The 121,412-nt window shown below is 43.5% G+C and overlaps 3 protein-coding genes across 4 annotated transcripts; 2 read left to right on the top strand and 1 right to left on the bottom strand.

Moving 5' to 3' along the window:
- Positions 1 to 4,243: 4,243 nt before the first annotated feature.
- On the bottom strand, positions 4,244 to 35,665 carry psmd10 (proteasome 26S subunit, non-ATPase 10). 2 transcript variants are annotated; one of them, XR_013497672.1, is made up of 6 exons: positions 34,653 to 34,845; positions 27,132 to 27,230; positions 22,263 to 22,409; positions 11,701 to 11,867; positions 4,885 to 6,165; positions 4,244 to 4,814 (listed from the first exon to the last, which is right to left on the bottom strand). XR_013497672.1 is itself a non-coding variant. In XM_078211887.1 (6 exons), exons 2-6 carry the CDS (start codon positions 34,764 to 34,766, stop codon positions 6,012 to 6,014), a joined length of 681 nt encoding a protein of 226 aa, XP_078068013.1. In that variant the 5' UTR covers positions 34,767 to 34,985; positions 35,509 to 35,665; the 3' UTR covers positions 4,244 to 6,011. The 2 variants fall into 2 exon arrangements, 1 of the variants encoding a protein (XP_078068013.1); XM_078211887.1 differs by adding an exon at positions 35,509 to 35,665 and having other exon boundaries at positions 4,244 to 6,165; positions 34,653 to 34,985.
- On the top strand, positions 35,554 to 81,586 carry atg4a (autophagy related 4A, cysteine peptidase). The gene is made up of 13 exons (XM_078211883.1): positions 35,554 to 35,866; positions 39,063 to 39,173; positions 44,798 to 44,869; positions 52,120 to 52,218; positions 58,394 to 58,495; positions 60,795 to 60,867; positions 66,702 to 66,781; positions 69,108 to 69,292; positions 70,511 to 70,589; positions 72,105 to 72,250; positions 76,181 to 76,237; positions 79,178 to 79,289; positions 80,204 to 81,586. The coding sequence occupies exons 1-13, from the start codon at positions 35,857 to 35,859 to the stop codon at positions 80,266 to 80,268; spliced, it is 1,191 nt and encodes a 396-aa protein (XP_078068009.1). The 5' UTR covers positions 35,554 to 35,856; the 3' UTR covers positions 80,269 to 81,586.
- Positions 81,587 to 94,142: 12,556 nt separating this feature from the next.
- LOC144493046 (tumor necrosis factor ligand superfamily member 13B-like) lies at positions 94,143 to 118,878 on the top strand. The gene is made up of 6 exons (XM_078211882.1): positions 94,143 to 94,488; positions 97,070 to 97,205; positions 103,713 to 103,769; positions 106,731 to 106,843; positions 112,358 to 112,508; positions 116,049 to 118,878. Exons 1-6 carry the CDS (start codon positions 94,243 to 94,245, stop codon positions 116,162 to 116,164), a joined length of 819 nt encoding a protein of 272 aa, XP_078068008.1. The 5' UTR covers positions 94,143 to 94,242; the 3' UTR covers positions 116,165 to 118,878.
- Positions 118,879 to 121,412: the final 2,534 nt, after the last annotated feature.

Raw genomic sequence — 121,412 nt, 5'->3', positions numbered from 1 at the left:
CAGTCATTTATTCATTCACAGGATACGGGCATCACTGGCCAGCATTTTTAAAAATTCATTAATGGGACATGGGCGTCACTGGCTGACCAGCATTTATTGCTCATCCTTAGTTGCCCGAGGGCAGTTGAGAGTCAACCACATTGCTGTGGCTCTGGAGTCACATGTAGACTGGCAGACTTCCTTCCCTAAAGGACTTTAGTGAACCAGATGGGTTTTTCTGACAATTGACAATGGTTTCATGGTCATCAATAGATTCTTCATTCCAGATTTTTCAAATTCTACCATCTGCCGTGGCAGGATTCGAACCCGAGTTTCTGGATTAATAGTCTAGCAATGGTACCACTGGGCCATTGTTTTCCCTGCACTTACTATGCATCCCTAATTTCCTTTGAGGAGATGATGGTAAACTACCTTCTTGGACCAGTCGTAGTGGCTTGGTAGACTGAGGCCAGGCCATGTCAGAAGACAATTAAGCATCAGCCACATTGTTGTGGGTCTGGAGTCACATATAGTCAAACCAGGTAAAGACAGCAGATTTCCTTCCTTCAATGGCATTAACGAACTGGATGGATGTTTACAACAATCCAGTAGTGTCATGGCCACATTACTGATAACTTAGTTCCAGATTGATTTAATTAATTGAATTTAAATTCCTTAACTGCTCTGATGGGATGTGAACTCATGGATCACTCGTCTCAGCTTCTGGATTACTAGCCCAGTAACATGAACACTATCATATACATGCCAGACAGGTGAGGTGAACTGTACCTTTCTGCTTCTACCTTGTATTTGTCCCAGGAACTTTCATGATAAAAGTTCATTTAAATTGACATCTACCAAATTGCCCAAGAGTCCCTAGCCAACCTAGAAGAGCTTGAATGTAAAAGACCCCCCCCCCCCCCCCCCTAGAAGAACTTGAGAGAATTGGAAAAGAACATGGTCTATGAAGGATACTACCATTTGAAAGGCTGGAAATGTAGGCATTGATATTCTCTTTTGTCATTCTGCAGCCCTTGCAGGAGCTATGGCAAAATATAAAACTTGGAAGGAATAAGGCTCTATGGGAATACTGCAAGCCCAGCAACTAAAACCAATCTGCCAAACCTGTACATTGATCTTCTTGCAGCTGCCTCATCATAGAAATCAGTTACAGAAAAGTTGATGGTACATACCACATATTTATAAATTATCATATGACATCTGTGACTGTCAGAACTTCATAAAATTCTGAGCTCCGTTAACATAAACTCTCTGCATTGATGACAGTGAAATCATTGGACACTAGATGCCATCTTGCACATCACACCATGTGCTCATTTGTTCTAAATGGAGCATTTGCTCTAAATTTTGAATACGAGTGCGTTTCACATGGATGTAGTTTGAAATAGGTGCTATGTTGACAACTTTATTCATCTGTTTATTTTCATTATTATGGAAATACCATAAAACCATAATAAACAGGAACAGGAGTAGGCCATTCAGCCCCTCGAGCCTGCTCCACCATTCAATAGGATCATGGCTGATTCAACATTCCTCACATCCACTTCCCTGCCTTTCCCTGTAACCCCTGATTCCCTTACTGATTAAAAATCTATCTCAGCCTTAGATATACACAGGAACTTTGCCCCCACAGCTCTCTATGGCAAGGAGTTCCAAAGACTCTCAGCCCTCCCACAAGAAATTCCTCCTCATCTCAGTTTTAAAGATACAAAAGTCTGAGATCACGTACCAACTGACTCAAGAACAGCTTCTTCCTGCTGCCATCAGACTTTTAAATGGACCTACCTCGCATTAAGTTGATCTTTCTCTACACCCTAGCTATGACTGTAACACTACATTCTGAACCCTCTCCTTTCCTTCTCTATGAACGGTATGCTTTGTCTGTATAGCGCGCAAGAAACAATACTTTTCACTGTGTACTAATACATGTGACAATAATAACTCAAATAAATCGGTCCCCCTTTATTCTGAGATTATGCCATCCTAGACTCTCCCATGGAGGGGAAATATCCTCTCAGCATTTACCCTGGCAAGCCCCTTAAGAATCCTATATGTTTCAATGAGATTCACCCATTCTTCTAAATTTCGATGAGTCCCAATCTGTTTAACCTTTCCTCACAAGACAATTCCCTCCATACCAGGGATCATCCTAGTGAACGTTCTCTAAACTGTCTCCAATGAAATAATATCTTTCCTTAAAAAAGGGGACCGAAACTGCTCACAGTACTCCAGATAAATTGCCGGCTCCAACGCACCCCTCCCTGATGAGCTCAATGCATTCTACGCCTGTTTTGAACAAGAGGTCAGTGAGAGCACGCCCTCCACCCTGGAAGAACCTGCATCTGGGGTCACCATTGCAAATGTCAGAGCAGCTTTCTTGAAGGTCAACCCACGGAAAGCAACTGGCCCAGATGGGGTACCCGGCCGAGCACTCAGATCCTGCGCGGAGCAGCTGGTGGAGGTATTCACAGACATCTTCAACTTCTCTTTACAACAATCTGAGGTCCCTATCTGCTTCAAGAAGATGACCATCATCCCAGTACCAAAGAAAAACCAAGCAGCATGCCTGAATGACTATCGGCCGGTGGCTCTGACATCCATCATTATGAAGTGCTTCAAAAGGTTAGTCAAGGCACGAATCAATTCCAGCCTCCTGGACAACCTGGATCCACTACAGTTTGCCTACCGCTGCAACAGGTCCACATCAGATGCCATTTCCCTGGCCCTGCACTCAACCCTGGGACACCTAGATAACAAGGATACCAATGTCAGACTGCTGTTTATTGACTACAGCTCAGCCTTCAACACTATTATTCCCACGAAACTCATCTCCAAACTCCGTGGCCTGGACCTCGGCACCTCCCTCTGCGACTGGAACCTGAACTTCCTCACAGACCACAATCAGTAAGGATAGGCAACAACACCTCCTCACGATCATCCTCAACACCGGTGCCCCAAGGCTGTGTTCTCAGCCCCCTACTATACTCCTTAACGCCTATGACTGTGCGGCCAAATTCCCCTTCAATTCGATTTTCAAGTTTGCTGACGACACCACCGTAGTGGGTCGGATCTCAAACAATGACGAGACAGAGAGCAGGAATGAGACAGAGAATCTGGTGAACTGGTGCGGCAACAATAATCTCTCCCTCAATGTCAACAAAACGAAGGAGATTGTCATCGACTTCAGGAAGCATAAAGGAGAACATGCCCCTATCTACATCAATGGGGACGAAGTAGAAAGGGTCGAGAGCTTCATGATTTTAGGTGTCCAGATCACCAACAACCTGTCGTGGTGCCCCCCATGCCGACACTATAGTTAAGAAAGCCCCACCAACGCCTCTACTTTCTCAGAAGACTAAGGAAATTTGGCATGTCAGCTACAACTCTCACCAACTTTTACAGATGCACCATAGAAAGCATTCTTTCTGGTTGTATCACAGCTTGGTATAGCTCCTGCTCTTCCCAAGACCACAAGGAACTACAAAAGGTCGTGAATGTAGCCCAATCCATCACACAAACCAGCCTCCCATCCATTGACTCTGTCTACACTTCCTGCTGTCTCGGCAAAGCAGCCAGCATAATTAAGGACCCCATGCACCCCGGACATTCTCTCTTCCACCTTCTTCCTTCAGGAAAAAGATACAAAGGTCTGAGGTCACGTACCAACCAACTCAAGAACAGCTTCTTCCCTGCTGCTGTCAGACTTTTGAATGGACTTACCTTGCATTAAGTTGATCTTTCTCTACACCCTATGATGTAACACTACATTCTGCACTCTCTCGTTTCCTTCTCTATGAACAGTATGCTTTGTCTGTATTGCGCGCAAGAAACAATACTTTTCATTGTATGTTAATACATGTGACAATAATAAATCAAATCAAAATCAAATCACACCAGCACCTCATACAGTTGCAGTAAGACTTCCTTATTCATATACTCCAATACCCGACACAAAATCTAGTTTTATTGACAAAGTAATTTGATCTAGTAAGGCAGCAGAAGCCAATTTAAGGGAACAAAGGAATTCTCTTAACACAAAGCAGCTATAGGGTAACTGTGCCAGCACCTCTCTTCATCTCGCTTTTTGTGGATGAGCTGAGTCCATAGTTTCTCCAGCACCACCCAAGGGCAGCCAAAATCCTCTGGTAGAATAACGATCATCGCCATACTCCACAAAAATAATTACACTGACTTATGGAAAGAGATTCAGGATTTTTCTTTAGATAATTGAAAAACAAAGCAATGATTGTATACACATCTTTATTCCAGGAATCATATTCAATAGACACAAAGACAAACGTGAACAGTAGATTATAGAAGTAGCACTTTCAACCAAATTTCATCCTAAGTATGATCTGTTGCACAGTGCTGCCAGACCCGACCAGTATCTCAAGCACCTTTTGTATTTTTGTTTCAACATTACAATTGATTTACAAATCAAACGTCCCCTCGATAACCTCCTTTCAGCCAACCAGAACTGACATGGTAAAAGATAATATCCATTTACCCCAGCAATATACAAGTAATTTGTTTGTTTTGACATTAGTTCCTACACCAATGTATTGTAGTGGACAATTCTAGCTGTGAATTTTATTCCAAGTATGGTCTGCTGCACAGAATCAGAAGGTATCCTTGGAAAGCATCAAAATCAAAAGTAGTGGAACTTTTGTATGAAATGATTTGTAGTCCCAAATGTAAGATGGTAGCCATGATGTGGAGATGCCGGCGTTGGACTGGGGTGGGCATAGCAAGAAGTCTCACAGCACCATGTTAAAGTCCAACAGGTTTATTTGGAATCACGAGCTTTCGGAGCACTGTTCCTTCATCAGGTGAGTGAAGGAGCAGCGCTCCAAAAGCTTGTGATTCCAAATAAACCTGTTGGACTTTAACCTGGTGCTGTGAGACCTCTTACTGTGCCAACTGTAAGAGATTCAGCGGTGAAAGATGACAATCAATAACTCCATTAAACAGTTTGTTTTCGTGCCAGTGGTATGATGAAAATAAAATTGTTAAAATTACTACTTCACATATGTTCTATTAATCCTTTCTTCTTCCACAATCCCCAAAGGACGATCCCATAGAAGGATCCTCAGCCGCAAATGAAGATAGGATAGCCACACGCAGTCAGCAATGATGGCTGTGCCCAACTAAATAAATGTTAGACAACAATAAAGACAAGACCACTGCTTCATCTATTTAGATTATTCGCAATATCCATCAATATAATGTTTTCATCTATTGTTTGTGACAATAATGGAGTCGAGATAATGACTTTTTAAAAAAACAGTTTTGATGCTGACACACAAAAGAGACAGTGAACCTATTGAGGAGTGGGGGAGAGGGAGAATGGGGAAACTACGTAGAAACACATGTAGACAAACTGAATAATGGCTTGAGCATAAATCTAGAGTGGGAAGCAGATGAGAGGAGCAAGGGGAAAGTAGGAATTCATCATTCAATGACAATTCCACTCACTTCACAAGTTGCTTTTAAGACATATCCTTTGAGATACGTTAGTGTGAAACTACAAATTAATGAACATTTCCATTTTTATATTTTCACAGCTTTAGCGACATCTTTCAAGTCAAAACCCAATCCAGCTGTTAGTTACAGTGGCTGCCTACCCCACACTGATGGAAATTTGGTCTTTAATGTTCTATATCAATGAACAGTTTTGACACTGCACTGAAAAGTGGGAAGGAGAATGTATTCTGTCATCGGTGCTGCTTTGCCAGGTCACTCAAATGGCACACATTCTGTTTCATGTTTGCAGACTTAAGACCAAAGAATATTATATCAATGAGACCGGTGAAAAGACTTTCTTTCACGTACAGGCCTAAATAATTCATGAGTTGTAGGTAACAACTTGTGTTATGCACAAACTTGGGAGAGTTAGCATGTAGTGCACAACCGATACAAGCACTCAGAAATTAGATTCCCCGCCTTGCTCTTATTCAATGTTTTGAGGGAAACACCACAGTTTAGACTGGTGTCATGAAAGATTTTCATTTTCAACCTTCTATTATTCTCCTCAGCTGCAAGCCAAGACCACCTTTAGCCATCTGAAGAGGTGTCTTTTCCTCCTTGTTTTCAATGTAAATGCTTGCTCCATTCTCCACCAGAAGCTTGGCTTCCTCAGCCCGTTCTTCATCACATGCCAAGTGTCTGCAAAGAGAAGTTTAAATTAAACATCGATCTCGCATCAACAACAGAAATATAAATTACCAGTTGCCTGATATCACATAGCTGAAGAACTCATTTGTCTTTACTATTTCACAGATAGACCATCTCTGCTTCACTCAATGGACAGCAGTACATTTTTAGCACCATGTGAGGGTTTTTAGTTCCACAGGCAACAATCTTCAGGTGTATTAACAGTCAATGTTTGACGTTACAGATCCATGAGGAGGAGTCCAGGGTGGGGGGGGGGGGGGAATGATAGTTGGATCACCACATGTGCATTTTACAATAAGGTTCACTGGATAGCAGATAGGCCTATGAACCCATGCACTCCACTTGTTATGGACGTATTGAGGGCAAGGACAGTGCACATCACTGCTCCAGCTGAGATTAGCTTCTCAATGTGTTCAATACCCATTGTCTTTCAGAGTTATCAAGAGATTGGGCCTGAATTTACTGAAAATCTCCACCATATGGCAATGAAGCATCCATGGTGCGTCATTATAGTGCAACGGCAGTTATGGCAAAATATGGCACAAGTGGTTTAGGTCAGAAGGATGTGGAGGCTTTGGAGGGGGTACAGATGAGGTTTACCGGGATGTTGTCTGGTATGGAGGGCATTAGCTATGAGGAGAGGTTGGAGAAACTTGGTTTGTTCTCACTGGAATGACGGAGGTTGAGGGGCGACCTGGTAGAAGTCTCCAAGATTATGAGGGGCATGGATAGAGTGGATAGCTTTTTCTCAGGGTAGAAGAGTCAATTACTCGGGGCATAGGTTTAAGGTGCAACGTTTAAAGGAGATGTATGAGGCAAGCTTTCTTTACACAGAGGGTTGTGGGTGCCTGGAACTCGCTGCCGGGAGAGGTAGTGGAAGCAGATACGATAAGTGACTTTTAAGGGGCGTCTGGACAAATACATGAATAGGATGGGGACAATGACATCTGTCTGATTTCCCTCCCATTTTAAGATGCTTTGTACATGCTCAGAGACATCCAGGACCCTGGTACCAGGGAGGTAAACTACCATCCTGGAGTCCTTTTCGTGGCCACAGAAGTGCCTATCTGTGCCCCTGACTATTGAATCCCCTCACACTATTGCTTTGCTATGTACCCCCCCCACCTCCCCCGCTGCACAGCAGGGCTAGCCGTGGTGCCTTCGCTCTGCCAGTGCTGTTGTTGTCCCCTGATGGACCTTCCGCCTCATCAGTATCCAAAGCGGCATAATTGTTAGATAGGGGGACAGCCATAGGGGATCCCTGTAGTGGCTGCCTACCCTGTCTGACGGCCACCCATCTATCTTCCTGCACCTTGGGTTTCTAAAATGAATCCAATATTCCAATCCACCCCTAATCTTCACAATGTGGTACATTTTTTCCCTCAGTTTGATACTATCCTAGACTTCCTTAGTTGCTCACAGATGGCACATCCTTTTCAGAATCTTTTCTCAGTGGAATATATATTTTTGTTGAGAGTTATCAAATATCTTCTTAAATGTCTCTCACTGCTTCTCCACGATCCTATCTTCTAACCTATTTTCCCAGTCCACTTTAGCCAACCCTGTCCGTCTTAGACCCATGTTTCTCACCCTCAAACCGAGGAGGGATAATGAATTCCTGATAGACACTTCATTTCAGAAGAAATGCTCATGTGATCCAGCTGCCATGGAGAGAGGGAGAGGGTGCAACAGAAACTCATTGAAGTATCAAGTGGCAGTTTTAGCACCTTTCAAGTATCTGACAGAATGAAGAACAGCTGCTGTTGAGACACAGGCAGGAAAAGAATTGGAACACTCCCGGAACAGGTCTTTGTTGTTCTGTGAGAAATGGTGGAGAGCAGAAGGAAAGTTCTCTATGGTGAACACAGTTTTACCAGAGTCAACTAGACCAATTAAAGTGATCAGATACAGGAATCTCTGGATCATCGGGACTGTTGTAACCTGAGGTAAAGGGGGGATTCACGCGGGATTATGTGGCTGGTGATAATCAAATCCAGGAAATTGGAGCAGTGTGGAACAACTTCCACCTGGGATGGCAGTTAGAGGTGATCTTCCGCCGGAGAGCTGGGAATGGTTTTGGGACAGTTCCTTTAATGATGTGCATCTGCCAAAAGCGTGACACAAGGTAAAAACATTTCCTAAGACACATTGGTTGTGTTAGTAAATCCAAAAATGTACTTTTTCTTTAGTTTGATGTATCGGTTGCCTGTTAGTGTTGATTTTAGTTTGTTACAATAAATGTCTTAAAAAGCGAAATCCTGGCCATTGGTCATTTGGAAAATTCTCTTGTAAAAGGTTATTGGTCTCCATGTGGATTGTAACAATAGATCAAAAACTAGGGGCACTAACAAGATGCAATATCAGATCTCATTATAGTTGGTATAACTCGGGTCCAGAAATCAGTCTGCATAGCATCGTGTTTTGGACACAACCCAGACTAATAAAGCTCCAATATGACATGAAGGAAGTCTGCACACATTTTGAGTGGAAACGCACCACCCGCCACAGTGGGTAAGGACTGACAAGAGGAATTGTTATCTATTTGCAATTAAGAGGCTTAATGCCGGTTTGAGCACCCCTCTCCAACCTCGCATCATCATGGACTGCACTCAGGGAAATCTGTCCAAGAAATCACCTGCTGAAAAAGATGGTCAGTAACCTACCCGAATGTGGAGCTGGGATGCTAACCCCCTACTCACTCTGATCCACACAGCTCCCACTCTCGCCCCCAGCCTATTCTCCATTCCACTATCCCGCCCCACCCCCCCCCCACTCCCAATCAAATCTATTCTCCCTTTCTCCCCACTGTCCCAATTTCCATGATCCCCAATTGCTCCAGTAATTTCGAGATCCTAGCTGTGGTCCAAAATCAACATAATCGAGGGTCTCTCCAAGTCTAGCAGCAGCCAGGTATTGCACAATGCATGCGCAGTCTGAACAGTCATATTCAACGTGAAACGTTAACTCAGTTTCTCTCTCCATAGATGCTGCCAGACCTGCTAGGTATTTCCAGCATTTTGGTTTTATTTAAGCATTTTGCTTTTATTGCACAACTCTTCACTGGTGGCTCTCTTGCCACATCAGTCTCATTATGAGGTTCAAGGCCCAATATCCGAGGAGCCTCACCATTCTGGAGCAAGAGATCGCAGTTTTCTCAGAACCATTACCATCCGCAAATCTAGGCTATGATTATAACAAATCATGCTCTAAGACAGTGGGCTGCCCGCCTTTTCTCGTACAATCACGTTGTATGTTTGATGTTAGAATGAAAACACAGATTTATATTTATAGCAGAAAGTCCCAAAGTGTTTTACAGTAAATCAATTATTTTGAAGTGTAATCTTTGTGGTTGTGGTCAAAAGCAGCAGACAATCTTTCACACAGCAAGGTTGCATAAATGCTTAAAAACAGTAAATGATCAGTTAATCTGAATGGGATTTTCCAGCCGCCCACCACCCCCCCTCCACCCTCCTCGCTCCCCGCGGCATGTTTTCCGATGGTGGAGGCGGTGGGATCTTCTGGCACCACCGATGTCGATGGTGTTTTGCGTTATTTGCCAGCCGTGCCGGCGGGATCTTCCTGTCCCGCCAATGGGGACTCCCCACGGCAGGTTCCCCGGTGGAAAGGGCCGGAAAATGCGGCCCTCTGAACAAATGGGGTTTAGGAAACTCATGCGTTTGCTCTGAAGTGGAATTGATAGTGAGCTTCATTTACAGCTTCTTTTGGGCGTCACAGGGAAAGATACCAGCTGGGGAAAAAGCATCTCGTGAATCCTCAGAAACCTGCCGGGAGAAAAACGGTTTGCGACTGAGCCAGCCCAAGCAAGAAGCCTTGGTGTCGAGGTACTGGAAAATATTCACTGGAGCATGTGAGCTTGAATCATTTCCTGACGCTTGCATTGGAATCTTTCCACTGTGACATTGTTCATCTTTCTTGTTTAATAAGCATTTTATTATTTGTTAAAAGTACCCTGCAGACTCTTGTGAATGTGATCAGTAACTCACCTCTGCAGTTTCTAAAAAATACAAAGTTAGAATCTTCAGTAGATCCAAGCTTGAATTTAGTTGGGATACTGTTGATGTAAAAATCTTTCCCAGGTGAAGGTATCTCATGGTGTGAAGACATTACTCAGTTACTGCTCACTCTTTCACTGATGGGGGCAGCACGGTGGAACAGTGGTTAGCACCGCTGCCTCACAGTGCCAGGGACCCAGGCTCAATTCCAGCCTTGGGTCACTGTGGAGTTTGCACATTCTCCTCGTGTCTGTGTGGGTTTCCTCCGGGTGCTCCAGTTTCCTCCTACAGTCCAAACGGCCTGGGTGGGATTCTGGTCGGTGAAGACTCGATGGGCCAAATGGCCTTCTTCTGCACTGTAGGGTTTCTATGATTCTATCAAGCCAGGTTTCACTCTGAGATCTGACTCGTCCAGTATTAACATCATTGTTGCACAATGGGTTTCTTGGAAAGTCAGCTGTGATCTAGTTTTACATTATTTTTTTTAAAAAACAGAACACTGCCTTTTCTATAATCGCTGGAGGAAGATGCCCTATTTTCACTGTGTCCTCCCATGCTTCAGTTCAGACCACGGCTGAAACTCTCATGCAAGCTTTTCCAACTTCCAGACATTACTTCATAACCTCCTGGTCGGTCTCCCATTCTCCACACTCCATACATTGTACTCTGTTACGCTCACCCATCAGCCCTGTATCAATCACCTACATTAGCACCCATTTCCCCGGCACCTCAAACTTTCATCCTTGTGTTTTCAGCCCCCTGTGATTTCACCCCAATTTCTGTAACTTCTCTACTCCTGCTGCGTTTCTCGGACTTCACCTTCTTGTACATCAACCATCTCTTTGTGCCCCATTGCCACCTGGGTCCCATCCTCTGGAACTCCCCTTCTAAACTTTCTGAACACCTTCTTTAAAACTCACCTCTTCAGCCAAATTCTTGGTCAGCATTCCTAATCTGGGCTCAACATCCACTTTCCCCAGGCCTTTGGCGCACGTACAGGAAATGTTTCCACTTTTGTGTTATTCGTTTGTGGGACATGGGTGTCGCTGGCTGGTCAGCATTTATTGTCCATCCCTAGTTGCTCTTGAAATGAGTGGCTTGTTAGGCCATTTCAGAGGGCAGTTGAGAGTCAACCACATTGCTGTGGCTCTGGAGTCACATGTAGGCCAGACCAGGTAAGGATGGCAGATTTCCTTCCCAAAAGGACATTATTGAACCAGATGGGTTTTTCCGACAACTGACAATGGTTTAATGGTCATCAGAAGTTTCTTAATTCCAAGTATCTTGGAATTATTAAATACTTAATATTTTAAAAAAGTAAAAACACCTTTTAAAATGAACAAATCTGTAACAAACTGACATTTGTCAACAATTTAAAATAACTGCTATTTAATAAGTGATATATTGAAAGGTGACCCAAGGTGGGGAAGCCAAAAGTTGTTTAGTTACACTCTTAATTTTTAATACCCAATTCCACATGATCTACTTCCCTTTAAAAAAAAATGGTACTTACAATGGTGTGTTTCCCTCCAGGTCTTGGAGGTTTGTAGAGGCATTGTGTTTTAGCAAGAGTTGTACAAGGCGGATATTTCCTTTTGCTGAAGCTCTATGCAAGGGGGTGGAGTGGATATTGTCTGTAACATTAGGATCTGCTCCATTCTCTAACAACATGCAAGCAATCTATAGTGAGAAAATAATTAAGGCTTGTAAATCAAAGCAGTTTGGTATTTTACATAAGAAACAGCATTAAACCATTGTTACATTAGGTAGGTTTAATTCTGCATGCTACAGCCATCCTTTGGAAAAGAGACAAATGAAAGGAATTAACAACATCACTAGCTACTGGCTGGCAACAGATTTGTTTCACATTCACCTACAGGGGACCCAGGAATACTTCTATAAGGATGAACCAAAAAAATGACATAAGGTGAATAGTCAACCATCAAAATTATGGTGATGATGTTGGGAGACTCACTCCACAGCAACACTTACCCACTGGAGCAAGCGACTACAGTGTCACAGCTACTGTTTACATAGAAAACGTGTGAAATTAATTTTGGGTGGTAGTTATCACCCATTTTGCACCACCATACAAGATCAACTTCCTTTAAGAATTTTATTCTGAAAATGTCTACAATTTAAATTATAATTGTTGACAAAAATCGTGACAAATACAAGTGCATATATACACACAAGACATTTCAAATATAGTAAGTAGTCTCATAACACCAGGTTAAAGTCCAACAAGTTTATTTAAACCTGGTGTTGTGAGACTACTCACTGTGTCTACCCCAGTCCAACACCGGCAACTCCACATCATTTCAAATATATGTTAAAGAAACTATTTGTCCAAGTTAGTCTCTCCAGTTTTCAACTGACTATAGAAATGTTTAAAGTTTATTTATTAGTGTCACAAGTAAGCTTACATTAACACTGCAATGAAGTTACTGTGAAAATCCCCCAGATGTCATACTCCGGTGCCTGTTCAGGTACACAGAGAGAATTTAGCATGTCTTTTGGGGACACACTGTGGGCAGCACAGTGGCACAGTGGTTAGCACTGCTGTCCCACAGCACCAAGGACCCGGGTTCAGTTCCAGCCTCGGGTCACTATGTATGTGGATTTTGCACGTTCCATCCGTGTCTGCGTGGGTTTCCTCCGGGTGCTCCGGTTTCCTCCCAAAGATGCATGTGTTAGGTTGATTGGCAATGCTAAATTGCCCCTTAGTGTCAGGGGAATTAGCAGGATGAGTGTGTGGGGTTACAGGAATAGGGCCTGGGTGGGATTGTGGTCGGTGCAGACTCGATGGGCTGAATGGCCTCCTTCTGTACTGTAGGGATTCTATGACTGTGGGAGGAAACCAGAGCACCCGGAGGAAACCCACGCAGACACGGGGAGGAGGTGCAGACTCCGCACAGACAATGACCCAAGTCGGAAATCGAACCCTGGTCCCTGGCGCTATGGGGCAGCAGTGCTAACTTTGAGTAAATTACAAGACGCATGATTAATGAAAGCTATGTCCTTGTTATAAATAGTGCAACAAACAGTTACATCTCAAGACAAGTCACAAGTTATGTTGCATCTTCCAGGAGGTGACATGAAACGTAAGCTTAAAATGCTTAGAGTTACATCCCAAATGACAGGGGATTTATTTTAATTTTTAAAAATTGTTGTTGCGATTTAAGCTAGGCAGCTTTAGCTGTCAATTCCTGGAATCTTCTCCAGAGGAAAGCTACTGAATTGCATCCACTCCTGGATTTGTGAATTCACCCTCGAGGGGGAAGTGAAACTGTTTTGCATCATGAAATCAGATTTGATGAGATGATCATTAAGTCGTACTGATGAACTGAGTGAAGAAGTCAGATGTTGATCGGTTAGAGCTACTGAGGTTATGAAATGGAAAGTAACATGCTCTGTTTATAATAGTTTAAAATCACTGAAGAAAAGTTGCATTGCTAGCTTTAAAAGCACAAGTTCAACTTCATATCACAGCCAGGTGTGAAATAGACAATTCAAATATTTAAAGTGAAGAAATAATCAGGAGTGAACATTATTGAGTATTATGTAGAGGGTTCATAGAGTAGCATAATGCACAAGTCAGGCCAAGAAGTGATAAAACCCACAGCAACTCAATACGTTTGCATCTTACCAGTATCATTTAGGTCAATTGTCTTAAAGAATACAAATGCATTTAAATGGGCTGTGTGGTCGCAGTGCTGTCAGTCAGCACACTGAGGAATGATCTGAACCAGATTGAACCATTAAAATAGATCATTAAGAGATAGCTGGAGAGCTATTAATTGGTGGCTGATAAAGTCAGAAAGAGAAGCAGAAGTTAAGCCATTGTGCCACTCTGACATTACCAAGCCACGAACCAGAGTTTTGAAAAGAGGTCACAAAAATAAAGCTCTGTAAAAATGTCAATCAACCCAAAACATTAACTCTTCTTTTCCCCCCCACAGATGCTGCCTGACCTGCTGAGTATTTCTACCATGTTCTGTTTTTATTCAGATTTCCAGTATCTGTAGTATTTTTGCTTTCGTTAAGATGTGTTTTGTTCTCTCTCCGTCATACAAATACATTTGCGTGTCCCGAAGAATTTTGCAGTTTCGAATTTAAAAAAACCATACAGATAAACAAAGGAGAAAAAAAGCACCGAAAGTTACAATGGGAAGTACAAAATTGCAAGCTAGAGTCTTCATGAGAGCTGAGTCAAATGATCCATGAGTAGGTGGGGGATATCACCACCAAGCCAGTAACAAATGCAAAGCAAATTTAATACTACTAAACTCTTACTATGAGGTGACACAGCCATATCAGTTTTACTTTTTGTGTTTGCCTTTGTGGTTTCTTTTGGGTGCCTTTGGGTCAGTCGATTATGGGTTTCACTTTCAGCTGGAGATGGACTGCAAGAAAGTCCAAGGATTTTGTGGGACAAAGAGGGAGAAGTTCACGAAAAGAAAAAGCCACAGACAGTAACAGGACAGCAGAATAACCATGGAGAAAACAAGGTTTACCTCTAAAATGAAGCATGGCCAGAAGTTGAATCAGTACGGGGAGTAAAACAGCCCGCTAGGGGAGCAAACAAGTAAATGATTGAGTACCCCAGGAAATGTTGAGGACAGAGAGGGTAGTAACAACAAACATTGTAGCTGAAGGATGTTTGAGCAGCATTCTAATTCACTATAGTCTCTCAATATCCTTCCTATTAGTGTGAAGCTCAAACCTCCACACAGTCCTCCAACTGTGGTTCTTCTAAGTTTTTATAATACATTCACCATTGCATCTAGACTTTTATATTTTACACCATGATATTCCATCTGTTTTTGTTAAATGACCTTAGCCACTCGAAATGCTGCATTTAACATGTGAACCTGAACCTTCAAATCCTTGTGTTTATACAACTCATTCAGCATCCCCCATATAAATAATTTTTTGTTAAGATTTGAAATGTATGCATTTTGACAGATGCTACATTCCAGATGCCACTTTTCTTGCCAATTCCAGCTTCTTCCCAATATCCACTCATAGCTTCCTGTAGACCTCAAGATTATTCACTGTTACCTTATCTTAGTATCAACTTCAAATCTAGATATTGTCAATAGAAGCAGCCCCCAAAACAGAACTCTGTGGACACCACTACCCACTTAGAATCACCGAGAAAGTAGCCTCAATTATTATTCTGAGTATCTTCCTTTCTAACCAGTATTTAGTCCAATCTGCTACTCTTCCTCGAGCTTCACACCCTTTAACCTTCTATGGTTTCCTGTGTGGCATTTTGTCACATTTATGGAAAATCTGTAGCATCGTTGAATCATTCTATACAAATTTCCTTTCTGAAACCTAGGTGGGCTGCGACCAATAATTTTCTCTTCATTTTGTGACTTTGGCTTTACAGATACCAAATGTTTTGCTCTGTGGATTTTACCTGTTCTAATTACCTGGGTCAGCTCTGTGCCCTTTATCAAATTAGATACAAAGACATTGCAGCAAGAATGCCTGGAACCACATCAAACCTTATCGATCACACTGTTAAAAAAAATACAAACTATGCTTCTGATCTGCAGCTGTCAGCTTGGCAATGTAAGTTAGAAGCCCCGATATGAACATCAGCACATAATCTATTCTGGACTGACATTTCAATGCTGCCACCTTTTGGATAATATATTAAGTGGAAGATGGGTGGGCGGTGGCAAATGGATGTTCTCTGAGCATCCTAGTCAACATTTCCCCCTCAAATAATGCAAAGATGATCTGGACATTTATACGTGTTGTTTGTTGCCTGGCTGTGCCACATTTGCCTGCATGATAATAACTGCACCTTAAAAGTAATCTAAAGCTCGTAAAACACTTTGGCATATCCTGAACAGCTGAATGGCTCAATGCAACTGTAGCCTGATGAACAATTAATCTTTTAAGTCCATCCAACGTTTATATAGTAAGTCGACATTGCGGCTTCAAAAATAAAATACTTCTACTTTGTGGAAGAATTGCACACTGTGCATTACATGATGGAACATGTCTAGTCACACAAAATAGCCACTCGTAAAATACTAAAAGAAACCGCTAGTGAATGTATAGGGAGGAAATAATCTTAAGATGCTGTGCGTTTCTGATTGGAAGCCTGAAACCAGTTTGCAAAGTTCCCGAACCAAACGGCAATCAAACTTTTAGTGGCCGAAGGTGTTGTTTCCTTAACATTTAGAATGTGACCTTTAAAGTAGAATATGTGGTAGCACAGTCCTGCCTTATACAAGAGTACATTATCCTGCTTATTGTGAGCAACACCATTTCTTCTAGATAAAAAAGGTGTCTAGCATGCATTGGTTCCATCATATCAAATGCAACATGGAAATCCTTTGCAGCCGCAAGTTCAAACTTCATATTTCTACAACAAATCAAACCAAAAGATAGGGAACAAACAAATAAAACACAAGGACGGCTGGAAAACTTGCAATATAAACATAAAAGAGCTGTCAGTGATATCTATGAGTGAAAATGGTCAGGTCAAATCACTACAACAAACTTGTACTCAAAATCCTTACAACCATCATCTTGGATTCTAAACTAAACTGAGGGCATATTATTAGAAATAAAGTTTATAACAATGGGACATGAAAAATTGAATATTTAACATAGTGATTCAGCATAATTTAAATACATACATTTGCTGTGTTTGAAATGCTTACAGTAATGTTTCTATTAGCAGCTTGCATAAACATGTATAATAAAACAAAATACTGGGGATGCTGGAAATCTGAAACAAAAACAGAAAATGCTGGAAAAACTCGGCAGTACTTGCAGCATCTTTTGAGAGAAATAGATTTAACTTTTCAAGTCTGTCTGACTCCTCTTCAGAACTAAAGAGAGGGAGAAATACGATGGATTTTGTATTGTTTTTAAGAAGGGGTGTTGCAGGTGAAGCAAAATAGAAGGTCGCCTCGAATCTAGGAGAGATTTGACAAAAATGTCATGGGCACAAGACAAAGGGAGTATTAATGGTGGTGTTCAAGGTTAAAGAAGGTGCTGATAGTGGCATAAAAGTAAAATAGACTAGCAGAACAAAGGTCAGTGCTCTGTGGAAGAAAAACTTAAGAACAAGTGACAGATAGCCCTGTGGATAGTGGGGAGGGAGAGGGGGTGGGGTAGGATAAGCATTGGGACAAAAAAATTGGATTAAAAAATGGGTCCAGATGGAGAACAGAATTCATGGTCAGAAGTTGTTGAACTCAATGTCAATTCTGGATGTCACCTGATACCTAAATCACCTGATGAAGAAACAGCTCTAGGAAAGCTCGTGATTCCACATAAACCTGTTGGGCTTTAACCTGGTGTTGTGATATTACTTACTGTGCCCACCCCAGTCCAACGCCGGCATCTCCACATTAAGTCTAGTTTGCTGTAAAGTGCCTAATTGGAAGGTGAGGTGCTGTTCCTCCAGTTTGTGCTGGGCTTCACTGGAACACTGCAACAGGCCAAGGACAGACATGTAGACATGAGAGTATGATGCTGAGTTAAAATGGCAAGCGACAGGAAGGTTGGGGTTATGCTTGTGGACTGAGCAAGGGTGTTCTGCAAAATGGTCACCCAGTCTGCTTTTCATTTCCCCAATGGAGAGGACAGACCGCATTGGGAGCAGCGAATACAATACAGCGTAATTATGATGCGATTAGGCAAGAATTGGGGAGCATAAGATGGGAACAGAAACTGTCAGGGAAAGGCACAAATGAAAAGTGGAGCTTGTTCAAGGAACAAATACTGCGTGTCCTTGATAGGCATGTCCCTGTCAGGCAGGGAGGAAATGGCCGAGTGAGGGAACCATGGTTCACAAAAGAGGTTGAATGTCTTGTCAAGAGGAAAAAGGAAGCGTATCTAAGGATGGGAAAACAAGGTTCAGTTGGGTCGCTTGAGGGTTACAAGGTAGCAAGGAATGAGCTAAAAAAAAGGGCTTAGGAGAGCTATGAGGGGGCATGAGAAGTCCTCGGCAGGTCGGATCAAGGAAAACCCCAAGGCTTTTTACTCTTATGTGAAAAATAAAAGAATGACCAGGGTGAGGTTAGGGCCGATCAAGGATAGTAGTGGGAACTTGTGCATGGATTCAGAAGAGATAGGAGAGGCGATGAATGAATACTTTTCTTCAGCGTTCATCAAGGAGAGGGACCATGTTTTTGAGGATGTGTGTGTGATACAGGCTGATAGGCTGGAGGAGGTAGATGTTCTGAGGGAAGGTGTATTAGCAATTTTGAAAAACCTGAGGGTCGATAAGTCCCCTGGGCCAGATGGGATATATCCTAGGATTCTTTGGGAGGCAAGGGATGAGATTGCAGAGCCTTTGGCTTTGATCTTTGGGTCCTCACTTTCCATGGGGATTGTGCCAGAGGACTGGAGAGTGGCGAATGTTGTCCCTCTGTTCAAGGAAATAGGAATGACCCTGGTAATTATAGGCTGGTTAGTCTTACTTTGGTGGTCGGTAAGTTAATGGAAAAGATCCTGAGGGATAGGATTTATGACCATTTGGAAAGATGCAGCTTAATCCGTGATAGTCAGCACGGATTCGTGAAGGGTAAGTCTTGCCTCACAAATTTGATTGAATTCTTTGAGGAGGTAACTAAGTGTGTAGATGAAGGTAGAGCAGTTGATGTCGTATACATGGATTTTAGTAAGGCGTTTGATAAGGTTCCCCATGGTTGGTTCATGAAGAAAGTAAGGAGGTGTGGGATAGAGGGAAATTTGGCCGATTGGATAAGTAACTGGCTATCTCATAGAAGACAGAGGGTGGTGTTGGATGGAAAATTTTGAGACTGGAGACCAGTTACCAGCGGTGTACCACAGGGATCAGTGCTGGGTCCTCTGCTATTTGTGATTTTTATCAATGACTTGGAGGAGGGGGCTGAAGGGTGGGTCAGTAAATTTGCTGATGACACCAAGATTGGTGGAGTAGTGGATGAGGTGGAGGGCTGTTGTACGCTGCAAAGAGACATTGATAGGATGCAGAGCTGGGCCGAAAAATGGCAGATGGAGTTTAACACTGATAAGTGCGAAGTGATTCATTTTGCTAGGAGAAATTTGAATACGAATTACAGGATCAACGGCAGGGTTCTGAGGAATGTGGAGGAACATAGAGATCTTGGGGTTCATATCCACAGATCTCTGAAGGTTGCCACTCATGTGGATAGAGCCATGAAGAAGGCCTATAGTGTGTTAGCGTTTATTAACAGGGGGTTTGAGTTTAAGAGCTGTTGGGTTATGCTGCAACTGTACAGGACCTTGGTGAGACCACATTTGGAATATTGTGTGCAGTTCTGGTCACCTCACTATAAGAAGGATGTGGAAGCATTGGAGAGAGTGCAGAGGAGATTTACCAGGATGCTGCCTGGTTTAGAGGGTAGGTCTTATGAGGAAAGGTTGAGGGAGCGAGAGCTTTTCTCTTGAGAGCAGAGGAGGATGAGAGGCGACTTAATAGAGGTTTATAAGATGATGAGGGGGATAGATAGAGTGGACGTTCAGAGACTATTTCCTCGGGTGAATGTAGCTGTTACTAGGGGGCATAACTATAAGGTTCATGGTGGGAGATATAGGAGAGATGTCCGAGGTAGGTTCTTTACTCAGAGAGTGGTTGGGGTCTGGAATGGACTGCCTGCTGTGATAGTGGAGTCAGACACTTTAGGAACTTTCAAGTGGTGATTAGATAGGCACATGGAGCACACCAGGATGATAGGGAGTGGGATAGCTTGATCTTGGTTTTGGACAAAGCTCGGCACAACATCGAGGGCCGAAGGGCCTGTACTGTGCTGTACTGTTCTATGTTCTATACAAAAGGAAGTGCAAGCGAAATGCTGCTTCACCTGAAAGGAATGTTTGGAACCTTGGTGGTTGAGGATAGATGCAGGTGTTGCATCTTTTACGATTGCATGGGAAGGTGCTATGGGAAGGGGATGAAGAGTTGGAGGTGATGGATCAGGGCATTAACTTGTTCCAGGTTCAAGCAGCTTACAGCTATCAGTATTCATCAATTTGTTAAAAAATTTAGTTACAGGACGTGAGCATCGCTGACTGGGCCATCATTTATTGCCTATCCCGAAATGCCCTCCATTTCAGAGCACATGAGAGTCAAGCACATTTCTGTGGATCTGCAGTCACATGTAGGCCAGACCAGGTAAGGATGGCAGATTTCCTTCCCGAAAGGATATTAGTGAAGCAGATGGGTTTTCGACAATCAACATGGTCATCATTAAAGTTCAAGGTTTTAATTCCAGATGTTTACTAAATTTCACCATCTCATGTGGTGGGATTTGAACTTGGGTGCCCAGATCTTGCCCTGGGTCTGTGAATTACTATTCCAGTGACAATACCACTGCCTCCCCAACTTCTAAAAATGTTTATTATTGACAGTGAGAATGGCCATTTACAGAGAACAGTGGTTCTGTTCCTCTCTCCTCCCAATGATCAAGAATGAAAATTCCAACAAACAAAACACAAAGGTTAGATATGGCTCCTTGCCTGATTAGGATTCATTGACTCCTGTTGGAAAACGTCCAAGCGAGGTCAGGAATTAATGCACGTTATGTCTGAATAATCCACGGACATGCCAACTTACTAACACATGCCTAGCGGCTATCAGGTGAATACCAGAGGGATGTTTGCACTGCCACAGCCAATACAAGTCTGCCTCTGGCAGAAAGGAAAGGTTCAGTGGTTAGGTCACCGGATGTTTAGATGGGAGGAAGTGGAGTTGTCAATATCTTAACACTTTCTGTATAATTTACAAGCTGAGGCAGATTTTATCTTGTACCTAAAATGTTAAGATAGCCAACAGGTGTTAGGTTATATGGACCATTGTAAATGGTCATTTCTAATCTTCAGACTGGTTTGACATGCTAATCGATCCTGGTGCAAACCACATCACAGCTGCGATCACTTTCCATTCTGGGCACAATTTCATTTTGGGGAAGACACTGCCAGAAGGATGGATGAAAAACAAAACATTGCAAATCTATATTGTTTCATTTAGAATGACCCCTGAGCAAATCAAGAGGACAACAGCACAGGCAAGTCCTGCATTGAAGAACTGCTAGTATGTCAGCAAATAAGGAAGAGCAACATGACATCAAACATTTCCAGGAACTGTACTGAAGTTAGGCATGGAGTAAGAAATAGACTTTAAGGAGGTGTACTTTCAAAAGAGATATGGTACTCTCGTAGTCATGTTACTGGTTTTGTGATCGATAGGCCTGGATTAATGATCCAGAGACACAAATTCAAATTCCACTGGAGAATCTGGGGAATGTATTCAGTTAAATAAATAGCAAGTATCAGTGGTATCAAAACCACTGGATTATCATACATACCCACCTGGTTCAGTCATACCCTTTGGGGAAGGAAATTTTTCTTCATCATCAGTCTAGCCTATGTGTGACTCGAGTGCAACAGTAATGTGCCCTCTGGGATGGCCTGGCAAGCCACTCAGTTGTATTTGGGAATATTGTTCTCCACCACCTTCTTAAGAACAATTATGGATAGGAGACACCCTTACCAGTAACAACCACATCCAGTGAATGAAAGAATATTCAAGGAAGTAGCGGCAATAATGTGAAATTGTGCTGATCTGCGTGTACTTTCAGTTATTAAAATCACTGCGAGTAAAACCATGCAAACTAGAGTGTGGTACGTTAACAGTTGTGTCTTTTGGGCCTATGTTTAAAAGCAAAACAATCCATAATCTTAATTCCCAAGCCTACAGGGTCTTCACAGGGTCTGAAATCCAAGAGTCTGTTTTATTATTTCATGGGATGTGGCTGTTGCCGGCAAGGCCAGCGTTTGTTGCCCAACCCCGGTTGCCCTTGAACTCAGTGCAATGTGGAAATGTGAAGTCTAATTACACAGAATGCAGCAAAATGATTTAGAGAGGTTTAATCAAAATGCTTTAATCTTCAACTACAAGCAAGTACCAGGGAGCCCTGGGTGTTTGAGGAACTCCTGAATAATGATCTCCTGAGAGATGGTGATGTGAGCAATGAAAGAAACAGGATATAAACCAAAATTAGAAATCGACATGTTTAAATGTTAGCGCAATACCTCATATCGGTTCCGAGAAGCAGCATAGTGCAGTGGTGAGCAGCCGTTCTGATTGATAGCATTGACCTGAGCTCCTTTACCAATCAGCACCTTCACAATTTCTTCTCGACCTGCTGACGCAGCAATGTGCAGGGGAGTCCAACTGACCTGCAAAAATTAAAATTGTCAGCACAAAAGTTAAAGGGCTTGTTAGAATGTGAATCTTAAGAAACAGAAAATGCTGCAAACACAGGTCAGCCAAGCAGCTGAGGCTTTTATCAATAGAGGTCATAATGTTAACCATCTTTTCTGTTTATAGTGTTGAATGTCCTGTGAATTCAAACTTTTCCTGTTTTTATTTCAGCTTTCCAACATTTGCAGTTTTTTGTCTAAATTTTTGAATTGTAGACTTACTATTAACGTCTGTTGAAACATTGCATAGAATTAAAAATGTGCACTGTTTAGGGCCAGATTTTTAAGTCTAGGCTCAGGATGCAAGATCAAGCCTTCTCTTTAATTTGCCCCAACAATGTGACTTAATTCTCATGAGCACCCTCTAATGGTACGAGTGTTGATTACAACCTAGGCGACTGTTTCACCATAATTGGACGAGATATTGGTTTAGATTAGTCTGAATTTATTGTGAATAGAGAAACAGCTGGGAGGAAGTGAAAGGATTTCCCTAGTGCAACTGAAATGATGCAGATAGCAGGATCTTGTTTTTGAATAGTGCACTTTCAAACACAAGTTTACTTGGCATAAATCGTCACTAGCAAGGTCACCGAGAGAAATCACGCAAAATAGTTGTTTTGGGAAACAGAAGTCTCATACTGGAGAAGTGAGATTGCACTTCAGAGGATGTTCAAGGGTGTTAATGTTGCATGGTTGAGGGAGCTTTATGCTAGCTACATCTCAATAGACTTAGCAGTGTTATGTGATGCCAAAGATGGAAGAATGTATAATTTCTTAGCACCATGAATCCTAATTTGATTTGTGCAAGATTCACCTAAAAAACCCCAATTACAAACATAGGAACAGGAGTAGGTTATTTAGGCCTTCAAGCCTGTTTCGGCATTTATCGAGGTCATGCTTGATTTGCGAATTAACTTGTAGGTTCTCCTCTGCCACGTATCTCTTAGTGTCTTTAGTTAAAAAAGACCTATCAACCTTAACTTTAAAATTAGCAATGGATCTGGCAACAACTGCTATTTGTGGAGGACAGTTTTGAACTTTTACCATCATTTCCTTTTAGAAATGTTTCCCAATTTCACTCCTGAAATCCTCTGAATTTTAGACTATACCCAATCTAACTGACTAACGAAACGATTGCTCTCTATCTACCTTATTTGTGCCCTTCAAAGATTTTGATGGAATCACTCAAACTTCTAATTTCAGGAAATATAACCTGATTTTTGAATTATCTTCTAAAGTTTATTTACTAGTCACAAGTAGGCTTACATTAACACTACAATGAAGTTACTGTGAAAATCCCCTAGTCGCCACACTCTGCCGCCTGTTTGGGTACACTGAGGGAGAATTTAGCATGGTCAATGCACCTAACCAGCACGTCTTTCGGACTGAGGGAGGAAACCGGAGCACCCGGAGGAAATCCACACAGACATGGGGAGAACGTGGACTCCGCACAGACAGTGACCCAATCCAGGAATTGAACCCGGGTCCCTGGCGCAGTGAGGCAGCAGTGCTAACCACTGTGCCAGCGGGTGCCGTAACTGAACTCTTGGAAAGCAAATATAATTCTAGTAAATTAAATTGCATTCACTCCAAGGCTAATATATCCTTCCTAAGGTGTACAGAACTGCCCACATAATCCAGATGTGGTCTAATCAGGCTTATGTATAGCTGAAACATGACTTCTATCCCTTTGTATTGTATTCAGTGATTTATAAAGGTCAGCATTCCATTAGCTTGATTATTTTCTGTGTCTGTTCTTCTTGACATTTTAACAATCAGTGTAACTGGACACCCAATTCACCTTGGACCACTACTATTTCTAGCTTTTCACTACATAAAAAGTACCCTGTTCTACCCTATTTAGATCTCAAGTGGATGAACTTACATGAAGCAACTTTGAAATCTATTTATCACAGTTTTACCAATGCACTTAATCAATTTCTCATTGTAATTTTATGTTTCCAAATACACTGCTTCCAATGTGCCCCCTCTTAGTATCACCAACAAATCCAGGAATACATGACTTTCTATCCTATTTCCAAAGTGGTTAATAAATATTGTTTAGTTGAGGCCTCTAAGACAGATCCTTGTGGGATGTGTCATCACATCCTACCAATTATAGTATCTCTCAAGCTAATTTTCCAACCAGGTCAATAATTTGCCTTCAATTCCATGAGTTTCAACTTGAGTTAATAATCTGTTTTCACAGATTTTATAAAAGATTTATGGAAGCCCTGATAAATAACATCCATCGTCATCCCCCTTCAGTCACCTTTTCAGAAAATTTTCAGCAGATTCATCAAGCGTGCCCTACTCTTTACAAATTCATGCCCGCTGTCTCTAATCAGCTGAATATTTACAAGGTGTTCAGTCCCTATTCTTAATAATCAACTCCAGTAATTCCCCATCAAGGCTAACCAGCCTGTAATTCCCAGTTTTTCCTCTCTCACCTTTCCTAAATAGCAAAGTAGATGGCAAAACTGTGCATGCTAAAGGGCAGTTACCAGACAGGACTTCTCACCTACTTCCTTTAAAACCCTGTGACAGAAACCACCTGGTCCTCAGGATTTCTCACTCTTTAGTGTCATTGTTTTACACATTATTGTTATTTTGCTTTGGTTAAGTTTTGTGATTCTGTCCCCTGTTTGTTGTTCATTTCCACGGGATGTCTGGCATACTGATCCCTTTCCTTACTGTAATTACGGACATAAACTCAATGTGTTTGCTATTTCCTTATTTACATTATTACAATATCACCTTTGTCAGTTTGCAAAGGGAGGGGGTGGAAACTGCGTTCCTCCTGGTCACCCTCTTTATCCTAATTTCATCATAAACTGTGTTGATTTTGATATCCCTTACAGTTTTGTTTTAACATGCTTTTTTTTGCTTATTATCTGTTTTGCTGACCTTTTCTGTTCTTTGTATCTTCCATCTGGACCCATGCCACTTTCTGCATTTTTCTATGCTTTTTCTTTCAGTTTTCTCCCAGTATTGGCCACCATGTGATACTGCCCAAGATGAACTTGCACCAACAATTCATTCACTTTGTTCCTTATACTCTGCGTATTTGCACAAAAAGCATTCATTTGGTCCACGTACCCATATTTCTGCTTTCCTATTTAACTCACACCTTTCTGATTTCTCCTCTTGGTTCAATTACATCTTTACTTTTAGCTTTATCTGTAGTGCTTAACGCACAATTTATGACTATTACTCTACTCTCTTTCGCTTCATTTGATTTCAAACCATTTTTTAAATGTACGATTATCTTTTCCATCCTCATCCCTCTCCACCCCATTTCATAGTTTAAAGCCCTCGTTTGCACCCTATTTGCTATGACTCTCATTGAAGCCCGCTTCACGTGGTGCCTGTCCCAATGGTACACTTCCTCCCTGTCCCAGCTCTGGTGCTGGTGTACCATGAATTGAACCCCTCATTAACACGCCACTCCTCCAGCCTAATCTTCTTATCCCTACACAAATTTGCACGTGGTTTGGATAATAATCTACAGGTGATAATCCTTGAGGCCTTGTTTTCTCCCCATTGTAGCTCTTAATTCGTCATTCTCTCTGGTCGGGACCTCTTGTCTACTCCGCCCTAAATTGCTGGTCCCAATGTGGATCACCATGTCTGGACCCACCTCCTCCCTCTCCATTATCCTTTCAAATTGGTCCAAAATGGCACCAGGTAGGCAACAACAATATGGAACTCTCAATCCTGCTTACAAAGGATGCTATATGTCAAAGTCAGTGAAGGGGGAAGAATGGGGTTGCGAACTGAGCAGTGTTATGAGGCTACTGATTCAGTTGTGAGAATGTGACAATTGAATATGCACCACTTATTTGAGGTCATTAAAGTTTTTGCTCCACCACATTTAGGTCCTCAGCTCTTTGTTGCTCACACCGACTGTAATGGTTGGTATTTGTCTGGTGGGCCGAGGACCTCTCTCCTCCTGCCTATCTTATGCATCAAGGCTTCCTCTACGGTGTCAGAAAACCTTGGCACTTCATCTTTGCCATATTGCACCATTATTGTACCTTTCCCAGGTCAAATTCACACTTAAAATTACTTCCAACTCCTGCTCACGTGCGCAAACCACGCAGCAGCATGAAGTCTGTGTGCTGCCTGCATCAGAAGCAACGAGCATGGGCTAATCATGCATTGTGATCCCATTGCCCATTTTCTGGCCTTAGCCAATATTATGGCCCATAAATTTTACACAGTTTTTTTACATTAACTGGAGGATTCTTTGGTAATCATGCAATCCATGAAAACGTAAGCCTATGTGTAACAACAACTCACACTTAGGTAGCACCTTTGGTGGAGTAAAACATCCCAAGTCCTTTTCAGGCATAAAATTGACATGGACAGGTGACCAAAGTTTTGTCTAAAGAGGTAAGTTTTAATGGAGAATCTCAAGCAAGCAGAGTGAGGGCAGATATGGGGTGGAGGTGGTTTTAGAGCTTGGGGGCTGGACAGCAGAAGTCACGGCCGCCAACAGCAGGGTGAAGGAAATGGGGAATGGGTAAGACGTCAGGGTTGAAAGAATGCAGAGTTCTTAGAGAGTGGCAGAGCTAGGGGTGGTTACAAATAAGGAGGGACTGGATTGGGGAAAGATCTGAACACAAGAAAGAGGAACAAACCGCAGCTTTGAACAATAAAAAATAGCTTGAACAAGAATCAACCAAAGCTACTCACATCATCTTTAGGATCTACTGGTACGCCAAGACTTAACAGAAAGTCTACAATGTCCTTGTGCCCAGCTGAACATGACCAATGTAATGCCGTCCTGTTATCCTGAGCAAACATGACAGGGAAAATAGAGAAAGATTATTTATCTCTCATGTTGAGTCCACATAAATAACCCTCACAGATTCTCTGTAAATCATTTCAGGGATACCCAAGCTACAAAAGTCATCAAGAAGCAGAACAGTGCAGATCGTGGAAATCTGAAATAAAAACAGGAAATGCTGGAAATACTCAGCTGTTCTGGCAGCATCTGTGGAGAGAGAACAAAAGAACTGGTCATTGACCCGAAACGTTAAATAAAAGCAAATTACTGCAGATGCCGGAATCTGAAACCAAGAGAAAACGCTGGAAAATCTCAGCAGGTCTGACAGCATCTGTGAGGAGAGAAAAGAGCTGTTTCGAGTCCAGATGACCCTTTGTCAAAGCTGGCCCTTTGTCAAAGTTTCGGGACCCGCAATGTTAACCCTGTTCTCTCTCCGTAGATGCTGTCTGACCTGCTGAGTATTTCCAGCATTTTTATTTTCAAATATTGGGAGAGCCAATGCAGATACGAAAAGAAAGAAGTTCTATTCCAAAGTATTACAGTCTAAGAAGTTCTTTTGAAGTGTATTCATGATTGTAACAAAACACAATATCAAATGGTGCACAGCAAGATCCCCCAAATGGCAAGGAGGTAATGAGCAGATGACACATATTCTAAAAGTGATATTGCTTGAGGGATAAAAATTGGCTGGGACACAGAACACCACTGCTCTTTTACAGATAGCGGCTTGATACTGTAGTGCAGTATTGAGAGAGTAAGGCACTGTTTGAGATGCCATCTTCATTAAACCAACATCCTGCTCTCCCAGGGCACAAAGTGGAAATGGTCGAGAGCTTCAAGTTTCTAGGTGTCCAGATCACCAACAACCTGTCCTGGAACCTCCACGCTGGCGCTAATTAAGAAAGTCCACCATCGCCTCTACTTTCTCAGGAGGTGAAGGAAATTTGGCATGTCAAATCAAATGGCACTTTTACAGATGCACAATAGAAAGCATCCTTTCCGGATGTAACACAGCTTGGTATGGCTCCTGCTCTGTCCAAGACCGCAAGAAACTACAAAGGATTGTGAATGAAGCCCAGTCCATCACGCAAACCAGCCTCCCTTCCATTGATTCTGACTATACTTCCCGCTGCCTCGGAAAAGCAGCCAGCACAATTAAGGACCCCACACACTTCAGACATACTCTCTTCCACCTTCTTTTGTCAGGAAAAAGAGGCAAAAATCTTGAGATCACGTACCAACCGACTCAAGAACAACTTCATCGTTGCTATCAGACTTTTGAATGGACCTACCTCATATTAAGTTGATTTTTCTCTACACCCTAGCTATAACTGTAACATTACATTCTGCACCCTCTACTTTCCTTCTCTATGAATGGTATGCTTTGTCTGTATAGCACGCAAGAAACAATACTTTTCACTGTGTGTTAATACGTGAGACAATAATAAATCAAATCAAACGGCACTATTTCAAAGAAGAGTAGGGAATGTTCTCCCTGATGTACTGGCTAATATCATCAAATATCTAAAAACTGATATTAAAATAGAAAATTCTGGGTGTGATTTGATTTATTATTGTCACATGTATTAGCATGCAGGGAAAGGTATTGTTTCTTGCGCGCTATACAAAGCATACCGTTCATAGAGAAGGAGAGGGTGCAGAATGTAGTGTTACAGTCATAGCTAGGGTGTAGAGAAAGATCAACTTAATACAAGGTAGGTCCACTGAAAAGTCTGACGGCAGCAGGGAAGAAGCTGTTCTCGAGTCGGTTGGTACGTGACCTCAGACTTCTGTATCTTTTTCCCAATGGGAGGAGGTGGAAGAGAGAATGTTCGGGGTGCGTTGGGTCCTTAATTATGCTGGCTGTTTTGCCAAGGCAGTGGGAAATGTAGACAGAGTCAATGGATGGGAGGCTGGTTTGCGTGATGGATTGGGCTACATTCACGACCTTTTGTAGTTCCTTGCAGTCTTGGGCAGAGCAGGAGCCATACCAAGCTGCGATTCAACCAGAAAGAATGCTTTCTATGGTGCATTTGTAAAAATTGGTGAGAGTCGTAGCTGACATGCCAAATTTCCTCAGTCTTCTGAGAAAGTAGAGGCGTTGGTGGGCTTTCTTAACTATAGTGTTGGCATGGAGGGACCACGACAGTTGTTGGTGATCTGGACACCTAAAAACTTGAAGCTCTCGACCCGTTCTACTTCGTCCCTGTTGATAGGGGCGTGTTCTCCTCTACGCTTCCTGAAGTCGATGACAATCTCCTTCATTTTGTTGACATTGAGGGAGAGATTATTGTTGCTGCACCAGTTCACCAGATTCTCTATCCCATTCCTGTAGTCTGTCTCGTCATTGTTTGAGATCTGTCCCACTACGGTGGTGTTGTCAGCAAACTTGAAAACTGAATTGGAGGGAAAATTGGCCACATGGTCATAGGTGTATAAGGAGTACAGTAGGGGGCTGAGAACACAGCCTTGTGGGGCACCGGTGTTGAGGATGATCATGGAGGAGGTGTTGTTGCCTATCCTTACTGATTGTGGTCTGTGAGTTAGGAAGTTCAGGATCCAGTTGCAGAGGGAGGAGCCGAGGCCCAGGCGTTTGGAGATGTGTTTCGTATGAATAACAGCGTTGAAGGCTGAGTTGTAGTCAATAAATAGGAGTCTGACATAGGTGTCTTTGTTACCTAGGTGTTCCACAACTCTGGAATGCAGGACCAGGGAGATGGCGTCTGCTGGGGACCTGTCGCGGCAGTAGGCAAACTGTTGTGGATCCAGGCAGTCCGGGAAGCTGGAATTGATTCGTGTCACAACTAGCCTTTCGAAGTACTTCATAATGATGGATGTCAGAGCCACCGGACGATAGTCATTAAGGCACGCTGCTTGGTTTTTCTTGGGTACCTGGATGATGGTCGTCTTCTTAAAGCAGATAGGGACCTCAGATTGTTGTAAAGAGAGGTTGAAGATGTCTGTGAATACCCCCGCCAGCTGCTCCGCGCAGGATCTGAGTGCTAGTCCGGGCACCCCATCTGGGCCAGTCGCTTTCCGTGGGTTGACCTTCGAGAAAGCTGCTCTGACATCTGCAATGGTGACCCCAGATACAGGTTTATCCAGGGCTTCCAGGGTGGAGGGCATGCTCTCACTGACCTCTTGCTCAAAACCGGCATAGAATGCATTGAGCTCATCAGGGAATCATAGAATCATAGAAACCCTACAGTGCAGAAGGAGGCCATTCGGCCCATCGAGTCTGCACCGACCACAATCCCACCCAGGCCCTACCCCCACATATTTTACCCACTATTCCCTCTAACCTACGCATCTCAGGGGCAATTTTTAACCTGGCCAATCAACCTAACCCGCACATCTTTGGACTGTGGGAGGAAACCGGAGCACCCGGAGGAAACCCACGCAGACACGAGGAGAATGTGCAAACTCCACACAGACAGTGACCCGAGCCGGGAATCGAAGCAGCAGTGCTAACCACTGTGCTACCGTGCTGCCCCACTGTGCTACCGTGCTGCCCCACTGTGCTACCGCGCTGGAGCCAGTGATTTTACACGCCTTCATCTTGTGCTTTGGGATGTCCTGAGGTTGTGAATGGCAATGTCTTTATTTCTTTGAATATTTTACAGCAAACCAGAGAGGGCAGGTGGCGTCGCTGTTTAACTTCTCGTCTGAAGGACAGCACCTCGGAGGCTCTCAGCCGAGCTTACGTGCTTAAAACCCAATTTAAAAATCACATCCTTCAGAATGAGCAAATTTTGCAGCGATCAACAGTGACTATTAAGAGACTCTGTGCAAAGCCAACTATTTGTCATAGAATAGCTACGGTACCGAAGGAAGCCATTCAGCCCATTGAGCTTGCACCAACAACAATCCCACCCTATCCCCGTAACCCCACATATTTACCCAGCCAATCCCTCCGAAACTAGGGTCAATTTAGTATGGTCAATCAACCTAACCCGCACATCTTTGGACTGTGGGAGGAATCCGGAGCACCTGGAGGAAACCCACGCAGACATGGGTGAATGTGCAAACTCCACAGTGATCCAAACCGGGAATCAAACCCGGGTCCCTGGCGCTTTGAGGCAGCAATGCTAACCACTGTTGCCACCATGCCGCCCGTTTTTGGAAAAAAACTCCTTTATCTTGACAATAGGATTGCTACCAAGATTTCAGAAACACCTGAATTTAAAAAATACTATGTCTGCTACTTTAGCTTCACTGGTGCATGTGGCACTGCCTTGGAGTGACAGTTTTTGATAAAGGTTGTATTTTATTTTGATTTATTTATTAGCGTCACAAATAGCGTCACATTAACACTGCAATTAAGTTAGTGTGAAAATCCCCTAGTCGCCACACTCTGGCGCCTGTTCGGGTACACTGAGGGAGAATTTAGCATGGCCAATGCACCTAACCACCACATCTTTCAGACTGTGAGAGGAAAGTGGAACACCCGAAGGAAAGCCACACAGACACAGGGATAACATGCAGATTCCGCACACACAGTTACTCAAACCGGGAATCGAATCCCTGGTGCTGCGAGGCAGCAGCACTAACCACCGTTCAATGAGAAATCAGTGATTTCCTTGCCATAACAGATGCTAATTATAGTTATGAGGCAAATAGATATAAAAACCTTGCAGTTAAAGGAAAACAAAACCAGTTATCAGAACAGCTCAGATAGTAGACAACTTTTGTAGCAAAAGATTTTTTAGCTACATTATGAGTCAAAACACTAAGATAACATAAAACCAGAGAGACTCCTTGAGACATTTCATAGAATCGTTCTGTGCAGAAGAGGTCCTTTGGTCCATTGACTCTGCACGACATGCGAGAAACACCTGACCTCCCACCTAATTCCATTTACCAGCGCTTGGCCCACAGCCTTGAATGATATGACCCGCCAAGTGCTCACCGGGTAGGATGTGAGGCAACTCGCCTCCACCACCCTCCCAGGCAGCACATTCCAGGCCATGGTTTGATTTGATTTATTATTGTCACATGTATTAGTATACGGTGAAAAGTATTGTTTCTTGTTCGCTGTACAAAGCATACCGTACACTGAGAATTCAAAATGAAAATTCAAACACTACTACAGTCTTACACAAGGGAGGGTAGGTATTCTTGTATGCCAGGTTTCAGGTATTCCTCTATGTTAGGTTTCTTTACCTTGCTTTGCTTATCGAGCAAGATAACAGCCCATGGAGCAGAATTTTGTGAACAGGCATCAGCGAGGAGCCAGTCCTTCACTGAAAAGCCCTGCATAAACATGAATTTCTGAACCAGACCATAAGGGCAGTTGGTTATTTCCCCTGGGTGGGGAAACTAGAATACAGGGCACAGTCTCAGGACAAACTGAGATGAGGAGAAATTATGAACAATGTGTGGAGAGTTGCGAATCTTTGAAATTCCTAACCCCAAGAGGGTTGTGGATGTTCCATCATTGACTACGGTGGCATGGATGGTATAGTGGCTACCACTGCTACCTCACAGCGCCTGGGACCCAGGTTTAATTCTGGCCTTGGGTGACTGTCTGTGGAGTTTGCACGTTCTCCCTGTGTCTGCTTGGAGTTGGACGGGGGGGGGGGGGGGGGGGTGGAGGGGGGATGTCGATGCAGACTCAATGGGCTGAATGGCCGCCTTCTGCACTGTAGGGATTCTATAATTCAAGGCTGAGATAATTAGTTTTCTCAGGGAAACCAAAAGTTTAGAAAATCAGCCCTGATTGTACTGAATGGCAGAGTAGTACCAAGAAGCCAAATAATCTATTCTTGCTCCCATTTTACACATTCAGCCATAAATTAAACATTCAGTCAAGCAGCTTCTATTAACTCAGTATTTACGTGCTGCCTGCAACGAACCATCAAGAAAAGATTTCCCTTGCAAGAAATAAAGTTTTAAAGTTTTTTTTTAAAGTTTATTTATTAGTGTCACAAGTAGACTTACATTAACACTGCAATGAATTTACTATGAAAATCCCTTAGTCGCTGCACTCCGGCACCTGTTGCAGGGGGGGAATTTAGCATGGCCAATTTACCTAACCAGCATGTCTTTCGGACTATGGGAGGAAACTGGAAAACCCCCGCAGACACAGGGAGATTGTGCAGATTTTGCACTGATGGTGACCCAAGCCAGGAATTTAACCTGGGTCCCTGGCGCTATGAGGCAGCAGTGCTAACAGTAGAGGGGAAGTCCAGAACTCGGGGGTCAAAGTTTGAGGATAAGGGGGAACCTTTTAGAACTGTGGTGAGGAGAAATTTCTTCACCCAGAGTGTGGTGAATGTGTGGAATTCACTACCACAGAATGTAGTTGAGGGCAAAACATTGTCTGATTTCAAGAAGAAATTAGATATAGCTCTTGGGGCTATATCAAGGGACTTGTGGGGGGGGGGGAAAGGGGAGGAGCCAAAGGAGTCCAAAGATGTGCGGGTTAGGTGGATTGGCCATGCTAAATTGCCCCTTCGTGTCAGGGGGACTAGCTAGGGTAAATGCATGGGATTGTGGTCGGTGCAGACTTGATGGTCCGAATGGCCTCCTTCTGCACTGTAGCATTCTATGATTCCATGATCGGAATATTGAATTCAAAGATCAGCCAAGATCAAAATGAATGGCAGACCAGGATGTAATTTCCATATTTCTAATGGGTCAACGTGCTGCCCCAATGGGGGATAGAGACCGAGTAGAATGGAGCGGGCACAGAGTTAATGGGCCAATGGCCTCTTTCAGTGCCACAAATGATTCTAACAAAGTCAGTGGAGTTCCAATCCTCACTGGAACTGCAGGTGAAACTTCAGGGGCCCAAACCAATCCTCATGGAGGAAGATAAAAGGAAAATGCTGGAAATCTTAAATAAAAGCAGAAAGCACTGGAAAAACTCAACAGGTCTGGCAGCATCTGTGGAAGTCATGATGTGGAGATGCCGGCGTTGGACTGGGGTAAGCACAGTAAGAAGTCTCACAACACCAGGTTAAAGTCCAACAGGTTTATTTGGTAGCAAATACCATAAGCTTTCGGAGCAATGCTCCTTCGTCAGATGGAGTGGTCTCTGTTCTCAAACAGGGCACAGACACGGAAATCAAATTACAGAATACTGATTAGAATGCAAATCTCTACAGCCAGCCAGGTCTTACATTTAAGACCTGGCTGGCTGTAGAGATTTGCATTCTAATCAGTATTCTGTAATTTGATTTCTGTGTCTGTGCCCTGTTTGAGAACAGAGACCACTCCATCTGACGAAGGAGCATTGCTCCGAAAGCTTACGGTATTTGCTACCAAATAAACCTGTTGGACTTTAACCTGGTGTTGTGAGACTTCTTACTGAGCATCTGTGGAGACAGAAACAGAGTTAATGTTTCCAAAATGATTCTTAAGTACACATGATGATCCACTCAGTCTTTTCACAGTATAAATAATGAAGGGGGGTTTTAACTTACTTGGTCAGTTTTTGTAGCTAGGCTCTTGTTTGACAGGATGAGTGCTTTAAGCTGCTCCAAGTCCCCTGTGTAGGCCAGGTTGCAGATCTCCACATTAGACACTGTACCGTCCATGCTGCTGAATCACTCACTCTCATAGCAACCAGAGCTTCCTCTCCACTTCCACTCAGGCTGACACACCTTCCGGTCCCTCATGGCCCCGCCCCCCGCTGTCACTCAAGCTGCTGACCACGCCCCGGCCTCTTGTCAGCACGTCGTTGGCCACGCCCCGGGCCGCCTGTCAACACGTCATTGGCCACGCCCCCTTCCCGGTCTGTCATTCGCATCCTTTACCTCAATAATAAAAGCAAAATAATTGGGACGTTGGAAAGCTGAAAACAAAGCGAAAAATACTGGAAAAGCTCAGCAGGTCTGGCGGAATCTGTGGAGGGTGAAACAGAGTTAATCATTGTTCAGAGCCTGAGAGAGGGAGAAGTGTGATGGATTTAAAATCTTTAACTCTGTTTCGCTCTGCTCCACAGATTCCACCAGCTTTTCCAGCATGTTTTGCGTTTACACTCATCACCCCGCCCCCTGTCCAACTGTCAATCATTCATCACCCCGCCCCCTGTCCAACTGTCAATCATTCATCACCCCGCCCCCTTGTCCAACTGTCAATCATTCATCACCACGCCCCCTGTCCAACCGTTAATCATTCATCACCCCGCCCCCTGTCCTGCTGTCAATCACAATCTTTACCCCGCCCCCTTCCCCACTGTCACTCACACCGTTTACCCCGCCCCCTTCCCCACTGTCAATCAGATTCGTTACCCCGCCCCCCACGTCAAAGCACCAATCAGATTGAAGAAAAACATACCGGGCACTGCCGCATCGATTTAAGTGTCGAATCTCCTGCAGCGTCGCGTACCCCCGATGCTGTGCCCCTCAGTTGGCCTAGGGAAGCCAGGCTTACTGCCGGCGGCTGCACAAGTCAGGCGTCCCGAGGCCCGCCTTGAGCTTCGGATCTTAGCAACGGAGGCGGGGCCTATGGCGATGCCAGCTCAGACCGGGCGGCACGTCACTGGTTGGTGGGGTGCATTGTGGGAGTTGTAGTTCATCCTGTCCGGAGGGAGCCGGAGGCTCAGGGGCGGGAGAACTACATCACCCAGGAGGCACCGCGCTGGCCACGCAAGCGCACCGCGCTCATCCTCTGACAGGACTGAGAATGGAGGCAGGTAACGTCTCAGCTGTTGTGACAAAACTAAAACAAGCAATTCCAAAAGTCTTCCTGTAATTCAGTGTCGTTTCTGAGTGGATTGAATGTTGTTTGAAAAAGTTGAGCGGAGGTAGATAGAAGCCCATGCGTGCAACTTGACTTCTGGGTTATCTGGAGGCCACAATAAATATTGTGGAAATCAGTGTTGTGGATGGTCTCAGTCTACAGGATGATTTGATCTGATCTGATTTGATTTGTTATATTACTGTCACATGTATTAGTATACAGTGAAAAGTATTGTTCCTTGTGCACTATACAGACAAAGCATACCGTTCATAGAGAAGGAAAGGAGAGGATGCAGAATGTTGTGTTACAGTCACAGCTAGGGGGTAGAGAAAGATAAAAGTTAGAATAGAGTTTTAGAAGCATAGACTGCGAGTAAAAGATAGAATTAGATGGTATGCTGGGGACAGCTCACAAGAAGTTGCCACGCTCTGGTGCCATGATTGTGATCATTTGTCCTAACCTCATAATTCATGATTGAACATATCACCTCTACTAAAACTGAAAGAAGCACCGTGAGCTGGCGTCAGCCAGGCTTATTTGTTACAGTGTTCAAAGGAGCTCCTCCTTATCAATGCTTTTCATCTGCCTGACTTTCCTTCGCGTTTGTTCATTTATATTTCTTAATCTTGATGGATCTTTTAAATGAAGCTCACTTTAAATGTGATGTCAGGTTAATGAAAACATGTTGACTCTGCTTCACAATGACATGAAATCCTGTACTTAAAAATAAAGTGACTTGAATCCAAGCAGTAAGGACATCCTGTGGCCGAAGACTGAATCTTGAGCTGACTCCTTTGGCAGCTTGTGAGGATTGACCACAGCTGTCCTGTGGAATGTTCTTGCCAATGTTTATTGAATCAAAACCTGATCAGGGTAAGCTTGATAGGGTAAAAAAATATCTTTATGCATGTCAAGGTGAAACTAGCTGTGATGTGTTGCAACACTTGAGTGCTGAGACATTTCTTGAGGCAATGGCAGAAAAAACAAACTTTGTGTCATTGCTTTTTAAAAAAATAAAATAATGAAAATAGAACGCCAAGGAACTCCACAAACAGTTGGATGGGCTCAACTGAAATTGGCACGAGTGCCACAGAAATAAAAAGAAATTGAACTGTATTGAACTCAGATGACTGAGTGAGTAAATTAATTGTGTTCTGTGGAGGCTCCCAAGTGCAATTTCTGCTCTCTGCTGAGGTACCTGATCTCAGACAGGGCAATGCTGCAGTTCTTTTCCTGGGTTGAGTGGGGAGAAAGCTAGCCTTGGTCCTTGTTAGTGATCACTCTTCAGTGATTGATTGAGGGGAGGCAGTAGTCTACAGGTATTGTCACTGGACTAGTAATCCAAAGACCCAGGGTAATCCTCTGGGAACCTGTGTTCGAATCCCATCATGGCAGATAGTGAAATCTGAATTGAATAAAAATCTGGAATTAAAAGTCTAATGATGATTAAGTGGAATTTTCCAGTTTGCACTTTCTCCCAGCTGATAAGTTCATTGTAATTTATGGGAATCAGTGACGTAGTGGAGTCATTGCCCTAGTAATCCAGAGGCCAGGGTCCAAATTCCACCACAACAGCTGATGGAATTTGCATTCAATTAATAAAATCTGCATTATAAAATAATCTAAGTAATATTGACCATGAAACCATTGTCGATTGTTGTAAAAACCCATCTAGTTAGGGAAGGAAATCTGCCATTCTTACCTGGTCTGGCCTACATGTGAATCCAGATCCACAGCAATGTGGTTAAATCTTAAATGCCCCCTCAAGGGTGATTAAGTATGGGTAATAAATGCTGGCCCAGCCAGCGATGCCAATTTCCCATGACAGAATAAAAAAAATAACAAATTGCATGGATGTGAATCCTGAGTGAGCCCATGGGTAGGATTAGGCAGTGGTGCCTTTTGCAGTCAAATAGCGTAGTAGCAGTCACTGCATTTCCTGAAATAGTGCCATATAATTTATTTTTGTGTCCACCTGAGAGAGCAGGTTAAATGTCTCATCCAAAAGACAGAATTTCTGTCCGTTCAGCATTCCCTCAGCACTTATGTGCTCAAGCTTATAGAGTGGGCTTGATCCCACAACCTTCTATCTAGGGTTGCAGGATTTACCACTGATGCAAGGCTTTCCAATTTGAAATGCAGGTAATTGATAATACAACAGAAAATTCCATATGCAGCTTATGTTCAGGCAAGCAGTGTTTTTATTTTTATATTGATTCTTGGAATATGGGTGATGTAGGTAAGGCTGGCATTATTGCCCATTCTTAGTTACTTAAGAAGTTGGTAGCGGTTTGATACAATCAAATAGCTTTTGATTTGATTTGATTTGCTTTGTTATTGTCACATGTATTAACATACAGTGAAAAGTATTGTTTCTTGCACGCTATACAGACAAAGCATACCGTTCATAGAGAAGGAAAGGAGAGAGTGCAGAATGTAGTGTTACAGTCATAGCTAGGGTGTAGAGAAAGATCAACTTAATGCAAGACAAATCCATTCAAAAGTCTGACAGCAGCAGGGAAGAAGCTGTTCTTGAGTCAGTTGGTACGTGACCTCAGACTTTTGTATCTTTTTCCCGAAGGAAGAAGATGGAAGAGAGATTGTCCAAGGTGCGTGGGGTCCTTAATTATGCTGGCTGCTTTGCCGAGGCAGTGGGAAGTGTAGACAGAGTCAATGGATGTGAGGCTGGTTTGCGTGATGGATTGGGCTACATTCACAACCTTTTGTAGTTCCTTGCGGTCTTGGGCAAAGCAATAACCATACCAAGCTGTGATACAACCTGAAAGAATGCTTTCTATGGTGCATCTGTAAAAGTTAGTGAGAGTTGTAGCTGACATGCCAAATTTTGCTAGGATGTTTAATGGACAATTAAGAGTCAACCACATTGGTCTCAGATCACAAAAATTGCTAGGCAAAGTAAGGCAGGTTTCCTTCCCTAAAGTATGTTGGTGAACTTGTTGGATTATTATGACAATTTAATAGTTTTGTGGTCTGTTTTACTGGTTGGTGCCAGTTTTGTTTTAAATTTCCTTATTTGCTGAATGAGAATGTTACTGGCGGTTTTGAATAGTTCTTCAGAAATGTATTTTGTACCTGTTTGTGAAGAATAGTAATTCTTTACGATGCCTTCTGTTTCATATTGCTTACAGTTCTGGCCAAGTGTGAAAATCAAATACCTGGCTTCTCAGAGTTGCTTGAAGACTTTCCGGACACTGAAGAGCCTACATGGATTCTGGGAAAACAGTATCACTTAAAAACAGGTAGGATTGACATAGTAGAAAAGGTAAGTACAATGGACGGTGCAAGGTGCAGTGGTTAGCACTGTTCCCTCACAGTACCAGAAATACGGGTTTGATTCCCGCCTTGTGTGACTGTCTGTATGGAGTTTGCACATTCTCTAAGTGTGTTTCTTCCGGGTGCTCTGGTTTCCTTCCACAATCCAAAGATATGCAGGTTAGGTACATTGGCAATGCTAAATTGCTCCTTGGTGTGTAGATTGGGGGGGCTTAGCAGGTTGGTTACGTGGGGTTTTGTGGATAGGACCTGGGTGGGATGCTCTGTTTGAGAATCGGTGCAGACCCAATGGGCCGAATGGTCTCCTTCTGTACTGTAGGTACTCCATGGATCCCCCTTCTGAAGCAGTGCTATTCTGGTTAAGATGGTTCCAGGTTTTAGTTTGTCAAGCTCGCTGTTCAATTTAAGCAGTAATGAAGCACCGGCAGGAAGTTGTTAGTTTTTAAATCGGGTGAAACCAGCTAATGGGTGGTTTCACCTTTTACCTCCATGGAGAGCGGAAACATTCCTGACAAATAAACCTGAGTGCCAGAATACAATGTGTCAGTGATTGAGAGAGATCTCTTGTTGAAAACATCCTTTTAGGGGTAGGGCAAAGAGGATGAAGGTGAAGCAAAGTCAACAAAATCAATTTCTAAGAAGGAAAAAAATAATGAAGTGTGTGCAAAACAAAATTTCTGCATGAAATCAGGAGTAGAAATGGAGGGATGAAACAAAATGAGAAAATGCCAGAAATGTACAGCAGGTTGATCAGCATTTTGAATAAGACCATAAGACATAGGAACAGAATTAGACCACTCGGCCCATCGAGTCTGCTCCGCCATTCAATCATGGCTGATATTTTTCTCATCCCTATTCTCCTGCCTTTTCCCCATAACCCCTGATCCCCTTATTAATCAAGAACCTATCTATCTCTGTCTTAAAGATATTCAATGACCTGGCCTTCACAGCCTGCAAACAGTTCCACAGATTCACCACTCCCTGGCTGAAGAAATTCCTCCTCATCTCTGTTTTAAAGGATCGTCCCTTTAGCCTTAGGCTGTGCCCTCTGGTTCTAATTTTTCCTACTAGTGGAAACATCCTCTCCACATCCATTCTATCCAGGCCTCGCAGTATCCTGTAAGTTTCAATTAGATCCCCCCTCATCCTTCTAAACTCCAATGAGTACAGACCCAGAGTCCTCAACCGTTCCTAGTATGATGAGCTCTTCATTCCAGGGACCATTCTTGTGAACCTCCTCTGGACCCTTTCCAAGGCCAGCACATCCTTCCTTAGGTACAGGACCCAAAACTGCTCACAATACTCCAAATGGGGGTCTGACCAGAGCGTTATACACCCTCAGAAGTACATCTCTGCTATTGTATTCCAGCTCTTTCAACATGAATGCTAACATTGCCTTTGCTTCCTAACTGCCGACTGAACCTGCACGTTAGAATCTGCAAGAGAATCTTGAACAATGACTCCCAAGTCCCTTTGTGTTTCTGATTTCCTAAGCATTTCCCCATTTAGAAAATAGTCTATGCCTCCATTCCGCCTTCCAAAGTGCATAACCTCATACTTCTGCACATTGTATTCCATCTGCAACTTCTTTGCCCACTCTCCTAACCTGTCCAGGTCCTTCTGCAGCCCCCCTGCACCCTCAATACTACCTGTCCCTCTACATATCTTTGTATCATCTGCAAACTTAGTAACAGTGCCTTCAGTTCCTTCCTCCAAATCGTTAATGTATATTGCGAAAAGTTATGGTCCCAGCACCGACCCCTGAGGCACACAACTAGTCACCAGCTGCCATCCTGAAAAAGACCCCTTTTACCCACTCTCTGCCTTCTGCCGGTCAGTCAATCCTCTATCCATGCCAGGATCTTACCCTTAACACCATGGGCTCTTAACTTATTTAACAGTCTCCTTTGTGGCACCTTGTCAAAGGCCTTTTGGAAATCTAAATAAATCACATCCACTGGTTCTCCTTTAGTTATTTTCCTTGTTACCTCCTCAAAGAACTCAAACATATTTGTCAGGCATGACCTCCCTTTGACAAAGCCATGCTGACTCAGTCCTATTTTATCATGCACTTCCAAGTACTCCTCGATCTCATCTTTAATAATGGACTCTAAAGTCTTGCCAATGACCGAAGTCAGGCTAACCGGCCTATAATTTCCCATCTGCTGCCTCCCTCCCTTCTTAAACAGCGGTGTTACATTAGCTACTTTCCAGTCCTCTGGGACCCTCCCTGCCTCCAGTGATTGCTGAAAGATCACCACCAATGCCTCCACAATTTCCTCAGCTATCGCTTTAAGAACCCTGGGGTGTAGTCCATCAGTCCAAGTGATTTATCCATCTTCACACCTTTCAGTTTCCCCAGAACCTTCTCCTTAGTGATGGCCACTATACTCACCTGTGCCCCCAATTCTCCTGGAGCTCTGGCATCCCACTGGTGTTTTCCACCGTCAAGACTGATGCAAAGTAACTATTCAGTTCCTCTGCCATTTCTTTGTTTCCTATTATTACTTCTCCAGTCTCATTTTCCAATGGCCCAATGTCTATTTTTGCCTCTCTCTTACCTTTTATATATTGAAAAAACCTCTTTGTATCTTCTTTTATATTACTAGCTAGCTTACACTCATATTTCATCTTCTCACCCCTTTATTGCTTTTTCAATTGTCCTTGCTTTTAAAGGCTTCCCAATCCTCTGGTTTCCCACTAATCCTTTTGTATGCTTTTTCTTTTGCTTTTATGCTGTTCTTGACTTCCCTCATCAGTCATAGATGCCTTAGCATGTTTCCTCCTCCTTGGGATGAGTTTCTACTGTGCCTCCCGAATAACCCCCCAAAACTCCTCCTAATGCTGTTCCACTGTCTTTCCTGCTCGGCTCCCTTTCCAATCAGCTCTGGCCAGCTCCTCCCTCATGTCTTTGTAGTTACCTTTATTTAATTGTAATACCATTACATCTGATTCCAGCTTCTCCCTCTCAAACTGCAGGAAAGATAAGCTTAACAATATGGATGTGACACCTGTGAACTGTGTTGATGAAGGTCATATCTGAAACGTGTTTCTTTTTCAGATGCTGAGTGACCTTATGTATATTGGCTGTAATTATAAGCTTGCAAAACTGGAAGCTAAATGTAACCTAAGGGCCAGTTTAATAATGCTTGAATTAATCTGCCATTTTACTGCACCAAATCCTTACAAAATGCTGTGCATTACATTTTAAGCAGTGATTTTAGTTAAAACAACAAAAGTAGGTATTTTATGGCAGCAATTTCACACAGCCATAAGAGAAATGAATGCCAGCAACAAAAAGGGGGGGAGGGGGGCATATTGCTCAATACTCTCGGAAGACATTTTTCTAATCTTTAAAAATTAGAACCAATAAAATAGTACATGGGTCCTGGGAATTGACTGAGCCCAATGAATGGTGATTCAATTGAAGCATTCAAGACTGAAAGCCTAGTTCAGCCGCAAGTGGAGGAGTACGTGGATGGGGGTAGAAGAAAAATACAAATGTTGCAGTGAGGATGCAAGCAAGCAGAAAAGAAGGAAAATCTCTGTTTAGCAAATGCAATTTCAGTTTCATTTTGGCTTTGGTTTAATTTTAAATTAACAGGTCAGATCCTGATGAAGTAAAATTCCACTGTTACAGAATGCCTTATAAAGCTGTGTTTTAATACTTGGCTAGGCTGGCATAAATATCAATACAGGTCGGATCAAAACTTTCAGAGGAATTTAAAACAGAGAATTGTGAGATTGTGCCATATGGAATGGATAAGACAGATAGCAGTTAAGGGGAAGTGTGATGCATTTATAAGAGAAAATGGAATGGGATTTGGAATGGGGATGAAGGATGGCTGGAAATATTGGGCTGAATGTCTTGTTTTTGTATTCTTTATTCTATTAACTCTATATAATTCTATGTGCATTCCGGAAACTAGAAAATAACTTTAAAAAACTATCATAGAGAACCAGAGAAGGCAAGGTTTATTTTGTAGTACTGTTAGTTGTACCATTTCTTTTAAATTTATGAAATAAAGAGAATATGGGATTTTCGCAGTAACTTCATTTCGGTGTTAATGTAAGCCTACTTGCAACACTAATAAATAAACTTAAAATATTCTTTTGTTTTCCCATTTTATCATGAATTTGTTCAACCAAAATAAAATAATCGTTTGGTAGTACAGAACTTGAGTATTGCTGAAAGAAATACACATGTTGTTGAAGGTTTTTGTCTTGCACTCATCAAGATAATTTGCAAGAATACGAGATGCAAAGGGAATGATAATTTATACTTCATGAGAAGAGAGTGCTGATTGATTGGCAAGTGGATTCTGATTGCTAGCGGTATTGCCATGAAGAATGCCCAGTTAACTGATGACTAGCAGTTAACTGATGACTAGCAGTTAATTGTCAAGCTTTGTCTGAATTCAAAACAGGCAGTTTGACTCTGACTGCTCAAGACTTATGACTTGTCCTGATGAGTGTGAGCCGAAAAGCTTCAGCAACATTTAAAAAAAAATAATTGAAGTTTTTTCAGGTTAGTTTTAAGTAGTGATTAGAGTAAGAAGTCTCAGAATGCCTGGTTAAAGTCCAACAAGTGACTCACCTGATGAAGGAGCAGCACTCAGAAAGCTCGTGATACCAAATAAACCTGTTGGACTTTAACCTAGTGATGTGAGACTTCTTACTGTGCCCACCCCAGTCCAACGCCAGCACCTCGACATCATAAGTAGTGATTAGAATTGGATAAAATGACGTAGCGTTTATGTTAGTGAACTGATAATCTGGAGTTCTGAATAATAATTCAGAGACCAAGGCTGGAATTTTACCGCCCTGCCCGCCACGGGAATTGGAGCGGGCGAGGGGCGGTCAACCTTGGGCAGGATTTTACAGTTTCAGGATGAGCAAGGCCATAAATCCTGCCCCAAGAGTTCAAATCCCACCAGCGCAGTTGGAATTTTTAATTTTTTAAAAATCTGGAAAGATAAGCTGGTTTGAGAAGAATTAACACCAGCTTCATTCTCAGGGACAGCCAGGGATGGGCAACAAATGCCAACCCTTACCTGTGATGCCCACCTTCCGAAAATAATAATATTTGCAGCAAATGCCTCAGTGTCCTCTGTTGTGCCATCTGTGCTCCATTTCTCCCCTGCTCCCCTGCTCCCACCACTGCCCACTTCAAAAACAATCAATGGACGGTTTTAAGTATTGTCAGTACCGAGTTACAGGTGGCAGACTCCATAGCTACAAAATAATATTTGGCAAATTTTGGGGTCAACATCTGTCTGTCAGGTTCACCTTGGTGCTATATTTCCCTACATCTGGCTGCAGATGCTGGTACCACCATACTAAATGTGTAACACTTAGCTCAGTGCAAGCATTCCTGTCAGAGTCATGGATTCAAGCCGCAGGAAGCATAAATCATTCCAGCTTGAGTGTTGTTACATTGGGTAGTAAATTCCATAATGCACCAATGTGTTGTTCAGTTGGCTTTGCACAATTTATCTTGACAGCAGCTGTGTAAAGCTATTGGCGTTCATATACTTCATCACTTGGAAAGCAGTGTTATGTATCAAATATTTCCTTTCCTGTTTAACAGAAAGATCTGAACTCCTGTCAGACGTAAGGTCAAGACTTTGGTTCACATATAGGAAGAAGTTTTCCCCAATTGGTGAGTATTCTGACTGTACTCAGCTTGGTTGGGGACTCACTGTTCTGTAGCAGTGATGTGACCTTAAAATACTCAAATGGATGGCATTACCTTCTCTCCCCTCTTGCCCACCACTGATATAATAATCAGCCAGCATCAGTATTATTGATCACTGTCCAGTGAAGGATAAATGCATTTGGTTGAATGGCATACTGAGATAAAATGGTAGTTATCTCTTTCTTGAAGAACCCCTCTTCACTGCATAGGCTCATGCATTGGGCAGTGCCAAAGGAACGGGGCCTAATGTGGGGGGGACCTCTGGGGGCTGATCGGTGAGGATGGAGGGGGTCTTGCTGCCACTCTGCATTTGGGCTGAGGACAGAAGGAGAGAGGCCAGAGATCAGGGCTGACCATCAGGATGGGGGTTGGGGAAATCGGGAAAGATCAGGGCTGCAGGGTGGGGAGGTATCGAGGCTAGCCCAAGCATGTTCGGGGGACCAGCGATTGGGAGGTGGGGGGGGGGGTGTAGTCATATGGCCGATGATTTAGGGGTCGCAGGGCTGGTCTGTGATCGAGCTGGCCAGCAATTGGGAAGCCTGCAGTGTGGGACCGCTGTGCATGCGCCAATCTCGGCGCTGACAGATCGGCGCATGTGCAGTGGCCCTCTCAGCGCTGTGCTGCCGGCCTCTCCAGTGGGAATAAGCCCCGCCCCCTGATTTTTATAGTGAGTTACGCTAGTGCACTCTACAGTGCACAGAGTGTGGGAGATTCATTTTGAAATTCCCACTGAAAAACACAGCGTAATTTACTCCAGTTTTTACACGAATTTGACGCTTAGAGTTATTTTGGGAGAATCGCCCCCACAATCTTTTAACCCGGGCAAAAGTACTACTAACTAAGCCAATCTGACCCATCTTCTGAATACTTTCTTAGTGCACATGGGGTAGACAGTGCTTTCCAGAAATGTTCACAACATAGGGAGGCTTTTCTTTGAATTTGCCCCATCCTGTCTGTAGAATCTCCAACTCAAATATTTTCCGTGCCCGAGAGAACGATAGTGTTGTTTAGCTGGTTATCATGTATCCAAAGCATCCTTGGGAGGCCATCCTCCATCTTTAATTGGATGGAACCCCTTAACAATTGCTCTCTGGGTTCCAACGATGTCATTTGTGGGTTCCTCACCTGTATTTCCACAAACAAAAATTCATGACACCTCAGATCAGGTGTGTAAATATTATCTGTACTAACAAGCATTCTGCCATTCCGAGCACAGAAATAGGAGAATAGCACAAATGAATGTGTGGCTTAAGAGTTGGTGCAGGAGGGAGGGTTTTAGATTCTTGGATGACTTGGACCATTTCTGAAGATCGCCACATTTTCGGAAGGATGTGATTGCACTGGAGAGAATGCAGAATAGATTCACCAGGATGTTGCCAGGGATGGAACATTTAAATTATGAAGAAAGGTTGGATAGATTTGGATTATTCTGACTCTTTAATTGGATGGAACTCCTTAACAATTGCCCTCTGGGTTCCAACGGTGGCATTTTTGGGTACCTCACCTGTATTTCCACAAACAAAAATCCATGACACCTCAGATCAGGTGTGTAAATACTGTCTGTGCTAACAAGCATTCTGCCATCCCGAGCACAGAAATAGGAGAATAGCACAGATGAATGAGTGGCTTAAAAGTTTGTACAGGAGGGAGGGTTTTAGATTCTACAGACAGGATGGCGCAAATTCAAAGAAAAGCCTCCCTATGTTGTGAATATTTCTGACTCACTTGGCAAAGATGTTTAAACAGTAAACACAACAATGGTCTCTTACAGCACATTCATAGAATCACAGACTCATACAGTGCAGAAGAGGCCCTTCAGCCCATTGAGTCTGCACCGACACGTGAGAACCACCAAATCTACCTACCTAATTCCATTTACCAGCACTTGGCCCATAGCCTTGAATGTTTTGATGTGCTAATTGCTCATCCAGGTTCTTTTTAAAGGATGTGCGGCAATCCACCTCCACCACCCTCCCAGGCAGCGCATTCCAGACTGTCACCACTCTCTGGGTAGAAAGAGTTTTCCTCATATCCCCCCCAGAAATAATCCCAGTGGTCCAGGAATCTAAAACCCTCCCTCCTGCACCAACTCTTAAACCACACATTCATCTGTGCTATTCTCCTAGTTCTGTGCTTGCTAGCACATGGCACTGGGAGTAATCCACAGATTGCAACCCAAGAGCTCCTGCTTTTTAGTCTTCTGCCTAACTCCCTGAATTCGGCTGGAAGCTGAGAGCAAAGACAAAACATGTGGTCATCTCTGGTACGCTACCGGTGCCACGTGATAGCGAGTTGAGGAACAGGGAGAGAGTGCACTTAAACATGTGGTTGCAGGGATGGTGCAGGAGGGAGGGTTTCAGATACGTGGATAATTGGAACACGTTCTGGGGAAGGTGGGACCTCTACAAACAGGACGGGGTGCACCTGAACCAGAGGGGCACCAATATCCTGGGAGGGAAATTTGCTACGGCTCTTCAGGGGGATTTAAACTAATTTGTCAGGGGAGTGGGAAAAGGAGTTGTAGTCCAGAAGTCAGTGTTGAGGGTGGTGAGGTATTGGGGAAGGTATCAAGGTCAAGGGTGGGTACCGGTAGACAGGAAGATGAAGTGTGTCTACTTCAATGCAAGGAGCATCCAGAACAAGGTGGATGAACTTGGGGCGTGGATTGCTACTTGGGACTACGATGTTGTGGCCATTACGGAGACGTGGGTAGAACAAGGACAGGAATGGTTGTTGGACGTTCCGGGGTATAGATGTTTCAGTAAGTGTAGGGAAGCTGGTAAAAGAGGTGGAGGAGTAGCATTGTTAATCAAGGATAGTTTAACGGCTGCGGAAAAGCACTTTGAGGGGGATATGCACACTGAGGTAATATGGGCTGCAGTTAGAAACAGGAAAGGAGCGGTCACGTTGCTAGGAGTTTACTATAGGCCCCCAAATAGTAATAGAGATGTGGAGGAAGAAATTGCTAAGCAGATTATGGATACGTGTGGGGGTCACAGGGTAGTTGTCATGGGGGACTTTAACTTTCCAAATATTGATTGGAACCTTTGTAGGTCAAATAGTTTGGATGGGGCACTTTTTGTGCAGTGTGTGCAGGAGGGTTTCCTGACACAATATGTGGATAGGCCGACAAGGGGTGAGGCCACATTGGATTTGGTACTGGGAAATGAACCGGGCCAAGTGTTAGATTTGGTTGTGGGAGAGAACTTTGGAGATAGTAACCACAATTCGGTGTCTTTTGTTATTGCAATGGAGAGGGATAGAGCCGGACGGCAGGGCAAGGCTTACAATTGGGGGAGAGGTAATTATGATGCGATTAGGCAAGAATTAGGGGGCATAAGATGGGAACAGAAACTGTCAGGGAAAGGCACTGATGAAAAGTGGAACTTTTTCAAGGAACAAATACTGGGTGTCCTTGATAGGTATGTCCCTGTCAGGCAGGGAGGAAATGGCCGAGTGAGGGAACCGTGGTTCACAAAAGAGGTGGAATGTCTTGTGAAAAGGAAGAGGGAAGCTTATGTAGGGATGAGGAAACAAGGTTCAGATGGCTCGACTGAGGGTTACAAGTTAGCAAGGAATGAGCTGAAAAAGGGGCTGAGGAGAGCTAGGAGGGGACATGAGAAGTCCTTGGCGGGTCGGATCAAGGAAAACCCCAAGGCTTTTTACTCTTATGTGAGGAATAAAAGAATGACCAGGGTGAGGTTAGGGCCGGTCAAGGACAGTGGTGGGAACTTGTGTATGGAATCAGTAGAGATAGGCGAGGTGATGAATGAATACTTTTCTTCAGTGTTCACCAAGGAGAGGGGCCATGTTTTTGAGGAAGAGAAGGTGTTACAGGCTAATAGGCTGGAGGAAATAGATGTTCGGAGGGAGGATGTATTGGCAGTTTTGAATAAACTGAAGGTCGATAAGTCCCCTGGGCCTGATGAAATGTATCCTAGGATTCTTTGGGAGGCGAGGGATGAGATTGCAGAGCCTTTGGCTTTGATCTTTGGGTCCTCGCTGTCCACGGGGATGGTGCCAGAGGACTGGAGAGTGGCAAATGTTGTTCCTCTGTTTAAGAAAGGGAATAGAAATGACCCTGGTAATTATAGACCGGTTAGTCTGACTTCGGTGGTTGGTAAATTGATGGAAAAGGTCCTTAGGGATGGGATTTACGACCATTTAGAAAGATGCGGATTAATCCGGGATAGTCAGCACGGATTTGTGAAGGGCAAATCGTGCCTCACAAATTTGATAGAATTTTTTGAGGAGGTAACTAGGTGTGTTGATGAAGGTAGGGTGGTTGATGTCATATACATGGATTTTAGTAAGGCGTTTGATAAGGTCCCCCATGGTCGGCTTATGATGAAAGTAAGGAGGTGTGGGATAGAGGGAAAGTTGGCCGATTGGATAGGTAACTGGCTGTCTGATCGAAGACAGAGGGTGGTGGTGGATGGAAAATTTTCGGACTGGAGGCAGGTTGCTAGCGGAGTGCCGCAGGGATCGGTGCTTGGTCCTCTGCTCTTTGTGATTTTTATTAATGACTTAGAGGAGGGGGCTGAAGGGTGGATCAGTAAATTTGCTGATGACACCAAGATTGGTGGAGTAGTGGATGAGGTGGAGGGGTGTTGTAGGCTGCAAAGAGACATAGATAGGATGCAAAGCTGGGCTGAAAAATGGCAAATGGAGTTTAACCCTGATAAATGTGAGGTGATTCATTTTGGTAGGACTAATTTAAATGTGGATTACAGGGTCAAAGGTAGGGTTCTGAAGACTGTGGAGGAACAGAGAGATCTTGGGGTCCATATCCACAGATCTCTAAAGGTTGCCACTCAAGTGGATAGAGCTGTGAAGAAGGCATATAGTGTGTTAGCTTTTATTAACAGGGGGTTGGAGTTTAAGAGCCGTGGGGTTATGCTGCAACTGTACAGGACCTTGGTGAGACCGCATTTGGAATATTGCGTGCAGTTCTGGTCACCTCACTATAAGAAGGATGTGGAAGCGCTGGAAAGAGTGCAGAGGAGATTTACCAGGATGCTGCCTGGTTTGGAGTGTCGGTCTTATGAGGAAAGGTTGAGGGAGCTGGGGCTGTTCTCTCTGGAGCGGAGGAGATTGAGGGGAGACTTAATAGAGGTTTATAAAATGATGAAGGGGATAGATCGAGTGAACGTTCAAAGACTATTTCCTCGGGTGGATGGAGCTATTACGAGGGGGCATAACTATAGGGTTCATGGTGGGAGATATAGGAAGGATATCAGAGGTAGGTTCTTCACGCAGAGAGTGGTTGGGGTGTGGAATGGACTGCCTGCAGTGATAGTGGAGTCAGACACTTTAGGAACATTTAAGCGGTTATTGGATAGGCACATGGAGCACACCAGGATGGTAGGGAGTGGGATAGCTTGATCTTGGTTTCAGATGAAGGTCGGCACAACATCGTGGGCCGAAGGGCCTGTTCTGTGCTGTACAAAGAACAAAGAACAAAGAACAATACAGCACAGGAACAGGCCCTTCGGCCCTCCAAGCCCGCGCCGCTCCCCGGTCCAGGATTGAATCCTGAATCCAGGATCCCCGCCCAATTTTCCAGCCTATCTACATACCAATATCCTATCCACCGAGCTGTCCCTCACAGCTACGATGCTTTGTTCATTACAACCTATTAACTTACCCCCACCCCCCCATTCCAGACCATGTGATCTCCAGGGAGAGGCGAAAACCCAGAGTGAAAAACCCCAGGGCCAATATGGGGAAAAAAAAATCTGGGAAATTCCTCTCCGACCCCCTGAGGCGATCGAAACGAGTCCAGGAGATCACAATGGCCCCGATCGGAAAATGCTTCCCAACCCTAGTCATTTCCACTTCCACGAACACCATATGAATTCCCTGCCCCCGAGACAGGTTCCCAACTATCCGCAGTCTCACTCTGTACTGGCACCAGCAAGATGATCGTAGAATGAAGCCTTGAAACGAGAAACCAGGAACAATTAGCCCGCGCCGCTCCCTGGTCCAAACTAGACCACTCTTTTGTATCCCTCCATTCCCACTCCGTTCATATAGCTGTCTAGATAAGTCTTAAACGTTCCCAGTGTGTCCGCCTCCACCACCTTGCCCGGCAACACATTCCAGGCCCCCACGACCCTCTGTGTGAAATATGTCCTTCTGATATCTGTGTTAAACCTCCCCCCCTTCACCTTGAACCTATGACCCCTCGTGAACGTCACCACCGACCCGGGGAAAAGCTTCCCACCGTTCACCCTATCTATGCCTTTCATAATTTTATACACCTCTATTAAGTCTCCCCTCATCCTCCGTCTTTCCAAGGAGAACAACCCCAGTTTCCCCAATCTCTCCTCATAACCAAGCCCCTCCATACCAGGCAACATCCTGGTAAACCTCCTCTGTACTCTCTCCAAAGCCTCCACGTCCTTCTGGTAGTGTGGCGACCAGAACTGGACGCAGTATTCCAAATGCGGCCGAACCAACGTTCTATACATCTGCAACATCAGTACTGTTCTATGTTCTATGTTCTATGTTCTTGATGCAAGACATCATCCCTCTTCCTACCTGGGAATTGGTACCATCATGTACCATGACTTTGGCCTTATCACCTTCCCCCTTCAGGATGCCTTGCAGCTGTTCAGTGACGTCCTGGACACTGGCACCAGGGAGGTAGCACACCATCCCGGAGTGACATCAACAGCCACAGTATCGCCTGGTGTACCTCTGACTATAGAATCCCTCATGTCTATTGCTGTTCCTCCCCTCCTGTACTGACACGCTGCTTGTGGTGCCAGAGGCTTGGTACTATCTGCACTCCCTGGAGGAACCAGTGCCCTCATTTGCCTCCAAAATAGAATACTGGTTTGTGAGCAGGACCCCAGGGAACTCCTGAGCTACCTGCTTGTTTCTCTTAGACAGTCTGGTGGTCACCCATTCCCTTCCTGTCTCAAGTCCTTTAGCTGTCCCTTCTAAATGTGCTATCCATGATGCTCTGTGGATGTTCCACAGTGTTACCAGTTGTCATTCCAGCTCTAAAAACTGGAGCTTCCTTGTTTAATGACTATCACACTGCTATAAGTATACATAATATATAAAATGTGTTTATGTTTTATATATTAAGCTGTAGATTGTCTGAAAAGATATAATATTCATCATCAAATCATTGACCGCAACTTGCTCCCATCTGGCTGGAGGTGCTTAAAGTTGTAGTAAATTCTCTGTTTCTGTTCATACAGGGGGGACTGGTCCCTCATCTGATGCTGGCTGGGGATGTATGCTGCGCTGCGGGCAGATGATCCTAGCACAAGCATTAATATGCAGACACCTAGGGATAGGTGAGTATTTATGGTCACCACTCATTCCCGAAATCTGAACCATGTAGATGTTGAGCCAGCTGAGTGTCATGTTGTTGGAACGCCGGCTTTGAGATTAGGTGTACCTTTGAAGCCATCTTCATGCTCTCAAGAAATATTAAATGGTTTTTGAGCACACCCTCTTTCACCACTTTCCAGCGGGAAAGAATAATCTTTATGCAGACCTTGTTCAGTAACTGAGAGTAGATTGCACTGTCTCACATAAGGGTCTGATTGATACAAAAGAGAAATTAATAGTCAGTTCACTTTCAAAGAGGGCTGTAGCCATCCACAACTTTTACTGTGAGTAATTAATTAACTTCATAGCCTTGTCTCTTACCGAAGCCTCCCTCTCCTGCCTGAATATAAAATTTCCATCACCTGCTTTTATTAAAATTCATTTGTGGGATGTGGGCATTGGCAAGGCCAGCATTTGTTGCCCTTGAAAAGGTGAGCTGCTGCCTTGAACTGCTTCAGTCCACCTGGTGTAGGTACATCCAGAGTGCTGTTAAGGAGGCTGATCCAGGACATTAACCCAGCCGCAGTGAACAAATGGCGACATACCTCTAAGTCAGGGTGGTGACTTGGAAGAGATTTGCAGGCGGTGGTGCTTTCAAGTCATTTGTTGGTTGTGTGTCACCAAATTGTATCCTGGTCTCTCCCCTTAACCCCCAACACCTCTTCCCTTTTTGGACACCTTCCCCAGTTCCAGCCATTGCTCTTTTAAAATCCTTGTTCTCTAACACGGCCCCACTCTTGCTACCGTCCTTACCCTAAGTTTCTTATCAAGATATATTCAATGTTATTTTCTTCAGTTTTTGTACTGTGTGACTCCTTAGACAGAATATTATTGGGTGGGGGGGGGGGGGGGGGGCGTGGACGGCTTGCCCCCACCCTTGAAGCAAAGTCAGCATGGAGCTGACCCACTCCACACCAGCCTAACCCGCAGCACAAAATGTGTTGTAGGCAGGCTAAATAGGGGCAGTGTGGGACTTCTGCCCCTCAACAGTGAGGTTGTCTCATCCTCAGGTGCTGCCAGCCAATTCGATTGGCCAGCAGCTCCCCCAGCAGCGCCAAGGGCACATTAGTGCACACTGCCAGGACTGCAATGAGGAACACAAAGGCAACCCATGGATCCCAGAGCAATGTAAGTACAGGAGGAAATTGCTGGGGCCTTGAGAAAAATCTTTATATCCTCACTGTCTACAGGGAGGTCCCAGAGGATTGGAGAATAGCCAATGTTGTTCCTTTGTTTAAGAAGGGCAGCAAGAATAATCCAGGTAATTACAGGCCGGTGAGCCTTACGTCAGTGGTAGGGAAATTATTGGAGAGGATTCTTCGAGACAGGATTTACTCCCACTTGGAAATAAATGCAAGTATTAGTGAGAGGCAACATGGTTTTGTGAAGGGGAGGTTGTGCCTCACTAACTTGATCGAGTTTTTCGAGGAAATGACGAAGATGATTGATGAGGGTAGGGCAGTGGATGTTGTCTACGTGGACTTCAGTCAGGCCTTTGACAAGGTCCCTCATGGCAGACTGGTGCAGAAGGTGAAGTCGCATGGAATCAGAGGTGAGCTGGCAAGGCGGATACAGAACTGGCTCGGTCATAGAAAGAAGTCACACAACACCAGGTTAAAGTCCAACAGGTTTATTTGGTAGCAAAAGCCACTACCTTTTGGAGCGCTGCTCCTTCGTCAGGTAAGTCGGAGTTCTGTTCACAAACAGGACATATAAAGACACAAACTCAATTTACAGAATAATGGTTGGAATGTGAGTCTTTACAGGTAATCAAGTCTTAAAGGTACAGACAATGTGAGTGGAGAGAGGGTTAAGCACAGGTTAAAGAGATGTGTATTGTCTCCAGCCAGGACAGTTAGTGAGATTTTGCAAGCCCAGGCAAGTCGTGGGAGTTACAGATAGTAAGTAACCTGTTGGAAACACTTCAGCGGTCACGGGCATTCAGCCTCTGATCTTCGGGTAAGTGTACTCCAAGGCGGTCTTCACGACACATGACAACACAGAGTCGCTGAGCAAAGACTGATAGCCAAGTTCCGCACACATGAGGATGGCCTCAACCGGGATCTTGGGTTCATGTCACACTATCTGTAACCCCCACAACTTGCCTGGGCTTGCAAAATCTCACTAACTGTCCTGGCTGGAGACAATACACATCTCTTTAACCTGTGCTTAACCCTCTCTCCACTCACATTGTCTGCATCTTTAAGACTTGATTACCTGTAAAGACTCGCATTCCAACCATTGTTTTGTAAATTGAGTTTTTGTTTTTATATGCCCTGTTTGTGAACGGAACTCCCACTTACCTGACGAAGGAGCAGTGCTCCGAAAGCTAGTGGCTTTTGCTACCAAATAAATCTGTTGGACTTTAACCCGGTGTTGTAAGACTTCTTACTGTATTTACCCCAGTCCAACGCTGGCATCTCCACATCATGTCGGTCATAGAAGACAGAGGGCAGTGGAATGGTGCGTTTCTGAATGTGACAAGTGGCATTCCTCAGGGACCAGTGCTGGGACCTTTGCTGTTTGTAATATATATAAATGATTTGGAGGAAAATGTAATTGGTTTGATTAGTAAGTTTGCGGACAACACAAAGGCTGGTGGATTTGCAGATAGCGATGAAGACCATTAGAGGATACAGCAGGATGTGGATCGGTTGGAGACTTGGGCGGAGAGATAACGATGGAGTTTAATCCAGACAAATATATGGTAATGTATTTTGGAAGGTCTAATACAGATAGGAGATATACAGTAAATGGCAGAACCCTTAAGACTATTGATAGGCAGAGGGATCAGGGTGTACAGGTACATAGGTCACTGAAAGTGGCGACGCAGGTGGAGAAGGTAGTCAAGAAGGCATACGGCATGCTTGCCTTAATCAGCCAGGGCATTGAGTTTAAAAATTGTCAAGTCATGTTGCAGCCTTATAGAACCTTAGTTAGGCCGCACTTGGAATATAGTGTTCAATTCTGGTCGCCACACTACCAGAAGGATGTGGAGGCTTTGGAGAGGGTACAGAAAAGATTTACCAGGATGTTGCCTGGTATTAGCTTTGAGGAGAGGTTGGAGAAACTTGGTTTGTTCTCACTGGAACAATGGAGGTTGAGGGATGACCTGATAGAAGTCTACAAGATTATGAAGGGCATGGACAGAGTGGATAGTCAGAAGCTTTTTCCCAGGGTAGAAGAGTCAATTACTCGTGGGCACAGGTTTAAGGTGCAAGGGGCAAGGTTTAAAGGAGATGTACGAGGCAAGTTTTTTTTACATAGACGGTGGTGGGTGCCTGGAACTCGCTGCCAGGGGAGGAATTGGAAGCAGATACGGTAGTGACTTTTAAAGGGCATCTTGACAAATACATGAATAGGATGGGAATAGAGGGATATGGTCCCCGGAAGGGTAGGAGGTTTTAGTTCAGTCGGGCAGCATGGTTGGTGCAGGCTTGGAGGGCCTGTTCCTGTGCTGTAATTTTCTTTGTTCTTTGTACTGGATTGGGCAAGGCAAGTTTAGGCAGTTAGAGAGGGGCTGGGGAGGTGGGGGAGGTGCGTTTAATGGAGAAGACAGGTAAGAAGAAAACGAGGGTGTTCTATCTTAGTGGGCCACCTTTGATCTGAAAACGCACCCACCAAAAGATAGTTCCCCACCTTTCTTCCTGCCCTTTATACATGTTTCTTTTAAAAAGCAGCTTGCCACTCCCACTGGACTGCACGCCAACTGTTTTATGGCGTGGAGTGCATATTATCGGGGTCAATTGGATCATTTAGAAGCTTAATTGACCCTTAACTATTGATTTAAATATGGCGGCCGATATCAGCGTACACCTTCCCGTGCCCTCTACCCACAATCCATCCCTCCTCGGGGGTGAGTGGGAAGGTGGTGGAGTGGACACCTGCCCTATTTTCTGTGCCCCACCTTGCTGAAAATACACCCCGTGGTGGCACGTAAAATGCAGCCCCTGATCTTCTGTGATTTAGTCTTCACCCCAACTCACCTTTCCCTTTCTCTTGTGATTACACTTCCCTGCTGTACTCCTTTAACCTTCTATTTCATATGACCTAATATTCAAGACCAATTTCCTTGACATTACTGTAGGCAAGGCCAGTCGCTCCCTTGTGTCCCTCATCAGCTGTATTCCCTTGGTCCTCTCCAAATCCACTTCCTTCTGTGCTGCTCCTGAAAGAACTCAACTCTTCCCCTTCCCCCACACAAGTCATTTACAATTGCACTTTCAAGCTTTCAGCTGTCTAACCTTTGGCCTCCATTCATTATGGTATTTATGCAGCTGTCAGTCTGCTCAACTACTTCCTTACGCCCATTTTGAAATGCCTTTGTTCCCAGTAAATGCTTATTCTCGCTGATCACGATCTTTCTCTTGATATGGTCCCTCTTTATTCATTCAAGTCTAAGGGGTTTAGTTATCAGCATATTGGTGCACAGTCAGTTTAGTAATCCATCGCTGCATCCAGCCTTATTGGGCCTTGTTTTTCTCTACTCAAACCGCTTAGTAATCCAGGATTGCTCTAGAATATAAAGATATCCCCAGAGTAAAGAGTGTCTCAGCTTCTTTTCTCCATTGTCTCTCTTGCTCATTCTCCTCCACCCACATCTCCAAAATTTGCAAGGAGCTCATGGACTTGATTGAGATTGAGACCATCTGTTCAGCTGCCCAATCCCTTATCTCCAAACCTGTATCATTTTCCATTTTCCCTCTCATCTTTCCTCGTATCTTCTCTATGTTCACCTATTCCATATATTCTAGCTCCTGTCTTCGACCTACTTCCACTAACTTGCTGACCACCCAACTTCCCATCCTGGCACCCATGTTAAATCTTGCAAATGGTTGACTCTCCTTGGATGCCAGAACCCTCACTTTCTAACCAATCATCATCATTTCATCTCAAAAACACCCACCCTTGAATCCTCTATCCTCTCTAAAGTCCTTTAACAACTCTCAAATCTTTGCCCATCTTACCTGTCATTCCATATTTGCATCTCTTTCAACTGCCACAGCACAAATCTAATCACTGTCATGAGTATCATTCTGTTAGACTGTGGTGTGGAATCCTACTTCATCCTTCACAACCTCTCTGCAGCTTCTGACACAGTCAACTGCACCATTTTTCTCCAGTGCCTTTCCTTTGTTATCCATTTCAGTAAGACTGGTATTCACTTTGTTTCATTTTCAGCCATCCAGTCGCAGCTAGAGATTTTTCGGCAATGACTTCTTTTCCTGCCTGTTCACCATTAATACAGCAATCCCCAAAGGATTGATTCATGACCCCCTTTTCTTCCCGAGTTACATGCTGCTGGGGTCAAATTTTACATGGACACTGTTGACACTTGACTCTATTTCCACAGCTTCTCTTAACCTGTCCACTGCCTCTTTGTGATCAGACTGCTTGTCCAACATCTGCTTCTAGCTGAGCCAGCTTCCTTCTGTTTAAAATTGCAAAGCCCAAAGCCATGAGGGGGGAGCTTGCCCATCCCGCCCGCCACGGAAATCGTAATGGATGGGGTGGTCGGACCACATAAAGATTTGTTGACCTCGGGTAGGATTTTCTGGTTTTGGGGCGAGCGTGTCTGGAAAATCCCTGACTCTTCCACTAAATCATTTCAAAAAAATTATGCATATTTTGTTTCAAACTGTGGCAAATGTCACAACTGCTGTTCTGAAATGTTGTGATGCAGTTTAAGTTACTCAGTCAGGTTAGTTACTGATGTCTCTATTGAGTTGAAGTCTCACACTGCTTACTTCATTCAACCCTCCCAACCAGCATCTTATATCGTTAACTGTGTCTTTCTGAAATGAATTTAACTGCCTTCCATTATTTCTTCTGCGTATAATTACTAAAATTGCCAAGCATTAACCCAGCTATCAGATTCAGGCCAGCGTTCATGACTGTGCCTCTATTGATGGTAATTAAAATTCACCAATAGCCATGGCCACATAATTCTTCTCAACTGATTTTTTTATTTTACCAGCTATCCTGTTTTAAACAGAGATACTGAGACTAGTGGGTACTGTAGTTAATGCTTGGCAAATAGTTTTAAAATGGGGGATAATTAGTCTTTTATTTCGAATTATTATTTTTGTACCTATATATACGTTTGATTAGTTGATTAATTGAATGGTATTGTTGTAGATTGGCGATGGGAGAAAGGCAAATGGCAGCCTGAGCAGTATCACCGGATTCTGCAATGTTTTCTGGACAGGAAGGACAGCTGTTATTCAATCCATCAAATGGGTGAGGAAACAACATCTTGTTAACAACAGTAAATGCATTGTAAGAATATATTGGACAATTGCTTTGCCCGCTAAAGTAAAGATAAAAGATATGAAAACACTAACAGTTATTATTTTTAACATTGAAAGTTCAAAATTTATTTATTAGTGTCACAAGTAGGCTTACATTAACACTGCAATGAAGTTCCTGTGAAAATCCCCTACTTGCCACACTCCGGCGCCTGTTCGGGTACACTGAGGGAGAATTTAGCACGGCCATTGCACCTAAGCGGCATGTCTTTCAGACTGTGGGAGGAAACCGGAGCACCCGGAGGAAACCCACGCAGACACGGGGAGAATGTGCAGATTCCACACAGACAGTGACCCAAACCAGGAATTGAACCCGGGTCCCTGACGCTGTGAGGCAGCAGTGCTAACCACTGTGCCACCCATGACATGTCCTTAACACTTTTTTTCTTTTCCAAATTGTAATCATCTGGTATTTCATACTGGTCACAGTTCCAGAGTACACAGTATTTTGCTTTTATTCGAAAACTTGGACCAATTGTAGGAGTTATTAGCAACAGCCTGGTCACAATGGAATTGCAGATTGAGAAGTGGAATCCTTCGATAAAGCAGTACCAGCTGTAAATATGGGCTGTGGCTTGGGATTGTAGCACATGCCATAACTTGATTACAGTTTTCTGTGCGAACAGTAGTCTTTGTGATCACTGCTCCTTGGACAGCTCGAGATAGGAGCGTCTCTTCCTCGTATATTCTAGAGTGGGGTACGGGTGGAAGTTGTGTGCTTCACATTATGTTTCTTCACAGCTGAGATTGTTAGAATGTGAATCTCAGCTACAGGTGGTTTTTGATGCAGCATCAATTTTTAAAAAACCAAACTGAGGTAGTTAATTGAAAAAGAAGAATGTTTAAAGGACATGGAGATTTAACAGAAGAGTGGGTTTAGATTAGGTGACACATGTGGAGGAAAACACCATTTTGCTAGCATGAAGTGGTGTATTACTGGACCAGTCAAGTTTTTCCCCATATAATCACCACCTAATCTTAGAGGGAAGCATGAAACAGATTGTGTGTAGAGAGAGAGAGAGAGCACCATACTGCATGTCCTGCCCTACTGTTAAGTGCTTGACTCGAGCAGATGCCTGTAGCCAACTGGTTTCCCACTCTATTGAGGAATGATGTAGTGTGTGCATGGTGGATAGATGGGTGGTCCCTTGTAACCTGAGCAAAGAAAGATTCTGTGTATTTGGGCAATAGCCCTTCCTTCAGCATAAGGAGAAGAAAGGACAAGTTGAAGTTTTGAACTCCTTATTCCTCATTTGTATTTATAGCGGGTCAACATATTCAAAATTAACATTCCACTGTGAATAAATTTGGGAGAATTCATGTCAATATATTATTATTGACCTGCTCCGAGCTAGGTACATGCAGAACAACTGATATATACAGCCCCTACACAGTTATACAGAGGATTAGTCACCTTGTTATCACCATTGACCATGATGGGGTGTTTTATAACCCTGAGGCACCATCTGATCCTACAAGGAGCTTACTATGGGATGTTGAATTTGACTACCGTTTGAGGCATTGGCGTGAACTTGAAATGCTCAATGCAAAACTGGTTTCTCACTGAGTGAGAGTTAGAAACAGAGTGACCAACTGTCCGAGAATTTACAGGATCGCCCCATAACTCAGCCTCATCATGTGTCCCGGGGCCTTTGAGGCTGGAACACTGTTTTCCCTGAATTAGCGACGTTGGAGATTTATGGATCACCCGCACTCTCCCTGCCACCCTAGCTTTCGCTCTCTGACATCTCCCCCTCACCCCTCATTCTTGCAGGTTTGCACCTTGAATATTTCACCAGGAGTTGGTCACCCTGGTCAGAGGGTATTTCTAATTTCTTAAAATGTGCATTATTCTGGTATTATTCTCAAATGGTGAATCCAATACAGGGCTTCAGTAACTTAGTAATACCTGTATAGGAATGTAGTATCTTTTGATTCCAGGCAAATGGCGAGGCTAACTGAAACATGGGATTGGACTGAGCCAGTTACATCCGAACTTAGTGTGTAGAATTTCTGATTTAAATTGAAAACGCAGCATTCAGCTAATTGAGTGTGTTTCGGATTTGCTTGTGCTACAAAAATTGTAACCTAGCTGTTTTAAATTTAAGCCTTATTAGATGTCACGGTTGAAGCCTATCATTTACTGATTCGTGTCAGGATATGATTGTGACACATACTAATACCTGTGTTGACTGAATTCTAACTCTTCTATTGTCTCATTTCTCTAACAGCTCAAATGGGAGTGGGAGAGGGAAAATCTGTAGGGGAATGGTATGGACCTAACACAGTGGCCCAAGTGTTAAAGTAAGTGAAAATTCAGAACAAGAGAGAGAATGTCCTATCAAACTGTTGCAGTCAAGATGATCTATCCTTCTGTTTAGAATGTATTTTTGTTGACTCGTTTTATATGTATTTTGTGTTTGTGAGGATTAGTGTTAGGGCATAAACCCCAATATTTATGGGAGTGGAGCAAGGAACAAAGAAAAGTACAGCACAGGAAGAGGCCCTTCGGCCCTCCAAGCCTGTGCCGATCATGATGCCCTAACTAAAGTCAATAAAACCTTCTGCTCTTACTCGGTCTGTATCCCTCTATTCCCTCCCTATTCATGCACCTATCCAGATGCCTCTTAAATGTTGCTAATGTGCCTGCTTCCACCACCTCCTCTGGCAGCGCGTTCCAGGCACCCACCACTCTGTGAGAAAAATTTCCCCCGTACATCTCCCTTAAATTTTCCCCCTCTCACCTTGAACCTGTGCCCCCTTGTAATTGACATTTTCACCCTGGGAAAAAGCCTCTGACTATCCACCCTGTCTATGCCTCTCATAAGCAGTGGGGTGCATGTTTTCAGGAAATACTGGGACGGTCCTGTCAAATCGAATGGCAGGATATCATTAACATTTTCTTTTACATTGTTTCCCGCCTGTAAATCAGTCAGAGTAAGAAGCTGGTCAGCTGCCAGACAAGAACGCCAGTTGAAGTCTGCAGGCAGAGATACTGAAGACAGTCCCCAGGAATCGGAAATGGTTGGGCAATGGTAGGGAGTCGCAGAGCATGGCACAAAGGAGGAGGGGCAAGGGGTATAGTGTGGGTGATGTTGAGAGAATTTTCCTCTCATGGGGAAATCTCGAACTAGGGGGCACAGTTTCAGAATTAACAGGCTCCCATTTAAGCTGGAGATGAAGGACCAATTTCTCCTCTCTTGGGTCATTAATCTACAAACTTGTCTACTGCAGAGAGCAATGAAGGATGGATCATTGAACATGTGCAAGACAGGTTTTTGATTACAAGGGAGTCAAGAATTATGGGGACAAGCAAGAAAGTGGACTTACATGCACAATCAGATCAGCCATGATTTTATTGAATGGTGAGGGGCTGAGTGGTCTACTCATGCTCCCATTTCTTATGTTCTTCTGTGAGGGTCTGAAAATTGTGGAGACTGAGGCAGATCATGGAAGAATATTTACTTGAGTGGCTGGGAGAAGCACTCCTGCTCCTCTTGGTCCACAAGCAGGGACTTTTCTGGTGCAGTGGGCAAATTGCACCTCCCTTTACTTTCTGAGTGCTGGGAAATCCAGCCCACAGTTGTTACATTCAAATAGCTGCCAAGATTTGAAGAACACAATTTAAATGTTATAATTATAATATTATATATGGGAAGAAAACAATTGGAAGGTTCCAAAAGAAATCCGGGAAATTATAGGCCAGTAAGTTTGACGTCGGTGGTGGGCAAGTTATTGGAAGGTGTGATAAGGGATAGGATCTACAAATATTTGGATAGGCAGGGACTTATTAGGGAGAGTCAACATGGCTTTGTGCGTGGTAGGTCATGTTTGACCAATCTATTAGAGTTTTTCGAGGAGGTTACCAGGAAAGTGGATGAAGGGAAGGCGGTGGATGTTGTCTACCTGGATTTCAGCAAGGCCTTTGACAAGGTCCCTCATGGGAGGTTAGTTAGGAAGGTTCAGTCGCTAGGTATACATGGGGAGGTAGTAAATTGGATTAGACACTGGCTAAATGGAAGAAGCCAGAGAGTGGTTGTGGAGGATTGCTTCTCTGAGTGGAGGCCTGTGACTAGTGGTGTGCCGCAGGGATCGGTGTTGGGTCCATTGTTGTTTGTCATCTATATCAATGATCTGGATGATAATGTGCTAAATTGGATCAGCAAATTTGCTGATGATACAAAGATTGGAGGCGTAGTGGACAGTGAGGAAGGTTTTCAAAGCTTGCAGAGGGATTTGGACCAACTAGAAAAATGGGCTGAAAAATGGCAAATGGAATTTAACGCAGACAAGTGTGAGATATTGCACTTTGGAAGGACAAACCAAAGTAGAACGTACAGGGTAAATGGTAGGACTCTGAATGGGTGCAGTTGAACAGAGGGATCTGGGAATACAGGTACAGAATTCCCTAAAAGTGATGTCAGGTGGATAGGGTCGTAAAGAGTGCCTTTGGTATATTGGCCTTTATAAATTGGAGTATCGAGCATAAAAGTTGGAGTGTTATGGTAAGGTTATATAATAAGAAGTTTAACAACACCAGGTTAAAGTCCAACAGGTTTATTTGGTAGCAAAAGCCACACAAGCTTTCGAGGCTCTGAGCCCCTTCTTCAGGTGAGTGGGAATTCTGTTCACAAACAGAACTTATAAGACACAGACTCAATTTACATGAATAATGGTTGGAATGCGAATACTTACAACTAATCCAGTCTTTAAGAAACAAAACAATGGGAGTGGAGAGAGCATCAAGACAGGCTAAAAAGATGTGTATTGTCTCCAGACAAGACAGCCAGTGAAACTCTGCAGGTCCACGCAACTGTGGGAGTTACAAATAGTGTGACATAAATTCTGATTCTAGGATCGCATGATAAAGACTCAGGAGGAAAAAAGCAGAAATATTTATGTGAAATAGTGTGACATAAACCCAATATCCCGGTTGAGGCCGTCCTTGTGTGTGCGGAACCTGGCTATCAGTTTCTGCTCCGCGACTCTGCGCTGTCGTGTGTCGCGAAGGCCGCCTTGGAGAACGCTTACCCGAATATCAGAGGCCGAATGCCCGTGACCGCCTCTGATATTCGGGTAAGCGTTCTCCAAGGCGGCCTTCGCGACACACGACAGCGCAGAGTCGCGGAGCAGAAACTGATAGCCAGGTTCCGCACACACAAGGACGGCCTCAACCGGGATATTGGGTTTATGTCACACTATTTCACATAAATATTTCTGCTTTTTTCCTCCTGAGTCTTTATCATGCGATCCTAGAATCAGAATTTATGTCACACTATTTGTAACTCCCACAGTTGCGTGGACCTGCAGAGTTTCACTGGCTGTCTTGTCTGGAGACAATACACATCTTTTTAGCCTGTCTTGATGCTCTCTCCACTCCCATTGTTTTGTTTCTTAAAGACTGGATTAGTTGTAAGTATTCGCATTCCAACCATTATTCATGTAAATTGAGTCTGTGTCTTATAAGTTCTGTTTGTGAACAGAATTCCCACTCACCTGAAGAAGGGGCTCAGAGCCTCGAAAGCTTGTGTGGCTTTTGCTACCAAATAAACCTGTTGGACTTTAACCTGGTGTTGTTAAACTTCTTACTGTGTTTACCCCAGTCCAACGCCGGCATCTCCACATCAAGGTTATATAAGGCATTGGTGAGGCCGAATTTAGAGTATTGTGTACAGATTTGGTCACCTAGTTATAGGAAGGATGTAAATAAGGTTGAAAGAGTGCAGAGAAGGTTCACAAGGATGTTGCCGGGACTGGAGAAGCTGAGTTACAGAGAGAGATTGAATAGGTTGGGACTTTATTCCCTGGAGCGTAGAAGAATGAGGGGAGATTTGATAGAGGTGTATAAGATTTTGATGGGTATAGATAGAGTGAATGCAAGCAGGCTTTTTCCACTGAGGCTAGGGGAGAAAAAAACCAGAGGGCATGGGTTAAGGGTGAAAGGAGAAAAGTTTAAAGGGAATATTAGGGGGGGGGGGGGGGGGGCTTCTTCACGCAGAGAGTGGTGGGAGTGTGGAATGAGCTGCCGGATAAAGTGGTAAATGCGGGGTCACTTTTAACATTTAAGAAAAACTTGGACGGGTTCATGGAGGAGAGTGGTGTGGAGGGATATGGTCCAAGTGCAGGTCAGTGGGACTAAGCAGAAAATGGTTCGGCACAGACAAGAAGGGCCAAAAGGCCTGTTTATGAGCTGTAATTTTCTATGGTTCTATGGAAGAAACTGACAGCACTAGTATAAGGAATATTAAGCAATTAGGTGGGGTCAGAGTAAGAGGGAATGCAATAAGATTTAAATTATGTTTAGAGTGCATGCATGTGAACACAAGGAGCATGGTAAATAAGGTCAGTGAGCTGTAAGTGCAGACAGCAAAGTGGGAACATGATGTTGTGACAATTCCAGAAACCTGGCTCAGTAAGGACTGTTCTGAATTCTAAATATTCCGACATACACAGTGTTCAGGAAAGATAGGGAAGAAAAGAAAGGGAGGGGGTTAGCAATATTGATTAAGGAGAATATTGTAATGATGAAGTGAGAGAATGTCCTCGAGGGGTCAAGAATAGAATCTATTTGGTGAGAGCTAAGAAACAGTAATGGTACCATTACACCACTGGGTGTATTATATGGGAGGGATTTTTGCGCTCCTGATTTCGGGGGGTGGGGGGTAAGGTGAAGCAGTAAAAGGCTGCATGGGACAGATTTCAGGTTGATAATACAAATGAAAACCAGGCCAAAGTTTAGAGGGGAAGTGAAAAAAACAGGAGAAACAGAGTAAGAGAAGATTATTTATTATTTGCATGGAAACAATGTGCAAGGGTATGGGGAAAAGGCAGGAGAATGGCATCAAGTCATAGACTGGAATGTTACAACTGTTCACGCCAGTGGGATTTTCCCACCCCGCTGAAGTGAACGGAGATTTGGCTGGGTGCCAAATTTGCCGACTTTGCTGCAGCAGGAGTGTGGCGTGAACGGCCGGTACAGTCACACCCATAATGTTCTTTGGAGAGCCAGTGCAGGCGTGAAGGACCCTATTTTACCATTTTGATTCTAAGTTCTGGGTGGACATGAAACTGGGAGTGTTTCAGATCCGACTTTTAGACCCGTTCTGAGGCGTCCCCATACGCACTCTGCCTGCAAAAATATCAGCGATTCCGAATCACGCTGCACAAGCCTGTGGGCGGGGCTTAACGTGCCCGAAACCCTGCAGCTCCGATCGGTGCCTCCAACTGCGCATGCGCAGAACAAACTGTTAGAATGCGGCTCCCCTGCCACATCCCTCCCGGGCCGGATAATGCCTCCCGCAGACATTAGCCCCACAACATAAATGACCCCCTTGTTTCCCCCCCCCCCCCCCCGCCAACATCCCCACCACCCAGACCGATCGCGGGCCCTTTCTCCCCACCGATCTCAGGCAGAGTGGCAGCAGACCCCCCTTCCCCCCCACTGATCTCAGGCAGCTTTGCAACAGACCCCCCTTTCACCCTCCCACCAATCTCAAGTAGAGTGGCAGCGGACCCCCCTCCCCACTGATCACAGGCAGAGTGACAGCGGACCCACCTCCCCCCCCTCCCCCGGCCACAATCTCAAGCAGAGAGCCGTCGGACGCTAGATACTTACCTTCTCACAAACTCTCACTGATGGAGTGCCCGAATCAGACTTAAGTGGGACATGTCTGTTTTGCGTCGATTCCGGATAGGAAAACACGGTGATAAAGGTGAAAGTGCTGGTAAAGTTGGGCGTGCAGCCCATTAAGTCAATTTAAATGCATGGGCCTGATTGCGGCCATTTTCGGACCTTGGTAAAGGGGGAACCGGCGCGGAAGTGGGCGCAGATCGCGCTACTCGCCTCATGTCTGACTTTACCAAGTTTTCGTGCCCATAAACGGACACAACATGATGGTAAAATCAGGCCCGATGGGCCAAATGGCCTCCTTCTGTGATGTAAGAATTCTTTCATTCTGTAATGCAAGTGTTGACTGGTGCATATGATGAAGGAACTAAAATATGTCTTTATGTAAATTCTTCAATTACTGGCTTGTATTTAATATTTATTTTGTGCAATCACTCCAAGGTATCCATTCCCCCATCCCCCCATTCTCTTCAAATAGAAACGTACAATAAAAATGTTTCTTTTTTCACAGGAAACTTGCCTTATTTGATGACTGGAATGCTCTAGCAGTTTACATTTCCATGGACAATACTGTAGTTATTGAGGACATCAGTGAGTTTTAATATTTTTCTTAGTCAGTCAGCAATTGTTTCTCCATTAATTAACACAGAGTGTGAAGAATTGGATGAATCATTCTAAGCTGGTATAAATGGCTTTGGTGCTGATTATGGAGACGAGTTTCACTCTCTGCCATACACCAGCAAGCGGGGTTGTGGTAAAATTGTTCAGGGTTACCCGAAACCAATCTTGAGTGAGAATTTGTTTTCCTGCCATGACACAATGTTTAGTGTGAAAGTCCCCCTCAGTCGTAAAACTCAACAGCTCCTAATATAGATTGGCACATCAATAGTGTAACAGTTTATTCTGGGGATTTCCAAAGCTTTCTGTTTGTTGAGCATGTACTAAATTCTTGTGGAGCACCGCAGAAATTAGATTCCCTTTCCTCATCTAATTGTTGCAAAAGAGTTGTATTTGAACGTACTAATGGTTTAAATCCTCTTATTCTCCCAGTCTTCCGATTGTTCCTGACCCCGACATCCCACCTTTTACTGGGTTTAAACAAAATGCAGTGGGTATTTTGGGCTATTTTCAGATGCAGAGGATCGGAACTATCTTAGCTTGCAATTTTTATGACTGCATTCATCACTCGGTCAAAATCCTGAAACTCCCTACCAGTATTGTGGATGCACCTTCACACAGGGGGTCACTGCCACCTTCTCAAGGCAATTAGGAATGACAATAAATGCTGGCCTCACCAGCAATGTTTATATTCTCTGACTTTTTTAAAAAATGTATCCATCTTAAGAAATATAAAGAAACAGATTAACACCTCAGTTAGAATACTGGGCAAAGGAATTTCAAAGTTCATATTCACTCTGTGGAATTTCAGTGCCTTTGATCGGCTGCCTGCAGGTTGCAGTACCTCTTATGTCTGTGTGAGTTTACAAAACTGAACCCAGCAATGATTTTATTTTTAATTATTTATAATTTAAAAGATTCCTTCCCTCATCATTTATCAGCATTCCAGTCCTTGTCAGCACGCATCTGTTCGTTTCTTCTGAAGCATTTGCAAACAACAAACAGCCACTAAATGGTGATAATAAAATCTATAACCTTTGGACCCAAAATAGACTTGTTTCTTAGTCTATTGAAAAGAGTTCACACTAACATGCTGATAGCCCAAATTTCATACTAAACAATGCAACGTTTACCTTTTTAAAATGGAAATAGTACTGTCGTTATATTTTACAAAATATTATGCTACTTGAGTATTTTTGCAAGATTTTGTATCTGATTACTTTAAAAGAAAGCCTTGTGCCAAGAGAAAAGAAACCAGGTTAAAATGCATTGCCATCTTTATTTTACTGCATTTCTACATGCGGCAATTCTGAATCGTCTTCTCCAGATTAGAATGTCCAGACAAGCCACCGCTTGTTTAATCTGTATTTTTTTTCCACAAGCCTTCACATGAACTGTCTTAAAACCATCTTCATGCCTGTCGTTGTGGGGTCTTTCCACCAGCCGTTCCTCTCCACTTTTAGAAATTTAAATTAAATGGTTTATAAAGAACAAAGAAAATTACAGCACAGGAACAGGCCCTTCAGCCCTCCAAGCCTGCACTGACCATGCTGCCCGACTTAACTAAAACCCCCTATCATTCCAGGGACCATATCCCTCTGTTCCCATCCTATTCATGTATTTGTCAAGATGCCCCTTAAAAGTCACAATCATGTCTGCTTCCACGACCTCCCCCGGCAGCGAGTTCCAGGCACCCACCACCCTCTGTGTAAAAAAACTTGCCTCGTACATCTCCTTTAAACCTTGCCCCTCTCACCTTAAACCTATGCCCCCGAATAATTGACTCTTCCACCCTGGGAAAAAGCTTCTGTCCATAATCTTGTAGACTTCTATCAGGTCACCCCTCAGCCTCTGTCATTCCAGTGACAACAAATCAAGTTTCTCCAACCTCTCCTCATAGCTAATGCCCTCCATGCCAGACAACATCCTGGTAAATCTTTTCTGTACCCTCTCCAAAACCTCCACATCCTTCTGGTAGGGTGGCGACCAGAATTGAACGCTATATTCCAAGTGCGGCCTAACTAAGGCTCTTAGTTAGAAATGTCCTTTTGTTAGCAATGTCTTAGAAATATCCTTTTTTTCTGTTTTATCGGACTATTTCCACTGTACGACTTAACGTTCTGGCACACTGAATATTGTCATGAATGCATCTCATTGTTGCAAGCTGGTCACATTGAAGACAATTAGTGTATTGGCACTGAGACTGTGAAGAAATACATTTAACACCGTGAATTCTCCATTGATTGCTGATTTAAAATTTGTAAATTTCTTACTCTTGTTCTTTTTAAATTTGTTTCAGAAAAACTTTGCAAACATTGGTCTGAAAATTGCAGGTTACAAACAGATACCTCACTATACAGAGGTGATGTATCCAAAAACCAGTCTGTGTCTGTACACTGTAGGGATTGGAAACCACTTCTGCTGATCATACCTCTCCGTATGGGAATAAACCACATCAATCCGGTTTACATCAATGCACTAAAGGCAAGTTGAAAATCCATCTGTCTTTCTGGGAGGAATTGTCAGAAGGCCTCTTGATCTTCATAGATACTGATTCTAAAATAATGCGAGCCAGGGTAAGGTGAATCTCAGGTGAAGCCACATCGGGGAAATGACATGAGGTATATTGTGGCCCCTCTCTTTTGCAAGGGTGTAGTTCTGGAACATTTGTGCATTGCAGTCCATTCTCAGGCTTCAATTTATGCGGTTGTTCAGTAGAAACTTTGGCTTTTGAGATTTATTGCTTCCTTCATGGTTACAGTTAGTCAGCCTCAGACTGGAAACTTTGCTGCTGAAAAAATGCTGAGGTGAATCCAAATCACAATATCGTTTTAAGAGTATATACCTGACTTAAGTCAGTTACAATTTGCACATGCTCAAATAATGAGTAGTGTACCATTACATATACCTGAAATATTCAGCTGTCTTTTCTGTTTAAACGTTTGGTGATCCGTTTTATATTTCCAGCAATGGCCTGTAGCTTTCTGCCTTCCCAGCATTGGATTTGGGAGGGGTACCACAAGGATGTGCTGTGGAATCCCTCTGGGAAATTCCCGAGTAAAGGTTTGTGCAGAAATTGTCCAGAGGCGCTAAATTCCCCTGGACAATTGCACTGGGAGCCATCCTGCAAAGCTATTTAAATTGCTAACTTGGGATGGTTCTGCCAGTGTCACACTAATAATTATTCTAAAAAAGTTAGAAATAAAACTGCTTCTAAATTCAGCATGACCGTTTTAAGTATCCAGGCCAGTACCCAAACAGGACACATCCACACTCCCAACCTCACAGGAGACTCTCCCACATTCCATGCCACCCCCCCCCCCCCCCCCCCCACTGCCCTGTACTAAGCATCCTTCCCACCCCACCTCACCTCACCCCACCACGGGTATTCCCCACTCTTGACCCCCACTTGCATGAGAATCAACTCCCCCACCCACCCCCGGCCTGACTCTCACCCGGCCTGAGTCAGGAAGGTCAAGTGAGATTGGCACTGTAGAAATTCAGCTGGTAAGTGGGCATGGAATGGCAATCCAAATGCTGATCGCTACTCTAAGGAAGTTAAGGTCCATCATCTCTTTTTATTTCAGATTTCCAGTATTTGCCGTTTTTTAATCCATTTTTAATCATGTGTTATTGGTTACTTTTAAAACCTGATGCAGATAATTAAAATTCTGATATTCTTTTCTTTATTTTCTGTTCTAGGAATGTTTTAAAATGCCTCAGTCTTTAGGAGTCTTAGGAGGAAAACCAAACAATGCTTATTATTTTATAGGATTTCTCGGTAAGTACCTCAAGTTACCAGTTTCAGGACTGGTGCAAATAGTGGCACCGAGTGACGCCATCAAGTGAAAAAGTAAATGCTGCAACTTGTAGACATCTCAGACCCATTGAGGAAAGTACAATTTGGGTGTTGCACTACATTCTGGATTTTGTAGACATTTCTTTAGAGCACTGGTACAAATGGATGTAGTTCTTCATTCAGAATATACTATTGTCTTGGTCTGACCATTTATGGACAGGCCTATTGACAATCCCCTGGTCTACTTTGCAAAATGGCAACTGCTTATTTTCTGTCATAGTATGATTTAAGTTCTCCTCTTCACCACACCTATACATCTCTTCTGGGATTTCCCTCCTACTGTTTGTGATACACAATGCATTTTTAAAATTTAATTTAACCTCAGCTACCGTGCTTTAAAGACTCTCTGCACAACTGATCACCACTTTAACAAGTTCTTTCCCTTCTTTTTGTAATCAGCCCTGCAGGATTTTAGGGTTTTTGCCATTATTGTCTTATTTTCATAATCCACTTAACATCATGTTGGTTTGGTCTAAGCTTGGTTGGTTTTTGGTATGTATTAATCCCACATGCTCAGCATTACACCTTTAAATACACCACTGCTGCTGAAGTACTGTTGAAAAGAAAACCACACCACCCCATCCTTTCTTTTAGTTATTTCCTAATTTCATACAATGGTTCCTGGTCATAATCTGGATGATGAAGCAGTCATTTATGCCTCTTAGTCAATTCAGACTCTAAGCAGCTTGGACTTTGCCATTTATGTTCGATTTATTGAATTTTCTCATTAAGACGATATTCTGTCCTCAAGTACCCTTCCAATTTCTTTGTAGAACAAATTATCTTCGTTCATGTGTTAACATGGTGCTGTATGTTATTAATACTGAGAAAGTAAAAAACCCTTTACTGCTACAGTCCACATGATAATGAATGATACCATTCAGTGAAACTGTAGCCTTGACTGAAAATGCCTGATTAAGAATCTGTGACCAAAAAGCAGGAAACAAAGATCCTGCAGTTATAAATAATTGCCATAACAATCTTATTTTCTGGAAGTTGCCTGTATAGCAGTGCCAGAAAGTGCTTTGATGCATCATGTGGGCTAGGAACAGCCAGTAATGGACTAGTGTATCGCTTTAACTTGAACAGCCTGGTAGCTTATTCCTCCTATTTCTTGTGTGTTCCATACACACATGTATCATTAACATTCAAAACAGGATCCTGATTTAAATATGTAAACATTTTTTAATTTAGCTGGGACTCTGTTAGTGGTGCTGTTATGCAATGGACAGTGAATATATATAGCCAGTATTTTACAATAATGTAGAATGGGTCATTGCAATATAGACCTGTGTCGGTGTCTCTGCATTAGTAGTTAGTGGTGGTATGTAGTCATTTTAAACTCTTTAAGGTCTCTTCAAGGTTTTGCATTGAGCAGTCACTACATTTTATTTGTATCATTTATCTGCTCTTACCCCGAATATTCTGTCTACACAGGAGATGAATTAATCTATTTGGATCCTCATACGACACAGGCTGCAGTGGAGACAGAGGACGATGGGAGCGTGGACGATTACAGTTATCACTGCCAGCGAATACCACATCGTATGAAAATTACACATCTTGACCCCTCGGTAGCTTTAGTGAGTGACGCTACTGAATTAATTGTTTGCTATCCCAACCAAGAGTAATAGTTTCTGTGATCAGGCTCACCTACTGGACTGTTTTGTCTGAGTAATAAAGTGGAGCTAGGTATGAGCCCAAAGCCACCAGGAAAAGAAGCAGTAACAAGCTCCCTCATTTAAGAGGACAACACCACTAACAGAGTCCCAGCTAAATTATAAAATGTTCACATATTTAAATCAGGATCCTGTTTTGAATGTTAATGATACATGTGTGTATGGAACACACAAGAAATAGAAGGAGGAATAAGCTACCAGACCCTTCAAGTCTGTTTCACTATTAAATACAATCATGGCTGATCTATGCCGACCTCAGCACCTTTTCTGTGCCATTTGCCCATAGCCTTCTATTCCTTGATCTATCAAATATTTATCCACTTCCACTTTAAAGAATGAAAAAGAAAACTTAGGGCACCGAAGGAGGCCATTCAGCCCACTCATCCATTTAGGATCACATTTATTCATAGAATCATAGTATGATATAGCATTGAAGAAGGCCTTCAGAAGGTCCATCATTCCTGTGCTAGCTCTTAGAGTTACCCAACTACCATTTCCTTGCTCTTTCTCCATAGCCCTATTTTCTTTCCCTTTAAGTAAAGAAAGACAAGACTTTCATGACGTCAGGTTGTCACTAATGCTTTACAGCCACTGAAAAGCTTTTGAAGTGTAGGCATTGTTGTACAATAGGAAACGTGGCAGCCATTTTGAATACTGTGATCTCCCACAAACAGCAATGTGAGAATCACCAGATTATCTGTTTTTGTGATGTTGATTGAGGAATAAATATTGGCCAGAGCACCAGAGATAACACCCCTAATTTTCTTCAAAATAGTGCCATGGGCCCCTTTATGCCCATGCTGAGAGATAGGGCACCCAAGACCTCCATTTAATGCCTCATCAAAAAGACAAAAATACTTATCCAATTCTCTTTTGAATGTTACAATTAAACATTTTTCAGCGCCCCTTCAGGCAGTACTGGAATATCTTGGTGTCACCTCTGGTTCTTTTGCCAATCACTCTAAATGTATGAGCTCTGGTTATTGACAACCATCCCCTCATCCAGGTCATTTATATAAATTGTAAAGAGTTGAGGCCCTAGTGCTGATCCCTTTGGCACAGCGCTCATTACACCTTGCCAGCCTGAAAAAGACCCATTTATGCCTAGTCTCTGCTTCCTGTAAGACAGCCAATTTTCTAATCATGTCAATATATTAACTCCATACCATGAACTTATATTTCCCACAAAACCTTTAATGTGACACTTTATCAAAGTGGCAGCTAACCACCACTTTCTCGAAAGGTAATTAGGTATTGGCAGTAAATGCTGGCCTAACTAGCGACATCCACATCTTATGAATGGATGAAAAAAAAACAGGCACTCCCCTTTAATTTATTTGTTGTTTTGTTTGAATGCACCTTTTTAAATTTAACTTTAAAATTTTTTTTAGCTCAGCCTAGTGCTCCCCTTTTTATTTCTTCCATATCTCGATAGCCATTTAAATTCTCCAGCCTCCAAACTGGTTCATGCTGCTCGAGAGTTTTGCAATGCAGTTTTATCAATAGAGTGTTGCACTTGATTACTTTGAATTTCTTGGTCTAGCACCGTGAAGACCCAACAGTCTGTCTCCCTCTGATCTTCTGCCATTCTCCAGCGTACACGACAATGTTGAACTTCTTTACAAAGTGCAGTAGCACCATCTGCTGGCAAAACAGTGATTTGATTATCAGCAGGAACCCTATTTCAATATTAGATAAACAGATTAATGATGACTATAACAGAAAACATTTAACAAGATTTATCACAATGGTTGCTCATAGCGTAGAAAGTTCTGGAGAACCTGTGCACCAAACAGGAAAGTTAGAGGTTTCTCAGAGTCTGACATTCAGAGTTCCAGGAAAACTTTACAGGCACTCAGATTCGATTCCAGCCTTGGGTGACTGTCTGTGTGGAGTTTGCACGTTCTCCCCGTGTCTGCGTGGGTTTCCACCAGGTGTTCCGGTTTCCTCCCACACTCCAAAAATGTGCAGGTTAGGTTGTTTGGCCATGCTAAATTGCCCCTTACTGTCAGGGGGATTAGCAGGGTAAATGTGTGGGGTTACGGATATGGCCTGGGTGGGATTGTTGTCGGTGCAGGCTCGATGGGCCGAATGGCTTCCTTCTGCACTGTCAGGATTCTATGGATTCTATGGATTCTAGGATGAAGCAATGATTTATTTCCAAAGTGGATTTTCTCTATGAACGTCTTGCAGATTGACCAGAATGTTAAGATGCAGTTGCAGCTTTTGACATCCTGGTACACACTTGGACACTTGGAGCTATGGAAACAGAGATTGTGCTGCACTGCAAGCTCACAGAATCACAGTTTTATTGTACAAGTTTGTTTGGTCCATTATGACTAGATTGTCTTTCAGTCAGCGCTAACTATTTAGCCCCATTCCTCTTCCGTGTTCTCATACCCTTTCTAAAAATATATATATTTGGGCATTTTATGCCCTAAAAGCCATTGATTTAAGAACATTTCCAAACCTGGACTTGAGTTCACACTCCATAGTCGCAGTTGAGGAATTTAAATTTGGTTAATCAAATAAATCTGCAGTAAGAAATTAGAATCAATAATATTGTCCACGAAAACTACTGGTTTGGCACAAGAACTCATCTGGTTCACTAATTTTCTTTAGGGAAAGAAATCTGTGATCCTTAACCAGTCTGGTCTACATGTGGTTCCAAACACAGAGCAATGCGGTTCCAAACCCCAGAGCAATGTGGTTGACCCTTAACTGTTCTCTAAATGTTCTGGCAAGCCAAACAGTTAGGGAGAGGCAATAAATGCTGGCCTTGCTAGCCACCCACATCCTGTAAATGAATTACAAAGAGAACTAACTACTCCTTTTGTTTTGTCAAGGTAATCATAAATATATGCCCTCCTAGTTTAACAACTCATTGACCAGATTTCCCAAATTACTTTTTTAAAATCCTCACCGGGTTCCCTATTTTTGTGTCATCTGAAATTTACACATGTCCAGATTGTGAATTTTCTAATTCATGTATTATAAAAATATAGTGATAGTTTCAGTGCTGACCCCCAGTGAACATCACTGTTTACATCCTCCCAACGTTAGAGCACACCAGCAGCTAGGAAGTGCAAATCAACCGTGTAGGTTGATTCACCACCAGGTTTTAATAAGAACTTCCTGGGGTAGCACTTACTGCAAGTTTAGTTCTTACCTTCTTCCTCCAAGCCAAACAGTTCATTTAAGAACAGGAGCATCTCTATGGGGAAGACTTTTTGTTCTACAGAGCAAATACGTGTTACTTGATTTGTTCTAGCTATGCGGATAATACAGAGATCTTGTGATGCAATGGTAGCTTCCCTACCGCTGAGCTGGAGACTCTGGGTTCAAGACCCATTTCAGGACTTGATGGTCATAGAAGGTGCCTCCATAACATGCCAATACAGTTTGCCTGTATATCCTCCCAATGGCAAGCGGTACGAGTGGGAAAGTGTCCTGGTCAGCCATATTCCAGAAGGCAATGGCCAACCACTGCAGTATTTTGCCAAGCATAATCATGGACCAATCCAATGGAAGTCCATGGTTGCCAATGGTCTTTTAAGACATGGACCTGAAGGAGGAGGAGAAAAACCTTTGAGGATAAACTCTGCCTGCCTTTCCCTTTGGGTTACATAAATACAGTAAAGGAGATGACAAGAAAGTGACATTTTTCAGCCATATGTCCATGTGATGGTTTGAACATTCATCCCTATAAAATCGATTCAATTTAAACATTTTAAATCCCGTGCTGTCAAAAAGTGTGTGGAAGTTGGCTGATTGCGTAAACTTGCATGCCCTACTCATTTTCACATTTACCTGGACATTTATTCCTTTTTCCAGGGATTCTTCTTCAACACCGAAAGGGATTTTGAAAGTTGGTGTAGTTCTGTACAGAAGGTATGACATAAAACATTTTTTTAAGTCTTAATCTGAATCCTGATTCCTTTTTAATGAATTAAACTTTAATTTGAAATGTGCAGAGTTTCCATGAAATTGAAAGAAAAGTGACAAGGCTGCTTTAATTTTGAAAGGGCATTCAGTGAAGCTTGGATTGAGGTCAGTCGTCAGTCATGATGATCCTAGGGTTGAATAGTCTGCTGACTCCGTGCCAATGTTCATCAGATTAACAATTAACAATAAGATTGTTATTTATGCAAGATTTTCCTCGAATTATTTTATTTTGACTAGAGTAACAGGGCCATAGAATTTTAATATTCTCAGAAGTTTTATGCCCAGTGCCAGCATATCTGATTAGACATCTGATAAAGATCAGGGGCGTCAGATTAGGCTGTGGGCAAAGCTCTTTTATATAATAGCCAATAAGGCCAACCTCAGGAAAATGTCCCTACTGCATCAGTATGTCATTCCATAATTCAGTTTTCCAGATCCTAGCACAACTGAAGTCAATGGGATTCGGGGGAAAAGTCTACACAAGTTGGAGTCATACCTAGCACAAAAGAAGATGATTGTAGTTATAGGCGGTGTATGATCTCAGTCCCAGGACATTGCTACAGGAGTCATTCAGGGTAGTGTCCTAGGCACAATCATCTCCAGCAGCCTTAACAATGACCTTCCCTCCATCATAAGGTCAGAAATTGGGTCATATGCTGATGATTGCAGGGAATCATTCATGACTCCTCAGACACTGAACCACTCTATGCTCACATCCAACAGGACCTGGACAATATTCAGGCATGGGCTGATAAGTGGAAAGTAACATTCACATGATACACAAGTAACGGGCAATGACTATCAACAAGAGAGAATCTAATTAACTGCCCTTGACATTCAGTAGCATTATCACTGCTGAATCCCCACCATCAAATTCCTGGTGGTTACCATTGACCAGAAACTGAACTGGACTAGCCACATAAATATTGTGACTACAAGAGAAGGTCATTGACTGAATTCTGCGGCAAGTAACTATCCCCCTGGCTCCCCAAACCGTTTACAAGGCACAAGTCAGGAGTGTGATGGAATACTCTCCACTTGTCTTGATGAGTGCACCTCCAACACCAGTCAAGAAGCTTGACACCATCCAAGACAAAGCAACCCACTGGATCAGCACCCAATATGTCACCTTCAAAGAACAAAGAAAAGTACAGCACAGAAACAGACCCTTCAGCCCTCCAAGCCTGCGCCGATCATGATGCCTGCCTAAACTAAAACCGTATGCGCTTATGGAGTTCGTATCCTTCCATTCCCATCCTATTCATGTATTCATCTATTTGCCCCTTAAATGCCGCTATCATACCTGCTCCCACCACCTCCGCGGGCAGTGCATTACAGACATTCACCACACTCTGTGTTAACAAACGTGCCTCGCATATCTCCTCTAAACTTTTCCCCACGCACCTGAAACCTATGTCTCCGAGTACTTGACTTTTCTACCCTAGGAAAGAGCAACTGACTATCCACTCTGTCCATGCCACTCATAATCTTGTAAACCTCTGTCAGGTCATCCCTCAACCTCTGTCATTCCAGTGAGAACAAACTGAGTTTATCCAACCTCTCCTCATAGATAATATCCTCCAATCCAGGCAACATCCTGATAAACTTCTTCTGTACCTTCTCCAAAGCATCCACATCCTTCTGGTACTGTGGCAACCAGAATTGTACACAATATTCTAAATGAGGCCTAACTAAGGTTCTGTACAGCTGCAGCATGACCTGCGATACTCAATGCCCCGACCGATGAAGGCAAGCATGCCATATACCTTCTTGACTACCTTATCCACTGATTGGTGAACATGTACGCCCAGATTTCTCTGTCTGTCAATACTCCTAAGCGTTCTACCATTTACTGCATAATTCCTACATGCATTGGACCTTCCAAAATGCGTTATCTCACACTTGTCTGAATTAAACTCCATCTGCCATTTCTCCACCCAAGTCTCCAACCGATCGATATCTTGCTGTATCCTCTAACAATCCTCTTCACTATCCGCACCAATTTTTGTGTCGTCTGCGAACTTACTAGTCAGACCAGCTACATTTTCCTTCAAATTATTTATGTTATATTATTCAACATTCATTCCCTCCACCACAAACACACAGTGACAGCAGTGTGTACCATATTCAAGACACAGTTATTCAGATGTGGTCTAGATAAATCTCTCTCCCTCTGTTCATCCTGAGATGGTGCTTCATTTCTTTTCCCTGTTGTCACCATTTGGGCAGGCTCCCGAGTTCTTCCCACACGATTTTAAGGTTGATTTAAGTTAGCATTGAAATTCATGTTCTTTGAGCTCACTACTCTTTTGGATTTGTTTCTCATTTTCTAAATTATTTTACTTTTAAAAAAAAAATTCTGAAGAAGTTTGTAACATTTAAGGACCAGAGCCTTCTTGTTACTGATGGGCACAATTCTATCTCCTGAAATGTGATGCATTCTCATGGAAGATGGACATTTTTTTTGGCTGTAAGCCCAAACCACAAGGAAATATCTTTCAAAAATGACGGTTTGAACTTTAAGAAGGGATCCTCTTTTGGAGTGTACCATGGGTCATTTTTAGGTTAATGTCATAAGCACTGGTATCTGTGAGGACTGGTTTTGCATCAAAATGATTTAGTGCCATACCTGGATAGTTTTGTACTGTGGACTCTTTGCCCATGAGGACCCAGGTTTAGACTGCCCCCAGACTCATCTCATCGTCCATACAGCTGACAATAAGGGAAGACTTTCATCCTGATCAGTCTGGGATAGACTCAAAATCTGATCTCAGAGTTGAAGTGGATATACAGCAATCCATTGCCCCTCATAAAGATAGTTTACAGTGTAACGTTAAAAATTGTATTGAGCTCATGCCTAACGATGCAAATATGTCAAAACTACAGGAAATTCTGAAGACACGAAGCTTCCGGATGTTTGAATTGGTTGAGAAGCATCCTGCACACTGGCCTCCTTTTATACCTGCAACCAAACCTGAAGTGCAGACCACAGGAGCAGGTACGGTTCACGTTGAGACATTATTCCTTGTCTATTCCTGTATTATCCCATTAGTCACCTCATGCCTCCATATGTTCTTCATACCAACATCCCCAGCTTCACCAACATTGCTTTCATATCCTATCTTGCATTTTGTCTGGCTCACCTGTCACCCTATCCTCACTAGCTCACTATCTTCTCCCCTAAAACTGATATTAAGATTCCTGTCTTTAAATTCATCCAGGACCTAACTCCACACCAGCTCAGTCCTCTTCAGTCCTACACCTCAGAATACACACTGCACTATTCCAATTCTGGCCTGCAATATTATTTCCACTCCAGCAACGCTGACAGAACTGTCTCCTTAAACATATTTGCCTTGCTACCCCTCTCTCCTCCTCAGAAGCCTCATCAAAATTCACCTATTTCCCTTCTCTTACCTCCCCCGGCTTTTCCTCTACTTTCTGCTCTGCCCATCAATCATCATTAAAGCACCTTGGGATACTTAGTTATATAAAAAGTCCCATATAATTGTAAGTTGGTTTTGTTAGAGTCGTCCTTTCATAATTATACATTTAAAAAAAGGATAATGAAGAATTTTTTTTGTTTTGCTGCACCAAAACAAATATGAGCATGAGAAAAGTTAGGGATGAGAAAGGTTTGATTAAAGAGTTAATTAAAGCTCATTCCTCTAGTACATCAAAACTCCCATCATATCTAATTGTGTACTGAATAATCCTAATAATTTTACCTCTGTCTCCTTTCTTGTACTCTATTCTGTTCATTACTTTGAAGCAAAATGTTTTTCTTTATTTGTTCTAAAATTAGCTTTTCAATAATTTCATTCTTCTCTGAGTGTATCATGAAATGATAATCTGGGTTTACTTCATGCCACTAATAATGTTTATTTTGTCTTTGTGCTCTTTGCCCTGCAGAGTTTGTTGAGCCAGCTGACAAACTCTTTGAGTCAGAGGAAGAATTTGAAATCCTTAATGTCTAAAGCACCCAGTTGGACATTGAAACATTGCTGTTGAATGACTACAGCAGAGACTGTCGACTGTTTTTTTTTATCATTCAAGCAGCCTTTTTAACAAGACAAGTGCCTGATTTCATAAGGACAGAAGGAACTTTGCAGCATGCTTGAAAATAATGAAATAACTCTCACTTAATGAGCAAGTTGCTTCCAAGTAGTTTACTCACAACCTCATGTACTTAACTTTCTTCTGAACAAAACAGGAAAAGACAGAAAGCTTCTGAAGAACGGATCTTCTCCACTTTTGGGAATCCACTAAGAGCAAGTGTTACTTAGAAAAATGTTCTTGAAAGGAGTTGGTGAATATGGGGCAGGACAACATTGAGAGAAAATGAGAGAATTTGAGCTGAAGAGGATCTTTGATGCACAAGGATGATAGCATTATGCTTACTTTATGCTTGTGGAGCCCTTCTCTTGGACAAATGAGGATCTTCCCCATTTATCTGCTCTTTATCTACCTGAACTCGGGGATGCTTGTTTTGAATTGTAATTCGAGTCATCTTTCATTAATGCTGCATTCCCACTCCAAGTCTTCTGAATTTTGCAAAGTGAAATATCTAATGATAAGTAATTCCATTTTCAACCTGTACCACTTCATGTACGGTCTGTTCCACTTTTGGTCAAATATATACTGATCCTGCAATTCCAATGTATTTATAGCTTCCTACCCAGTATTTGTTTTTGTACACTCCATTATTGTGCATTCTGGCCCTCAGAATAATCCAAATTTGAGCATAAGCTGCATCAGTGCAGTGTTTATATACTGGCGTGTACGATAACATTTTAATCCTTTTAAATTCCCAGGAAGTTTCTTTTTGATTATTGCGAACTTTGAAATTGAAAACAAAACTGTACGAGTCCTATACCGTACAAAAATGCTTGCTTTTTCTAAAAAAAAAGTGATGCATGTTCAAAGCATGTGTCATATAGGAGCTGTATGCCAGCTTGGAAATATAGGAAATATATAGCCATTTTAAAAAAAATGTACCCCTTGTAGCTTCTCGGATATCAGCACCAGCTTCTTCCACGTCAGCACAACCTACCCAGTGCCAAGATATCAGCTCCCCTTTTAAGATGGACATGTAGCTTACCTAGTATGTGCGAACATGAGATGGCACTGCAATGTCCTTGGGCTTTATAATACCTCAGGCATCCAAATATTCAGCAGTATGTACTAAGATTATTTATGATGGGCAACTTTGGCTGTTCTGAGTGGGAAGGGATTGATTCTCGTCTGAACGATGCTGGATGCAAAATACTACACATTAAATAACCTCAAAAATAATCTCTGTGTTTAGCTTCTGAAATATTTTTAAGTCCTGTCAATCTTGCTGAGAAATGTCTGAAGGGGGTCATGTACCTGCTAATAATTTTTTAATAAATACTTAGCTCAGGAGAACTAAAATAGGTTAGCTTGAAATCATAATAGAATGCTCTATTTTTCTTACGAGTGTGTGGTCAAGGTGCAAAGGCAATAAAGAACATTTAAAAAACTGCTGGCAGGGCTGCGGGAATTGATATGAATTTCTAACTTCTAAATGTCAATATAACTTTACTGGACTTGGGGTTTTACCACCAGTACGATGGATCATTACCATCATTATGCACGGAACATAAAACTACTTATTTAATAAGCTGTACAGAATCACATATTGTTTGTAAAAGTGAGCTTTGATGCCATTTGTGGAGAGAATTTTACATACCAATAGAGGGAAGTCTCAGAAAGCAAATAATTTCAAATCAATATTAAGTAAAATGATAGTAATTCTAAACATTGGAAAATTCACTGCCATCGCGAGTACTCAGGTAGTTTCCCTATTTTTGTATAATTTGCAGTTCTCTAGTATCACAGTCACAAAATTGTACGGCAGAAGAAAGCCATTCGGCCCATTGTGTCTGCATTGGCTCTCCCTTTTATCTTGTATAAATAAACATTCTGCAATTATTGAAGAGATCAGAAAGCTAGAGCTGTCAATCAAGCAACATTTTCCCTGGGGTTCAGGTGTTTCAGTACTCTAATGAGTGTCTGGGCTCTCAAGATGAGCAAGATAAAGAGGTTTCAGGTTCTTTCTGTTTCTGCTATTGTTACTTTAAGGGACCTGGATGATTGACACTTTTATTGGCCTGTAGTAAAGAGGATTTGTTTTTAGGAAAGTGGATAGTTATCAATAAATAACTTCTTAAGGCTTTTTACACATCCTATTGTCACTATAGTGTTCATTAGTTTTATGCAATATATAGTGGGAGAATGGACTTGGAAGTCTCACAGCTTGAGATGGGGGAGCGTTAGGGTGTGGGTGGGGGAGTATATCCTGGCATGAGGAGCCAGTTTATCCAGTGGTTTACTGGATAAGTAGTACTATGGAGCCATAGATCAGATAGGTCACATGTTTGATTCGCATTTTCTGTTCAGTTACCTGAACTCAGCTGGGTGTGCATAATACTGGCACAATTGTCCTCTGTTCCCTTAGGCTGCTGAAGGCAAAAATTTTCATTCTTGATAACTATCTGATGAAAGGTCATCTAGACTTGAAACATTGACTCTATTCTTTCTTTATGCTGTCAGACCTGCTGAGATTTTCCAGCATTTTTTGTTTTTGTTTCAGATTCCAGCATCCGCAGTATTTTGCTTTAATGCTACTAACCAGCAATCTCTGGTGGAAAGTAGAGCAAATGAGTCCAAATCTGCCTGAGCTGCTGAGTTTTTTTAATTTCAGATTCCCAGCATCTGTAGTGTTTTAATTTTGTGTCGAGTCAAGGCTCGATTAGGCTTAGGTTATGATATGCCACCCATCCAAACTCCGTATTCCAAGTGTGAAAAAAGATATTACTTAAATTTAACTAGCTAAAACAATGCAGCTTACTAACACAGTAATGTTAAGTCACCTGCTTGCCCTACCATTTAGGCACTTGTTTGTAAGGCTATGTGGAGCTCCGTGGGAAGAATTTCAGCCCTCTGTAACATGCCCAATTGATAATCCAATCTGGATCATTAATGACCAACAATACCCTGAACAGATTACTGTTAATCTCTCTAATTTGCTGCAAAAGATGGAAGTAAACTTAATACTCAGGGGTATAGATTATTCAGGACTGATGGAGATGATGATAGAGGGAGATGGAAAGCTTTAAATATATGGAATAATCTTGAAATCAAATAAGTTGAATGGAGGAAAGGGAAAACCAAAATTATATTATTAGTGCCTAAAACTAACCAGGAGTTAACAGCAATCATCAACTACAGACTTCCACAGAAAGTAAACGATTATAGTAGCACCTTACATGACAAGATTAGAAGGATAAAAGTTGATAATTTATAATAATGGATAACTTCAACCAACTCACCATAAGTTGTGAATGCACAGATATGACCAGAAAACCAGAAGTAACAAATGGAGTACAAGACTGATTCATAGCACAATAGCTTAAATCTTCTGACACTACACTGATGGTGGTAAACCTTGGGACATGTTGATTTGGCTACTGCAAGAGAGCAGAATGGTATCTGTAATTCAGAAGTAATGAGACCCATGGGGGGTAATTGATCATATTGTATTCAAAAATCCGACCTGATCCTTAATGACAAATTATTGTCCCAACACATTATATGCTTTTCACCACTTTATTGATGTCACCTTCTGCAAGAGAATAGTCTTGATTGTGATTGATGAGGTAAAAGTCACTAGAACAAATTTAGAACAAATAGTTTTGTATGCCTTAGTTGATTCATAGAACATAGAACATAGAACATTACAGCGCAGAACAGGCCCTTCGGCCCACGATGTTGCACCGACCAGTTTAAAAAAAAACTGTGACCCTCCAACCTAAACCAATATCTTTTCGTCCATGAACCTATCTACGGATCTCTTAAACGCCCCCAAACTAGGCGCATTTACTACTGATGCTGGCAGGGCATTCCAATCCCTCACCACCCTCTGGGTAAAGAACCTACCCCTGACATCGGTTCTATAACTACCCCCCCTCAATTTAAAGCCATGCCCCCTCGTGCTGGATTTCTCCATCAGAGGAAAAAGGCTATCACTATCCACCCTATCTAAACCTCTAATCATCTTATATGTTTCAATAAGATCCCCTCTTAGCCGCCGCCTTTCCAGCGAAAACAATCCCAAATCCCTCAGCCTCTCCTCATAGGATCTCCCCTCCATACCAGGCAACATCCTGGTAAACCTCCTCTGCACCCTCTCCAAAGCCTCCACATCCTTCCTGTAATGTGGGGACCAGAACTGCACACAGTACTCCAAGTGCGGCCGCACCAGAGTTGTGTACAGTTGCAACATAACGCTACGACTCCTAAATTCAATCCCCCTACCAATAAACGCCAAGACACCATATGCCTTCTTAACAACCTTATCTACTTGATTCCCAACTTTCAGGGATCTATGCACACATACACCTAGATCCCTCTGCTCCTCCACACTATTCAAAGTCCTCCCGTTAGCCCTATACTCAACACATCTGTTATTCCTACCAAAGTGAATTACCTCACACTTCTCCGCATTAAACTCCATCCGCCACCTCTCGGCCCAACTTTGCAACCTGTCTAAGTCTTCCTGCAAACTACGACACCCTTCCTCACTGTCTACCACACCACCGACTTTGGTGTCATCAGCAAATTTGCTAATCCACCCAACTATACCCTCATCCAGATCATTAATAAATATTACAAACAGCAGTGGCCCCAAAACAGATCCCTGAGGTACACCACTTGTAACCGCACTCCATGATGAATATTTACTATCAACCACCACCCTCTGTTTCCTATCCGCTAGCCAATTCCTGATCCAATTTCCTAGATCACCCCCAATCCCATACATCTGCATTTTCTGCAGAAGCCTACCATGGTGAACCTTATCAAACGCCTTACTAAAATCCATATATACCACGTCCACTGCCTTGCCCCCATCCACCTCCTTGGTCACTTTCTCAAAAAACTCAATAAGGTTAGTAAGGCACGACCTACCTGCCACAAAACCATGCTGACTATCACCTATCAATTCATTACTCTCCAAATAACTATAAATCCTATCCCTTATAATTTTTTCCAACATCTTGCCGACAACAGAAGTGAGACTCACCGGTCTATAATTCCCGGGGAAGTCTCTGTTCCCCTTCTTAAACAATGGGACAACATTCGCTAACCTCCAATCTTCTGGTACTATACCAGAGGCCAACGACGACCTGAAGATCAGAGCCAGAGGCTCTGCAATCACTTCTCTTGCCTCCCAGAGAATCCTTGGATAAATCCCATCCGGACCAGGGGATTTATCTATTTTCAGACCCTCCAGAATATCCTGCACATCCTCCTTATCAACTGTAATACTGTCTATTCTACTCCCTTGCAACCCAGTGTCCTCCTCAGCTATATTCATGTCCCCTTGCGTGAACACCATTCATTAGCCTTATTCTTCGCCTACCCTTTGTATTAAATGGAAACACCAATCGTAACTGGATAATAAGCACTGATCCTCAGTGTACCATATTCTTTGAAAGAACATAAAGTTTGTAACTCAAGGACAGCATTTTCCTTGGACCTGCTCCTACTTTGCTCTAAGTGTGGCAGCCAGCCAAGTAACACCAGCAAAACAGGAGCAGCTCTGAAGAAATTACTAACCAATAATTCTTCCTTGTAGGTCATGTTCCCATTAAGAGATCTTATCCCTGCATGAAGTACAGAATGAACCTCCCCAAAATATTGCTGCTGAAGCTGAACAGTAGCTTTTTTTGAATCATTTATTCATTTTTACAGGATGTGAGTATCACTGGCTGGGCCAGCATTTATTACCCATCCTCAAGTGCCCTCCATTTCACAGGGCATTTGAGAGTCAACCACATTGCTGTGGCTCTGGATTAGCTTGGGTCTCTGGATTGCTAGTGCAGTGATAATTTCACTGTGCCAGTGCCTCCCCAACTACCTGAGTACTACCTAAATCAACAACAACAACCTTTAATGTAATGAAATGTCCCAAGGTGCTTCACAGCAGCATTATCATAGAAATCATAGAAATCATAGAAACCCTACAGTGCAGAAGGAGGCCATTCGGCCCATCGAGTCTGCACCGACCACAATCCCACCCAGGCCCTATCCCCACATATTTACCCACTAATCCCTCTAACCTACGCATCCCAGGACTCTAAGGGGCAATTTTTAACCTGGCCAATCAACCTAACCCGCACATCTTTGGACTGTGGGAGGAAACCGGAGCACCCGGAGGAAACCCACGCAGACACGAGGAGAATGTGCAAACTCCACACAGACAGTGACCCGGGCTGGGAATCGAACCCAGGACCCTGGAGCTGTGAAGCAGCAGTGCAAACCACTGTGCTACCGTGCCGCCAAAGTATATCACTGAGCTCCTAAAGGAGATACTCGATCAGTTGACCAAAAGCTTAATTAAACAGGTAGGTTTTAAGGAGTGTCTTAAAAGAGAGGAGCAAGATGGAGAGGTAAGGAGGTGTAAGAAAGGAATTCCAGAGCTTGGGGTCTAGGCAGCTGAAGGCTAAACCAGTAATGATGAAGCAATTATAACTGGGAATGCACAGGCGGCCTGAGTTAGGGAAGCACAGGTATCTCGGAAGGTGGTGGGGCTGAAGCAGGTTAAAATGATAGAGGGGATCAAGACAAATGAAGGATTGGAATTAACGATGTGAATTTTAAGTCAAGGCATTGCTTGTCCAGGGTCCAACGTAGGTCAGTGAGCGTACAAATTATAAGCAAATGGGATTTTCTGCTAGTTAAGACAAAGATAACAGAGTTTTCGATGATCAGCTGGGAGTGCATTGGAATAGACAAGTATAAAAGCAACAACGGCATGAACGAGAGTTTCAGACAAGCTGTGACAGGTGGAATTGGGCGATGTAATGGAGGTGGAACTAGGCGGTCTTCTTGATGGCATGAATATGAGGTAGAAACTCATCTCAGGACATTGCAGATGGTGGTGCTCCCATCCATCTGCTGCTCTTGTCTTTCTCAGTGGTGGAAGTCCTGGGTTTGGAAGGTTCAGCATGAAACCATCACCTTGGCAAGGAAAGTTGGTTTTAACAAACTGGATGTCTGTTGTTATGAACACTGAACGTTACAAGATGGTAATGTGTCAAAACGTTTCATTTAACTTAAAGTAAAATTAGGAATTCCAGAAGCACCCCAGCTCAGAGATCTGCCTATGTGGTCTGGTTGCCATGTGGGTGAAACTCAAACAGAAACATACTGAAATTTGGTGACAGTTCTCATACCTGGACACAGTAACTCATGGAAAGAGTTGCTTTGTGAGATGCTGAGGATTAGAAAGACAAAGCAATAAGGCAGCTACCGCTCTGAAGGGCAGAGAAGGACTGTTTTGTGTTTACAAACAAGCAGGAAGCTTGTGAGAGTTGGTTTTCTGTTCAAAAGGAAGGGGACAGAAACGACTGGGGCTTTTGGAGATTTAAGGAACAAGAAGTCGCTAAGGTGGGCTTTGCTGAAAGTTGGATCTTAAAGGAATCAGACCAACTGGAACGACTTTTCAAGGACATTCAAAGTTTTGACCCAGCATGGCATGGAGACATGAAGCTGCTTGAGATCCATGAGTAACTGTGGACTACTTGTAATGCTAAACATCAGCGGTGCACAGCAAGAAGGGTTGTAATGCGTGTCTTGATAATTTTCAAAACGAAATGAAATTCATAGAACATAGAACATAGAACATTACAGCGCAGAACAGGCCCTTCGGCCCACGATGTTGCACCGACCAGTTAAAAAAAAACTGTGACCCTCCAACCTAAACCAATTTCTTTTCGTCCATGAACCTATCTACGGATCTCTTAAACGCCCCCAAACTAGGCGCATTTACTACTGATGCTGGCAGGGCATTCCAATCCCTCACCACCCTCTGGGTAAAGAACCTACCCCTGACATCGGTTCTATAACTACCCCCCCTCAATTTAAAGCCATGCCCCCTCGTGCTGGATTTCTCCATCAGAGGAAAAAGGCTATCACTATCCACCCTATCTAAACCTCTAATCATCTTATATGTTTCAATAAGATCCCCTCTTAGCCGCCGCCTTTCCAGCGAAAACAATCCCAAATCCCTCAGCCTCTCCTCATAGGATCTCCCCTCCATACCAGGCAACATCCTGGTAAACCTCCTCTGCACCCTCTCCAAAGCCTCCACATCCTTCCTGTAATGTGGGGACCAGAACTGCACACAGTACTCCAAGTGCGGCCGCACCAGAGTTGTGTACAGTTGCAACATAACGCTACGACTCCTAAATTCAATCCCCCTACCAATAAACGCCAAGACACCATATGCCTTCTTAACAACCTTATCTACTTGATTCCCAACTTTCAGGGATCTATGCACACATACACCTAGATCCCTCTGCTCCTCCACACTATTCAAAGTCCTCCCGTTAGCCCTATACTCAACACAACTGTTATTCCTACCAAAGTGAATTACCTCACACTTCTCCGCATTAAACTCCATCCGCCACCTCTCGGCCCAACTTTGCAACCTGTCGGCAGGTAGTGGTTTGCTATTTATCACTGTACCATTAGATTAAGCCTTTTTAACTGTAGTCACATCAACTGCTACCAGTAAATAATTCTGATCCACACAGCCATTGCTTTCAACAGCCACATTACTAAATTTTAGAAAGTGCCTTTTCTTTAGTTTAGTGTATTAGTTGCCTGTTAATTAATGTTTGATCGATGTTGATCTTAGTTTGTTACTGTAAAAGTCTTTAAAAATGAAATCCTGTCCTTTGGTTGTTTCTATTGGTCTTTTGGGAAATTCATCATTTTTTAAAAGTTACCAGTCTCTATGGACATTGTAACACTGCTAATAAATGACAGGAATATCATTTGGTCCAAATATAAAGAACAAGTTGTGTCCAAACAATTAAATCCGCCTGCCATTATAGGACAAACTTGGACATGAGGGAGTATTGTAGTGTTGAGATTGAAGGATGCATGTTGAGGGACAGTCTGAGAGAAAGATCAGACAAAGCTGATAAACTGCCGAAACTAATCAAACATTCTGACTCCATAAACGCTAATGGTATTTGAGAAATGTAATCTCCCATGATTTGAATGGTTGAAAGGGAGACTAAGTTAATGCAACACTGAGGTTAAGATTCCATTCCAGAACAATGGGAGGCTGGACATGTGAGATTTCCCTAATCTTTCACACCATGTTTTATGTAATCAGTACTTGTCAACCCAAGTTGAAAGAAAAGTGAAAAATTGTGACATAAACCTAATCGCATCTGGTTTCGTTTCCTCATAAAGCACATGTTCAAAACGAAATGAAATTCGGCAGGTAGTGGTTTGCTATTTATCACTGTACCATTAGTTTAAGCCTTTTTAAACTGTAGTCACATCAACTGCTACAGTAAATAATTCTGATCCACACAGCCATTGCTTTCAACAGCTACATTACTAAACTTGAGAGGTTTTTCATGACTCAGACAGATAGATTTTAATTTTTGACTGGTGTATTAGCAGAACGTGTTGGCCACCCATTTTGTAGTGAATTGACAGGAGCACCCCACACACCCGGACATTCTCTCTTCCACCTTTTTAAAGTTTATTTATTAGTCACAAGTAGGTTTACATTAACACTGCAATGAAGTTACTGTGAAAAGCCTCCAGTCGACAACTCCAGCGCCTGTTCGGGTACACTTAGGGAGAGTTTAGCATGGCCAATGCACCCTAACCAGCACGTCTTTCGGACTGTGGGAGGAAACCAGAGCACCTGGAGGAAACCCACACAGACACGGGGAGAACATGCAAACTCCACACAGTGACCCAAGGTCGGAGTTGAACTCGGGTCCCTGGTGCTGTGAGGCAGTAGTGCTAACCACTGTGCTACCGTGCCGCCCCTTCTTTCGTCAGGAAAAAGATACAAAAGTCAACCGACTCAAGAACAGTTTCTTCCCTACTGCCATCAGACTTTTGAATGGACCTACCTTATATAGTTGATCTTTCTCTACACTCTAGCTATGACTGTAACATTATATTCTTCATCCTCTCCTTTCCTACTCCCCTGTGTGCTCTATGAACGGTATACTTTGTATAGTGCGCAAGAAATAATACCTTTCACCGTATCCCAATACATGACAATGATAAATCAAATCATAACAAATCTCGATGCAGCTTTCTGCTGCAAAATCAGACAAAATTGGAGAGCACCTGGCTGGCAGCAAGATGAATCCTGGACAGGGGTGTCGAACTGTGGAGGGGGTAATCCCAGGGTAGTAGTAGCCAATCACAATTTTAACATTTTACTGCTGTGCTTTCCCCAAACAGTGACACTTACCAGAAACCCAGTGATGGCCTCAAAAGGTAAGTGCTCCTCCAGTCTGCAGAAGGAAAGGATGGACTCCCTCCACTTTCCTACCCACAGAACGTCACACTTGCTCTACCTGCCCCACATTACTTACCTGAGGGCTAGCAGGTGGCTTGCAGCTGGCTGACCTGTGACTGCTAACAGCTGGCCAGCTGCCTCACTAAGTCCATTTCGGAGGGGGAGCAGACCAATAGGCTACTAATTAATTCATTCGGATATTCCTGGTTGTGAAATTGGGCAGTACTCTCCAGTTCTCCGCCTGGGAGCTAATGCTTACACTCATCTTTTGACCATTGGAATAACATACCAGCTTTCTAGGAAGTCATCCACCAATAAAGAGACCAACTCAGCCATAGGGAGCAATCCTTTTAAAACTGATGGATGTCTGGCAGACATTGTACAACCCAATTTAAATGCAACAATCCCATGAACAGATTTGCATCCAAAAATACATTAATAAATTACAATGGTTTTTTACAGGGGTAATGAAACTGTGCAGTTGGCAGCTAGAGAATGTGAGATGCCAAGAATATCATGGAAAGATGTAGTGTAGAAAAAAAAATTCTGATGCTCATCATGGGTATTCAGAATAAATGTGGCCAAAATTACTGACAGAAAATGATAAAAACTGACCCGTTCAAAATTAATAAAACTGACTCTATCCAATTACATGTAAGCTGTTTTTTTGCCTTTTGTTTTGCCATTGTGTAGTAAATCTTTGGGGCAGAAGTCCCTCACCAAAATCCCTTTATTTACAAACTCTAACACCAGTACACAGCGTCCTAGCAGTCAGCAGTCTACCTCCGGAGGTGTCAGAGGAACTGACACTCCCCGTTAAGTACAAGGCAAAGACTCCCTGATTGGCCCATCAATTGGATCCTTAATCAGGGAGTTCATACTCCAATAGGCCAACCTCAATGGCCTGATTGAAGTCATTACACATTGAATGAATCATTTTTTAAAAATCACAAAGCTAAGGAACTCCCAAACATTTCATTGAGCAATGGCAATTATTCCCAAAGTTGATCAACAACATGGGCATTATTAAACATGGGAATAATAAGTTTCTAAATCACACATTGCAGAAAGCTAGGAAGCAGTGTCAGCTGATAGCATCAGTGGAGAGAAAATAGAGCCAGCATTTCGAGTAAGGATTTGCCTTCTGATGCTGGGAGACAAAAAAACAAAGAACAAAGAACAAAGGAAATTACAGCACAGGAACAGGCCCTTCGGCCCTCCAAGCCTGTACCGAACATGCAGCTGACTGAACTAAAGCCCTCTACCCTTCCGGGGACCATATCCCTTTATTTCCATCCTATTCATGTACTTGTCCAGGCGCCCCTTAAAAGTCACTACCGTATCTGCTTCCATTACCTCTCCCGGCAGCGAATTCCAGGCACCCACCACTTCTGTGTAAAAAAACTTGCCTCGTACATCTCCTTTAAACCTTGCCCCTCGTACCTTAAACCTATGCCCCCCAGTAATTGACTCTTCCACCCTGGGAAAAAGCTTCTGACTATTCACTCTGTCCATGCCCCTCTTAATCTTGTAGACTTCTATCAGGTCGACCTCTGTATTCCAGTGAGAACAAACCAAGTTTCTCCAAATTCTCCTCATAGCTAATGCCCTCCATAACAGGCAACATCCTGGTAAATCTTTTCTGTACCCTCTCCAAAGCCTCCACATTCTTCTGGTAGTATGGTGACTAAAATTGAACACTATATTCCAAATGTGGCCTAACTAAGGTTCAATAAAGTGGAGGCGATGTAGCAGGCATCCCGCTAGGTGCCACGGCCCCCGCACATCTCCAGCTGCTGGATTTCTGGCGTCGTCAGCTCCACGCTAGAAATCAGCATGGAGCTGAATAAATTATTCTGATGCCGATTTTATCATTAGCGGGCCCGAGACTGAAGTCTCCAGGCCCGCTAGCCTCTCCACCCCTCCAGGAGTGGTTCGCTCCAATGCAGTTTACAACAGTTCCTCATTAGCGGGTAGCTGGCAGCCCGACTCAGCTGGCGTGAAGGAGGACCATGGAGGCCCCCCAGAGTGTCAGGGGTAAGGGGGGTACCACCTTGGCATTGCCAGCTTGGCAGTGCCAGCCTGGTCCCCTGGCACTGCCTAAGGGGCAAAGTGACAATGCCCAGGGGGCATCTTAGCACTGCATTGAGCAAGGCCGGGGGGGCGGGGCCTATGGGGGGGGCAGGGCCTCTGGAAGCGAGGGGGTGGGCTTCCCACTGCCACTCTGCGGTCAGGATTGGTGACAGAGGGAGGGTGGTCAGTGATCAGGGTTGGCCATCGGGGTGGTGGTGGGGTGGTCGGCCTGCTGACGGGGTCAGGGCTGCAGGCGAGGGTCAGGGCTGCTGGTGGCGGAGGAGGGGTGATCGGGAGATCAGGACTTCCACGGGTTGGGGGGGAGGGGGGGGGGAGATTTAGGTGGCCTGAGGGGTGTCGGGACTGGTTGGAGACATCTGGAAGGCCAATAATTGGGATGCGAGGTGGTCAGAGGGGCAGCAATGAGGGGTCATGGGGCAGGCCAGCTCAGTTGCTGGCCAGTGATCAGCAGGCCGGCAGTGCGGGGCCACTGCGCATGCGCCAATTTCCGCTATGACAGATCGGCACATGCAGTGGCCCGCTCAGCGCTATGCTGCCCGCCTCTCCAGCAGGAATTGTTAATGAGATTCACGCGAGGACACTCTGTGATGCACAGACTGTGGGAGATCCATTTTGAAAATCCCACTGAAAAAAATGGGGATTTACTCAAGTTTTTACACAAATTCGGCATTTGGAATTTTTTTGGGTGAATCCCATCCATGTTGTCTTGCCTTCCTCAATATATTAAACTGGGTTATTCGGTCAAAAAAGATACTATCCAGCCCTTCAATCCTTTTGTAGACCTATCAGATGTTATCATAAGTCTACACTACTCTAAACTAAATAGAGCAAGGTCCATAAATAAGCTCATCTGAGCAAATAAAAGTTCTTGGAGCTGAGTTATTTTTGTAGCCTGCACCTTTTCCCAGGTCACTATATCACTAACCAAAGTGTGGGAAGACCTTCACCACAGAGCTCCAGCGTTGAAGAGACGCATCATCACTTTCTCAAGGGCAACTAGGGATGGACAATAAGTGTCAGTCTTGCCAACAAAGTCCAAATTCTGGGAGTGAATTTTCAAAAATGTATCACCTGAAAACCTAATGTAACTTTCCTAAAAGCACATTACAATCTGTCAACTAGTCAACAAACAATCAAAGCTTCCTTGCTATCATTCTGTTCATTGACTGGAAGGAATGTCACTGAACTGAGGGTTGAGAGAATTGAGAAGTTGCTGCCAGTTAAATAAACAAGGGAAAATTTCACGGAGAAAATTTATTAAGTGACATATTTACGGTCAATTGACGTTGCCTATGTTTTGATTTGCAGACAAGAAATTAGTAACGCCCTTTGAACAAAAAACTGTAATTATGCAAATATTTGCATAGATATGCAATTTCCTGTTCCCATTTCAAAATAGCGTCTTCTGTCATGTGAACTTCCTCTGTTTGAGCTAAAGAATTGTACCAGAGTGATTTGGACTAAAATAAATATTTCACTATTAACAATGCAATCCAGGTGTTGGGTTAAATTACCGGACTCAAGGAGCAGATCCACTTCGAGAGGGCTAGTTGGGACTTTTGTTGTTCTTTTCTTGGCTGTTTTGTGCTGTTTGTCACTGCTGGTTATTTTGCTGCAGCGAATAAGTGACGTCCGGAGTGAACTGGCAAAAGTCCACAAACAGCTCGATGCTTTTAACAAGAGGGCAAGAATAAATCTTGCGGATGATTCAGTGGAATACGAAAGAGAAACGGTAAGGAAAGATTTCCACCAGATCTCTCATCTGCAAAGCATTTCTCAAGGTGTTGTCTTGTACCCAGTTGTAGGTCACTCCTTCCATTATGCCTTCTCTCCCCCCTCACCAACTTAGTGTTGCTGAAGCTAAGAAATTGGTCATTCTAACAAATTGAAGGTATTTTCATTGAGGGAGCTCTTTGGCAGAGATAAAATTAGGTTACTTGTAGGTTATACCTTTTCTGTAACTTTTTAAAATTTTTACCCCATTCTTAAAGTTACAAATATAACTTCCTCTATTGCCCAATGAACCATGGTGCAGATCATATTAAGAATTTATTCCACTGTTCCCCTGTAACGTGACCAAACCCCAATGTCAAAAGCAAACTTCTCCCCTTTGCACCAGTTTATGAGTGTATCTGCTAATCTAGTCCAAACATCTGGGGACAGTTTTATAGAATTATAGAATCCTACAGTGCAGAAGGAGGCCATTCGGCCCATCGAGTCTGCACCAACCACAATCACACCCATGTATTTACCCTAGCTAGTCCCCCTTACACTAAGGAGCAATTTACGATGGCCAATCCACCTAACCTGTGGGACTGTGGGAGGAACTGGAGCACCCGGAGGAAACCCATGCAGACACGGGGAGAATGTGCAAAATTCCACACAGACAGTGACCCAAGCTGGGAATCGAACCCAGGTGCCTGGCACTGTGAGGCAGCACTGTAACCACTGTGCCACCGTGCCGTCCCTTTATATTAGGGACTCACACCTCAAGAAATTGAAACTTGGGGGATAGTTTTTGTTGCATTAGCATGGACCAGATTGAAATTCAAATCCCAGAGATAAAACATCATGCTCCAAATGACCTGCCACACATAACCATGGCAGCGCTAAATTAATTAGATGGCAAGACAAAGTGCTATTGAATCATGTCAGGTATAGATTTCTCCCTTGCTACTAGTTGACTCTTCTCTCCCAGATGCAGGGAAGAAAGAGTGAGACTGTCATTCTCATGTATCTTTTAGCTGATAGTTGTAAAGGGGCATTGGCAGAGGCTTGGAAGACTGCACGAGTGAGCATCAGATGCCATCACAATAAGCGCAGGTCAACATTCTTTCGGATAGAGAACATTGCATATTGTGGTAAGGGACAAAAAGGGGAAAAGCAAATACATTCTCGAGAGCTTCCCCAATAATGTAGCAAAGCAATGTCAACATGGAACTGAACCATAAGGAAGCATCATAGAATCATAAAATCTATGGCACAGAGACAGGTCCTTCGGCCCAAACTGGTCCATGCTGACCAAAATGCTTATCTAAGCTAGTCCCATTTGCCTGCATTTGGCCCATATCCCTATAAAACTCTCCAAACCCAGTATCTGTCCAAAAGCCTTTTAAATGTTGTCAATGTCCTTGCCACTTCCCTACCACTTCCTCCAGCAGTTCATTACACATACATACCACCCTCTGTGTAAAAATGTTGCTCCTCAGGTTCCCATTAATTCTTTCCCCTCTTAACTTAAATCTATGCCCTCTAGTTCTCGATTCCCCAACCCTGGGAAAAAGACTGAGTGCATTCACCCTATCCATGCCTCTCATGATTTTATACACCTCTATAAGTTCACCCCTCAGTCTCCCATGCTCCAAAGAAAAAAGTCCTAGCCTGTCCAATCTCTCCCTGAAACTCAGTCCCTTGAGTCTGGTAACATCCTTGTAAATTCAATGTGCTTTAATAGGTGGCACGGTGGCACAATGGTTCGCACGGCCTCCTCCAGAGATCCAGGCTCAATTCTGGTCTCAGGTGATTGCCTGTGTGGAGGTTGCACGTTCTCCCTGTGTCTGCGTGGGTTTCCTCCCACGGTTCAAAGATGTACAGATTAGAAATTGGAAGAAATTACTGAGGCCTTAGACAAAATCTTTGTATCCTCTTAGTGTCAGTGTAGACTCAATGGGCTGAATGGCCTCTTCCTACGCTTTAGGGATTCTATGGAATTAGCTGTTTGGCTTACAATTGGTCTCCACAACCCTGAACTGCAGAGGAAAAAGTCGCCTAAGTTTCCTGTTCCTGATTTCCATTTTGTGGCTCCTTGGGAAGTGCATGTGCTGGGCATTGGCCAGATTAAGAACAGCTCCATGATGCCCATTGTAGAGGAGTGTGCTGGCATTCAACTCATTGGATTCCTGGCTTGGGTCACTGTCTGTGTGGATCTGCATGTTCTCCTCATGTCTGCGTGAGTTTCCTCCATGTGCGGGTTAGGTGCATTGGCCATGATAAATTTCTCCTTAGTGTCCTGGGATGCAAATGTTAGAGGGATTAGTGGAGTAAATATGTGGTATTACGGGGATAGGGCCTGGGTGGGATAGTTGTCGGTGCAGATACGATGGGCTGAATGGCCTCCTCCTGCACTGTAGGGTTACTATGATTTCTAGTGTAGACATAATGCAGGAATAATGACAACTGGGATAAGGAATTAAAGGACTGTCGCAATCTGTGGAACTAAACAATAACAAGAATCTGCTCTTGATTCTGGGGGACAGGAGAAAAAACAAAGGAAAAAATGTTTCAAGACACATTTTGTTTACAATTCTCCTCAGGAAAAGCTGTCTGAAAATCTAAAAAATAATAATAATGCCAAATTCCAAATAAAAGAACAGTTAACTGGACTGAAAGAGAAGAACTATGAAGTCAGGAGCATCTCAAGGAAAAGGAGAGATATAAGATCCTGTGAAAGTAAGTGATGGATTATAAAATTACATTCAAAATGAACCCAAGAACGGTGAGGATTTCAGCATATTCAAACTCTGAGACAGGCTTGTTGTCTAACTATGGGTGGCAGCTGGAGGGTAAATCAGAGGTATCCCAGCTTGAAAGGAGCAGGAGGATGCAACAAAGGGCAAGGGCTTCAGAATGGAGGTACCATCTCTCTGGCATTTTTAAACCTCTATTAACAAATGGATCGCTCAGCAAGGCTATCACTGTGTTGGGGGTAGGGATGTGTGTGTGTGGGGGGTGGTGGGGGAGAGGGGGGTTTAGGGGGAGCTCCTCCAAATGACGACCTGCAACTACTCCTGCACCAGGGTGGGCAGGGTGGAGTTCCAAGCCTGCCTGGAGCACTGCACTCTCGCCCCTGGGTCTGCCACTGGGAGGCAAACTTCAGGCACCTGTGCACTAGCTTTCACCTTCTGTGGGAACCTGGGGTTTGGACCTGAAGATCTCAGCTGGCCTCCTTCAATTGGCTGCAATAGGCTCTGAATGAACCATGACAGTAACCCACCACATGCAGGCAGGTGGCCCTGCTGCCACCCACTGCCACCCTGCCTTCGGGCAGCTGGTCCACGAGTAGGGTGGAGTGGGGGAACCGACATGTCAGACAGTGGGGCTATACTTAGCTTCATCCTGCCTGCTGTTGATCCCGGCCCACTGAGGAATTCAGCTCACAGCATCACAACTTTCCCCACCAGCTCAGTTCCTGATCTCAGCTGATGTTTTCAGAGGGAAATGCAAAGCTATAGTTAGGTATTTCCCCACATGGAGGGAAGGCAAGACAGAAGTTTAAAGTTTATTTATTAGTGTCACAAGTAGGGACTTTATTCCCTGGAGCGTAGAAGATTGAGGGGAGATTTGATAGAGATGAATAAGATTTTGATGGGTATAGATAGAGTGAATGCAAGCAGGCTTTTTCCGCTGAGGCTAGGGGAGAAAAAAACCAGAGGGCATGGGTTAAGGGTGAAGGGAGAAAAGTTTAAAGGGAATATTAGGGGGGGCTTCTTCACGCAGAGAGTGGTGGGAGTGTGGAATGAGCTGCCGGATAAAGTGGTAAATGCGGGGTCACTTTTAACATTTAAGAAAAACTTGGACGGGTTCATGGATGAGAGGGGTGTGGAGGGATATGGTCCAAGTGCAGGTCAGTGGGACTAGGCAAAAAATGGTTCGGCACAGACAAGAAGGGCCAAAAGGCCTGTTTCTGAGCTGTAATTTTCTATGGTTCTATAGGCTTACATTAACACTGCAATGAAGTTACTGTGGAAAGGCATGTTGACATCAGGGCTGTTCCCATATAGCATCCTCTCATTGAATATAAATATTCTGTGACAGAAGTTATAAATTTGTCCTAAGTATCAAAAGCTGCCAGTAACCACCCAGAAGTTACTTATAAAATGTTAAACTTTATCTAGCTCAGTTTCTACCCTCCAAGAATCCTAAACTCATCCAAAACCGTGCTCCCTGTCGCCTGCGTCACATTAAACGCCATTCACCCAGCATGCCTGCGCTCTCTGATCAACATTGTCAACCAGTTAAACTTCAAATTCTCATCCTTGCTTTCCAGTACCCTATGCCCCTGACCCCTCCCTATGTCTGTAATCTCCTTCAGCCCTGCAATCCAAGTTAATCTATGCTCCTCTGATTTTGGCCTCATGAGCATTGCCTATTTTAGTTTCTCCATCCCTGGCAGCTGTGCCTTCAGTTGCCAAGGTCTATGATCTGGAATCCCCTCCCTCAACTTGCCTTTCTCTCTCCCACTCTTCCCTCCTTTAAGATTCTGCTGAAAACCAAGCTCTTTGAGCACATTTTTGTCATCTGGCCTAACATCCCCAAAGATGTGGTGGTTAGGTTGATTGGCCATGCTTAATTAACCCGAGTGTTAGGGGGATTACCAGGGTAAATATGTGGGGTTATGGGAGTGGGGCCTGGGTGGGATTGCGGTCGGTGCAGACTCGATGGGCTGAACGGCCTCTTTCTGCACTGCAGGATTTCTATGATCTCCTTATGCAAATTGGTGTCAAATTTTGTTTGATAACACCTCTAGGAAGTATATGGAGAAGCTTTATTGCATTAGAAGGGCAATACATGTGAAAACTCTTGTTTTTTCAAATGCTTTGCATATTGTGCTATTGAACCATAAAGAAAATTCCTAGTCTCTGGTGAGTTTATCCTGAAAAGTAGTTGAACATTAGCTTCAATGCCCCCAGGCTGGGAAAATCAATTAGATTCCCTGTTCTTGTTCCATGTCCAGGGACATCTACTTGGACCAAATCAGAAAATTGCTGGAAAATCTCAGCAGGTCTGACAGCATATGTGGAGAGAGAGTAGAGCCCTGGATGTGTGCTTGCCTACTGAGGTTCACTGGATTGGACCCCGGGATGACAGTGCTGTCTGATGATGAAAGACTGAGCATATTGGGCCTATACTCTCAACTCTGGAAGAATGAGAGGCGATCTTATTGAAGCATACAAAATTCTGAAGGGGCTTGACAAGATAAACACTGAGACATTGTTTTCCCCGGCTGGGGAATCTAGAATATGGGAGCACAGCTTCAGGATAAGGGATCAATAATTTAGGACTGAGATGAGGAGAAATGTCTTAATTTCTGGTTGTGAGAATCCTTGGAATTCTTTACCTCAGAGGGTCGTGGATGTTCCATTATTGCATATATTCAAGGTTGGAATAGTTAAATCTCACATCCCTAAGGGAATCAAAGGATATGGGGAGTGGGCAGGAAAGTTGAGGCAGAACATCTGCCATGGTTGTGTGGAAGGCAGAGCAGACTTGAGGGACCTTCTGGTCTGCATCCGCTCCTATTCCTTATATTCTTAGCTGGATTCCGCTGTCTGTCCCTCACTCACTCACGATCAATGTTCATATGTGAAGAATGGGATATCTTAAGGTTGTCCATGCATATTCTATCGTAATGGCTTCAGGTTTCATGTACCTACCCATAATGGAGCCAGCAACGCTTTCATACAACTGGAAATAGTCATACTTGCATCTGGAAAGTTTCAACAAACTTACAACAAAAGCCAGCCTGATGATGCATTCACATCAGTGGGTGGCACGGTGGCACGGTGGTTAGCACTGCTGCCTCACAACTCCAGGGACCCGGATTCGATTCCCAGCTTGGGTCACTGTCTGTGTGGAATTTGTACATTCTCCCTGTGTTTGCGTGGATTTCCTCCGGGTGCTCTGGTTTCCTCCCACAGTCCAAAGATGCGCTGGTGAGGTTGATTGGCCATGCTAAATTGCCCCTTAGTGTCCCAGGATGTGTAGGTTAGAGGGATTAACGGGGTAAATGTGTGGGGTTGTGGGGATAGGGCCTGGGGTGGGATTGTTGTCGGTGCAGACGCGATGGGCCGAATGGTCTCCTTCTGCACTGTAGGGTTTCTATGATCCATGACATGTGATTAAGAAGCAAGCTGAGGTATATCGACATCCAAATCTCAGTCTAAACTTTAAAGATATTTTGATAGAATGGGGAAAACTTATGGCCCTAAAATCACGTGGTTTTGGGTTAGATGGGATGATAAAATTTCCAAAGCCTGAATCCCAACCCACCCGCTTCCATGTTTCATGGAGGTGGACATGATGTGGAGATGCTGGCGTTGGACTGGGGTAAACACAGTAAGAAGTCTCACAACACCAGGTTAAAGTCCAACAGGTTTATTTGGTAGCAAAAGCCACTAGAAACATCATGGAGGTGGGACAGGGGTCAGGCAGCCAAAAGAGAAAATGCTGGAAAATCTCAGCAGGTCTGGCAGCATCTATAAGGAGAGAAAAGGGCTGACGTTTCGAGTCCGGATGACCCTTTCTCAAAGCTAAAATGCATGGTCGGAAATAGTCATACTTGCATCTGGAAAGTTCCAACAAACATACAACAAATGCATGGTCAGGCAACCTTCCAGGAGGTGGATTGGGAATTTAAATAAGTCTGCAAGCCTCTTATTTACCACCATTTAATTCTGGCTATACAAGGCTTCTGGGCCTCAGGAAAGCTAACAGCTGGGCCCAAGGCTTTCTGGATCCGGGAGGTAGGTGCCTTTTCACTTAATGCTGGATCCAATTTACATGCTTCATAAATACCACCATGATTGGTCAAACCCCAAACCTTCTTCTGACCTTCCCACACATACACCCCTTCCCAGACCCATCAGCTCCACCCTCACCCCACCCCCTCACACTGGCCCTTCCAACCTCCTCCACAAGGCCTCAGCTCACCCTCAACTTCAGCCATTGATCAATCCTCTGTGCTTCCATCAGCCTACTGTTTCATACCTGACCTGGGCCCGAATCTTTCCTCTGATCTTCTCACACATCCCAGACAACCTTGGCCTTTCCAATCCTTCTCTCCTTTCTCCTCTCTCCAATTGCAGCATGATGCCAATGCCTACCCTCCCACTGGCCAGCCAGCCTCTCACTGAGGCTGGGAAACCGAAATAAAAGAATGTTGATCAGGTCCATCTGTTCAGTCCAACAGGACCAGCTGAAAATCTGTCCTCCCAGGTATTCATACCTCAAAGGCGGCCCCCACCCCTTCCCTCTCTGCCCTTCCCTCCAGTTCTATTTCTTTGCTCAGTACCGCAACTCAGGTGAATGGAGAATCAGCAGCCAAAGCAATTCTCATTTCCTTTGAAAAATAAAATTAGGTGCAGTGTAAGTTGGTCTGTTGGTTTCCTGTCAGAGTATGTTGTGGAACTGTCAGTAACATCTCCAAGATGATGCAAAGCAGATGGGAACAAATGTGAATGTCAAGGACGTAATTCCTTCAACAAAAAGTTGCCAGGGTAAGGCTAAATTTAAAGGCTACTATTATCCTTTCACAGAATTTTTAATGTGCAAAAGGAGGCCATTCGGGCCATCACTTCTGCACTGGCTCTCTGAATGAGTATTTCAACAAGTGCCCTTAATTCTCCTGCTTCTGTCTGTAATCCTGCAGATTGTTTCTTTTCAAATAATTATTTAATTTTCTCTTGAAAGCCTTGGTGGAATCTGCCTCCACCACAGGTCCAGGCAGTGCTTTCCAGACATAAACCACTCGTTGTGTGAAAAAGCTTTTCCTCATATCGCTTTTACTTCCTATGACAATTATTTCAAAATCTGTCCCCTCTCGTTCCCGGTCCTTACCTGAGTATTTCTCCCTATCCGGTCTGTCCAGATCCCTGAAGATTTTGAATACCTCTATCAAATCTCCTCTCAGCCTTCCCTTCTCCGAGCAAGGAAAATAATTCCAACATCTCTACTCTGGCTTCATAACTTAAGTTTCTCAATCCTGGAACCACTTATGTCAATCTCTTCTGCACTCTCTCCAATGTTGTCACATTCTTCGTAAAATGCGGTGCTGAGAATTGTATGCAATACTCCAGCTGAGGTCTAACTGATGTCTCATACAAGAGCAACATAACCTCTCTGCTCTTATACTCAGTCCCTATTAATAGTTAGTTAATAATACTGTGTGCTTTATTAAATGCTTTCTCCTGCCACCTTTAATGACTTATGTACATGTACACCCAGGTCCCTCTGCTCCTGCGCCCCCTTTAAAACTGTCCTCTTTATGTTCCTCCCTATGTTCTTCCTTCCAAAATGTATCACATCACATTTCTCCGCATTGAACTCCATCTGCCACCTATCCGCCCATTCCACCAATCTGCCTGTGTCCTTTTGAAGTGATACACTAGCCCCCTCACAGTTTTCAATGCTCCCAAGTTTTGTATCATCTGCAAATCCTGAAATTGTTTCCTGTACACCAAGGTCTAGGTCATTAATATATATCAGGAAAAGCAAGGATCCCAATGCTGACCTCAGGAGAACTCGAATACTTATCTTCCTCCAGACTGAGAAACATTTGTTAACCATTACTCTGCTTCCTGTCACTCAATCAATTTTCTATCCATGTTGACACTGTCCCTTTTATTCCATGAAGTAATACCTTTTCCAGGTATAATTGCTTCATTCATATGCTTGCATGGACTCCAGCACACCAATGTGACACAGTGCTCTAACTATGCATGGAATGAGCAGCGGGAGTTGTGTATGGGACCTAAGGTCTTGAGGGAAGGGGAGATAATCGACTGCAGATGAGAGCAGAGAGAGACCCTTATTAAAGGGGAGAGAATAGTAGGACAAGGGGGGAGAGATGGCGAGATAGCTTCTTTTGCTGAAGGGCTTGGTGACAACATAATAGTGAAGAATAGCTATAGCTTGGATCATAGCTGCATTTCTGTTAACGCTTGAAGGTGTTGTTTGAATGTCATGTCAATCCTTGGTAGATTGTAAACCAGGAGGAGGCTTTGTTGGAGCCCCTGGGTGTGGAGTGGTTGGATCAATTAACATTGCATTACATCATTGTAACAAAAAGGGAACCAAAATCTACAATTTAAATCGAAGCATTCATGTTAATCATTTATCAGTGAAGAGTGTGATAATAAATTGCAATTAATGGAATATTAACCAATCTTTTCTTTATAGAACAGCTATCATTCCTCCAGCTGATTCCTAATGCTCAGAGAAGCGTTATTCAGCAAGGTAATTCACCAGAGTCTGTTTTGATGCTGTAAATATTATATAAAATCCTGAAATATAACTTCTAAGATCTCTTCTATTTTTTTGACCCATTTCCTTCAAGATCCCCTGAATATCATATATTAACCCCTGGTACTTTGAGCTTCTCTAACTTATTTAACTTCTCTCATTCTGCCTTTTCACTTATTATAATAGCTCGCATCTTGTTTTACGCATTTCAGGCATTACTTCCTCCCAAATATCATTTTCTTCTTGAAACATAGAGCAAGGTGATTGTTAAGGTTTTCTGGAAGTTTCTGCTTATTTGCTACCAACTTACTTTCCTGTCCTCTCAGTGGTGGCCCCAATTCACATTTAACAGACAGGAGTACAAGATTGATATGTGTTAAATTTCCTCGTACTGAGGTGTCTCCTCAAGAACTATCCCACAGCCAGGCGTCAGGTCTTTATTCGAATATAAAAGCAAAACACTGCGGATGCTGGAATCTGAAACAAAAACAGGAAATGCTGGAAAATCTCAGCAGGTCTGACAGTGTCTGTGAGGAGAGAATAGATGTGGAGATGCCGGCGTTGGACTGGGGTAAGCACAGTAAGAAGTCTCACAACACCAGGTTAAAGTCCAACAGGTTTATTTGGTAGCAAATAACGTTTCGAGTCTAGATGACCCTTCATCAGAGCTGACCCTTTGGTGATACAGTGGTTAGCACTGCTGCCTCAGAGCGCCAGGGACCTGGGTTCAATTCTCGGCTTGGGTCACTGTCTGTGTGGAATTTGTACATTCTCCCCGTGTCTGCATGGGTTTCCTCCGGGTGCTCCGGTTTCCTCCCACAATCCGAAAAATGTGCAGGTTAGGTGCATTGGCCATGTTAAATTCTCCCTCAGTGTACCCGAACAGGCATCGGAGTGTGGTGACTAGGGGATTTTCACAGTAACTTCATTGCAGTGTTAATGTAAGCCTACTTGTGACTAATAAATAAACTTTAGCTCTGACGAAAGGTCATCTAGACTTGAAACATTAGCTCTATTCTCTCCCCACAGATGCTGTCAGACCTGCTGAGACAGTCCTTTATTCACTACTCGCTTCACACTCCAAATGTTTACTACCCACTCAGGGCAGTTCCCAACTAGCCCACCCCACATCCCAGGTCACATGACCTGTTCCCTTAAAGGGACATACATAACAATATGAAAGATTTGGAACAGGAGACAAGGCCTTGAAAATATATTTTATTTTGGTGGCAATCAACACATCTATGTTTATGAGGCACATTTAACACGGAAAACTACCCCAAGACACTTCACAAAGGTATAAAAAAAAAGGATGCTAAGAAGAAAGGAAGATTAAGAAGAATGACAAATTTGATTGTAAAGTTTTAAGGATGTTCATACGCAGAGACAGGGGCATGGAGAGGTTCCTGGATTTAGGGAGAAATTGCAGAGGGTGGAGTTTTTTAATAGCATAGTTTTCCAAGATACTCAAGTGGCTTTAGAGTGGAAGATGCTAGCTGAGCATTTCCTTCCCTTGCAGGTCCTAATAGACAATAGTCTCAAAGTTGAAAATAATTCCCCCCAGCCTAATCTTATCATTTTTGTTTCACTTTCCTCCTCTACATTCACTCAGCTTTAGGCAGTTTCATTTTTTTTAAAAATGAATAGATCGGTGATCCTCACACCAATGCTTTTAAGATCAGTAACACAAGGTGTAAAAGATAGGGGTGTGAACATACATCTGTGCCCTTGATGTCACAATCAATTGGCAATCCATCACAGTGCCTTCACCTGGCTTAAAAGCATAAACGGATCTTCTGTGGCTAACAGAGAGGTTGCCTGCCCCTAGTTTCCAAACTCAGTTGACAGTGAGGCATATTTATGACATAGACTTTACCCACCAGATTCACCTCACAAGAATGCTCTGCAATTAATGCTCTTCGATCCCCAATGATAATCAGGCAAAGCTGTTTCCCAACCAATCTTGTACTAACAGTTGGCGTTTACTTACATTTTTACTGTCGATTAACATTGTAATCAAGTTAAAGTTCAAAGACCTATTTTAATTTTTACTGCCAGATCTGGTTATGCAAATTGGACATATCAATGCAATATATCAGAGAGATTTAATAGTTTTCAAAATATACCAGCAAGCCATATAGGGTGGGATGGAAACTGGAGGTTGCTTCTCCATTAAGTTTCATTGTGGTAAACCACTGTTATCTGTTATCTGTAGTGGTTAACCACCGTAGTTAGTATTTCTCAGTACCTGTATATGTGGCACATCCCTGTCGGTTCCGCCCAAGTCTCCTCCTCCTGGTCCGGGTATAAAGGCGGTGGCTCCTCCCCCTTGCCTTCAGTTCAGACCAGATCACCGACAGGGATGGCTCCAAGTTCTTGCTAATAAAAGCCTATTTGTCTTGCTCACAACTAGTCTTGACTCAATTGATAGTGCATCACTCATGTGCCCAACCAGTCTTCCTCATCTCTTCTTTGGCCAGTAACACTGTTTGGCAGAGATTACGGGTGGGATTTTATGGCCTCACTCGTCCCAAAACCATAAAATCCCACCCAAGGTCAACGGGCCTTCCCATTGTCCGTCCCTCACCCGCTCCGATTCCCATGGCGAGTGGGGCGGTAAAATTCATTTTTGTTTCCTCAATTCATAAACAACACCTGCATGCATTATTTAAGAATGAAGTGAAGCATACTGGGGTGGAGAGAAATACAAAGTTTAGAAGATTGGTTACTGAATCCAGTATTTCAAACTGTTGAAATAAACCACTAATATAACCATGAATGCAAATTCTTAGAAAATATTTGTGTATTCATTGTGCTTTATTTTCACATTGATGCTGGTTTAACTCAGCCAGTGCATGTCAGTCCAGTTATCGTAGCTGTAACATCCTCATAACTGCATAGTGTTCTTGCTGTGTCGAAGCACTCTTCATTGCTACATCAATGTTATATCGGCAGATGATTCAACCTTCATTCCTTGGATTGTGGCTTCAACGAGGGGTGAGGCATTGGAGGCAGTTTGCAATAAAATAGTTGTGAAAGAAAGTGGCTATTATGCTGTGTACAGTCAGGTAAGAACCAACCAAACAACACATAATAGAACGGGAATCGCTGGACAAATCGGGAAGTTAGTTTTTTAGTAACTTGCTGTGTACCAAATTCATAAATGTGATTACAGACTATGTTTGCTTAAGTTGAATTTTCCCATTTGGACTTTCATAGAATCATACAGCACAGAAGAGGCCCTTCAGCCCATTGAGTCTGCACTGACCCATGTGAAACAGCTGATCTCCCACCTAATCCCATGTACCAGCACTTGGCCCGTAGCCTTGAATGTTATGATGTGCCAAATGCTCATCCAAATACTTTTTAAACGATGTGAGGCAACCCGCCTCCATTACTCTCCCAGACAGTCTAAACCGTCACCACCCACTGGGTTGAAAAAAGTTTTTCATCACATCCCAGCACTTTCCTGATACATTCATTGTGATTTACGGGGAGACAGTGGCGTAGTGGAGTCACTGGCCTAATAATCCAGAGACCCAGACGAATGATCTGGGAGCATGGGTTCAAATCCTACCACAACCACTGGTGGAATGTGCATTGAATTAACAAAATTGAGAATTAAATGCTAATCTAAGAAATACTGACCATGAAACCATTGTCAATTATCATAAAAACCCATCTGATTCATTAATTCCCTTTAGGGAAGGAAATCTGCCATCCTTACTTGATCTGGCCTACATGTGACTCCAGATCGCACAGCAACGTGGTTTGACTCTGAACTGGCCAGTGCAAGTCACTCAGTTCAAGGACAATTAGTGATGGAAAACAAATGTTGGCATCACCAACAACGCCTACATTCCTTGAAAGAATAAATAAAATAAATGCCTCCATAAGTGGAGAATAGATAACCCTTCAGGAGGCCCCCAGAGATTAGATATCAATTTCCTGGATATTGTGAGCAATCCGAGAGAATAAATACCATAATGTCACAAAGAGGTCTTCTTCTTCATCCCCTTTGAACTTTTTTGTTTGTTCGTTACAAAAATGTCGCAGACGGAAAACGTTTTGATTGGGCAGGAAAGCTGGAGGCAAGAGGTCATATGATAAAAGCTCTGGGAGTACATCCAGCTGAAATTGGCAGCTGCTAACCATTTGAAATCTTCAATCTTACACATGCCATTGCTTGGATAGTGTGCCCCGGATTAATAATTACCTTTTAATTCCAGCATCAAATACTGGAAATCACGTGGGATAGCCACAGTGTCGTCTTTCCTCTTCCCAATGACAGCAAATATTAAGTTTTTAGATAATTGCACACAGGCCAATTGACTTAGTTAAAGGTTTAATGATACCTACACACAGCAAAACAAACCAGAATATAGCAAATACACTATTGAAATGCAATAGTAGTATCAGTCCCTGAAAGTTTAAAATGCCCTTTTTACAATGTGTTTCTTGCAAAGCTTGAAAAGCATGTCAAACCCAAAGTCAACTGAGCATTCCCAGGTGGTAGGAACATCCCATATTCAATTTTGCAGCACAGTCGACGCCATATTCACATCTTGCTGCCTGGGGATATTTCTCAAGGAGTCCAAACTGGACCAATCCAAAGCAAAGGAAAGCTCAATGCCCAGGGAGCTGAACAGAAGGAAGCCTTAGTAGTGACAGGGGCAGGCCCTTTAGAAAAAAAAAGAGAGGGGCAGGGCGTTGGCTATGGACAGAGACTCAGGCCCTTGGTCATGAACAGAAAGAGAGGCAAATCTTTCGAGAGGGACAGAGAAATAGGCAGATCCTTGGCTATGGATAGAGAGTTAAGCCATTGGTCATGGACAGAGAGATAGGCAGATACTTGGTCATGGACAGAGAGAGAGACACCCCACCACCCCCCACACACACACAGACGTACACACACGTACACACACACACACATCCCTCCTTCTGCAGGGTACAACCCTTGAAGGATGTAATAAGATCAGGAGAGTTGAAACTTTCCCCACTGTATCTCCATGATCTGATCCTAGTGAGCTGTCCATCAGCCACACAGGAGTCAGACATTCACAGAAGCTCTGTGGGGATCCAAGCACTGTCCGTACTTCAAGTCATCATCATCCTCCTGGAATGTAGGAATGATGAGAAACTGCTCGCTCCCCATGACAGGAGCCTATCACTGAGGCTGTGTGCAGCCATCAGTCAGACAGGAGAGCAATGCTCATAGAAGCATGTGAAAATAATGGGATGTCTTCATCAGGTGCCCCCATCCCCCTCCTTGACTCCAGTGGCAATGAGCATATCCCGAGCTTCTTGGTCTCATCTGGACATCTCCATCGCCTCATGGCTGACATTCTCTCCCTTGAGGAGCTCCTCATTCTCGTTCCCTTCAGCAACATCAGAAGAAGCATGCTCCCCCCTCCATCTCCTCCTCCGGCAGTTTCTCTACCTGTTGTAGTGCCAGGTTGTGCAGGGTGCAGCAAGCACCCACAATGCATGACACCCTCAGCAGGTTGTACTGCAGGGCTCCACTCGACCGACCCAGGCAATTGGAGCCTCATCTTCACTATCCCTATGGTCTGCTCCACCAAAGTGCGAGTTGCAGCAAGAGCCTCATTGTAATTAGTCTCAGCTGCACTCTGTGGCCTCCACACAGGTGTCACCAGCCACCTCCTCAGTGCCTAGCCATTATCCTTGAGGAGCCATCCCTGCAACCTCTGTGGACCCTAAACCATGTCGGGGATCTGAGAGTGGCTCAGAATGTAGGAGTCACGAATATTCCCTGGGAATTGAGCACACAGCTGCAATATGTATTTGGTGTGGCCACAGACCAGCTGAATGTTTTGTGAGTGGAAGTCCTTGTGGTTCACATAGTTCACTGATTGATACCCTGGAGAGCTGAGGACCACGTGAGTGCAGTCGATGGCACCCTGTGCCTGTGAAAAGCCAGGTACTTGCAAAAAGACCATCGCTCTTGCATCCCTGCTTGTCTGATCCCAGTCAAAATGGACAAAGTTGTGTACCATTGGGAAGATTGTGTCCATCAGCTCCTGGTGTGTGCGGAGGAGGTGAAATCCTGCATAGGTCTCCTGTGGAGCCCTGGAAGGAGCCACTGGTGTAAAAATTAAGTGCAATATGCACCTTAGCACACAGCCAAGGATTTGGAGCGTTCTCTCGTGCAGTGTGCCGTTGCTAACTCTCTAAGGGGATACAGTTATTTGCCCTGTTGGCCAATGGTAGAGACACACCAGGGCAGTCAGCAATTGAGTTCCATCCTGATTCAAGCCTGGTCACCCCCGAGTCAGGCCGGAACCCCCGAGTCAACCCCTGAATATGCGGAGCTGCTCTATGAGCACTGTGCTCACCTCTGAGCTGCCTCGGAGGGGTGATCACTGGGTGCACACCTTTTGAAGCCAATCATGATTCATGCTGTTAAGGCAGTACGTCGCCTGGATGGATTTTTTGATGGGGTGGTGTACAGTTCTGGGCTATGGGCCCAATAGTGAGATGCAGATGTATTATACTGAGGCTCCTGAGGTTGAATAGCGGGATTTTCTGCTCCCGTCGCTGAACCCGTCCAATGCGAGCAGAAAGTCCCAGCCCAGGAAAATGGCTTGAGGAATTCAAGACCAACTATGCTGGCTAACACCAGTAATTAAACAAGGGTGTAAAAATAACAAGATAGGCAGCTTGAAGAAGCACATTTATCAATAGATAGTTTAGATCATATTGTCTGTTGGGTTTCTTCCTATTAGTTTCTCCAATGATGTCACGGATGGTTTATTTTTCACTAACCCATATTTGAAGAAATACGGCTAAGTCAAGAGATGCCCTGATGCACTTTCTACTTACTCAGAATGAAAGTGAATAATATGGCATGTATGAACAGCTCTCAGTGTTGGTTAGTATTCTGCAATCGCAACAACTTGATATCGTGCATTCTGATTTTGCCCCTAGCAAGAACTTACAACATTCAATTTGGAAATAAATTCTGATACACAAGACATACAAAAAACATGCACATTCAATCATGTTATCTATTCAGCTCAATTATTGTTCGAAAGATCTGTAGGTTCGGTGCATTGGCCGTGCTAAATTCTCCCTCAGTGTACCCGAGCAGGTGCCGGAGTGTGGCAATTAGGGGATTTCCACAGTAACTTCATTGCAGTGTTAATGTAAGCCTACTTGTGACACTAATGAATGAAGTTAAACTTAATAATACAGCTTCTGACTTCAAGCTGCAGTAACGAAACTGATTTGTATTTTTTTTGTAACAATGGGCTCTTTGAATGGAAATTGAAAACACCTTCAATTAATAATGTTTTCAATCAGCAAACCCAGCCCACCTAATGAACAAATCCCAACCCACCCGACTTCAACTAATGCCCTTCCCCAACTACTCTAATTAACCCCGATCTTTACCCACTTTAACCACTAACTCGACCCTCTCAAATTAGCAACTACCAACTCCATTGTCCTGATTAGCAACCTGTCTTTATTCCAATAATCAACAAAGCCCTAACCTCACTCTAATTAACAAACGACAACCATTCTCATTAACGATCCAGTCATAAGTATGGTGGCAACCTTTGAATCATTCCAATTGTAAAGAACAAACAACAGCTCGACCTGTTGCAATGAGCGATTCCTAACCCCTGCCTACTGTAGTTAACACCCATTGTAATTAGCAACAACCCCAACAGATCCAATTAGTGACAGTGCCTTGAAGCATAGGACATCAGTATTGCCACAGCTACCAACCACCATAAAAAACATGAATCCTAATTCTCCCAACAGTCAATTCCATAGAAGGATTTTAAAACATCAAACTGTTTATTTTTTCAACATGCCACAGCATGCAGCTTTATAGAACCTTAGAACCTCAGTTAGGCCGCACTTGGAATATAGTGTTCAATTCACCGCACTACCAGAAGGATGTGGAGACTTTGAAGAGGGTACAGAGAAGATTTACCAAGATGTTGCCTGCTATGGAGGGCATTAGCTGTGAGGAGAGGTTGGAGAAACTTAGTTTGTTCTCACTGAGGGGCGTCGACAAGATTATGAGGGGCATGGACAGAGTGGGTAGTCAGAAGCTTTTTCCCAGGGTGGAAGAGTCAATTACTAGGGGGCACAGGTTTAAGGTGTGAGGGGCAAGGTTCAAAGGAGATGTACGAGGCAAATGTTTTACACAGAGGGTAGTGGGTGTCTGGAACTCGCTGCCAGGGGACATAGTGGAAGCAGATACGATAGTGACTTTTAAGGGGCATCTGGACAAATACATGAATAGGATGGGAATAGAGGGATATGGTAACCGGAAGGGTAGGGGGATTTAGTTCAGACGGGCAGCATGGTCGGTGCAGGTTTGGAGGGCTGAAGAGCCTGTTCCTGTGCTGTAATTTTCTTTGTTCTTTGCATATTTGAACATCTCTGATGACACAAAGTGATGGTTCATGTCTGGAAATAAAAACATATGATTCTGTATTTAGTATGTTCTACACCAACTACAATGAGAATCCATAAGTCTGTTACTTCAATCTAGCAATGTATGTATCATTTCTTCATTCTATTTCTAATGACTGCTCATTTTACAGGTTCTGTATTATGATAACTGCATGGCCATGGGCCATGTAGTCCAGAGGAGGAAGGCTAATGTGGTTGGGAATGAGCGACGTATAACGACGCTATTTCGCTGCATTCAAAACATGCCAAACAACACAGCCAGTAATACCTGCTTCACTGCTGGTAAGATCAGAACCATACACAATGTGTACTACAATATCCTTAAAAGCTAAATATAACTTGCTGGAATGCTGAGGAAGAACACATGATTGACTAAACTGTACACTAACAAGAGCAGGAAATAGAAAAGTGATTAATTCCTGGCTTCACACAGTTGCCTCCAAGTCCAGATGACCCTTTGTCAAAGCATGTCAAAGCCCAGTTCTGGTCGCCACACTACCGGAAGGACGTGGAGGCTTTAGAGAGAGTGCCGAGGAGGTTTACCAGGATGTTGCCTGGTATGGAAGGGCTTAGTTATGAGGAGAGATTGGGTAAACTGGGGTTGTTCTCACTGGAAAGACGGAGGATGAGGGGTGGCCTAATAGAGGTGCATAAAATTATGAAAGGCATAGATAGGGTGAACGGTGGGAAGCTTTTTCCCAGATCGGTGGTGACGTTCACGAGGGGTCATAGGTTCAAGGTGAGGGGGGGAGGTTTAACACGGATATCAGACGGACGTATTTTACACAGAGGGTGGTGGGGGCCTGGAATGCACTGCCGGGGCAAGGTGGTGGAGGCGGATACACTGGGAACATTTAAGACTTATCTAGATAGCCACATGAACGGAGTGGGAATGGAGGGATACAAAAGAATGGTCTAGTTTGGACCAGGGAGCGGCGTGGGCTTGGAGGGCCGAAGGGCCAGTTCCTGTGCTGTATTGTTCTTTGTTCTTTGTTCATAAACAATTGAGCTTTGACAAAGGGTCATCTGGACTCGAAACGTCAGCTCTTTTCTCTCCTTACAGATGCTGCCAGACCTGCTGAGATTTCCCAGCATTTTCTCTTTTGGTTTCAAATTCCAGCATCCGCAGTAATTTGCTTTTATCCAGTGTTATTCTACTTTTCACATTCAACAAAAGTTTCATCTCTAACCTTGATGACAATGAAGATGTGAAAGATCTGATGACCCACAATGTAAGAAGTCTCACAACACCAGGTTAAAGTGCAACAGGTTTATTTGGTAGCACAAGCTTTCGGAGTCCCGATCCTTCTTCAGGTGAGTGAGGAGTTGCGTTCACAAACAGGGCATATATAGACACAAACTCAATTTACAAGATAATGGTTGGAATGCGAGTCTTTACAGGTAATCAAGTCTTAAAGATACAGACAATGTGAGTGGAGCGAGGGCCAAGCACAGGTTAAAGAGATGTGTATTGTCTTCAGCCAGGACAGTTAGTGAGATTTTGCAAGCCCAGGCAAGTCGTGGGGGTTACAGATAGTGTAACATGAACCCAAGATCCCAGTTGAGGCCATTCTCATGTGTGCAGAACTTGGCTATCAGTCTCTGCTCAGCGATTCTGCGTTGTCGTGTGTCATGAAGGCCGCCTTGGAGAACGCTTACTCGAAGATCAGAGGCTGAATGCCCGTGACTGCTGAAGTGTTCCCCGACTGGAAGGGAACACTCCTGCCTGGTGATTGTCGGCCATTGTCATAGCGTCTGCATGGTCTCTCCAATGTACCATGCTTCGGGACATCCTTTCCTGCAGCGTATCAGGTAGACAACGTTGGCCGAGTCGCAAGAGTATGTACCATGTACCTGGTGGCTGCTGTTCTCACGTGAGATGATGGCATCTGTGTCGATGATCCGGCACGTCTTGCAGAGGTTGCTGTGGCAGGGTTGTGTGGTGTCATGGTCACTGTTCTCCTGAAGGCTGGTAGTTTGCTGCGGACAATTGTCTGTTTGAGGTTGTGCGGTTGTTTGAAGGCTAGAAGTGGGGGTGTGGGGATGGCCTTGGCGAGACGTTCATCTTCATCGATGACATGTTGAAGGCTCCGGAGAAGACCTTGTAGCTTCTCCGCTCCGGGGAAGTCCAGGACGACGAAGGTTACAGACCATGATGATAAATTGACCCAGTTCTCCCAATGTAGTCAATGGCTCATCTACACATAACTGCAATTTACGACCAGTTTCAATCCCACTCCTAACCCAACCACCTCAATCTCTTCCACCCTCATATTCACTAACTCCACTCACCCACTCACCCGACGCCTTCACCCTCTCACCCTCACTCCCACTTTTTGAACAGAACTCACATACCCTATTATAACATTTGGAAGCCATTGAATTACTCATTGAAACTCCCTGAGTAAACAGATTCTTCAAACCAGTTGTATAAACAAAAGCAAGCACTCATAAACTGATTAGGCTGTTGGATTGCAGTCAGAGCCCATAAAACTCCTTGAGTTAACAGAAAGACTTCAGAACTGCTATCTCAATTGATGTCCAGACTAAATACATAAAATCAGTGGGAAAACATTATAAACAATTAGATATTATCATAAAAGCAAAATACTGCGGATGCTGGAATCTGAAACAAAAACAGAAAATGTTGGAAAATCTCAGAAGGTTTGACAGCATCTGTAGAGGGAGAATAGAGCCAAAGAGAAACATTGGCTCTGTTCTCTCTCTATAGATGTTGTCAAACCTGCTGAGATTTTCCAGCATTTTTTGTTTTTGTTAGACATAATCATGTGAAATAGATCCTACCATTTTATCTATGAGATTAATTTTTTTTAAACTCATCTGAAGACATTTACAATGTTGATCCTCACAGTTTGCCAGTTGGCAGAAGTAACAATCTGGCAAACACACTGGGCGGCACGGTAGCACAGCGGTTAGCACTGCTGCTTCACAGCTCCAGGGTCCCGGGTTCGATTCCCGGCTCGGGTCACTGTCTGTGTGGAGTTTGCACATTCTCCTCGTGTCTGCGTGGGTTTCCTCCGGGTGCTCCGGTTTCCTCCCACAGTCCAAAGATGTGCGGGTTAGGTTGATTGGCCAGGTTAAAAACAAAATTGCCCCTTAGAGTCCTGGGATGCGTAGGTTAGAGGGATTAATAGGTAAAATATGTGGAGGTAGGGCCAGGGTGGGATTGTGGTCGGTGCAGACTCGATGGGCCGAATGGCCTCCTTCTGCACTGTAGGGTTTCTATGATTTCTATGATAATGATTAGTTATATCTTCTAATCACAGCACTGTCACCTTACTGAATATGGTCACAACTCAGCATTTCATGATGGACCGGAAAGAAGGCAAAACTATTTCACTTTCCTTCTAAGTGCCCCCTGCATCCACACCATGATTCATGCCTCCATCTATCTGGTGTAAAACCCAACAGCTGCTATACTCCTCCATGAAAATTGGAAGATTTTGGGATCTGCTCCCTTCCCGAGGCTGGTGAAAATGAGCGAGGGCAGAATGGAGGCCGCCCCTCTCGGTGGCCATATTCTTTTCTGATCCCACCTTTGTTTGGTCCTGACCGGTATCATGAATATCCAGTCCCACGTTCAGATTACAGCTTGTTACTCACTTAATTTCCATACAAATTTAAATTTACTTAAACATACACCAGCTGATGAATACACTTTGTCAGTGCAATCAGGATAAATCAGCTCAGGTAAGATCCATTTAGAAAGGCAGTCCTTCATAAAGACCATTGTCAACCATCTTGTTATGAGCTAACTGGAATAAGTTTCATTCGTTTGTCAACTGTGTCTTTCTGGTTTAGGAATTGTGAAGCTTGATCAAGAAGATGAGTTGGAACTCCTGTTACCATCCCGACCCAATGCTAACATCTCCATGGAAAAAGATTCAACATTTTTTGGTGCCATACAATTAGTATGAAGCAACTGTTTGAGGACACGACGACTGTCCAAGAGTGGGATTATTTTACCTGAGACACAGTTCACCTAATATATCTCCGCTGATCTCCAAAATGCAATCAAAAGACATCAGCAACATTAATCAAGAGGGTGGATTTACCTGACGCCAACGCAGGCTCTGAAGCGCTTGTGGGACTAAGATCTGCAGTTGCCATTCACTTGCTAAGTTACTTTACAATTTTGCTTTCGATGGAACCTAATGCAGCTCCAGGACCTCTTGTCTCACATGTGACAAGTCTTCTGTTTTCACTGTCTGAAAAATAAATTGTTATTGCTTTCATAAACCTCACTTGCCAATGTCACCAGATTCCCAGAGCTTTGCATGTGACTTCTCTCGAGGCCTTTGCAACATCAAGACTACATTGCGATCATGTACTGTAAAACAAGTGCATAATGGACACAACAGTGAATCCTCCTGGGGTTACTCCACTGTGTTATATGTCAGCGAGAGCTGATAGACCCAATGGGATCTTTACGGAGAAACAGACCTTTCTTCAGGCTAAGCATCTCTCCTTTGGTCTCTTCTCAGAAAACTTACTTTATATTTTGCACGGGTAAAATTTCCAGGAAAATTACCAATGTTTTACATGGGGACCAAGGGATCCAGAAAACCTGTGCGTCATGTGAGTCAAAACGCTGCCTGACACACATGATACGGTGAGGTGTTTTGATACAATTTACATCAGTACCATAGCTCAGCTGGTAAAGCGGAGAACTATAGATGATTCAAACTGACATTCTTAGGTCGCTGGTTCAATTCCGGCTCAAAGGAAGCCCAAGATTCACTTTTGGGGTTAGCACTGCTGCCTCACAGCGCCAGGGACCCGGGTTCAATTCCGGCCTTGGATCACTGTCTGTGTGAAGTTTGCACGTTCTCCCTGTGCCAGCATGGGTTTCCTGCGGGTGCTCCAGTTTCCTACCACAGTTCAAAATTTGTGTTGGTTAGATGCATTGGCCATGCTAAATTCTCCCTCCGTGTACCCGAACAGACGTCGGAGTGTGGCGACTAGGGGATTTTAAGAGTAACTTCATTGCAGTGTTAATGTAAGCCTACTTGTGACTAATAAGTAAATAAACATGAACATAAAAATAAAGTAATGTCATTAAGATATGTGACCAATAGCCAGTACTGGATGAGCAGAAAGTTCCACCAAGTATTGAGAAGACCAAAGTCAGTCCCAATCTCTCTTTCCGAGTCACTGACTCACCTTTCTCCCTGGCAACTATCTGAAGCTGAACCTGAGTTTGAGTCATATTTGACCTCAGAATTAGTTTCTGATTGTACATCCACGCCACCACCAAGACTGCCTCATTCCAACTCCGTTACATTTCCCAAATCCACCCTTGCCTCAGCTCATCTGTTGCTGAAACTCTTATCCGTGACCTTGTTACTTCTTGGCTTGACGATTCCAACACTTTCTTGTCCGGTCTCCCAACATCCACCCTCCATAAACTTGAGTTCATCCAAAACTCTGCTGCCCGTATCCTAGTTAGCACCTCGTCCCTTTCACACACCACACCTCTGCTCACTGACCCACATTAGCTCCCAGTTAAGCAATGTCTCCATTTTAAAATTCTCATTCAAATCCCTCCATGGCCTCACTGCTCCCTAATCCTGACACTCCTACAACTCTGTACTCGTCTAATTTTGGCCTCCTGCTCATTCTCTGTTTTAGTTATTCCACCATTATTGACAGTGCCTTTTGCTGCCAAGGCCCTAAACTCTAAAATACCCTCCCTCAAATGTTCTACCTCTCTTTCCTCCCTAAGATGCTTTTGATAGGCATGTAAGTAGTAAAATGGGGCGTAGGGCCAATTAGGGATCAAAAAGGGGATTTACACATGGAGGCAGGGGCCTGGATAAAAATGAATCTCAAGAAAAAAAGTGCTGTACTGGTCTTGGTGAAAGAGTTCAGACACTCGAAGGGTCTAAACTTGAAAAGGAGGAGGTATTGGATAGACTGTCTGTACTTAAAGTTGATAAAGTACCTGGACTAGATGGGATACATCCAAGGACACTGAGGGAAGTGACAGTGAAATTGTAGAGGCACTAGACATAATTTTCCAATCTTCCGTAGACTCAGGGATGGTGCCAGAGGACTGGAGAATAGCAAATATTACACCTTCTTCAAAAAAAGGGCTGTAAAAATAAAGCCTGCAAATACAAGCCTCTCAGTTTAACCTCAGTGGTGGGGAAGCTTTTAGAAATAATAATTTGAGGCAAAACTAATAATCACTTGGGCAAATATAGATTAATTAAGGGAAGCTGTCATGGATGTGATAAGGGCAAATAGCTTGCTTGAATGTTTTCATGAGGTAACAGAGAGGATTGATGAGGGTGATGCTGTTGATGTGGTATATGTGGAATTCCAAAAGGTATTTGATACAGCGCTGCACCACAGACTCATGAGCAAAGTTATAGTTCATGGGATAAAAGGGACAATAACAACAGAGGTACAAAACTTGCTCAGTAACAGGAAGCAAAAAGCAGTGGTGAAAGGTTTGCTTTTTGCTTCCTGCCCACTGACTAGGGATGTTGTCTTTGGGCAGCATGGTGGCACAGTGGTTACAGACACCTCCTTGTGTCTGTGTGGATTTCCGCCGGGTGCTCCAGTTTCCTTCCACAGCCCAAAGATGTGCGGGTTAGGTGGATTGGCCATGCTAAATTGCTCCTTAGTGTCAGGGGGACTAGCTAGCATAAATGCCTGGGGTTATGGGGATAGGGCCTGGGTGGGATTGTGGTCGATGCAGACTCGATGGGCCGAATGGCCTCCTTCTGCACTGTAGGATTCTATGAATTTTGATTCTATGAATTTGTGTGTGGATAGAGTCTGAGAGAAATCTGCAAGAAGATAATCCCTAGATAGGGCTATTTTTTGGAGATATGCGTAATAAACAGTTTATATTCAACCAGACAAGCTTCCAGAGCTCCTAATGAGACACCAACTAATCATGCAACAGATGGGGAAAAGGGCAAGGAACTGTCAATAAGTGAATTGCTCCTTTAGAAGGAAGGTTTATAGTGGAGTTCCCCAATGATTGGTGTTGGGATCCATACTCTTCCTGATATATATTAATGACCTAGGCTTTAGTGCACAGGCAGCTACTTCTAAATTTGTGAATGATCCAAACCTTGGAAGTATTGTGCATGATGAGGAAGGTATGGATAGGTTGGTGGTGGTCAGATGGCAGATGAAATTGAATGCATGGGAGTATGAAGTGGTTAATTTTGGTCAGAAGAATTCAGAGAGACTATATAAGATAAAGGAGACGATTCCACAGAGGCTGCAGGAGCGGAGGGACCCGGGTGTATATGTGCATAAATCAGTGAAGGTGGCAGGACAGGTTGAGAATGTGGTTAGTAATGCATAAACAACCTGGGCTTCAGCAATAAGGGCAAAGAGTACAAAAACAAAGAAGTTATGTTAGAATGTTATGAAACACTGGCTTGCCTCAACTGGAATATTGTGTCCAGTTCTGGGCACCGCACTTCAGGAATGGTGTGAAGGCATTAGAGAGAGTGGAGAAAAGATGCACAAGAATGGTCCCATGGCCGAAGGACTTCAATTATGTAGAACGGTTGAAGAAGTTAGGACTGTTCTCCTTGGACAGGAGAAGGTTGAGAGGACATTTGATAGAGATATTCAAAATCATGAGGGATCCGCACAAATTGATAGAGGAAATCGGCACCCATTGGTGGAAGGATCGAGAAGCAGAGGCAGAGATTTAAGGTAATTGGTGAAACGAGCAATGGTGGCTGAAAGGAAAACCTCTTCCAGACAGTGAGTGGTTAGGATCTAGAATGCACTTTCTGAGAGTGCGGTGAAACTAACTGAGACTTTCAAAAGAAAATTGGATTGTCATCCAAAAAGGAAAAAATTGCAGATCAACGGTTTAGCAATAAGAGTGTTCGGCACAGCAAGGGTTAATGTGGGACTGTAGAACAGTACCGCCAACATTGTATTGCAGAGAGTCATATGTTAATAGTCTGTGGGCAGCACGGTGGTACAATGGTTAGCATTGCTGCCTCATTGCGCCAGGGATCCAGGTTCGATTCCCAGCTTGGGTCTGCACATTCTCCCTGTGTCTGTGTGGGTTTCCTCCGGGTGCTCCAGTTTCCTTCCACAGTCCAAAGATGTGCGGGTTAGGTGGATTGACCATGCTAAATTGCTCCTTAGTGTCAGGGGGACTAGCTAGCGTAAATGCCTGGGGTTATGGGGATAGGGCCTGGGTGGGATTGTGGTCGATGCAGACTCGATGGGCCGAATGGCCTCTTTCTGCACTGTAGGATTCTATGAATTTTGATTCTATGAATTTGTGTGTAGATAGAGTCTGAGAGAAGTCTGCAGGAAGATAGTCCCGAGATAGGGCTATTCCTTGGAGAAATGTGCAATAAACAGTTTATATTCAAACACACCAGATACCAGAGATGAGGGGTGTTGATTATGAGGAGAGACTGAGCAGATTGGGTTTGTATTCGTTGGAATTTAGAAGGCTGAGGGGGGATCTTATAGAGACCTATAAGATAATGAAGGGGCTGGATAGGGTAGAGATGGAGAGATTCTTTCCACTTAGAAAGGAAACTAGAACTAGAGGGCACAGCCTCAAAATAAAGGGGGGTCAGTTTAGGACAGAGTTGAGGAGAAACTTCTTCTCTCAGAGGGTGGTGAATCTCTGGAATTCTCTGCCCACTGAAGTGGTGGAGGCTACCTCGTTGAATATGTTTAAATCACGGATAGATGGATTCCTGATCGGTAAGGGAATTAGGGGTTATAGGGATCAGGCGGGTAAGTGGAACTGATCCACTTCAGATCAGCCATGATCTTATTGAATGGCGGGGCAGGCTCGAGGGGCTAGATGGCCTACTCCTGCTCCTATTTCTTATGTTCTTATGTTCTTACACAAGCTTCCAGACCTCTTAATGAGACACCAACAAATCGTGCAACAGATGGGGAAAAGGACAAGGAACTGGCAATAAGTGAATTGCTCATTCAGAAGGTCCAGCACAGACATGAGGGCCGAATGGCCTCTTTATGTGCTGTAATCATTCTGTGTTTAAAACCGGTTGCTTTGACCACATTTTTGGTCAATTGCCCTTATTTCTTCTAGTAGCTCAGTGTGAAACTTTGTTGGGTAATTCTCCTGTGAATCATGTTGGGCATATCCCCACGTTAAATGTGTCAAAAAAACAAGCAGTAGTCAATCTTGTT

Source organism: Mustelus asterias, chromosome 4 (assembly GCF_964213995.1).
Source record: "Mustelus asterias chromosome 4, sMusAst1.hap1.1, whole genome shotgun sequence".
In the NCBI taxonomy this organism is placed as follows: Eukaryota; Metazoa; Chordata; class Chondrichthyes; order Carcharhiniformes; family Triakidae; genus Mustelus; species Mustelus asterias.
The sequence above is the reverse complement of the archived record's forward strand: the minus strand, read 5'-3'. Positions and strand labels throughout refer to the sequence as shown.

Coding starts and splice junctions, on each gene's coding strand:
- LOC144493046 (XM_078211882.1), top strand. CDS start 94,243: ATGCAATCCAGGTGTTGGGTTAAATTACCGGACTCAAGGAGCAGATCC. Junction 94,489..97,069: donor TGGAATACGAAAGAGAAACG/GTAAGGAAAGAT, acceptor AATTCTCCTCAG/GAAAAGCTGTCTGAAAATCT. Junction 106,844..112,357: donor ATTATGCTGTGTACAGTCAG/GTAAGAACCAAC, acceptor CTCATTTTACAG/GTTCTGTATTATGATAACTG.
- atg4a (XM_078211883.1), top strand. Junction 44,870..52,119: donor GAAGAAGTTTTCCCCAATTG/GTGAGTATTCTG, acceptor CTGTTCATACAG/GGGGGACTGGTCCCTCATCT. Junction 52,219..58,393: donor ATGCAGACACCTAGGGATAG/GTGAGTATTTAT, acceptor GTATTGTTGTAG/ATTGGCGATGGGAGAAAGGC.
- psmd10 (XM_078211887.1), bottom strand. CDS start 34,766: ATGGACGGTACAGTGTCTAATGTGGAGATCTGCAACCTGGCCTACACA. Junction 22,410..27,131: donor CAGTAGATCCTAAAGATGAT/GTGAGTAGCTTT, acceptor TAATTTTTGCAG/GTCAGTTGGACTCCCCTGCA. Junction 11,868..22,262: donor CTTCTCGGAACCGATATGAG/GTATTGCGCTAA, acceptor TTCTCACTATAG/ATTGCTTGCATGTTGTTAGA.